At 45.5% G+C, this 143,818-nt stretch overlaps 3 protein-coding genes across 4 annotated transcripts; 1 reads left to right on the plus strand and 2 right to left on the minus strand.

Annotated features, from left to right (window-relative positions):
• The first annotated feature begins 11,509 nt into the window (after nt 1–11,509).
• Nucleotides 11,510–22,522, plus strand: Rfc5 (replication factor C subunit 5). Its single transcript, XM_076854695.2, has 11 exons — nt 11,510–11,683; nt 13,252–13,316; nt 13,576–13,712; nt 14,992–15,071; nt 15,955–16,028; nt 17,064–17,223; nt 17,913–17,994; nt 18,581–18,710; nt 19,270–19,347; nt 20,579–20,633; nt 21,632–22,522. Exons 1-11 carry the CDS (start codon nt 11,619–11,621, stop codon nt 21,726–21,728), a joined length of 1,023 nt encoding a protein of 340 aa, XP_076710810.1. The 5' UTR covers nt 11,510–11,618; the 3' UTR covers nt 21,729–22,522.
• Nucleotides 22,523–23,326: 804 nt separating this feature from the next.
• Nucleotides 23,327–46,084, minus strand: Wsb2 (WD repeat and SOCS box containing 2). 2 transcript variants are annotated; one of them, XM_076854559.2, is made up of 9 exons: nt 45,978–46,084; nt 39,203–39,371; nt 30,520–30,764; nt 30,227–30,358; nt 27,847–27,947; nt 26,391–26,563; nt 25,635–25,745; nt 25,407–25,514; nt 23,327–24,738 (listed from the first exon to the last, which is right to left on the minus strand). In XM_076854559.2, the coding sequence occupies exons 1-9, from the start codon at nt 45,988–45,990 to the stop codon at nt 24,576–24,578; spliced, it is 1,215 nt and encodes a 404-aa protein (XP_076710674.2). In that variant the 5' UTR covers nt 45,991–46,084; the 3' UTR covers nt 23,327–24,575. The 2 variants fall into 2 exon arrangements, with proteins under 2 accessions (XP_076710674.2, XP_076710589.2); XM_076854474.2 differs by lacking the exon at nt 45,978–46,084 and having other exon boundaries at nt 39,203–39,405.
• A 2,035-nt stretch (nt 46,085–48,119) lies between these two features.
• On the minus strand, nt 48,120–80,628 carry Vsig10 (V-set and immunoglobulin domain containing 10). Its single transcript, XM_076866915.2, has 9 exons — nt 80,337–80,628; nt 74,025–74,309; nt 63,100–63,399; nt 60,986–61,246; nt 57,592–57,885; nt 54,718–54,828; nt 54,145–54,160; nt 52,009–52,232; nt 48,120–50,802 (listed from the first exon to the last, which is right to left on the minus strand). The coding sequence occupies exons 1-9, from the start codon at nt 80,413–80,415 to the stop codon at nt 50,747–50,749; spliced, it is 1,626 nt and encodes a 541-aa protein (XP_076723030.1). The 5' UTR covers nt 80,416–80,628; the 3' UTR covers nt 48,120–50,746.
• Nucleotides 80,629–143,818: the final 63,190 nt, after the last annotated feature.

Here is a 143,818-nt window from a genome sequence, read left to right on the forward strand (position 1 = left end):
CCTCCCACTGGTGCAAAGGCCAAATTTAGGGGCCAAGAGAGGTGAGGCAAAGAACCTCACCCCCCCACACACTGGTGCAAAGGCCTATCCACAAGTATGGCTGTATGCTGGACTGGTAGTCAATGACGGGTAAGATCCAATTGCAATGGTACCAACCTAAGACAGGAGGCTGACGCCTTGAGGTCAGCTCATCTGATGACGGGGAAGGACCATATGTAGATTTGGACAACCTAAGACAGGCAGGGTCCCTAAGCCACATGCTCGTTGTTTAATTAAACAGAGGGGGGGAGATGTTGAGAGCCACAGCCCAGTCAGAATGACGCCTGGCATTTGCCAGAGGGAATGGTTGAAAGGTGACTCCAGCGAACCATTGAGATGATGATTTGAATTAAGCTATATATAATTGCTGTGATGCTGGATTGATTGAATTGTATATTTGATCTTTACTGTCGGGCAATAGGGCGGCTCTTGCTGCCTCGGGTGCCTGCTACTTTGGAGTTCCCGTGCAGTTCTCGCAGGAGAGATTGGACAGAGCCCAGTGGAGGGAGTGTGTTCCCGCGTGGTGTGTGCAGTGCCGATGAGAGTTGGGGAATAAAGAGTTGCTGTTTGAATCTACAGGGCTTTGTGGCGGCTCGGTTATTTGTGCCCAGCCAGACTGCGGCACAAGTCCAGCCCAGATTCAAGGAGTGAGGAAGCAGGAGCCTCAACCTCTTGAGGGGAAGAGATGCTATTGTGTGCACCTGTTGGGGTGGGAAGGATTCCTGGTGGCCCTCTTTGCGGGCCATTTCTCACAGTCACTTTCCCCAGACAAAGAGCCTTTATTCCATTTCTAAATTTGCTGTCAATCATGGGGAAGTTTATGACCTATAGCTTACTACTAGTGTTAGGGTAGTTTATATAGTACTTTGACTAAAAACATCAAGGTACTTTCTTAAGATAAGTGTTTGAATGTCACTCTTATTTTCAGCATCTACGGTTTCAAATGAGAAGCTGTAATCTCACTTAATTAATATTAAAGCTTAAGCTAAGTTCTTCTGGTCTTTAGGATCAGATGGATTACCTTTTGTTCACCAGTACTGTGTACTTCCTCCCTGGTGGTCACTTAGGAACATGGGGAGAGATGAACAAGTTATGTTGTTTTCTTGTTTCTGATCAGACCATATTGTAGGCTTAGAATAACTTCTGAATTCTACTAATTGTTTTCCAAGAAATAACATGATTTGGATTTTGCAAATTTCATCACACCAAGTTCTCCACATTTGAGTACACCAAGATCTCACCAGTAAAACCCTTCCTGGTGTTAGGCAGATGGATAATTTTGAAATATGTACGTATGGGAATTAAGTTCCGTGACTATCCAAAGACGCCAACCACTTCTATGGCATTTGGAATGATGCAGTGGAAGAATGTTTTCAGTGATGCCCTTTTATGTGTTAATTTTGCAAAAAAATGTATTTCCAATTAGAATTTCAAATCACCTGAGCAACAGAAGAAAATTAGAAGTTGTATCAAAACCAGGAACTTATTTGAATTTAGCATTAAGAAAACATTTTAATTAATTAATTACAAACTGGAGATAACCCATATTCAGCAAGCCAGTTCTCTTTGACATTTGCCAAAATACAACATATTGAGTATGTTGTTTTTGCTTGGTAACCCTTAAATTAAATTTTAAAAAAAACTGAAAGGAGAGGGTATAAAACGGTTTATTACCATGTGATTCAGGAAAGTTTCATTAGCTATTTCTTTAGGAAAGAAACTTGCTTTTGTTAAATTTTGTTCAAATCTTTACTTTAAATGACCTTTAAATTTCAGAAGATTCTTCAAGACACCATTGTCCAATCTTCACATTAATGAACATGCCAGATATTTTAATCTTTCCTAGGTCTGCCAAGTGTCTTCTGCTTGGAATAAGGTTAATTGTAAGGTGCTTCATCTTAAAAAATTAAAAGTCGAAAGAATGTTTAAAAATGTATTCTGATTGTATTTGAAACACATAAAATACCTTCAGGTTTAAAAATTCTTCATAATGACTCTGGGCAAACTCTTCGATTTTCAGTTTTTACTCTCTTGCTTTACTTTCCAGCACTGCGTGTACTTAAAATATACATTGTTTTTTTAAAAAATCACATTGTTATTGAACTTAGGCCAAATGCTTTGAGAGTGTGGGTTTAGGGGGGACTGTAGGAAGGGGGTAAAATGTCTATAAATAGAAGTTCTTTGTTTAGCATCCACTGTGTAATAAAGTGTTGTGTAACTCTGCCATGCAATGTAAATAATAATAGTAATTTGCATTTTCTTATTACTACACATCCTCAAATGGAATCGACAGTCTTCTGCTAATATTAAGGTCAATTTCTCACTTCTTTACATGGCCCAGGGTCCCCAGGGTAATGCTAGAGGAGGGTAAGAAGTCTCCTTGTTTGACACCCAGGACTCACAACACTACACACCCAACCACTTTTTTTTTTTTTTAATATCTTTTATTTGTGGACGGACACAATACCTTCATTTATATATTTATTTATTTCTGTGGTGCTGAAGATCCAACCCAGTGCCTCACACATGCCAGGCAAGCGCTCTACCTTTGCATTTTCAGTCTCACAAACCCAAAAACAGGGTGGTCAGGGACTAGGCCACAGCCAACCTTATTAGCACTTCTTTGTCTTTCTTAAATCATGATGACCCCAGAGATTGTAGCTTGGGGCATTGGACCAGATTCAAAGTAGGGAGAACAAGGAAAAATTACAAAAAAAGAAAAAAAAATTTTAAAGTTCACCAACGTCCAGCCCAGTGAAGTGACGCACACCTGTAGACCCAGTGGCTCTGGAGGCTGAAGCAGGAGGATCATGAGTTCAAGGCCAGCCTCGGCAACTTAGTGAGGCCCTGAACAACTGAGTGAGATCCTGTCTCAAAAAAAAAAAAAAAAAAATATTGGGCTGGGGATGTGGCTCAGTAATTTAGTGCCGCTGGGTTCAATCCCTGGTACCAAAAAAAAAAGGAACACGATTGAGAATTAATGGGACTTATTTTCTGCTTTAGACTCATCACAAAAGACTAAGGGGAATGTTTTTACCCCAAGTAAGTCAGCCTTAGAGTTCTGGGATATTGGGCTTGCTTAGCTAGGGGAACTAGGGACCTGGAGTTGAGTTATTAAAATGCCAGACCCTTAGAGGGAAGGAGAAAGGAGTGTTGGGTGACAGAGGAGTCTCCTAACTCCTTGAGGAATTCCACAGTAGGCTTGCAGAACAGCTAGGAAGAGCAAAACAGTAGGGCAGACACACATTGCTGGTGTTCAGGGCTTGTCAACTAAATTGTGCCACAAATTGAAGACCTTGTTAAAATACAGGCTCTGGGCCACAGAGCATTTCTAACAAGCTCTCAAGGTTTGTGGATGCTGCTGGTGTCTGGACCTTGCTTTGAGCAGCCAAAGTGGGGATTACTTCCTGTCTCCATATAATTGTGGGAAGGGCATGGAGAAGGACAGAGAAGCCTAACTCCCAAGTCCTGTGGCATCGAGAGCAATGACAAAAGTTCTCGATGGCTCAGTTGTACACCAAGAGAAAGGACACTATTACCAATAGTCAAAGGAAGAGTTCCAGTGTGTTTGTTAGTTAGCTTTGTGTTACTAAAACAAGATACCTGAGATAATAAACTTAAAAAGAAGAAAAGTTAATTTTGGCTCACAACTTTTGTTTTAGTCCTTGGTGGATTGGCCCATTGGTTTGGGGCCTGTGATGAGGGGTATATCATGGAGCATATGATGAAGGCAGTTGGACACCCATGGCAGCCAGGAAGCAAAGACAGAGAGGAGGGAGCCGGCTTCCCATTATCCCTTCAAGGACTGGTCTCCAATGACCTGAGACCTTCCCTAGGTCCTCTCTTTTAAACATTCCACCATCTTCCAATAGCACCAAGGTGGAGACTCAGCCTTTAACACCTGGCCCTTGGGGAACATTCCAGAGCCAAATGATGGCACTGTACAAAGAGCATCTCTCCCGATAGATTGCATGCACCACTGAGGACCAAGGCCCTTCTCCCTCAGTTCTACCCTGTTCCTCCATGACAGTCTAGGCCTCTTGAAGGACTGCAGGGAAGGGAAGGAACCCTTAGTCCTTAGTAGTCCTTAGTCTACAGCAGACAAATTTCCAAACCATCTTGGCTCAAGGGGGCAACAGTGGAGGACCTTAAGACCCAGCGGTTTAATTTAGAATGAAAATACGTGAATTTTCTTGCAATCAAGTATCACGGAGGGACGTCATATGAGTCCACACTTTCCATCTCAAACTTAGAATCAGATTCAAGAATCGATCACTACATATTCATTAGTTACTCAATCACCAAGAGTTTAGGGGGATGATGGGTGACGTCGCTGAGATCTGGTTGATGCGGGGGATTCGGAAAGAGAAAGTCATCAGCGGCAGGAGGACCCAAGGATTTCAAGTCCCAGTTCGCCAGTCCCCCGTGGTCACATATGAGAAAAGGCTTCAAACAATAGTCAGCTTTTCACCACTGTGACTGAAAAGACCTGAGAAAAACAACTTAGAAGAGGAAAGATTCATACTGGCTCACAGTTTCCAAGGTTTTGGTCCTTGGAGGGCTGACTCCAAACAGAAACATCATGGCGGAAGAAAGTTAAGTAGCTTATGACATCTAGGGAAGCAAAGAGAGGGAGAAAAGGGCCAGGGACGAGAAACATCCTTCCAAGTCACGCCCCAGGTGACCCACTTCCTCCAACCATGCTTCACCTACCTACTGGCTCCCTTCCCGGCCCCCATAGTCCATTGAGCTATGAGTGGGTCAATCCACCAAGCCCCACTTCTGAGGGGACCCGGCCTTGACACACAAGTCTTTGGGGGGCCACTGCCAAGCTAAACCACAGCACACACACTCTTCAAATTGCTCTTGGAGGTTTTTCCCTCCTTCAAGTCTTCACTCTTCATTTAAACATGATTTAGCAATATAAACACGGCCAGGAGAAAGGCCCAGTTTGATTTCTTTGTGGTGGTTCTGCCAGCATCTACCAAAGATAGCCTCACACACCATTCTCTCCTAAGGACAAGCCTTAAAAATAAACTAAGGCTGTACTTTCTGTGTCCAAAGCCCAAACCCAAGCTAAGAGTCAAAACATGTAAGGCCCCCCCTTTGCTGATCCCACCAGAGGAGCAAGTGCCTGGGGGCTGGTCCTTCTGTTGGGATTTTCTGATCCTGCTATCTCGAGGATTCAGTATTTTATTAAACCATTTCTAAATCTGGTTGGGATTACAGAAGAGAAGTTGGTGCCTGTGTACATTCATGTCATGGTTCACAGGGACATACCAGCTCAACCTGCCCTGGGCCCTCCCCTAGGGCTGATTCAGGCAGAGGTGAGTGTAACAGGATTTACTACATCTTTACCTGCCCGTTGGTCCACGACAAATCAGAAGTCACACAGTGATCCTTGCAGTGAGCTGCCGGGAGATTTTTTTTTTTTTTTTTTTTTTTGCATGCTTGTTTTCAGATGTCGTTGTCTATGCTTAGCACACAGGAATTTCATGTAAAATCCAAAATCTGGTTTTCCTTAGAAAAGTGAAAGTTCTGGCAACATCTGGCTGCCGTCCCAGTATTGGTGTACTGGACACTTGTGATACTTTTAGCGTCTAGTATCTGAACCCCTCTTCTATTCTGGGATGTCCCTGGTCACAAGTCTTGGTGGGAGGCTGATGTCACCTCTCACTATTCAAGCCATATATACGGTTGACCCTCAGTGTTCACCGGGGGTGGGTATCCACCAAGGACGTCAGAGATATGAAAATTCAGTCACTTTTATAAAAGGGAGTAGCATTTGCATGGAACCTACTCACATCTTCCGAGGACTTTAAATCATCTCCAGATGACTTATAATACCTATATCCTGTCATTGCTGTTAAGGGTTGCTAGGTCGTGGTTTTGGGGAGTGTAAGACTCTACATGCTTGGTACGGATGCAATTTTTAAAAAACATTCTCATCTGTGCTTGGTCGAGTTCGGATGTGGAACCCTCCCCGTGAGATGGGACAGCTGACTGCTAGGTAATAGTATGTGATCCAGACTCGGCCAAAAAGGCATGTCCTCCAGGCTTCTGAATGAGGTGCTAACTTTAGGAGGAGCCCAGCACAGGGGAGAATCGGGGAATTATTTCAGACAGAGGAAGCAGAGAAAGAAGCATCCAGCTTCTAGGGGCAGCAGGGGCAGTCATATGCATTGGTTGGTGGAATCAGTGAGGATTTCCTCACTGACCCGATTCAGAGGAGTAACTCTGACCTTGGTTTCATTTGCATGTCTGGTCTTTGACCCCCTTCTTTTTTATTATTATTTTTTTTCCTTTTATTTTTTTGGCAGTACTGGGGATTGAATCCTAGGACCCTGTCACTGAGCGACATCCTCAGTCCTTTTATTTTTTTAAGACAGGGTCCCTTTAAGTTGCTGAGTTTGGCATCAAATTTGTGAGTCTCCTGCCTCAGCCTCCTGAGCAGTTGGGATGACAAGGGTCATCACCCTGGTGTGCCCAGCTTTGTCCATCTTTTACACGGAGTCCTCCAGCCTCCCCAGTGACTGAAAGCCATTCAATATCTCATTCCTATATTTTCTGCTTAAATCTTATATCTAAGAACTCTGTCCCATTGAGATAGGAGAGAGTTTTCACCCAACCCTCTTTCTTTATTTATTAGTTTCTAGACTATTTATGCAAGTTTGTAACTCACCCAAAATAAGAAAATTTTAGTCCTGGGAGAAAAGCTAAAGATTGCCAATTGAAAGGATGAGCAAAGTTGTAAGGAAAAGCTTCCCAGAAGTGTTCCCCATCCTGAAATCTAACTGGGCAGAACTGGGTCACATACTCACCTCTTAAGCCAATCGGTAGCAAGAGGACTTGGGTTGCTGGCATTGGCTTTTCCAAGGCAGTATTTCAGTTTTGGTTGGAAAAAAAAAAAGAATCACCTGGGCCTGGGGATGTGGCTCAAGCGGTAGCGCGCTCGCCTGGCATGCGTGTGGCCCGGGTTCGATCCTCAGCACCACATACAAACAAAGATGTGTCTGCCGAAAACTAAATAATAAGTTTTTAAAGATTCTCTCTCTCTCTCTTTCTCTCTTTAAAAAAAAAAAAAAAGAATCACCTGACATGCTTTTTATTTCTTTCATCTTATGTTTTGCAGTACTGGGGATTGAACCCAGGACCCGCACATTTTAGGCAAACCTTCTACCAATGAGCCACATCCCTAGCCCTTTTAATTTTATTTTAAGGCAGGGTCTCCCTAAATTGCCCAGGCTGGCCTTGAACTTGTGATCCTCCTACCTCATTCTCCCAAATAGCTGGGATTACAGGTATGGGCCACCATACCCAGCTGGGGATGCTTTAAAAAATACCAAAGTGGGGTTCCCACTCTCAGAGGCCAGATTTTATTGGTCTGGCTGACCTTCTTCTGGTAGTGGAATTTTTAAAGCTTCCCAGGTGCTTTTATTTTATTTTTTTTCTACTTTTTTTTTTGAGAGAGAGAATTGTAATATTTATCTTTTAGTTATCAGTGGACACAACATCTTTGTTTGTATGTGGTGCTGAGGATCGAACCAGCACGCTACCGCTTGAGCCACATCCCCAGCCCTCCCAGGTGCTTTTAATAGCCCATCCAGTGCTTCAAGTCAATGACCTGATCCAGTCCCCACCCCTCCCCATCTTAACCTGCCAATACTGAGGTCCAAAGAGATGTTAAGTAATCTGCCCAATCAACAGCAAAACAGAAATAAGAAAACCACTCACACAAATGACATTTAAGAAGACAAGTTTTTTGTTTCCTTCTCCAGAATATGCATGTGAGTACTGTTAAATAAAATTCACTGGGGGAGAGTTGTTTTGGACTAAACTCTTGAACTAGACTCCAACAGACCAGAGCAAACCAGAATGAAGTTACTTGTGCTAGTTAGGTGACATGTGATCAAAATGAACTTTAAAGTGGCCTAGTTTTCCAAAAACAAACAAGTAGAAAACAACCAGGGGGGGCGGGGAACAAGGGAGAGAATTGAACAACAGCAGATGAGGTAGAGAGGGAAGATGGGAGGGGAGGGGAGGGGGGATAGTAGGGGATAGGAAAGGTAGCAGAATACAACAGTCACTAATATGCCATTATGTAAAAATGTGAGTGTGTAACCGATGTGATTCTGCAATTTGTATTTGGGGAAAAAAATGGGAGTTCATAACCCAATTGAGTCAAATGTATGAAAGATGATATATCATGAACTTTGTAATGTTTTGAACAACCAATAAAAAAATAAATAAAAAATAAATAAAGAAAACAACCAGGAGCAACCAATTCAAAAGGTCCAAAATTGGCATGCTAAGAATGTCCCTTTTCCTTTTCTTTCTTTCTTCTACTGGGCAATATCCCCAGCCCTTTTCTTTTTTTATTTTGAGACAGAGTCTTGCTAAGTTATAGTCTGACCTTGAATGTGCAATCCTCCTGCCTCAGCCTCCCACCTGAGTAGCTGGATCATAGGTATGTGCCCCTTGGCCCAGCCCCTTTGGCTTTAATCCTTCATATCTGTCCATGTGCTGTGGCTATAATAAAATGCCTAGATAATGTACAAAGAAAAGAGATTTATTCCACTCACAGTTTTGGAGGCTGAAAGTCCAAGACTAGGTATCTCCATTGGCTTGGCATCTGGTGAGGGTCAAATGGCAGATGACATCATGGTGGAAAAGGAAGCCAGAGGAAGATTCAAGAGTCCTGCTTGCTGTTTTAGAATAACTCATTCTTGCAGGAAGAGCTAATGCACTCTACAAGACTAGTATCAATCCCTTCTCAGGGCTGTAACCAGGTGACCTAGTTAGTTACTTTGAACTAAGCCCCACTACTTAATTGTCCCAGCCCTTCCCAACACCACCACAGTGTGCACCAGTTTTCAGACATGTGACCTCTTAGGAACACACTCAGGTCACATCCAAACCATGGTACCCTCTAAGGAAAGTAGCTGCAAAATTAAAAATCTGCAACTTTCTTGTCCCTTGTTTCTGTTTTCTTCAGTTTTTCCTGTTTAAAACTCACTTCTTTGGCTCAGCTCATAGTAGCACCCTTCTGTTTTATAGATGGGATGCTGTTTGGTTCATGAATTGCTAATGAAAGCCAAGTAGATCATTAAACTCAATTTATTGAAATCTTGTTTTCAGACGGCACCCATTGTTTTTCTTAGAATGTGAAGTCCTGGGAAGTTCAAAGACTGAGAAGTATCACAAGGTGTCCACCACACCCATACTTGCTCAGCGGCAAGACCAGCTGGATCCCTGCAATTTGAGTTGGAAGGAGAGGTATATGGGTTAGAACAAAAGTGACTTCACCCTGGCTTGAATGTACCTGGTTTATCTTAAGATAGTATTAAAGAACACCTTGCTTCTTGGGATACCCTGATACCAGCTATGTCCCCTTTCTCCCTTGTGGGAGAAGTCTATGTTACCCCTTTCTAAATAAACCCTGCTTTGTATGCTTGCCTCAACATGCTTCTCTAATGTTCAAACTTCAACATGTGGAAAAGTTTCTGTGCTACACTGGAGCTGAAAAAAATATAAGGGGAACACTAAGCATCCTGAAATCCAGAAAATGATTGAACCCAGGAATGCTTTTCTGCTAGGAAACATCCTCAGCCCTTTATAAAATATTTTATATAGAAAAAGGGTTTTGTGGAGTTTCTTAGAGCCTCACTAAGTTGCTGAGGATGGCTTGGCTTTGAACTAGTGATCTTTCACCCACAAACTCAGAAGACTCCAGAATTACAGGCATGCACCACTGCACACAGCTTTTGATACTCTCTTTAAAATAATCAGTCACAACTCTAATAATTGAAATTGCATTTGCATCACTCTTTTCTAATGAAGTAATATATTACCATCTAAAATTAAAAAAAAAAAAAGATAGTATTAAAGACTCAGGTGGATCCCTGGAGCCAGGGTCTGATTGTGAATTCCTACCTATGATTCTAGTGGTTTTATCTATTTATGAGATGCTGTGAAACCCCACAGGAAAAACGAGCCAGGCTTACTCAGGGGCAATCCTGGCAATTATGACTCAAGATGGCTGCAGTCAGTCAAGCTGTCTACATACAAAACTGAACAGCGGTTGCACAAAGCATTTTATGAGAACTTATTCCAATCTTGTTTGAATTTTTCAGCTCAAGGGGGTGATGTCATCAAGCTCCTAATGCAAAGAGTCCTTAGTAATTCCTTATCATGGTGATTGAATGAAGCCCCAACATCATAACCTCATCAGTCAATATGAAAGAAGAACCACATAGTGGAGAGTGTTAGAAGGAAGGGGAGAGTGCAGAGGTAAGGGGCCGGGTATTTTTCATGTTTTATTGTGTTTAGTTCTCACAGTCATCTTTGAGTAGATGTTACTGGAGGAGGAGAGAAGCAATCTGCCTAAGGCTAAGTGGAGAAAGTGGTACACTAGTGACCTGAGCAACCAGCATTCAAGTTGGTCAAGTTGGTCTTGGAGGAAGGAGAAAGCAGAGGCGCTGTTGTCCCAAATGCTTTCTGACCCCACTTTCCTGGATCCCCAGGCAGGAGCAAGGGTGCAGTCATAGCTACACTGGTATATCCGCCCTGTGTCCTATTCTGTTCCTAAATCAGGTGACAATGATATAATTGGGTACAAGGAATACAGCTCCCTCTGAATCCAACTGCTCCTCTCCTCTAGTATTTTTATCTTTTTCATTAGGTTAAAAAAAAAAAAACAACTTTATTATGGACATTATACACACTCATTATTGGAAAATACAGATCAGCCAAAGAGAAAAATGGCCTAGCATCCCCTTACCTCAGGAAAAACACTACATTTTGGGTCCCAGTTCTCCTAATGATTTCAGATCAACAGGACGCTGTTCTGTTTGTTAATTATCCCTTTCCAATTTGCACGTATTAAGCAACCCGAAGTTTATTTTTATTATTATTTTTGTTTGCTTGTGTACACTCTGGAATCGCTTCCTGGAGGTTGGTCTTCTAAATTTTGCTGGGCAAGGGACAAGGATTCAGGAAATAGGTGGGTGGGAGTTCTGTTTGGGGTTTTCACGTCCTAATATTTATCTCCCGTCCTTGGGACCGAAAGGTACTGCGAGCCTTTTCTCCTGTGGGCATTTCTATTCAAGAACCGCGGCTTCATTTGTTTTTGTTTTTGTTTTTTTTTTTTTTTTGCTTCAGCTCTGGCCGCTTTCTGCTCCTTTGCACGTAGGTGTCTGAACCCTGGGGACAGCTGGCCTCAGCCACGAGACCTTAATTTGTAATGACATCTGGCGGCTGCAGGGGGTGGTCTTGCCTCTCTGGCTCCGTCTCTCTGGAACCCCCTCCGTGTCCGAGCGCGCGAGGCTGGCTGGAGGGAGGGAGGGAGGGAGGATGGCGGCCCGCACCTCCGGTAGCCTAGCAACCGGCGCCTTAGCAACGGAGAGGGGGCGGGGCCGCGGGAGGAAGTCGGAAGCGGGAAGCCAAGTCTCGCGAGAATTGGGTGGCGCGCGAACTCTGAGCGACAGGGTCCGGGAGGGGGTCCAGTCGCGGCAGGAGGCTTGAAGGTGTTGAGCGACAAGGACGGCGGCGGCTCCTCCGGTCACCTGAGCCTCCCGGCCATGGAGGCCTCAGCGGACAAGCAGCAGCAGCAGCCCGCGACAGTCAAGATCAGGAACCTGCCCTGGTAGGAGGCGGCCCGGCCGCCGCGGGGTGTTGGTTAGGGCTGATGGCATTTTGGGGACTTCAGAGTGGGATGGTCGCACCCCGTTCTGACCCTGCCGACCTGGGCCCGCCACCGCCCTTGCCTGGCCCCGGTTCCCGCCGTTCTATTTCGAACTCTTGCCGGGCTCCCCCGTGGCCCCCATCCTGTCCCCGCAACCGGAAAGTGGCTTTCGCATCTGGGAACAGCCCGAGGGCTCCCATCCTGCCCCCGAAATGCTCTCTTCCCTCCTGCCGGAGCCTTCAGTGCCACCGACTCTGTTATTCGCTTTACCGAACGACGTCACCCTCTTGCACGTTTTATCTTTTAGAAAGGCCCCATAAGGTAGATGCTGTTTGCATTCAGATTTTACTTGTGAAGAAAGTGCATTTTAGAAAAGTTAGAAGACGGGCTTGGGTTTGCATCCAGATTGTCTGGACTCCGAACTTGCATTCTTCATCCTCCCATTGCAATGACTACATCTTAGTGATGCTTTAAAGACTTTGATGGGATTTAGAAAAACTCCAGGCTGTTCTTGTGTAATAACCAGTTAAATCTGTTATACTGAAAGCCTCATAACATAAAATACATAGTTGTGACCATTTTAATATATAGTTTAGTGGCATTAAGTATGTCCAGAATATAGTCATCCCACTGTCTCCTTCCAAATATTTTCATTACCCCACATGGAAACCCTATATTTGTTGGCACTCACTTCTCATTATCCCCTCCTCTCCCACCACAGGCAACCACTAATCTACTTCCTGTCTCTATGGATTGGCCTGTTTGGGACATTTCATATAAGTAGAAATATACAATATGTGGCCTTTTGTGTCTGGCTTCTTTCACTTAGCATATGTTTTTAGAGTTCATCCTTTATTCCCTTTTTTTATATTTATTTTTTAGATGTAGTTGAACACAATACCTTTATTTTATTTATTTATTAATTTTTACGTGGTGCTGAGGATCAAACCCAGGGCCTCGCACATGGTAGGTGAACACTCTCCTGCTGAGCCACAACCCCAGCCCCATCCTTCATTCCTTTTTATGACCAAATCATATTTCATGGCATGCATAGACCACATTTTATTTATCTATTCATCTGTTGATGAATAGATATATTCAGATTCATTTTGAATATATTTCAAATTCATTTCAAAGTGGAAGGTGTCCATCCAGGGGGAGATTATAGGCATATGGCTGAAAAGATGAGATTAGAGCTGTTTTTAACCTCAGCGCTATTGACATTTGGGGGTAGATTCAGGGATGCCAGGAGGGTGTGGACAGCATAGCTGTCCTGTGCATGGTAGGTTGTTTAGCAGTGTCCCTAGCACCTACCCATGAGATTCCATTAGCCCCCTCCAAGTGTCTGCAGATGTCACCAAATGTTCTCCAGCAGATAAAACTGCCTCTGGTTGAAAAACTGTGGTCTGTATTCAAACTTAAAGGATTTGTTTCTTTCTTCTTTGAATTGGGATATGAAAGACTCCTTTTGCACATAATATAATATTCTTATATTTATTTATGTTGTAATGTGCTAAATTACATTTCAGGGTTGAAAAATACCGGCCACAGACACTGAATGATCTCATTTCTCATCAGGACATTCTAAGTACCAGTAAGTATACATGTGTCAATTGCTGTCCCACTTGTAGAACCTATGTAAATTTCTTGGTGATATTGTCTCTGCTGAGTAATCACTTTAAAGAAACTGTTCAAGCTTTCTAAGATGTGGCTTTACAGTTTTTCTTACCTGCATCTGCCTTTGATTGGGACATTGCATTAGGTTGAAGTGCATTCAGCCCAAGTCAGAGAGCCACAGTGAATGAAGCAGCTTCCAAAGACTGATGGCATCTCTCTTTCTTTCTGATCCTCAGTTCAGAAATTCATCAGTGAAGACCGACTGCCACACCTGCTTCTCTACGGCCCTCCAGGGACAGGAAAGACATCCACCATCCTAGCCTGTGCTAAACAGCTATACAAAGACAAAGAATTTGGCTCCATGGTCCTGGAGGTAAATAGGATTATTCTTACTCTACAAATGACTAAGGACTCTAGCCTCTTAACTTTAGTTCTGTTAATTTTATTTTACTTTGAAAGTAAGCTGCCCACTGGCAGTTGGGAGAGATATGGGTCTGGAATAAGGTGTTTCACTTCATCTTTTGCAGTAGTGGTCTGCATTGGCATTGGTCAACTCCAGGGCAGTTGCCTAGGTGTTTTTCTTTCCTGTTGCCAGCTTTTACCAAACTTTGCTTGATGGCAATATCGCTTCCTATCTGCTGCGTGGCCCTTCTTAACTGTTCTCCCCATTCCACTGCCCTGTTCATGCTCCGAAGACTGAGCTGTACTAACTATAAGCTCCCTTGCTCTTTGACTCCTGGTTGGCTTTGGCTGAAATGGCTGAGGTCAGAGGACAAGCAAATGATGGCAGGACCTATCCCCAGGGTTAACAGCAGGCAGCAGCCCCCACTTGCAGGCCCATCCCATGGTAAAGGCTCCCCACAGCCTTCTCCAGGGACTTCCAGCCCCTGCCTCCTCCAACACCTTCAGGCTTGGGGGTGATAACAGGTACTACAGAGCCCTGGGAAGCCCCATACCCCACCAACACATTTTAAGACATCTCTTTGTTTAATTCTCATTAATCGTGGCATACTCAAATGCCATCTGAATATTGTGGGGACTTTGACTGATGCATGCAGATCACAGAAATCTAAAGATTTTCTTTTGCAAGGAAAACATTTGACTTACTCTTTAGACATGGGTCTCAGAGAACCTCACTGCTGCCACTGGTCCTACCTCAGTACATTTACAATGTGGTGACCCTGAGTTGTTCTGGGTTATGATAGATAAAATTAGCATCGTTCTGTTCGTTCCAGACATTCTCTTTCCTAGCTTGCGTTAGACACTTATACAGAGATACAGATGCAGTTATACAAAGATCGGCTCTTATGGTCTTGGAGGTAAATAGGATTGTTCTTACTCTACAAATAACTAAGGACTTCACAGGTGCTGTTCAGGGTAACCAGGACAATTTTTTACTTCCCAAATTTGGGTAGAAAGATTGTCCTTAAAGGGTGAGAGGAAAATTGCCTTTCAGAATATAATGTGATGATTAAATTTTTAGTATAACTGTCATCTTTTTTTTTTTTTTAAAAAAAAAAGATTCTCTCTTAGCCATCCTTAGCCTGGAGAACTAGTTTGCTGAACTGGATTGATGAAAAGATGTATTAAAACCAAGAATTCATATAGTAAACAATGTGTTTTTCACTGTGGCTTCTCTCCTCCACATTTAGCTGAATGCTTCAGATGACCGAGGAATAGATATTGTTCGGGGGCCAATCCTGAGCTTTGCCAGCACAAGGACAATATTTAAGTAAGACTCATTTGTGTAATTTCTCTCCCTAGAAATTTTTAAAAAAATATTTTTAAAATTGCCAACAGATCTTTATTTATTTATATATGGTGCTGAGAATCAAACCCACTGCCTCACCATGCTAGGCAAGCACTCCACCACTGAGCCACAACCTCAGCTCTCCCTAGAGGTTTTGATCACTGAGATGACACAGCTTAATTTTATTATTATTTTTTTTTAATCTTTCAGCTTAAAAAGGCAAAAATGACTTTGTCAAAGCAGGCATTAAAAAAAAGAGAGAAAGTTCAGGGAGTGTGGTAAGAAATGTCATGAGGCTTGTGTTACGATGAAATATTCTCTAAACTTGCATTAGCAGTTTGACACTGGGAAGCATGGATTTTATTTTGATAGTTATCTGAGGACTGATTGCATCCTAAGTCTAAATGAGCGGGTTTGAATTTAAGCAAAAATAAATTGAGATTAAAATGAACCAGGATAGTGGTTTGAAAAAGAAGAAAAAGGTGAAGAGGCTGAGGCGTACCTGAAGGAGATGGAAGACGCAGATGGCGGGCTGGGCAGGGCTCTGCAGAGCTCAGGCATAGCAGGTACAAGGCCCTGGGTTCCGTCTCCAGCCCCAGGATGGACAGAGCAAATGGAGGGGGGGTGCAAGGAAGGCGCAGACACAGAAGCACAGGCAGGTACGGGTTAGACCTTGGTCCCCAATACGGGTTGAAGGATCTAGGGGCGTTTCCTGTCTGTGTGACCACACAGCGCAGCTTTGGTCAGGGTTCTGGGAGAGCCGGATTTCATGAGCAGGACTGAGACACAAATGCGAAAATGCAGGTTTGGGCCTGGGTGTTGAAGAGACTGGAGAGTCTTGTAGACGTGCCGTTTGTTTTCGTAGGAAAGGGTTTAAGCTAGTGATCTTGGATGAAGCTGATGCCATGACGCAGGATGCCCAGAATGCCTTGAGAAGAGGTAAGAAGAGCTGCTGACATGTGTCTGCCCATGAGAGCCCTGAGAGCAGAGTTAGGAGTTCTGGACGTGAGATGCCTGTATGGCTTATTTTCCATCTTGTTCGTCTTCTGGTCCAGAGGCTCCTTTGGGTACCTTTCTCCATGAACCCTGTGATCCGGACAAAATACCCTGTAGCCAGGGTGTCCCATTGCAGCAGCTTAAGGACATAAGCCTAGTTGGGACTTAAGTATGACCAGTCACTGGTGCTTTGTCCTCCTTTGTGGCTGGATTCAATTTTAGGTTGGGAATTTGAATCACTTGATGGTTCAAATCAAATTTCTAAACTATGGCCCTTCTGCCCTCCACACCGTTAGATGCAAATCAGCCAGGAGAAGGATGTCTAGAGTGTGTGCAGAAAGCTGCCTGGCTGCTTGCCGAGCTGGGCAGGGAGCAGGAGAATGCTGCTGTCAGTCCCCAGGAGTCAGTGCGTTATTTCTTTGTAGCAAGTTCTGGGGGAGGAGAAGGCAGTTGGCTGTCTTCTGTCCCGGAAGCTCTGGCAGCCTTTCTTCAGCATCGTGTTCTGCAGAGTGACTGTCAGTCTGAACAGATCCCCATGTGGGAACACAGGGTCCCTGCAGAACGATACTGGTGTCTAAGCATCGCTCAGCGCGGGTTGCTGCTCCCTCGGAGCGCTCTGAGGCCTGCAGATAAGGTCTACGGGGAAGTGTGCAAAAAGCCAGTCCCCCCTCCAGCCCACCACTGCCACTTCACGTGGAGGGCAGGCTCTCATGTACTGGGCTCAGATCTTAAGGGATAAGTTGCCAAGGTGCTGGAATCATGGCATATCATAAACCCTGACACGTTCAGTAGCTTTTGAAAGAAGATCTCTGGTCCCAAACACACAACCCCCTGTTTCCTTGCAGGTAACTCCCCCACTTGCATGTAGTGTTGACTATTCCCGTACCCTCCTGGGACCTAAGAAAAGGCCAGGGGTTTAGGTCCTTTGAAGAATTGGAATGGCCTTTGACCTCAGGTGGTTTTATTTTTCTTCACTAGTGATTGAGAAATTCACTGAAAATACCAGATTTTGCCTCATCTGTAACTATCTATCTAAGATCATCCCCGCCTTGCAGTCTCGGTGTACAAGGTTCCGGTTTGGTCCCCTGACACCTGAACTCATGGTTCCCCGCCTGGAACATGTCGTAGAAGAAGAGAAGTGAGTACATTGTAAAGCAGGAAAGTCGAGGTCTTGGGATTGAGTGGAGCATAGGTGGGACCCTGGCTCGCTGGCTGGTGACGTTGTAAATGACTTAGCAGAATGCCTGGCTCAGGGGAAGCATTGGGGCCACCAGCTGCTGTCGTTTTCTCTGATATCTCTTGGACAGTCTTCCTCATAAAAGTCATTTGACTCTTCTCGATTCCATCCTCCTCCCCTGGAAGCTGTCCCAATTTCCTCCTCCTCTGTTGCTGTAAACCGCATGCTGCCGAGTCCCTTCTGCAGGTGCTGCCAGCCTCTCCTGACTAGAAGGCAAGGTTCTGAGGCATTCTGTTCTGAATGATCAGACGCCAAGCCAGGAGCCAACCCAAGCAGCTGCTTATTCTGAAGGATGTGTTTGGGCTCTGTCCCCATGATCCCACAAGGGCTCTTTCTTCTTGGGGTGCTCACTGTAAGATGGCTTGGACTTGTCTTTCTAGATCTGGGGTAGGCTGAAACTATACAAAGCCCCTGTGCCTAGGAACCAGAGTGATTTCTTGGTGGTTTTGATCAGGAGAATACTGTTAACTCTTTTTTTTTTTTTTTCTTTCTTTCTTTGGGGGCCCTGATAATGTGAGGCCATCTTGTTCCCTTGGGTGAATGCTTGTGCTGTCCAGGGACGCATAAATCCCCTGCCTGTTGACTTTCAGAGTCGATATAAGTGAAGATGGGATGAAAGCACTTGTGACTCTCTCCAGTGGAGATATGCGAAGGGCTCTGAATATTTTGCAGGTATGGTTTTCCTCAAAGTAAATCTCAAGTCATTGCTTCAAAATAATTTTTTGGGAAAGGCAACAGGACAATCAATCTGTAACTTCAGAAATCTAGAAATGGTAAGACAGGTCTCACAATGTCCCAGACCTCCTTACTGTTTGTATTTGGCTAATTGAAAGAATCAGTCAAGCCAGGTACAGTGGCACATGCCTGTAATCCCAGCAACTGGGGCGGCTGAGGCTGGAGGATCGCAAGTTGGAGGGCAGTCTAGGAAACTTAGTGAGACCCTATCTCAAAAAAATAAAGAAAGGCTGGGGGTGTAGCTCAGCGGTAGAGCACCCTGGGTTCAATCCCCAGTACTGCAAAAACAAACAAACAAAAGAAGTATTTGTCACAAACAAGGCAGGGGCAGGAAGGGGTTCTGCAGCTCTAATAGCAACAAGTGGCCAGCTCCTGGAATGAGGCTAGCTCTAACCACTGTGGGAAATGGCAGGGCCCAAGTTGTCCTGAGCCCTGGTCACATTGCTGCTGCAGTAAGTTCTTCTTGGCCACCTGCAGGTTGGCAGCTGCTGACAGCCTCAAAGATCTCCCCCTCTGTCTGCAGAGCACCAATATGGCCTTCGGGAAGGTGACAGAGGAGACTGTCTACACCTGCACAGGGCACCCGCTCAAGTCAGATATTGCCAATATTCTGGACTGGATGTTGAATCAGGACTTCACCACAGCCTACAGAAGTACCCTTTCTCGTGTGCTCCACCATGGTTAGGGCCTGCGAGGGCCCCCAGAGCTCAGCCTGCAACCAGCATCTGCACCTTGCTCGCAGAGGACATCTGGCTGCACGTGACTGGCCAGCCTGTTGTAGGAGCAGGCATCTGTAGGCACAGCGGGTGCTTGTCTTTAACATCCCACAGTTTTCACTAACAGCTCTGGCCTGGGTCAGGCTTGAAGTAGCGTAGCTCACAGACAGGAGGGAAATAGTCCTGGGGAAGAAGATGCAAGGGTATTAAAGCAGTCAGTGTTGATGCTTGTTTTGCTGTAAATCTAAAACCTCAGAATAGTGATATGAATGCATTTTGTTCTGTTCTCTACTGGAAGGAAAAACAACTGGGCCTTGTAGAGAGCATTTATTGAAGGTAAAATGTAGGAGAAAGAGTTGGGGCCTAACACGTGGCTAGGAATTGGAAAAGAAGCAGCCATGTTGAGATGCTTTAAAGTCATCAGGGTTGGGATTCAAGATCCTCTGCAGTGTGTTTGTTCTGGAACTTGTTCTCTGCCTTGACTGCACCTCCCCAGATATCATGGAGTTGAAAACTCTGAAGGGTTTGGCGTTGCATGACATCCTGACCGAGATTCACTTATTTGTTCACAGAGGTAACCTGCTTTGTTCCCTGGCTAAAAAGCTGTGGCAGTCAATCCCTTGGGTTTCTGGTGGTTACAGAGGGAGCTCACCAGGCTCTATCCATTTTTTTTTGGTATCAATCAGGGATTGAACTTGGGGGTGCTTAACCACTAAGCCACATCACCAGCCCTTTTTTGTATTTTATTTAGAGATAGGGTCTCCCTGAGTTGCTTAGGGCTTCACCAAAGTGCTGAGGCTGGCTTTGAACTTGAGATCCTCCTGCTTCAGCCTCCTGAGTCACTGGGATGACAGGTGTGCACCTCTGTGCCCTGTACCAGGCTTTATTCTTGAAGCAAAGAAACAAGGAGGAAGTATTATAAACCTGACCCTCAATTTTTATTAGTTTTGTCTTGCTGTTGAAAATTTTGTTCCAAAAACCTCGTAATCTCTGGAATTGCTGGGTGAATAGGAAAAAACTCCTGAAGACTAACTTTACTTCTTCCAGGGGTTTGTGGTTTACAGCAGTAAGTAGAATGTTTTAATTCACATTTCTACAAGAATACTTACCCTGAGGAGATGGGGAGGGGAGTCTGTCTTAATGTCAGCCAAAGCAATCTTAAGGACCCATCTCTAGCCCCATGCTTGCTGGAACCTTCTGTAGAGTGGATTCTCGGCCTGGGCAGCACCTAGGGATCACGCCAGGCATTGAGTCAGCTCTGGGGAGGAGCTGAGTGCGGCATTTTTTCAGGCTCCTGTGTGATACCCTGCTCAGTGGTTTAGAGCTCTTCCCTCCTCAGTCTCTGCAGATGGGAGGCCACCTGGGTCGGGCACTGGGCTGGCCTGTGTAGAGCCAGCTGCCGTGGGTGTTCCTGAAACTGAGAACTCGGCTCTCCAGTTACCTTGTAGAGCCACCCAAAAAAAAGCAGTGTTGCTGGCCCTTCTGTGTTCTCCTTGTCACTGTGGGATCTCATATACATACTCACACACACACACTTTTTTAAACTACACTATTAAGAATTACAAAATAGTGAATGAAAAGTATGAAACTCCACCATTTTTACTTTCGTAGAGTTCTGGGAACTTGTGATCAGTCTGAGGCCTCAGAAGTCCACTCTTACTATTTGATGTTTAAACTCATACTTGTCGGGAGAAGTTCGGTGTTAAAAGTATGAGTTTAAACACATACTTTTCCTCTGGGTTTTTTCCTTTTGGGGTGGTGGTAGTAGGGGGAGCCCATGCTCATTTGATTTTGTTTTCCCTCAGTGGACTTTCCATCATCAGTTCGAATACATTTACTGACCAAAATGGCAGACATCGAGTGAGTATGAATTTCCCAGTTTTAATTCTTTTCCACCCCCAGCGTACCCCTGTTGTGAGGTTTTTCTTTCCACTTGTGTGGGCTTAGCATTCTTGATCACCTCATTTGTGGTATAATCTAGTTTGGGATGACAGTAAATGGGATGTGGAAGAGGATGGAGATGCTTAATTTAAGTCAGCACAAGGCCAAGCAGATCAGTTACATATTTGAGATGAGGGCCTTTCCTTTGGCCTCAAAGGCTTCGCCCACATTCTGAAGATGCTCTCGTTCTGGGGGAGACGTGCTCCAGTTCAGGCTTGTAGGTCATTTGGGGACGACCAGTTCTCCAGGCATTTTGGCATACTGAAACATATTAGGGGGGAAAGTCAACACAAACTCAATTTTCCACTTTGCCTGGTTCAGTAAACACTGTTATTAGCCCCCAGTGAAGCTGGCAGCTATCATTTAAGTAGACAGAGCATTGGGTTCAAACTAGACGTCAGTATAGGCCAACTCTAATTTGCTGTCACTAAGCTTTCATGTGTACAAATTAGGTCACTTCTTATCACTATGCTGTATGATTTTGCTTTTGATGGCTGGGCACTTAAAAGGTGGCAAGATGAACCGCCTGTGTCCTGCTCTACTTACTAGACCACAGACTCCCATAAGTATCAGCCCAACTTCACAGTGAAATGTCAGTTACAAGGAAGGAAATCTCCATTTTAATTCCTCTTAGTGCAGCTGGTAGAAGAAATAACCCTTAATCACATGAATTATGCCCCTCTAGAGAGTTAGAACAAACTAAGTCCAGAACACTGCTGTTGGTAGATTTAAAATTTGTCTTCAAGTTTCAAATTTCTAAACCAGCATTAGAGTAAGGAGGGAGTGTCAAGGACACCTGAGTTTGCTGTCAAGGATCATTTTGGATCAGCTCCCATGCCCCTCCTTTGCTCTCCAGTTCTCTTACCCACAGGCAGCTCTCTGTGACATTCTTTATTCTTGTGTTTGTTTTATTTTAGGTACAGGCTTTCTGTTGGCACCAGTGAGAAGATTCAGCTGAGCTCCCTCATTGCTGCTTTTCAGGTTACCCGAGACCTGATTGTGGCAGAGGCCTAGGTGCTCCAAGCCGATCTACACCTCTCAGGGCCCATCCCTGACTGGAGAACAGAGGACTCAGTTATAGGTGTGGCTGTAGAATGAAGCCAGTCAGCCCAGTCTTGGAAAACTCTGGTCCAGGATGGACAGGCAGATATTTATAAAGTACTGTCTTGGTTGTTTGAAACACCAACATAGAAAAGAATTTTAACATATACCTATCTTACCACACTGCTTTTTACTTTTTTAGTATTTTTACCCTTTAGTTGCTTGGATAACAGGAAATTGGCCTACCCTTTGGTCTGTAACATGAAGTTTTCTAATCTACTGTGGTCCAAGTGTCTTTCAACTCAAGGTAATCCCCTACAAAGTTTATCAACCTAATATTTGGCATTATAAACTTTATAAACAAGTTCTAGTGAATTTCTCGCCCAAACTGTTATATTCTTATAAAACAGTGAACACTTCAAAAACTAATCTTTTTGTTTCCCCTCTTGCAGTAGAATTTGTAGCAGGTTTCAGTGGTGTGGACAATAGGAAAAAAAACTTGAAATTTTAAATACAGAGCTAGCCTCTGAATCTGCCATCCTAGACCATTGCTTACACTAGCTTCATACTGGGAGGGCCTGTCAGATGAAGCCCAACCCGAAACCTGGACCTGCTCAAAGGACTGATCCCAAAGATACAGTAGTCTCTTTTACAGTTTTGCTTTAAAGTAAGGCTAAAGCAGCTAGCTTGGTGCTCACAAGTGATGCTGCTTCTTAGCCAGCGTTAGAAATGCTGACTTATCTGTAATTGTACTGAATAAACTTTCTTTTAGGCTGTTCCTTACAATGGTGTCAAATTCTTATGCCTCCGTTTAACAGTGGCTCAATTTCAGTTTTTTAGCTTTACAGTGGTACAAGTGCAATGTTTTCATTAGAACCAGATTTCTAATTCTGACCTTGGGCTGGACTAGCAACACGCCCTGCACTACTCCAGTGATGCTGGGCAGCAGCAGGGCTGCAGCTCCCACCAGCCTCAATATCATAAGGGGAAACAACTGCCACCCTCCCATGTGCTGCTGAGCTGTTCAGCCTATCGCTTGTGTGAAAAACCTCTGATGTGGGTATTCCCAAATTAAAATGGGTTTATGGAGATGCGGCCCCGTGGTAAGCTGAGGAGCATCTGACATCAAAAGGGACAAGTAGGTTGGTTATCCCTCCATCTAGATGGCTCACTAGCAGTTTGAAGCTATTAGCCAAGTGGGCCCCAAGGAAACAAAACCCCCCCAGGGCTTCCCAGGGCCCTCTCTCTTATACTTCAAGATGGTCATGAAACGAAAAGGTTACCAGCCCATTCCTGCCCCTCCCACTGTACTGCTTGTTCTAAAAGGTGATTGTTAAATTTTATTGTTTCTCAGTCCTGGGGACTGAACCCAGATGTAGTCTAATACTGAGCTCTATCATCAGCCCTTTTTAAAAATTTTGAGATGGTCTAAGTTGCCACAAACCTGGCCTCAAACTTTCCATCCTCCCGTCTCAGCCCTCTGAGTAGCTGAGCTTACAGGGGTGTGCCACCATACCCAACTGATTCTTTTTTCTTAATGTGGGAGGAAAAAAAGAAACAGAGCCAAAAGCTTTTGTTTTTGTTTTTTTCTTCAATGAAAGCCTTATTTTGAAATGTTTTTTCTTCAAGCAATGAAGGTGGTAGAGGAGATTCCTCTGTCTCATTAAGTTGTTACGCTGCCTCCATAAAGGATCAATTAAGAAAGCCAAAGAATAAGATGTTGCATTTCTTTCAAAATAATTTAAAATATATTAGATTTTCCTAAGGCAGATTTTGTCGGAATAAGGTGTCTTGATTAGATAGGTACATGCCACTGAGGGAGAACAGTACTTTTAAGGAGCTATTTTTGTTGGGTAGTTGAAACTGACTAATGAGTCTGATGAGGTCAAGCAGCAAAGACAGATGTTGTACATAGAGTATAAGCTGAAGTGCTGACAACACCAGTTCTTTACACAACGAAGACACATCTTCACCACTGTTCCATTTCAGTACTCTGGTTTTTAGATACGATTGAGAAAAACACAGTTGTACCTTAACATCTGTTTAGAAAATACAAATAAATATGATGCTAATAAATGGCCAACAACTGATAGCTCAGTAGCCATTTGAACAGTCATGCATTTAGGAACACATCCTCATATAATCTGACATACAAATTTGTCATCTCCTGCACATGCACACCATTGTTTAAAAAAATAATAATAAAAGAAACAGCCAATAATAGTGTTTGTTATCAGTCAGGAGCACAGCCTCTGATTTCGCCTGTTACTCAGGTAACACCTTATACCAAGTGCTCCATGGAAACTTGGTCCTGCTGATCAGAGGGAGCCTGAGGGAGGTAACTTGCCAATGTCAAAGCAGCTCTGAGCACAGCAGGAGGGGACATTAAACCATGCCACCACTGTACTGGGAACAAGGATGAGTATGCTACACAGCTCACATCCCAGCTGAGGGCACGTAAACCTTGCCGCCACTAAGGAGAGGCTCTAGCGGCCTACTTGAATCATCAAAACATCAATAACTGCACTTTGAATCAAAATGACTACAAGGAGCTCAATATTTGCTTTTCACAAGTGGACAAGATTTAAAGTAAGGCTCTGTCACTGCAGAAGTGGGATTTCCTCCTCTAAGATTGGCTTGCACACGCCATGGAGAAGATGACCCATGACCAGTCCATTGGGATCTAGTCTGCTACATTCTCTTCACAATCCCAAAGAATTTCTATTTCAACCCAAGAGCAGATGTTTGGCCCATTATTCCAGCTATTCCTTTGCCGGGAAGATTTATTCTGCTACAAGAAAACAAGATGTGCAGCATTGCTTAAAAAGTCCTGTACGTGAGGAATTCTTTCATTTTCTTGGGGATTGGCAGTGCTAGGACTTGGTAGGTTGTTAGGAAACTTCGAAGGGCTTTCCGGCATAAGTGCTTCAGTGAGGACAGGACTCTAGGAGCAGTCCAGAACTGGACATGGCCATCTCTTGTCCTGGAACAAAACAGACCAACAGGGTCAGAAAGACCTTGCTTTCATTGCAACGGATGTTTCTAATTTGACCTCAAGTAGCAAAATAGACTCCAGAAGGTGAAAGGCAAATCTGACTAGGAATGACTATGAAGGCTTTGATGCTGAGGAATGAGAGTTGCTGACAGGTTTCTAACACATTATGATGTTGCATGTGCCTGTGGCCCAGACCACTTGAGAGGCTGAGATGGGAGGATCACTTGAGCCCATGAATTTGAGGCCAGTCTTAGCAACACAACGAGACTTTATCAAATTCAGAAAACCCTCAAGACAGACATTTGACACCAGACACCATCTCTGTCAATAAAGACCTTTCAACAAGTTAGATCAAAAGTGGTAAGAGGGAAGAGTGTCACCTACCAAATCCAAGGAGTTAACCTGTAAGGTGATCTCTGTTATAAATCCTTTCCCATAAAAATTCTACATCATCCTAATTTGTGTTCCCTTGTAAACCTGGTCCACTGAATTGCAGATCTTTAAATACATTGTGGTTAAATATTAAAAGAGTAAATGATATATTGTCAGAATTGAATATTTGAATTTTACATATCTTGGATTTCTTTTCTTCCCTTAAAAACTACATGGCACATGCAGCATAAACTGCTCCCCATCTGCTCAGCTAACATACATACCCTGTGGCAATAACTCCACCATGTGGAAAAAACGTGCAGCAAAGTCCATTGGTCATGGGAGCAAATGCCACAGGAGCCTTCAGCTCCAGGGCCCAGATCCTGAGGAGCCTGGACAGGAGAGAGGGGTACAGTGACACACTAGCCAACCTGGGCCACACCAGGAGGGGCATGCTGCCACTACTTCCAAAAGCCTGCTCTGAGGCCTCCTAAAGGGAGTTCTCTCGTTACCTGTCATCTGCCACTGTCGCAAGGTACAGGCCTTCAGGAGAGAAGCACACGGATCTCAAGGAGCTCATGTGGACATCGCTGTCATCCATGGCAGGCTCAAGCTGGGTGTGGCTGCAGAAGTCAGAAACAGGACGGCAGGCTGGGTGTGGAGGCCAGCCTCCCCAAACACCCCTAGGCAGGAGACCAAACTGCTGTGCTCTGTGCCCTTATGGAAAATCTGGGATTCAGACTGGAAAAAAGGGCCCTTCAAAAGGCCCCAAGAGTCTTGGGGCTGAAGGGTTACTAGCACTTCCTTGTGCTAATTTTCTTATGCAAAGTAGGTCAGCTCTCACTTTAATGCCACAGTATAAACTGAAAATCTTTTTTAGGCTGAGATACATGATAATTATAGGACTACCTATTATTTGCTTCATAAAACAGAAAGACAAAAGGAAAAAGTAGACCAGGTTTGTAAGAACATGAAATTCATATTGGAAATTATGTTTTCAATCGGAGGATCTTTCTGAACTTGTTACTACAGTTATTAGTAAGTGGAATTTTGTCACTTTGAGGTTTCATAATGATGAATCCAAATTAGTACAGATGGCTTCCTAAACCCAGAGACTTGCAAACCCTGACAGCAAAGCACTGAGACACTGCGCCTTCTCATCTAGGCTGCTCTTCCTCACCCCAGGCTCCAAGAGGGACCTGTCTAATGCCAAGTAGGTTCTCATCAGCCACCTGACAAAGAAACCATAGCAGGGAATCAGTCCTTACTGGAGTGACCTCAGCCTCTCGCCAGTGTAGGGGTCCCACATAATCACGTTGGTATCATAAGAAGCTGTGACAAGCAAGGCAGAGTCTGGGGAGAAGTCACAGGAGACAACACTGCTTTGGTGGCCTTCTAGCTTCCGGATTAGTGTGTAGGACCGCATGCTCCAGAGGAAGACCTGTGGGGACGAACAGGGGCCTGGTGAGGGGCAGGAACCAAGCACCCAGGACTTGAACAGCAGTAAAAGGCACCAGAATCCCCTCTTCAGGCCCCATGGCCAGGTGAAACCATTCCGCCCTCCTCCTCCACAGCCTATCATCCAGGGGGAAACAAAGCAACGTACCTGAATTCATGAGGCACTGAGTGGGCATGGTCAGCTTGGTTGTCTTTATCTCCAGCCCTTTTTTTGAGATAGGGTCTCACTATGTTCCTGAGGCTGACTTTGAACTTGTAATCCTCCTGCCTCAGCCTCCCGAACAACTGGGATTATGCACCTGTGCCACCATGCCCCGCCCAAAGAGTATTCTTTAATAAGACTAAGCAAGCTAACCTGGAAGGCTGCCAGCTGAAATGGTCCCAGAGGCTTCTGAGCCCTGCTTGAAATAGGGTAGCATGTGCTGAGGAAGACTTGAGCCAAATACTACCTTGTTCCACTTAAAGCCAAAAATAGGGGTCAGAGATGAACTCTGGACCACCCCACAAAGCAGTGACACCCTGATGACATTTTACACCCATACCTTTCTTAGAGAACCCATGGGAATATACCATGACTTTCTGACCTACCTTATCATTTCCACCCTAAGAATCATTAAAAGTAGCATTTTGTTTTCTCTCCTTTAAGAAAACTCTCATTTTAACATAGTCTCACACCTCAAGTGGGCAACCACCTGGGTAGGATCAATAGCAGACCCTTAACCTAACTTTCTGTCAGTTACAGCAAGGGTTCAACACACATGCAAAACCTAAACAGACGCAAATCACCAAAGGCTTGTTCTTGAGATTCTAATGCCTTTTCTTTTTTTTCTTTTTTTTTTTTTTAACAACAGAATTAAAGGACAAAGTTCAACAATAAAAGTACCTGACCATGTCATCAGCTGAATTCAAAATCCTAGATAAATTCAAACTAGATGATTCAAAGGAAATCTGGATCCAGATGTAGGTTGCAATTTTTAAATCTTAGGATCCAAAGGGAAAAGTGATCCAACAAGCACCCATTCTCTATTTTGTAAAGGCAAACCACCCCTCAGACCTACTTCCGAACCTTCCACTTCTTGGTCCACATCAGGGTGCCGAGAGTAGCGTGTGTGGGGGGGTGCCAGCCCATCAGCATGCTTTCCTGCTGAGGCCAGCCAGCCGGCAGGTGGATTTTGGCTCTCACACACACAGAGCCAGTGCTTCAGACCCCTATTTCTCAATGAACTGAAGCAGTAGAGGAAATGGCACCCAGTGTTGGAGGCTTACCGACTTCTCTCCAGCTGCGGAGCACAGCATACTGCAGTCAGGGGAGATGGAGCAGCAGTAAACCCACTGGAGGTGACCTGATAACACCTGAATTTGTTTACCTGGCAAAGAAGAGAAACAAACAGTAAGCCACCCTGCAGAACAATGGAGAAGGGAGGCAGAAGTACTAGTAGTAATGGCCCAGCACCCAATACATCATCCAGTACTCTCAAGACTGGGCCCAAAGGCTTTGCTGAGAAGGAACTATGTCCAACTTTCATTTAAACGTGTAAACAGAAAAGAAGAAAAATAAAACAGCTGCAATCTATTAATATGATATTCTAATGGCCAAGGGAATTCATGGAACCACATAAATCTAGGGAAAAGGGTGAACATAGATCTAACACCTTTTCATAGCAGAAATCCTTCTCTTCAGGTTCCCAACCACCTCAAGTGCTCTGAAGCCTCCTTCCCAACTGACAGTGCTTATCTTCAACTCTCTGTTTAACCTCCATAATGGCTTCCCTCTGGTCCTACGTTGTCTGCTGGAGAAGGGGTGAGGTATGGAGTAATTACAGGCATAAGCTCTGGAGTCAGATGACTCGGGTTTCAATGCCACCCGGCTCCGCTGCGTACTCAGTTCAGAAGTCCAGTGACTCACGCAATCTCTCCAGGTCTTGGCTTTTGGAAAAAACCTAATGCCCAGGCATAGGGGAGTGGATGAATTAATGGGGTATATCTAGTCTGTTAATGTGGATGGAATTAGACAGACTTTTCTATGGGGTAATGTTTAATGAAAAAAAGCAAGATGCATAGAAATGGAAGGCGGAAATTAACAGTGGGGAAATGTAACAGTGGTCTGTTCACCTTCTGAATATAGCCCTCACTGCTCTAAGGTTTAGTCTTTAAATTTTTTTTTTCTCTTTTCTCCCCTCTCCCCCTCCCTAACAAGTTTAAGAGACAGTGTTCTCTTTTCTTCCCCTGGTTAACTGCCCTGGGACACACCACTACAGGAAGGGGATGCCAACATGCCATCAGGGGGCCTGGGACCCCTACCAAAGCATACCTGGAATGTAACCCTTGAAGAGTTTCTTTAAAACCCCTCTGTCCCTTGTGATTGAGAGTCACAGCCTTTAGGACAGAAGTCCCCCGGTGTTTCTTCTTTACTACCAAAGCAATAAACCTTCTTTTTCCTTTTTCTCAAAAACAAAACAAAAAGCAAGATGCAGAAAAAATGGGAAGCATATGATCCATTTTTGTGAAACAATGGTCTCCAACACCCATGGATGTAAGTCATGTATGCAGGATTATGTAAGTATAGAAAAAATTACAGAAAGCTATGTAAGTAGGTTCTTAACGTGGGTTACCAGATTGCAAAGGAAGAGAGGAGGACACACAAGAGGGAAGACAGGAGAAAATGGGAAGGAGAAAGCCAAGCAAAGGAAAAAATACAAGAATTTTTATAAACCCATATGTGGTCATATTTAGGAATTTATGAAGTTTTTATGCACATGCAGATATGTACAAGTTAATACTTTTAGAGTGGGTTATGGCCTCTTCAGCCGCCACATCCAAGTGCTGAGAACAGAAGGCGTTAAGGGAATCACGTCAGCAGGGCAGATCCCTGGAGCCCCACCTCAACGTCCCCTTTCTCAGGAAGCCCTAGTCGTGGCCTGCACTGCTCTCAGTCATGCTTACCTAGCCCTTCCTTCTCTCCAAGCCAGCATGGGATTCCCCAAGTCACTCTCTAGTCCCTCCCGGGACAGCAAGCTGCCGGGGTAAAGCCCTGCTGTGTTGTATATTTCAGTAGGGCAACACCACTCCATGGGGTCTCGTGGGAGCCAGAAACCTGTTTTTTTTCTTTCTTTCTTTTTTTTTTTTTTAAACATACCAAGCATAGACATGCTTTTAATATATCAATGTTCTGTCAGCCCTCTGTGCTCCCGACACTTACAGATTTAACTATCACGGATGAAAAATTTTTTTAGTTGTGTTTGTACTGAACACATACAGATCATTTTTCCTGTCATTAGAGTGAAGCCACCATTTCCCTTACTGTATTAGGCATTCTAAGTCACCTAGACACAGTTTCAAGCATAGTGTATTGGTTATATGAAATACTATGCTATTTCATAGAGACTTGAACAACCACAGTTTTGGGTATCCACAGGGGTCCTGAAACTTGTTCCTTTGATAACTGAGGGATGACTGTACTGTATTTCTTTGGTTTAGGACATCTTTGGGACAAGAAGGGTAATTAGGAAGAGAATGTCTCCTTAGAAGGCAATAACAGAAAAAAGTGTTGAAAAACCATTCTAGATAAAAATAGCATTGGTGAGGTTGAGAAAGGAGCAGATACATTATTTCTGGAGTCTTCAAGTTAGTTTAACCACCTCCCTACCATGTTTATTCAGGTCCCAGATGCGAAGAGTCTTGTCCCGTGATGCAGAGACCAAAATCAAACTGCCATTGGGTGTGAAGCTCAGATCTCTCACAACGTCTTGGTGGCCAGAAAGATTCAAAAGCAGAAGCCCTGAAAGGGGAGCAGAGGACTCAGTCAGCAGGAGAGGAGCACCCAGACTGCCCATCACCCTACACCCCAGGACAACTGGGGACCTGACAGGAACGGGTCATGAACATGCCTCTTGAACATAAACATGCCTGAACATCTTGTGCCAGCCAGAAAAGACCTACCTGTCTGCACCTCCCAAATCTTGATCTGTCCATCATTAAGCCCTGTGGCAAGGATTAGGCAAGAGATGTCTGGCACTTGGGGGTGGTGGCGTGCCCAGAGCTTCCTGCTGGGTGGAGAAGGCCATGGGCTGAAGGCCAAACCCCAAACAATCTGACCACAGTCCAGTGTCTTCTCTTTTGGGCTCCCTCGTCCTTTTGTATCATTTTTGCTGCTTCGGCTTTTGGCTTCGAACCCTTTAGGGATGCTGGAGAAAGCAAAGATTGGAGTCTAAAATTGTTACCAAGTCAATCACCTTGTCATCCTGGGACAGTAACACTCGATTAAAGTCCTAGAAAGAAATGTTGGCTTTTAGTAAATTCCAGTGTGACTTTGTGTCATTTTGGAACTCATGTAATAGAAGCTTCACTGGCCTTTTCTCAGTTCACTTGGCAACAGCCCTGCAATGGGGTGACCTGCCGTATGGGATAACTAGATCACAGATGCTCCTGGGAGCCGCACACTTGCTCAGAAAGTTCTCCTGGGTTTTGGTGCGTGGAAAGAAACATGTACTCCATTTTTCCCATGAGAGAGCATACTTATACCATAGGTCTGGAACCAGGACAGACAGAATTAGAGCCTGAACACCAGCAAACATGTCCCCTTCTATCATCTCAGAAGTCCTCAAGGAGTTGGGAAATAAACCTGTCTGGCCAACAGTTTGTTTAGCAGATGTTGATTTCCACCTTCATCAGTAATAAGGCTCTTCCTTATTTCCACCTTCACTAATCAATAATAAAGTTCTTCTAGGTACTTCCTGGTGGGACATCCAGGACAAGAAGCAACCAGAAGAGTAGTCAACAAACAGAAAGAACCACAGAACTGCTCACAGAGATACCTCAGGAAGATCTCCTGGCCCGAGCCCCTCCTTTACATTCTTCTCCTTTTATATCCTCCCTCTGTTCCGGGTAACTGAAGCTCACTCCCTGAGTCACTGGGCCCTGCCCACCTCTACGCCCAGCAGACAAAGTCTCAAAGTAGACAGGTCTGGGATTTGGCCTGAGAACAGTTTACTATTTGCAACACACCTTTAGTAAATCCTGCTTTTCTGGGTGACCATGACCAACTCGTGTCCAGCCACTGGGGGAGATGGAGAGAATGCCAGGCCCAGCGTAATCTGACATACTTCAGCAAGGAATCCTACACTCAGAGTATCTATGCCCGGACCTCTATTCCACGCTTTCCCAGAGGTTCTGAGCAAATCACACTTCTGTCAACTGTATGGTAAAATCAGAAATTTTACCAAGCTCACCTGGAAAATAAGAAGGAAGGAGCCGAGCAAGTGTGGGCTAAATCAGAGGCTGGCAAACTGTGCCCAGGCCAGCAGTCTGTTTTTGTTTTAACTCTTTCAACAATCCCTTAAGTTCTCAATTTTTAAAAAATTATGGTCTATTTAACAAATAAAAATTGAATATATTTACAATGTATAATATAAACATGTATACAAGGTAGAGCGATTAAATCAAGCTCATTAACATATCCTTCACTTCACAAACTTTTTTTCCTCCTGAGAATACTTAAGATATACTCTTATAGCAATTTTTCAAATATAAATTATTAAATATTGTGTCCATGCTGTACCAGAACTCATCCCACTTAACCCAAACTCTGCAGCCTTGACCCAAATCCCCACCCCTCCCGGTCACCAGAGGGCCGCCCCCCACTCTGCTTCTAGGAGTTCTACATTTTTAGATTCCACACATAAAGGTGCTTGGTATTTGTCCTTCTGTGCCCAGCTTACTTCATTTAGCATAATGTCCTTCACATTTATCAATGTTGTGAAAATGACTAGATTTAGTTTTGTAAATAAAAGTTTTACTGGAACCCTGCCATTGTCACTTGTGCACATATTGCTACACGGCAGAACTGAACAATCCTGACAGACTTCGTGGCCCATGAAGCCTAAAATATTTACCATTTGGGCCTTTCCAGAAAATGTTTGTTGGCCTCTGGTCTAAATGGCCAAATGAGGCTGAAAATGTGTTTTTCTGGCTAAACAATCTGAATGCAACCAATGTCTTTTCAGCTGATCCTGCCCTTTCCCTATGAGGCCCTCCTTGCCTGTCCACGCTAACCAGACCTACCTGGCCATGGTGCAGGTGAGTGGCACCTTGAGAGGAACTATAAAAGCAGGCCATGGGAAGAACGTCACAGAAGAGCTTGGAAGGTATGTTTTATCTTTTATAAAATTAGGATTTCTGTATTTGAATTAATTTATTTCTGTATTTGATTTCTGTAACTACTTTATTCAAAATGTATTAAGACACATTTCCAAATTATTTCATTTTAATATTATAAATTGAGTGTTTCTAGAAAGAGGGTCATGAACCACTTAACAAAAGAGAAACGTGCTGAGAACTGCTCAGTTAGGAGACTCTGTTCTTGTGCCATCAACAGTTACAATGTCACTAGGCAAATCAACCTTTTGGGCACCTGCTGGGTGGTTTTAGCTCAATGCACTTCTAACACTAAATCTAAGGAGATAGCCTTGGATCCCACAGGTTGAGGGCTCAGTCTCCAAGAACTTCCCTGTCTGCTACAGATGCTACTCCAAGTCCCAGGATGTTTTCCTTGTGCTTCTGACCCACTGGCTATAAATGAAGGTTCCTTTCCACGACGCCCTCCTCAGATTAAATTAATTGCCAACATGTGGTCTTTCACTGACCAAAACACTGTTAAGCAGGGCAGCACTGTATTCAAATTCTTGCTGTATGAGTAGAGCTATTAACTTTCCCAGGCTCACAAAGTCAAGGGCAGAACTGAAATTAGAACTCAAGTCTTGGGGCTAGGGAAGGAGCTCAGCTGGTAGAATGCTTGCCTCTCATGCACAAGGCCCTGGGTTCAATCCCCAATACCGCAAAATAAAAAGAAAGAACTCAAGTCTTGGGTGTCTTGGGTGAGTATTCAACAAATATTTAGGTATAGAGTGCATGAGAGGTAGGAGGTGGGAGCATGGGAAGGGGCTGCTGATGGGAAGGGAGAGTCATTAACAGAACTTAGCTTAGCTTCACCTGAAAAGAAAGCTTCCCAAACCTTTTGGTTAAGGTGATTATTTGGCTCAATACTTAAAGCAATTCCTAATTTTTTAATGCATTACAATCTTAAGCATGTAAATGCCCCAGATCCTTCCTCTCCTGGATTGAATCCAGAGGTGCTCTACCACTGAGCTACATTCCCAGCTCTTTTATTTTTTAAGACAGGGTCTCGCTAAATTGCCTAGGCTGGCCATTAATTTTTGATCTTTCTGCTCAGCCTCCTGAGTAGCTGGGATTACAGGGACAAGCCAGTATGCCCTGCTCCAGATTCCCACTTTTATTTTTTGTATCAGGGATTGAACCCAGGTTGCTTAACCACTGAGCTAAATCCCCAACCCTGTAATAATTTTTTTTTTTTTTTGAGACAGGGTCTTGCTAAATTGCCGAGGCTGGCTTTGAATTTGTGATCCTCCTGCCTCAGCCTCCTGAGTCACTGGGATTATAGGCTGTACCACTGGACCTGATTCCCACTTTTAAAGGTCTTTTAAAACAACAATTACAGGCTGGGGTTGTGGCTCAGTGGTAGAGCACTCGCCTCTCACGTGTGAGACCCTGGGTTCGATCCTCAGCACCACATAAAAATAAATAAACAAAATAAAGATATTGTGCCCATATAACTAAAAAAAATTTTTTTTAATCACTTCAAGTTATAGTAGAGAAATATGGGAAGATCTGGAAATGAAACTAATAAAAATTATCCACAATTAGTATTCTAAACATTTCACTACAGATTTTAATTTATGTGTACACTCATATTTTTTAAAAAAATAAATTTGGGATAATATTGCACATACAGTTTTATAGTCTGCTTTCTTCAACAAGCCTTATGTCATGTATTTCCTCAGGTTATTATTCTTCAAGGTGTTTGATTTCCCCCAAAAAACAGGTAAGTTCTCATTTAACATATTAATACTTTTCTCACTACATTAAATAATAAATATACAAAAGGGTTAATATTAAATGACTTTTTCCATTTCCCTTTAGTTAATACTGAAAGAATACATTTACCTAGAGTAATGAACATATTTAAATATATCTAATTTGGGGGTAAACAACAGATTTTCTATTTTATTCTTTTTTCAAAAAAAAAAAAAAACTTTCAGACAATAAATTGACATCAGACTTAAGTCTAGATACAAAGGAGAGTCCCCTGCATTTGGAGTGGGAGGTCAATTAACAATAAATATCCTCGCCATTACTAGTAAACTGACCACAGAAGAACTGAAGATCATGATTACAAATATGATAACTTTAATGACTTTACAAATATATGGAAATGTCATAATTAACCATCCTTTATTACTAAATCTTAAGGTACCTCTGATTTTTTTCACTATTAATTTCATGATGAAAACCAGCACATGTAAATAGGTAACCCCAGGTTCTGAGATTCCTAATAGTAAGAAGAACTTGTGTGTGTGTGGTGGTGGTGGTGGGGGGGATACCAGGGATTGGACCCAGGACCTGACCCCCTACCACTAAGTCACATCCCCAGCCCACCAGGAGACCATTTTTAAGGTCTTGTCAAATCGCCTTCCTTCCAGAAACTGCACAAGTTTACCCCTCTGAAGGTACAGGGGGGGAAAAAAAATCAGTCATTTTTTCCATATATTCTTTTTGGGTTTTTCCCCTAGTTATACATGGATACAATATCCTGGGGCTGGGGATGTGGCTCAAGCAGTAGCGCACTCGCCTGGCATGTGTGCGGCCCGGGTTCAATCCTCAGCACCACATACAAACAAAGATATTGTGTCCGCCAAAAACTAAAAAATAAATATTAAAATTCTCTCTCTCAAAAAAAAAAAAAAAAAAAAAAGCAGTTCTTTGATAAGTGCAGAAAAATTTAAAAAAAAAAAAATCTTTATTTTGTTTACCCCAGCCCCCTCCTATATTCTCAACATAGAAGACTTCTGTGGCCAAACATGGGGGCTTTTCCCCACACATAAGCAAGCAATTCTGCAGCAGGCACCTGCTGGGTGGTTTTAGCTCAATGCACTTCTAACACTAAATCTAAGGAGGAGATAGCCTTGGATCCCACAGGTTGAGGGCCCAGTCCCCAAGAACTTCCCTTTCTGCTACAGATGTCTACTCCAAGTCCCAGGTTGTTTCCCCTGTGCTTCTGACCCATTGGCTACAAATGAAGGTTCGTTTCCATGACCCCTCCTCAGATTCAATAAATCTGTTAGAGCAGCAGACAGACCTCAGGAAAATGCCTTACTTAAATTTTTACCTGTTTATTATAAAGAATACCAGTAACAGTGGAAGAGATGCACAGAGCAATGCATATAGGAAGGAGCACAAAGACTCCACACCCTCCCCAGGGCCATCAACTTGCAAGGAACTTCCAAGTATTCACTTATCTAACTCTGAACCCAGTCCTTTTTGGGTTTGATAGAAGCTTCATTGCATAAGCATGGTTAATTACATCATCAGCCAGTGGCAATCAACATCACCTTCAGCCCCTTTCCCTTTCTTTGCAAGTTGGGGATGAAAGTCCTGCCTTGCTCTCTCTGGTGACCAGCCTCCATCCCAAAGTACCTAGGGACAGCCAGACAACAATCAACTCAACAGCACACAAAAAGACACTTATCACTGTGGAGATCCCAAGGATTTGAAGAGCTTTGTGCCAGGAAATGGAAACTGGTAATGTCAACAAAGTATCAATAATAATCACAGTATCACACTCTTCAACCCTAGCAGTGTGCAGATTCTTCTGGCAAACTCTTGTCAGCATCACATACTGTTAGAAAAACAAGTTTCAGACTGAATTATTACAAAACTTAAATCTAACCTGCAATTATAAGAAATGCCTAAAGCAGGCCTAGTGTGGTGGCACAGGCCTGTAATCCCAGTTGCTGGGGAGACTGAGGCAAGAGAATCACCAGTTCAAAGCCAGCCTCAGCAATGGTGAGGCATTAAGCAACTCAGGGAGACCTGTCTCTAATACAAAACAGGGCTGGGGATGTGGCTCAGTGGTCAAGTGCCCCTGAGTTCAATCTCCAGTAACCACCCCCCCCACACACACAAAGGCAGCAATTCAGTAAGGCCCCAAGCAACTTAGTGAGATCCTGTCTCTAAATAAAATACACAAAAGGGCTGGCCATGAGGCTCAGTGGTTAAGCCCCCTGGGTTCAATTCTCAGTACAAAAAAAAAAGTCTAAATGAGACCCCAAGAACTGGCTGAATTGATTGTACTTCAGAATTCAGAATTCTTGGCCTCTAGCTCAGTGTCAGGCAAATAATTGAAACAAAAGTTCCCAGAATAAATAAGTGCAGACATAGAGTGGCCCCAAGACACACAAAAAGGTACAAATATATCCAACATAATGCCCTACATAACATTTCCTGGGATCTGACTGTTCCAGATAAAGAAAAACTTTTTTTTTTTTTTTTTTTTTGGTAACCAACTGATCCAGATTTGCAAAGCAATTGTATTTCTTTTTCTTTTTTTTTTTTTTATGTTTTTTTTTTTATTTTTTCATCTTCCATACATTTGATTTAAATGAGTTATGCATTTCCATTTTTACCCCAAATACAGATTGCAGAATCATATCAGTTACACATTCACAATGCTTACATAATACCATATTAGTGACTGTTGTATTCTGCTGACTTTCCTATCCCCTACTATCCCCCCTCCCCTCCCCTCTCATCTTCCCTCTCTATCTCATCTGTTGTTGTTCCATTCTCTCCCTTCCCCCCCTTTCCCCTCACAACCTTGTATATGTGATTTCATATAGAAATGAGGGTGTCCTTCCGTTTCCATGCACTTTCCCTTCTCTCTCCCTTTCCCTCCTATCACTCGTCTCAGTTTAATGTTAATATTTTCCTCATGCTCTTTTCCTCTGTTCAGTTCTAGTTGCTCTCCTTAAATCAAAGAAGACATTTGGCATTTGTTTTTTAAGGATTGACTAGCTTCACTTAGTATAATCTGCTCTAAGCCATCCACTTCCCTGAAAATTCAATGATTTTGTCATTTTTTATTGCTGCATAATACTCCATTGTGTATAGATGCCACATTTTTTTTATCCATTCATCTATTGAAGGGCATCTGGGTTGGTTCCACAGTCTGGCTATTGTGAATTGTGCTGCTATGAACATGGATGTGGCAGTATCCCTATAGCATGCTCTTTTAAGGTCCTCAGGGAATAGTCCGAGGAGGGCGATAGCTGGGTCAAATGGTGGTTCCATTCCCAGCTTTCCCAGGAATCTCCATACTGCTTTCCATATTGGCTGCACCCTTTTGCAGTCCCACCAGCAATGTACAAGTGTACCCTTTTCCCCACATCCTCGCCAGCACTTATTGTTGTTTGACTTCCTAATGGCTGCCAATCTTACTGGAGTGAGATGGTATCTTAGGGTGGTTTTGATTTGCATTTCTCTGACTGCTAGAGAAGGTGAGCATTTTTTCATGTACTTATTAATTGACTGTATGTCTTCTTCTGAGAAGTGTCTGTTCAGGTCCCTGGCCCATTTGTTGATTGGGTTATTTGTTATCTTATTGTTTAATTTTTTGAGTTCTTTGTATATTCTGGAAATTAGGGCTCTATCTGAAGTGTGAGGAGTAAAGATTTGTTCCCAGGATGTAGGCTCCCTATTTACTTCCAGATAAAGAAAAACTTTAGCATGAGAAACTTAACCAACAAAGAAAAACATTCAATTTTAAAATGGTCTAAAGATCTAAACAGATATTTCTCCAATGAAGATGTACAAACGGCCAAAAAGCACGCGAGAAGGTGCTAAACACCAGTAACTACCAGGGAAATGCAAATTAAAACCACTGGCATTCAATTTCACTCTCATTAGGATGCTCTGCTGAAATCAAAAAGACTACAAGTGCTGGTGAGGATGCAGAGAACTGGAATCTGAAAGCACAGTTGGCAGGATTGAAAATGGTGCCACCACTTTAGAAAACAGTCTGGCACTTCCTCAGTTAAAGATTGAAAACACATGCCCACACGAAAACTGTACCCGCAACACTATTCATAATAGTCAAAAAAGAGAAAAGGAAAAAAAAAAATCTAAATGTCCATCAATCAATGAAAAACGTATAAACAAAATTTGTTATCTCTATACCATACAATAATTATTTGGCAAATGGAGATGTACTGATACATACTACATTATGAACTATGAAACATTATACTATGAGAAGCTGGTCAAAAAAGCCACATATTCTAAGATTCTACTAATAAGAAACATCCACAATAGGTAGATACAGAACAATAGTAGTTGCCAGGGACTGGAGGTGTCTCCTGCAGCAAGTACAAGATATCTAAGGTAAAGAAAAACTTGAATATGATTATGGATGCACTAAAAGCCACCATATTGTACACTTTAAATGGGTGAATTGTATGGGGTATAAATTACGTCTCAATAAAGTTAAGAAAAAGCGTGGGGTTACAACAACCTTGACAGAACTGAATTTTCCACTCACAGGATGTTGGGGTTCTGCGAACTCCAGTGATAATTCCTGAACCATGATAACTCCTGAACCGTTCAGCCTTTTTCCCTCTGCTGTTTTTGCACAGGGAGTAAGAAAAGGGAGTAAAAAGAAAGGGGAGTAAGTTGGGAAAGTGCCCTTATTTCTTTGGGTACAAGGAGTACTTACAACTGCTCCTCCAGTGGCCAAGGGATCAGCTTGACGATGCAATGTCCTTGAGACCAGGCAAACCAGGAGCCATCTGGGGAGAAGGCGACACTCCAGGTTTCACAGCTCGACTTCCAATCAAATTGGTGGGGGCGCCCGGGCTTGAGTTCTGCCAGCAGCAGTGGTTCCTCTGTGGCAGGAGACAGCATGCTTCAAAAACACTTTCACACCCTGGAGGGCCTCAAGGAAGCTGCATTCTTCAAGAATGTGGGGAACACTATGGATTCCCAGAGGGAGTTGTCATTTAAACGACCTAGGGTAATAAGTGACCACAGGCCACATTCCATCAGGGTTACTCAGTCCCATCCCTCCCAGTTGCCAATTAACCATGACTCAAGAGTCACCTTTAGGAGGGTGAACTCACTGAATGGAGGCCTCATTTTCCTATGAATGCCTGAGCAGGAAGAAGGCAGGAGGCATCCAGGCCAGGGCTATGTTGGATGATGCAAAAATAGATATGTTAGCCATGCTAGATGGTTCCACCACAGCAAGGCCACCAATGTGTTTCAGGTCTCCTCAAATAACCTAATCTTGGGGAAAGGTATGGAGTATGGCAAGGCTCATTCCCAGCACTCCCCCATCAGGAAAGCTAAGCTCCCGCAGCCCTTGCCCTGGCTTTTCTTGCTCAGATCTATTGGTTAAGCCTTCCCTATCTCCTTTAACCCAGATCTTTCACAAGTCTCCCAATCTTCCCACCCCTAGAGAGCCTGCCAGAGCTGAAAACATTCATCACACCACTTTCCCCTGCAAATACATTCCCAGACTCCCACCAGCCTACATAATACAAGCAGCTGAGCCCAGGCTTCTTCTAACACACCTAGGGCTGCCTCCTTTCCATTACACCTCTCGCACTGCAGGCCACACAAGTCTGCTAGACATTCCCTTTCAAGTTCACACCTAGACTTACAACTGAGACATCCTCCATTATCACAATACCCTGTTTAATTCTCTTCTGCAACCAGCATTTAACCACTCTCTTCCAATACCACCAAGATGATTTCATCTTTATTTCTCCCAGGGCCTCTTGTGAGGGTAGGTACTGCACAGGTACTTCTACATGGACTGAACTGCAACTCCTAGTTCAATCCTGTAATTCTGAAAGAAGATTCTCCATGGCTGATAAGGTCTGTAAGCTAAAGGCCTTCATAATGGATTTTCTGGCCACTAGCATCATGATACACGCTAAGAGAAAAAGTGAGTTCCATTTTGGATGAGGTCACTTCCGTATGTACATGTTCCACTTCAAGAGTTCCAGACCTTGAACTTTTATGGCTACAGATAAGATACTAACTTAAACCACCTGTTTTTTAAAAAATATTTTCTTAGTTGTAGATGGACATAATACCTTTTTTATTTATTTTTTTATGTGGTGCTGAGGATCGAACCCAGTACCCCACACATGCTAGACAAGCGCTGTACCACTAAGCCACAACCCCAGCCCCAAACAACCTATATTTTAAGCTCATCTTTTTAAGTCTTCCTACATTACCTCTCTGAAATCAGGATGTATTTTATAATAGACAACTTTTCTTAAATAGGCAGAATTTTTATTTTTCCTTTGTAGCTCTGGGGATTGAATCCAGGGCTTTGCAAATGATAGGTAAGACTCTACCACTAGCTATGTCTCCACCCTCCCTCTTTTTTGTATGTGTGGTGCTGGGGATTGAACCCAGGGCCTTAAGCACGCAAGGCAAGCACTCTACCAACTGAGCTATATTCCCAGCCCTTAATTTTATTTTTGAGACAGGGTCTCACTAAGTTTCCCAGGCTGACCTAGAGCTTGTGATCCTCCTGCTAAGTTAGCCTCCAGAGCAGCTGGGATTACAGGCCTGCACCACTCACACCCAGCGCAGTAAGCAATATCCTTTTTCTCGGCAGCACATAATGGAAATACAATCCAAGGTATCTTGAAATCAATGCAACACATGGTAAAGAAAAAACACATATACACACACATTTTTTCCAGTATATGTACCACAGGAAAAAAAAAAGGCTTTTGTTTTATAAAATCAATGTGGCTAAAAATTCTTTCTATAAATGTGATTTTAATAAATGATATCAGGCCTCTGTAAAGAGAACATTCATTCCTGGACGTCTTATGTAGAAATCTAGGCTTTCATATACTTGATCTGTCTAAATTGGTGTCTGTGCAGACCAAAGTTTTGTTTTGTTTTTGGTAATGGGGATTGAACCTCAGGGGGTCGGGGGAATGCTTAACCACTGAGTCACATCCCCAGCCTTTTTAAAAATTTTATTAGACAGGGTCTTGATGAGTTGCTAAGTGCCTCACTAAATTGCTGAGACTGACTTTGAACTCATTATCCTCCTGCCTCAGCCTCCCAAGCCACTGGGATTACAGAGCATGTGCCACTGGCCTGGCCTGAGGTCATTCTTCCTAGAAATTTGTGTGTGTGATCCCTTCCTTTGCACAATCCCATCTGTATGAATTCACTTTTGTGGATGTGATGTTCGTATGGTAAGAAGTCCCCTTGTATTCTAAATCCAACACAGGTCTCTTGATGGTATTCAGGAATTTGCCACCACTTTCTTCAATGATATTATTTTTAGATATTTTCTTATGGTGACATAAACCCTAATCTACTAATGTTTTTTTCATGTAGCCCAGGAGTTCCACTGGGGGTAATTTTGTCCCCTGAGGGCTTGTCACAGTGTCTGGAGACATTTTTAGTTGTCACCACTAAGGATGTCACATCTGTTATGTAGAGGCCAGGGATGCAGCTCAATATCCTACAGTGCATGGGACAGACACCCCCACAAAGTATTATCTGGCCCAAAATGTCAATAGTGCTGAGGTCCAGAAATACAGATATAGTCAAATTAAATGATACTGACTAGGGGCTGGGATTGTGGCTCAGCGGGGCCCTGGCATGCACAGGGCCCTGGGTTTGATCCTCAGCACCACATAAAAAAATGAATGGAATAAAGGTATTGTGTTCAACTGCAACTAATAAATAAATAAATGACACTGACTGATCTGGAAGAACATTTCAGTTGACCTGGAAGAAAATTCCTTTAATCCATCTGATCATGTTCATATTCGGTTCACTCCCTCTCCTAAATGCTCATTATCCATCCCCGTGACTATGTTCCACACACACAATCAAATAGGTTACGGTTACACTGATTTCTTCTACCTCCCTAGTCAAACCCATTAGCAAGTTCAGTCAAGTCTGTTTCCAGATTTGCCTAATCTACTTCAACCCATCTCTGTGGCTACTGTTCTAATACACCTGGCATCATCTCACCTGCCCACCAGGCCACCTTCCATCTGCTCTCCTTGTTTTCACATCATCCCTCCTCACTTCCCACTTCCTAGAACAAAATTCAAACTCCTGCCTGCTCTCAAAGTCCTGCATTACCTGGCCCCTGCCTCTCCTCTCCCTGCTACATCCAGGACCCTGGCCACCTACTGCCTGACTGTGCTCAGCTACCTGAGGGCCTTTGAACCAGCTACTCACTTGAGGATGCCTCTCTGTATCTGGTACCTCACCCCAATGACAACTCCTTCTGGAGTTCTCTGACCTTAGTCAACTTCACCACTTGATTGGCATGTCTCGCCCACTACCATCCTGTCCACTACACTGCAGGACCCTTTTTTATCCCCAGTGCTAGCAGAGTTCCTGGCAAACAGCAGGCAGTCTATAAATATTTAGTGAATAAATATACATGGTATAGCTCTTTAAATATAAACAAAACGAAGTCCCTTAAACTACTATGATGCTTTAAGACAAACATTTCACATGAAATCCTTCTTCAACATCAGCCTACTGAAAATGTACACACTATTTCTGTGATTTAGGAATTCAACCTCTCTTGCTATTTTGGTTCAGGAATTCAGGCGCTAAAAGAAGAAGAACCCAGTGACTCCTGTTAAGGAGTCTGAGCCCAAACTAAACTTGGCTACTGGAAAAGAAAACCATAATTAGTGCAGAACTTGAAAACAAAACAAAACAGAGCTGAGAGAACCAGCTTCATCTGGGATTGTACCTGCAGTGGCCCTTCTTGGTTTGAAACAGAGTTTTAACGGAAAAATATTGGATGTGTTTATAGTATACCACCCCGTGTTTTCACATACGGTGTGCGTTACATCACATACTTTCTTTTGTAATAAAGCACTTACAAATCTCTCAGCAATTTTCAAGCATTCAATCAAGAGTTCTTTATTAACTATAGTTACCTTAATGTACCACAGATCGTTCTGAACTTATTCCTCCTAAATTTTGTAACCTTTAACCAACATTTCCCTAATACCCGCCGATACATACACACACCTTTAAGGGTCTTCCAAATAAACAGTGGATATGTTTGGATAATCAGGTCAAATGGAAAGACATTTACTATGGATTCTCTTCCACACACAGGACTTAGCCTTAACAGATATCAGGAAACTCAGAGAATTTTCCTGCCTCAGGACCTTTGCATTAGCCATATCATGGGCCCGGGAAGATTTGCCTGGCTGTTCCATTATATCATAGGGAACTCCCTGTTTCTAAAGTAATCTTGTCATTTTCCTTTACCCATTTAATTTTCTGGTTAGTTATCACTATACTTTGACTGCTATCATGTATTTATTGTCTATCTTTTCCCCAACCCACCTCAACTTGCCTACCTCTCCACTGCTGTTGGGCTGCTCTGCGCAACACAGTAAGCACATGTAGTTACTGACCACTTAAAATGGGTAGCAAGTCTGGAGACAGGCTGTTCAGTATAAAATACACACCATATTTTGAAGACACAGTACAAAAAGACACTGAAATAATCCAATGATTTTTATTTGATTACATAAATGAATCAAATTGCAATGATAGTATTTAGATGTAGTGGACTGGATATAATTTTTAGATTAATTTCTTAAAAATTGTTTTCTTAAAAAAATGTGGCTATTACCAGAACTTTTAAAATTACCTATATGTATGTGGCTCTTATTTTATTTTCCTTTTTGGGCAACACTGGGAATTCAACCTGAGCCTCACATGTGCTAGGCAAGTGCTCTACCACTGAGCAACACCATCAGTCCTTTTTATTTTTTTGAGACAGATTCTCATTAAGTTGTCCAGGCTGGCCTCAAACTTGCACTCCTCCTGCTAATGCCTCCTGAATACCTGGGATTACAGAGTACATCACACTCTGCTCTGTACGTTATTTCTATTGGCCAGTAACAGCCTAGAGAATGCCTTGCACATAGTAGACACTCAATAAATGTTTTAATAAATAAATGAATTCAAACCATTGCTCTGAAGATTTCCACTATTGTCCGTTGTAATCCCTTTACAATATATTTTATTCAGTTTGAAAGCAACACAAAACTCTGACTTTAAAAAAAAACAAAACAAAAACAAAACAGTAGCTTGGCAGCTCTCGACAACTTTGACCACACTGGCAAACACAGCTGTCAATCAGTAGGAAAAACCTCAGAACTGGAAATGGATTCCTGTTAAAAAAAGGCAGGTTAGCTTCACAATGCCTTTCAGATTTAACTTAAGGAATCAATGGGAAAAACTGCTATAAAAAAGATACTCAAGACCCCGGAAAACAGTAATGGGCCATTTAAAAGGAGTTCTATGGGTAACACAATCACTGAAAAGAAAGCCCTTATCTAGATGGGAACTGGAAAAAGCTGCCTCTACACCTTTTTGACTGCCTGGCTCCAGCAAACAAAGAAATGTCACTTCCTAAATTAAAAAGTAACACCACCCCAGGGAAATCCTGGTTGGCAACCAACCCACCCACAATAACGAGCCACCAGCAACCAAAATGAAGACTGAACTTCAAGGCAAGATGCTCTCTGGAACAAATTCTGAGCCTTAGGCCTGGACCCCTTCTGAGAAGTTCCCTTAAGGAAACCGCTTTTAAATCTTCAGTTAAGGACTCTCAGAATAAATCTCAAATCCATCCTAAATTTCTGAATACATAGGGAACGGGGCAAGGAGGTTAGACCAGGTAAACCTAAGGGATGCGCCTGGGGTTTTGGCCTTTGTACAACCACCACACCTTTTCCACTGAGACGGGGTGTTCATCTGAACTGGATGAAAGTGCATCCAATATTCTGGCTTCCACTTTTTTTTCCTGATAGTAAGGGGTGTTAACAAGGACCGGGCAAGCACTGGACCTCATGGCTTTTCTAAACTTACATGATCCTAAGTGTCACTAGGGATCAGCATCCCCAGCCCCACCCCACCGAATTAACTCTCGGGAGGGAGCGGCTCGGCATGTAGTTATAACAGGGCCCCAATTCGTGGGAACAAGCAGGCCGGGAAGCACCCAACCACCCACCGAGGCGGGCACTATTATTATCCGTCGTTCAGGGACCAAACCGAGACGTGGGTTGGGGCCACGAGCGCGGCCGCCCAGCGTGGAGGGCGCAGAGCCGACTCCCACCCCGGCTGCGAACGCGTCAAGGGCCCCTGGGCAACCGCCCCCTGGGGGTCCGTCTAGGGCTCGGCGCTCCACACGGTCCCCGGGCTGGGGCTCCCAGGCCCAGCAGCCCGTCCGCCCAGGACCGGGCGACGGCAGGAGTCGGGTGGCGGCCACTGACAGCGAAAGTGAAACAAAGCTGGGCGCCGGCGCGCACCCCGCCGCCCGCCCCGCGCGCGCCGCCCAGGCCCCGCGCCCTCGCGCACCCGCCCGCCGCCAAGCCGCCGCGGGGTCCCCGCCCTCGCTGGGCAACGGGCCTCGTCTCCGCGCGGCGGGAGCGGGCGCGCCCGGCCCGACTCACCTCCGGCCTCCATGGAGGACGCGCGCTGTTCGCGCGGCAGGCGACGGGCGCCTCAGCCCCCTGGGCCGCTGGCCCTCATTCCGCCCCCGCGCCGCCCACCCCCGCGCCGGCTCCGGACCCGGCCCCCTCCCCGGCCCCGCCGCTGCCGCGCCCGCCGCCACCCGGAGAGGCCATCAGCTGCTTCCCGTCACATGGCGGCGGGCGCGGGCGGGGACGCGCGGGGGCGGGGCGGGCAGGATAACAGCGGGGGGTGGGGACGCGACGGAAGGAGACGGGGCGGGGCCGAGGGCGGGGCCGAGAGCGCGGCGGAAGGAGACGGGCCGGGGGCGGGGCCGAGCCGAGACCGCGTAAAACGAGCTGGCCGCGAGGGGTCGGCGTGGGACGGGGAGGAACGCGGGCGTGACCCGCTCTGTAGGCGGGCGTGTCGGGGTCGCGAACCGGGAGAAACCGGGCTGGGGGGCTCTCGAACTAGCTAAAACCTGCGTCGTGGGGTGGGGGTCGCAGGGAAAGGGGACGATGAGAGCTAGGGAAAGGCTGGGGGAAGCAGGGTCGGGGGCGTCGGGGAGGTGGGGGCGAGAGGCTGTTGGAGAGCGGGGTCTGGGGAATGCCGACGGGATATTGGGCGCGGGACCCAGGCGGAATGGCGTGGAGGACGGAAGCGGGGCCGGAGTGGAGATAGGGTGGTCGCGGAGCAGTGGGCCGAGGGTGGTACGGGAGGCGGGGTGCGGGGGTGAGAGCAGGTGCGAGGAGCTGAGCCCCCTCCCCCGAGTGTGTCACCTCGTCCGCCTTTTTTCTACCTAGCCTTAGGCACTGCCCCTTTGAGGTCAGTTGGCTCGCCTCTGGACATTAAGGAGCCCGGGGAGGAGTGAGGAAAGGAAACTGAAAAGACTATGTCCCCAATAGTCGTTGATGGCCTTGGAGTTTCTTACTGCGTCCAGCCAGTTTTAGTCTCCAAAATGCTCTCCACTTAAGGTTGCCGGCTTCTCTTTCGCCAGGTTTTCCCGCGGTTCCAGCGTTAACTTGGGTCAGTCTCCCTCCTTCCTATTACTCCCTCTTTTCCTTCTCGTCTAAAGTTATTTGCCTTTTAACCAGCCCTGGTTCCCGTGTTTTTAATTCGTGTTTTAATGTTTTTGGTTACTTTACCGGTGCCTATTTTGTGAACCCAGCCCGGTTCACCCCTCTTCCTTTTGCCCTCAAAAGGAGCATCACCTCTTCGCCCCATTTCTTCTCAGGCCACCCGGGTGACACCTGTGGTTGGTTCGGTTTTGGATCCCCGCTCTCTTCACATTTACCTTGTTATTTGGCTGCCTGCCCCTTTCTTGCTGCCCGCTTCAGCCTTGCCAGATCCCGTTTTCCTCCTCCCCTTTTCGCTGGGCGTTTTTCACCCAACCCTGAACCTACCCTTTTATCCTCAGCCCCAGTGTTGGTCTCCTCTACCTGAGTTCCTATTTTCTCTATCACCTAGCCTCCTTAGATCCCAATTTTATTCTCCAGTCTCCTTTGCCCAACCCTCCCACTTTTTAAAAAAACATGGCTCCAGTTAGTTTCCTACACTCCCCAACCTCTGCCATTTTTCTCTTCGATTTTCTCCTCTCCATTCTTTGTCTCCCAAATTCCTCACTTTTCCAGAGTCTTCAGGTCCTCATGTTTTTTTTTTTTTTTTTTTTTTGGTTTGTTTGAGATGCTGGGGACTGAACCCAAGGCCCTGTATAAAATGATAGGCAAGCAAAATTGTTGATTTTTGTTTTTCTGAGTTGGGGGCCTGCAGATTTTACCCAGCAATGCTTTATTGTTGTTTTTCTGGGTGGTGGGGACTAGAGATTTAACCCAGGGTCAGTTTACCATTAAGCCACATCCCTAGCTCTTTTATTTTGAAACAGGGTCTCACTCAGTTGCTGAGGCTGGCCTTGAACTTGTGATCCCTCCTGCCTAAACCTCTGGAGCCCCCACAGTACCCAGCTAATGTATATATTGATGTATTCCATATGTATAATCATGGAAAAGAATAAAAATAGTGACGGGAACAATATCGTTTCCAATATTAGGACAGCTGGGAAAAAAATTTATTTTAGTCTGGCAAACTGGTTTTAATCAAATCTTTACATTTACTAGTCGGCTCTAAATCAAAAAATTGCTGAAACATTTATTTAAAAATAACTTTATTCCATAATCTTAAAAAAATCCATAAACTCATAACTAATTTCTCCCAACTTTACCCACCAAATATTAAAACGTAAATAATGCAGAGGAATCTGCTTATTTTTCTTTGCAGCAGTTTCTAGCCAGTCCCATGATGAGAATATATGTTGGCACTTATTGCATCATAATAAATTCTGCCCAGCAACCATGTTTCTCCAGGTTTCAGTGCACAGGTTATAGAAATTTTCCATCACGTATTTCCCAGCTGCAGTTATAGGTCCTGTATGTGCTTGTAAGAAATGGAGCTAATATCAAAGCCGCAGGACTTCAGAGCCCCCTCCCCAGTGTTCAACAGTTTTTGAGGAAAAGCAATGTAATTGTAATAGCCCTGGAATGTTTACCTTCCTGGTTCTGATAAATAGTATCTCATGGTCTCGGAATTAACAATACATGCAGATAACATTTTTTTCAAGTCCAGCTTGGACTTTGCCACACAAAGGCTGTAACCTACTGTTGACAGGCTTGTGAACTTGGGTGTGGATCATGTTAAAAGGGAAAAAAGAGCTCCAATTCTTCACACATCCTTGAAATGTGAAAAACTTCAGTGCCTGGGCTCTTTAACTAACCCAGAGTATATATGTGAACACAGGGTCCATATAAGTGACAACACTCACAGCTCAGATGGTCAGGGCTTCACAGTGTTTGGCACCAAGCCCTTGAAGCTCCCATTTGGTATTGGAAAAACCCTCAACTATTTCCTATCCTTATGTGTGTGGCCAAAAGGAAGTTGTGGAAAACACCCCAGTGATATTGCAAAACATTGCATTCCTAGCTAGTGGTTCCCCCCCCCCAACTTTTGTCTTTTTTTTTTCTTTCTTTCTTTGAGATGCCTTTGTATAGTGGACTCTTAAATTTAGTCATGGAAGACTAAAAGAGAGACTAGTCAATCTCCATTGAGTTCAGAAGCAACCTAAGCATCTCATTCTGAAATGACACCAACAGTTTACAGAGTGATCCAGTCCAAGAGCTACTATGCAGCAAAGGAATGAACCAAGTGGAAATATAATTCACAGCTATTTCTGAGAGATATGAATTGTCACGAGCTCCAGACTCCCCAGTGTCCTGAGTTAGGAACAGGGCACATGTCTAATGATTTTCTCAGTGTAGTCTCTTCCTCCAGAAAAACAGACTTTCCCAACCACACCTGCAGGTTACTACAGAAAACCAGCTTCTCATTTTGGGAGTCTCAGTACCCTCTCTGGTACTGGAGAAGAGAAGTTCACTTTTAACCCAAAGTCTTGCCCATTGGAACAGAATATGCAACATTAAAGAATACAAACTCACGGGCAAATTCAAGTCAGATGTCTGTGTTTAGCACACATCCATTGCACCTTTATATGGTCCCTGACTTCAAGGGATTTGGATGGAATTAGGGAGAAAAGAAAACCCACCCAAGGATCTACTGGAAGCTTTAGCAACCCAAACTCATCACTTGTCATTTTCATTTGAAACAGTGTTTTTGATCAGTATATCCTCCTAATATTTTTAAGAATTAAGATGATGCAAGTTTTCCCATTACAGAGGTGGGGAGACAAACTGGGGCTGGGTGGACGGGTTTGTCCAAGTTCTTATCACCAGATACTCTTAGGAAATAAACGTGCCTCTTGCCTCCTTTCAAAGCAAGAGAAGAATGAGAAAAGCTGAAAGCTAATCCTAGGTCCATCCCTGAGGAGGAGGCTTTTAATGTGAAGCTCTGTAAAAATGTAAGTTTCTAATGAAAGGCACTTCCTCTTATCAGTTCCTACCTCTTTTGTAAAGAATCATACCTCCAGGAGGAAAAGGATCCCCCTTGACCTCTGACAGTGGCCTCTGACATTCTGCAAAGAACTAAAGTGTCTGTGGCAACTCCTAATTGACAGTGAACAGTTTTCTCTTCCACTAAGGAAGGCAAAGAAGGTAACTAATATCTACTGAGCACCTCCTAGGTGCTTTGACACCCCAGACTGCCTTGCCACAAGCCTGGCTCCTGTAGGAATGTCTTCACCCATTTCACAAATGAGGAAAACTGAGGCTCGGTGAGGGGTCAAGAGACATGGCCAAGCACATGGAGCATGGGAGGGTCAAGGCCCAGGCAGAAGCACAGGAGTGTAGGACCCAAACACCCCCCTCTGACTTGCTTTGGTAGCAGACACATCACCTTTCTCAGGGAGCTGCCATTGCCTGGTTTCTCACTTGGGCAGCCATCAGGAAGTTTCTCTGTCACCCCATGTGTTCCTTTTGTGCTGGGGGAATGGCCAAGGGCACTGAGACCAAGTGCTTCCCCCATGTGTGTGCTCTCCAAATTCCTGTCTATCACAGTATATCAGCCCGGACAGAGCCAAGAGCAGCTCCCCACCTCACCAAGGGCTCCTTCCCTTAGTATTTTTACATCATTGGGGAAATTTACATCAAATTAAACCAATTTTTTTTTAAAATGGAAGGAAAGCTATGTGTCTGCTTTTCTTCTCCGCTGGGAGACCCCGGGTGTTGCTAACGCAAACTCCCCAGCAGGGCGCGAGTGGGTCAAAGCTGAATGAAGAGCTCTGCAGAGCCTCCCACATTTTCCAGACAGCAATGGCCAGTCCTCTTCTTTAGACTGGCCTGTCTTCTTCTTGAATGATATCACTATGTTGCTCACTGAAGTCATCTGTTCAGGGGGGAAAAAGAGACCCGACTGAGTAACCTCTGGAGTGTGACTGTTTCCATGCCCGTCCTGATTTCTCCTTCTTTCCTGAGGAGCCACGGAATGGGAATTCATGGGCTGGATGTTCACTCTCCTGTTCTCTTAATGCAAAGTCCTCTAGATCTGTCTGATGTTTTACCCACCATGTTCCTGGCTCCTGCCTCCCCTAAATCTGCTTCCTCCTTTCTCTTACTGGGACTCCACTGTTCTTAAAGACCTGCACTACCTTCACCTCCTCTACAAAGCTGCTTCTGATGGACACTGCCCTCCGAGCGCTCACCCTCCTCTGAGGTCCTGTAATTTTTAAACATTGGCCACCAGGCAATTAATCTGATCCTTCCTGTGATAGCTCCTCTACTGCCATTCGAAAGCACTGGTTAAATCTTGCTTCCGTTTCAATTTTCCACATATGTTTATCCCAACTGGTCTTATAAAGCTCCCTGCACAGAGACACTGTGGGTCTTTCTTTTCTATCCAACAATGCCAATATTGTGCCTTTCCCAGAGCAGGCCTTGATAGCATTTGTCACCTGGATTTCTGTGTTCGTTAATACATATTGAGTATTCTTTACAATGCTAAGGACCAGGAGGGTTTCAGATTTCAGATTTTGGAATTTGCATGTATCTTGAGGATGAAACCCAAGTCAAGATACAAAATCTAGCCAGACATGGTGGCACAGACCTGTAATCCCAGCTGCTCTGGATGCAAGAGGATCATGAGTTCAAAGCCAGCCTTAGCAATTTAGTGAGGCAGTAAGTAACTCAGTGAGACCCTGTCTCTAAATAAAATACAAAAAAAGGCTGAGGATGTAGCTTGGTGGTTGAGGGTCCCTGAGTTCAATCCCCAGTACCCCCCCAAAAAAAATTACAAAATTGAGTTATGTTTCATATATTCCTTTTATACATGGTCTAATGCAATCTTATAATAATTTTGTATACAAAACAGAATTTGTATACATTGAACCATCAGACCTATGGTATCATTGCAGCACTCGAGAGTTTTGCATTTTGGATTTGGGGACTGGAATGTTCAGCCTGCACTAGGTTCTCAGGTTCTAGACTATGGTTTTTGCTATATTTACCAGCCTTTAAAAAAACCAAGCTTGCTCCTTGGAGGTCTCTATGGGTGCTCACTGCACAGATCCCCGTGTCACAGCAGGAAAGGGCTCACCTTGTAGATCCTGGAGTCCGTTTCCCATCTGCTCTAAGTTCCCATTTACCAATGCGGTCACTCTGTGAATGTGGCCATGTTTGTGCATTTCTTTTGGCAACTCTTCTCTTTCATTGGTCTCCTCCTCCTCTTCCTCCTCCTCCTCTTCCTCTTCCACATCCTCCTCTTCCTCCACTTCCTCTTCTGAATCCACCAATACCATGACATCACCCATGTCTTGTCCCCTAATTTCCAAAGCAGGAAAAAACAGTCAAGAAGGCATCTTAGTTTTCTTGATGTACCGGCAACACCAGACACTTTGTGACTCCTAGTACTGTGGGGGGGAACGTCCTCATGCACCCAGTACCATCAAGTCCTGAGACGATGGTGTGGTTTGACCTCACAGAGCTGCGGGCACAGACTGTTAGAGATGATCGCATCTTTACTACTCTGTTTCTGCTTCCTGCGCAAGTACCATGCTGTCTGTTACAGTTTGGATATGAAGTGTCCCCCCCATACACACACACACACACACACACACACACACACACACCAAAGCTCCTGTTAATGCAGGAATATTCAGAGGTAAAACGATTATATCATGAGAAACATGGCCTAATCAGTGCATCCTAGTTTGAATGACTGGGTGGTAGCTGTAGGCGGGTGGTGCATGGTTGGAGGAGGAGGGTCACAGGGAGCACGCCCTGGAAGAGAGCATCTTCCCTGTGCCTCCCTACCACACTTTCTGACCCTGCTATGAGCTGAGCAGTTTTCCTCTGCAGGCCCTTTCCCCATGATGTACTGCCTCATCTGGGGCCCACAGCAAAGGAGTAAGCCATCTCTTGACAGATACTTCAGAAACCACGAGCTCCCAATGAACTTTCCCTCCTCTAAATTGTCCTTGATGGGTATTCTGACCATAGCAATGCAAAAGCCAACTACAGCATTCTCCCAGCCACTACCATTTCAGTTACCCACACAGCATGTACATAAATGCTGCCATCTCTCCTGAAATGCCCTAATTTCAGTTCCACGTAGTGAAATCTCCTGCTCCTAAGTATTCAAGGCCTAGGTCAAGTCCTCCTTGATTTGACTCCCCAGTAAAGCCTGGCACTACATATGCATTTGGAGTTCACGCCCAGTGGCTTAGCATTTATTAGCCCTGTGCTTACTACCAGCTTTGCCTTCCTAACCAGACTGCACATTTCCTAAGAAAGGAAGAGTAAGTTCCATGGGCCCACCGCAGTCCTAGAAGTGTCATATTCTTGTTTCATCCTCCCCAACTCCTCTGTGGGACAGATGAGGGGAAAAGGCTCAGAGAAGGTTAAGAATTTTCCATGGGCCCAGGACTTGGGAATGGCACAGATGCAATTTGAACCCAGGTCCACTACTTCCAAAGCCTTTCCCACAATGTCACAGTGCTACCTCTTGTGAAGAATAAGCCTGGGAATGAGAGATTCACTGGGACAATGGCCCTCAAGTGCAGGACAGTAGAGGAAATGGTTTCCCCAAAAGATGGTTCCAGAACAATAATATCCATCATCAAATAGGTATCAATTGTCCATACATCCTAGAGAAGAGTCGAGTTCTTTGCTCTACCCAAGACCTCTGGAAACGAAACACACATGTTCCATTTGGAGACATTTCCCCTGTCGGGGTTTCCTCTGGGGTAGAGGCTTCTGGGAATGCTCCAACTCATCTCCCAGAACATTCTGTTAGACTATCTTATGCTTCCTTTTGTTTCTTTTCAGAAAACTAAATAAAACAAATGCATGAATGACAGGATTCATTACATCATCCCGTGTCTTGTCCCCTAATTTGTGCACACTGTCTTCATGTTCCCATGACAGGCCTGCCATGGGCCCAGCCCTGAGGTCTGGCTTTGTAAAAGCGCACCAACGCTGGGCATGGCGGGACCTGGATCAGAAGGCAGACACTGCCATGTGCCTCCTGGAGGAATCACTTCCCAGAGCCTCTGTCTCCTTCTCAGGAAAGTGGAAATGCCACCACCCCCCGAAGAGGTCACAGGAGGGTTTATGGTAACGCCTCCTGAAGCTGGAGTCCAGTGTCAGGCACACGGTGGCTCCTCCACGGGAACTGCCACTATTGACTTTATGAAAGGGAGCAAACAGAAATGAAGATATAAGAAATACTCACCTGAAAGTGCTTCCTGCTGCAGGGAGAAAGGGAAAAGAAATTAATATCCAGTAACAGCAGTGCAGTCTCACAGAATTTCTTAAACAAACTAACATTTACAAAAGATAAACAAGGGATGACGGGATAAACAAATGAGAAGTTGACCCAACACGAGAGGTGACAGGGTGTTGAGGGATGGAACTTAGGTGCCTCATTACTGTGCATCTTGACCCAATGAAGATTTCTGTACAATGGGACTTCAGGAGGGTCGGAGTGTCACAGGGCCTCCTTCCCCAACCCACACCTATTTAAGAAGCCTGAAAGGCAAGGTGTGGAGGTGCACACCTGTAATACCAGCCACCAGGGAGGCTGAGGCAGGAGGATCGTGAGTTCAAAGCCAGCCTCGGCAACAGCAAGGTACTAAGCAACTCAGTGAGACCCTGTCTCTAATAAAATACAAACTAGGGTTGGGGTGTGGCTCAGTGGTCGGGTGCCCTTGAGTTCAATCCCTGGTACGGAGGGAAAAAAAAAAGAGAGAAAGAGAGAGAGAGAGAGAGAGAGAGAGAGAAGCATAGAGACCCAAGAAGTCCTTACCTTTCCAGCAGAACATGGGGCTATAATATAACATGAGCCCTGAGACAATGGCCAGTCCCAGCAGGAGGAGGCTGACGATGGTTCCCACAATGCCCCCGATGTTCAGAGGCTCTGTGAAGACAAAGCACACTGCTGACTCTTCAGCTTGATACGTATGCAACTAGGAAAGAATACCTCCCCTTCTCTGCCAAAGTCCAGCTCTCATCTTACCTGTTTTCATGACCTTGAGCAAAGCACATGACCTCTCTGTGATATGACCAGAATACCCCATCTCCCAACCTCAGAGTTTGTGGGAATCAAACGAAGCACATGATATGAAAGAATGCTAGGAAGTTAAAATCTCTGTGCCAACCAGACATCAAGGCTGTGTTCAAGACATGGTGGGGGTGTGCATTATTAGTGCCGTGGTAAACACAGTGATCAATGGAACAGCGTGGAGAGTCTAGGCACCTGACCCCACATACAGAGACACTGGATGCGTAACAGAACAGTGAGCAGAGGAATCTCAGTTCAAGAAATGGTGGTAGAACAAATGGTTATCCATTTGGATAACTGGCAGCGGGTGGGGGGGGGACAAAGAAAGAAACATGATCCCTACCTCACACCATTCCCGAAAATCAATTCCATGGTCACTAGAGATTTAACTATGAAAGGCAGAATGTTACAACTCTTAGCAGAGAATACAGGAGAATGTCTTTATGACTCTGGGACAGGGAAGGATATCTTTAAGAATATGTCAATTCTTAAGACATAAAAATTGCTAATGATATTTGAAAAGTTTCATAAAGTCAACTACATTAAAGTGAGGACATTCTGTTAATCAAAGGAAATCATAAAATGGAAGAGACAACAAACTGAAAGGAGATGTCTGTAACATGTAAAACTGACAAGGAATCAGTAAGAGAAATTTCTAAAGAACTCCTACATCTGTAAGAAAACAATGTCAAGACACACATATCTCCTTACCAGAAGAAACACAAATAGCTAATACATATAAGATAAGGCTCAAAACCTTCTTAGTAATCAGGAAAATTCAAGTGAGAACCACAACGAGGTCCCATGTTTCACACACTAGCTGGGCAAAAATCACAAATCTGCTGGTAAAACGCAGAACAAGTCAATGCTCTTATAAACTGCTAGAGGGAACGGAAACTGGAACAACCACTTTGGAAAATAATTGGGCATTATACCTATAAACCCTTTACATGTCCTAGAGAAATATCTGCCTGGGTACCTCATATACATGTATATGAACTAAGTAAAAGACATTCACAACAAAACTATCATAACAAGAACAACAATAAAAACCAAAAAATGAATGACAGTGTGGAATGATGACACAATGGAACATTATACAGTGGTAAAAAAGAATGAAGTATGATTACAACCATCAGCATGAATAAATCCTAGAAACAAGAGGGGGAGGGAAAAAAAGCAAGTCACAAAAAAAAAAAAAGAAGGAAATATGTATATATGTATCGGAGGGACAGGAGAACCTTTCTTTAAAGAAAAATATTGGTTCATAGCAAGATGAGCAGAAAGCAGAGAGAATTCCCACACATCCCATCCCCCCACAAACAACCCCTCCACCCCGCACTATCAGCACCACCCCAACTAGAGCAGTACTTTTTTCTCAACTGATGAACCTACACCAAGACACCGTGGTTTACACTGGGGCTCCCTCTTGGTGTTCTACATTCTATGGGTTTGGATAGATGCATAATGAGAAGTGTCCATCCTTGTTTATCATAAAGATTCCCACTAACCTAAAATGCTCTGTGTCCATCCAACCCCCTCCTTCACCAACCCTTAGCAACCACTGGTCTTTTTAGTAGCTCCATAGTTTTATAAGGTATATAGCCATAACAACCATTTTTTGAAACTCAAAACAAAAATATTTGGAAATGTGTACCGTTACGGTTTGGATCTTAAATGTCTCCCCAAAATGATGAGGCCAAATGATCGTGGACCAAAACCATTAGCCAAAATAAATCCTTCCTACTCTCAAGTTGTGATTCTCAGGTATTTTGCCACAGCAACACAAGGCTAACACAGGTATCTAAGGTAGTAAAGTGGCTTTTTGTTGTTGTTGTTTGCTTTGTCTTTTAAATAAGATTGGGGGGGCTGGGGATGTGGCTCAAGCGGTAGTGCACTCGCCTGGCATGCGCAGAGTGCTGGGTTCGATCCTCAGCACCACATTAAAATAAAATAAAGATGTTGTATCCACCGAAAAATAAAAAATAAATAAATATTAAAAATTTCTCTCTCTCTCTCTCTCTCTCTCTCTCTCTCTCTCTCTCTCTCTCTCTCCCGCCCCCACCTCTCTCTCTCTTTCTCAAAAAATAAAAAATAAAAAAATAAGATTGGGAAGGGCCTTAAAGTGGGGTTGCAGATAAAATACAGGATGCCCTATGAAATTTGGATTTCAGATGAAAAAAGTACTTTTTAGCACAAGTATGTTCTATGCGATGTTTGCAGATGTATACTTTAAAAATATTCCTTATTTTTCTAAAATTCAAATTTAGGTGTGTTTTTGGTCCCATCGCTTCTGAATCCAGTCCTATGACCTTACAGGTGACTTCATCAGTCTCGACACTGCCCTTGTACCTTAAGTGGGACAGTCGCCTCTCGGCTGTTCATTTGGCTGTCCTGCTTCCCGACTGACATACACTGAGATGATATAATCTTGCTGCCTAAGCGAATGTTCCTGGACAGTCGTTTCCCCCAGCCCCCCTGCAAAGCCACAGGCAGGAGATATGCCGTCTCCCAGTCAGCAGTGGCCATGTCCAGGGAGGTCCCAGGCTGTCCCCGTGCTGGTGCAGCGTGCTCTCAGGCTCTCCACCCTCTTCCCTGGGGGCCAGTCCCATTACTCACCTTTCACGCTCAGCCAGATGTCCACCTCGCGCACCCCCACAGGGTTCTCAGCCCGGCACACGTAGTAGCCCTCGTCCAGGTCCTGGGAGCAGTTGCGCACAGTGAGGGAGGAGCTCTGGCCGCTCTGGGCAATGAGGTAGTGGCTGTCGGGCTGGATGACCACCTCGGGCTGCGTGAGGTTCCTCAGCCACTGGATCTTGGCAAAGGGGTAGGCGCCAGTCACCTGGCAGGTGAGCGTCACATTGCCCCCCAGAAAGCAAGTTTTCATGGGCTCTGAGAAAACGGAGGGACCCCCTGGTGACCAGAAGAAGGTAGAGAAAGAGAAATGTTTAAGGACATTCGTGCCATGGCCTGAGTTCCTTCGACTGAATCATTCCTAAGATTCCTCCTGATGAAGCGTCTCCAGGAGGTGGGCATCACACCTGGTGTGACAGAATAGGACCAGCCGATATTCACTGAGGAGTCACCAGGAGCAGTTACGGATATTACCCAACTCACTCCCGTACAACCTGGAATCACCCCCATTCTGCAGATAAGGAAACCGAGGCCCAGCCAGAGCTAAGCTCAAAGTCACACGATGAAATAAGAGACGCAGCTAAGACATAAGAGCACCAACTGTCCCAGTTTGCTCAGGACTGGGAAGGTTCCTGGAATATGGGGGTTTTGGTGCTAAAACCTGGAAAGCTTTTAGGCAGAACAGAAGCTGGTGATTCTGGGTGAGCCTGGAACCCAAGCCTTGTAGGCCTCGTATAATCTTATTTCTATGCTGTGGGCGTCTCTGCAAAATAACTGCACTCATCGTACCCAACATGGACATGCAGTCCAGCGAGGCTTTTCAAGAGAATGGGCAATCGTATTTGTTTCCTGTTGTTGATGTGACATATTGCTACTAACTTAGTGGCTTAAAACAAATAATCTCCTGAGTTCTGGAGGCCAGAAGTCTGGAATCATCTCACGGGGCTAAGATCAAGGTGTTGCCAGGGCTGGTCCTTTCTGGAAGCTCTGAGATTGGTTTCCTAGCTTTTTTTCCCTAGCTTTCTCGAGGCTCTGCCCACACTCCTCGGCTCGTGGCCCCTTCCTTGACTTACACCAAGCTCTTGCTTCTGGGATCACATCACCTACTACTGACTCTGACCTCCGGCCTCCCTCTCATAAGGACCCTGGACGTTATTTTGGGCCCATCTGGATAATCCAGAATGACACCACCCACACCTTTAACCACATCAGCAAAGTCCCTTTTGCAATGTAAGACAACATTCATAGGTTTTAGAGGTCAGGACACAGACATCTGCCCTGAAGAACTTAGAACACGTCAGTCTTGTGGCTTTGGGTCCAATTTGGGGAGCTAGGAGGGCTGTGACAGTGACCCCTTTGTGTTCTCTGAACAAGAAGCTTGTCCTCAAAATGCACACCTCCAGGGGAGGTAGCAGATTCCCGGGGGGGGGGGGGGTTATTAAGTCCAAACTTCCGGCATCTGAAGGCCAGAGTGGCCCTCTGGCCTCCTGCCATGGAGCGGGAAGGCAAGCTCCCCTCAGCAGCTGCTCCCAAGAAGAGTCCAGGGTTCCACGGCAGCTTCCTGGGGAGAAGGGAAGGAAGAAGAGGGAAAGGGCCAGGGAGGCTGGGATGGCCTAACGCCTCCCTCTCAAGGTCAGGTCAAGAGAAGGAAACCCCAGCTGGGTCTGCTTGGGACACTCCCATGTGAGCTCTCCTCCTTGGGTCCACGGTCAGGTTTCTGAATCCCCCCTCTCTGTGGTTACCCCAGATCTCCTTCAGGGTCATAAAGCCAGCAACAGTGACAAATCTCAGCAATATTGTCTATATTTTAGGGCCCCCAAACCAAAATCTCAAAAATGGCTCCCTTATCCTTAAACAATGCCCTGGCGACCCCTCCCTATAGCCCCCCCCCCACAGGTCATGTACCTGACTATACTTCTGCCAAGTGGAGTATTCATGCCTCTGAAATCTGAGCTGCCCACCCACCCACCCCAAGAGGAGGATGCTGTGGGTGAGGTAGGTGGGGAGGAAGGAGTGGGGGCCCTCAGAGATCCCCAAGACGTGGAAGAAATACTGGGGTCTTCACACCTGGGCTGGCCAAGGCAGCAGCTTATCCCGAGGCGAGCTGGAGTCTGCAGAGCATAGATCTCTGCCACTAAAACTGGGCACGAAGACACGCACCTATCGTCCCAGCTACTCAGCAGCCTCAGGAGGACTGCTTGAGACCAGAAGCTGAGCCAACCTGGGAAACCACAGAAAGACCCCATTTCTTAAGAAGTAAAACAGGGCTAGGAGTATAGCTCAGGGGTAGAGCGTTTGCCCTGGGAGGGAGAGAGAGAGAGATCAATTTGAGCCTCAGGAACCCCTAAAACATCACTTTTCCTCATCTTGGGAGCTACACTGTGCCATGTTCACTGAGGTGACATCAGTGTTACCTTTCAACCACTTACTAGTCCTCTCAGCTGAAATGACTCCGCCTCAAGAGACCTCCCTGCTGACCAAGGGAAAGTGGCCCTTCTTACATAGGGCTCTCTGCACATACCATTTTATTTCCATAAGTGTCACTATCTGAGACCTCTCCCACTTGCTTTTGCACTTCCTGACTTCCTTTCATCCCTATCCCTCCCAGGATTTAAACTCTAAGAAGAATGGTTTTGGTTTCAAAACAGGTCCAGAAATTCTGACACTCCTCCCTTCCAAAAGTGAAGCCTAATAAATCTCTCCACTCCTCTTACATGTGGGCTTGACTTAGTAAGCTTTTCTAATAAATACACTGTTTCAGAAGAGCTGCCCTGAATCTCCTAGGGCAACCTGGTAAACAAGGAAGCTTTTTGGATCACTGGCTCTGGGGGAAGCGGCCGCCATGTTGGGAGGCACTCAAGCATCCCTGAGGAGAGCCCCACATGGAGAGGATACAACTTGCATCTGTCCCATCATTGCAGCTCCCTAACCTTCCAGCTTCTAGCTGAGACCTCGTCATTATGGAGATGAGATAAACAACCCTAATCACTGACCCACAGAAGTCACAAGATGACAAATGGACATTATTGTCTTAAGCCACTAAGTTTGGGGGTAACTTGTTACATAAGAGAGAACTGATGAGCCTTGACTGTCTCCTTCAAACTCTCCATCTTCAGCAAGTAGTAACTATACCTGGCCCAGCAGGGGGTCAATGAGATTCATCTAGTGAAAAACAGCTTCAACTAGAACCAAGAGCCTTAACCAGGCATCTCTAGAGTTTGGAAGGAAGGAAGCATAAAGTGCAAGGAGGGAAGAAAAGGAAGGAATCCGTTCACTCTGACCCACTGGGATTTCTTTCCCAAAACTACTTCCAAAGGATTCTTTCAGAAGAAAGGAAGGCGGGTGAAGGCTAGCCCCAGACACAGCAAGCCAGACTCACGGATCTGTACCACACAGCTGGCTCCGGACTCTGGCCCCATTATGTGGCTCCCAATGCACTTGAACTTCTTGCCATCCGACAACTGGGACAGGTTCAGCAGCTCCATCCCCAGCTCTGACTCCCCCACGATGGCCCCTCCTGGCTCTTCTGTCCACAGGAAGTTAGGGTTAGGGTATCCCCCATCCCAGTGGCAGGTGAGATTCAGTGCCAACGATCCTGACGGCATCTCTGCCGAGCACTGAGGAGCTGACGGAGGGGGCCCTGCAAAACACAAGGGAGCGAGGGCTGAATGGCAGTAGCCGCGGGGTAGGCACTAGGAGCTCCAGAGCCAGGGCCTCCGAGAAGCACCAACTCCAGTGAGTCTACCCTGAAATAGCACCAAGCACAAATTGGTGCCTGTATTAAATCTTTGAGGACCTGGGTCTCATTCATCTTTGCATTTCTCTCCAGCCATGTATGGCTATTTAAATGTAAATTAATTACACAAAATTACAATGTGTATTACAATTAACCATAGGTGACAAAGAGCTGAGCCACAAGCAGAGCATGGCCATGATCATGAAAGTTCTCCTGGATGAGCTGGTCCTGACAGCGGTTGCCTCTGGCCAAGGGAAAATGAAGGACATGGAGTCACTGGTGGAGATTTATTAATTAATATATAGAGTCAATATGTATATTTGTTATGCATTGTTGTAGATTTTGTTATATAAATAAATAGAAAAAAAATTTGAAGCTGAGCATAATGGTGCCCACTACCCAGGAGGCCAAGGCAGGAGGATCACAAGTTTGAGGCCAGCAGTCCTTTGCAACTTACCAAAACTCTGTCTTTAAATTTTAAAAAAGATAGGACGGGGGATGTAGGTCAGGGGTAAAGCACCCTGGGTTCAATCCTCAGTACAAAAAAAATAAATAAGAGGACCAGGCGTGGTGGTGCATGCTGTAATCCCTGAGGATCAAGAGGCAGAGGCAGGAGGATTGCGAGTTCAAAGCCAGCCTCAGCAATGTATCAAGGCATTAAGCAACTCAGTGAGACCCTGGGAAATGGCCTGAGTTCAATCCCTGGTACCAACATAAATAAGAAATAAGAAATTTGGATTTTTATATTCTTATATTAATAGACATATAACATCTACAAGAAAAATTATTGGAAATGTACCAAAATAAAACTTTGAATGATTATTTTCTTCTTTATGCTCACCTGTTATTCCTATAAACTTTATATACTATAAATGTCATTAATAACAGAGAACATGGAGACCTCTAAAAGCTCTGGATAGGGGCTGGGGATGTAGCTCAGTTGGCAAAGTGCTTGCCTCGCATGCACAAGGCCCTGGGTTCAATCCCCAGCATCACAAAGATAAAAGATAAAAAGCCCCTCATTTCCTGTCCAGACATTCCCCTTCATTGGCACGGGTTATGAGTGTCGCCGGTATCTCTGCAGTGGTTTGCATCCATGATATTTGTGTACAGGAGTGTTGGGTTGGTGGATCACCATCTCCAAAATGAAGACTCCCAACTGCTGGTTCCTAACAGGGAGCCTGGGTGCTACTGGGAGGCAGGGGACACTTTAAGAGGTGGCACCTAGTGGGAGGCTTCAGGCCCTTCCCCTTCCTGCTGCCAGGAAATAAGAGTCCTCCCACCATGGCTCCCACCATGATGGACTGCACCTCCCCAGGCCCAAACAACAGGGGCCTATTGGCCATGGGCCGACACCTCCAAAAATCAACCTTTCGTCTTCATAAGTTGCTTATCCCAGGAATTCGTCACAGTGATAGGGCGCTGACACAAAACTAGGCGGATGGCTGCAGAACACTGGGAATGTATTAAGTGCCAATGTGTCGTACATTTTAAAATGCACTGTTAAAAAAGAAGAAAGATTGCCCACAGCTCAGCACTGTCCCCTCTGTGGCTCGCACGGACTCTCCTGCATCCCTGGTTAGGGGCAAGTATCCAGAAGGGATGACACCCCATGTGACAGCAGCAGCCCCAAGGGTGCAGGTGTGTATTAGGGAGCCACAGAGACCATCAGGACCCACCCAGCAGGCGAGGAACGCTCCACAGAGAAAAGGAGGAGGCACAAGATGCTGTCACAGGGGGTGGGGACTCTTACGCACAGTAGACCAGGAGCTCAGTGGTCACCTCTCGCTGTCTCCCGCTGAGCAGGTTCTTGGCCACACAGGTGTAGTTCCCTTGGAGGTTTTGTGACATCAGCAAGAGCGTGAAGCAGTTGACCGTCAGGTTTGTTCCCAAGGACTCCGACCTAACAGGGGTGCTGAAGGACCACTCAACCTCGGGCGGTGGCTGGGAGCTGCTGCTGCAGCTGAAGTCCACCTGGGAGCCCTTGGCAGTGTAGAGGGTGCCGTTGGGGAGGATGCCGGCAGCAGAGATGTTGACCTCGATCTGATAGGGGCCACCTGGGGTGACAGGAGGACAAGGAAGGCAAGCATCACTGAGCATGCGGTTGAGCTCCTGGCGGGCTCTAACAGACACAGAAGTGATCCGCTACTAGATTCCAGGTGTTTTCCTTGAGTTGGGGTTGTGCTAAATTGCCTAGGCTGGCTTTGAACTTGCAATCCTCCTGCTCTAGCCTCCTGAGGAGCTGGGATTACGGGTGTGTGCCACAGGGCCGAGGAGAAGCCAGTATCTACGGAGAATATGGACACTGTAGCAAATGACACCTTCATTTAATCCTGGATGACTGTGAGAGTTATTGGCAGAATAAACCCTTAGACAAAGAAGAAAAATATAAATTGTATCCCTTTAAAAAAAAAAAAAAAACTCACAGCACGTGGGAAGGATAGCTGTGCAGAAAAGAATTCACACAGAAAGTCTGGCTGCTCCCTGCCATGCCTGCTGGCTGGGCTGGCCTGGCTGTGTCCGGAACCTGGATGTGGGAGGGTCCCAGGGACCCACTCATCCCTGAGCTCAGCTTCCACAGTACAACACGGCTCTGCTGAACACCTGGTCTCCCTCTGGGACTCTGGGATTTGGGTGCAGGGTAGGCAGACCAGCCCCCACTAAAAATCCCTGGGCCCTGAGGCTCCAGAGAGATCATCTGGTGGGCATCTGATGCATGTCAAGATGGAAGAGTATCCTGCGCCACTCTGTTAGGAGACAGGTGGAAGCTCTTGCCTGGAGTCCCTGGTTTTCATGTCACGTGCTTCCCCCTCTCCTAATGCCGCTCTGTCTTCTTCCATGGTGACAAGTCGTTCTACACACTGAGTTCTGTGAGTTCTCCTGGGGGTGGCTTTGGGGACTCCCTGACTACCACACGGGAAAAAAAGCAACGTTGGTTCCAAGCCTAACTTGAAACCTCACTCGCTAGCTGTGTGGCTTTGAGCCAACAACTTGCCCTCTCTCAGCCTCCGTTTCCCCATCTGTAAAAGGGGGTGATGGCAATATCGAAGCCACAGCGATGTGCCCGTGGAGTGAGCGAGCATGGTGGAGGACGCAGAAGAGAGTGGCCTGTGGGGAGCACTGGATAAGCTGCCAGGTCTTGTCGGGGTCCCCCTCACGTTTCTGAATCTCTTTCTTTTCCCTGGAAATGCTGCCTGCTGCCGTGCCCAGGGCACCTAAGACGGACCCTTTGATGGAAAGAAGGTCTGCCATCCTGGAGGGTAGCCCCGTGGTGGAGCAAGTGCCCAGCATGTGGGAGGCCCAGGGTTCCATCCCCGGCATCAAAAGGAAAAAAGAAGAAGGAGGGGAAGAGGGAGATGGAGGTGGCTCATCTGCAGAGACCTAGAATTATTTGTCAACTAGAAAATTTTTAAAAAGATGGTATCTGTAACAGTTGCTCATACCAAAATAACATCATGTGCTCCCTCTCCCAGAGACAGTATCTTTTAAAAAGAACATTCCAGAAAGGGCAACTTGCCAAAGGAATAAATCTACAATTGTAGAATTCTGAGCAGAACTAGGCCAGTGAGAAACTTGTGGGAGGTTTTCCCACAGAGAGAGCCCCTCAGAGCAAGCGCCTACTTTAGCACATCCTGTTTCCCTGAGGCCACTGTGTGACTATAGAAATGGTGGGCCTGCAAGGACAGCACTCTTGACAATATGCTTGTCAGGCTGGGGCTGGCTGGGCGTAACGGCATACGCCTGTAATCCTAGCCACTTGGGAGGCTGAGGCAGGAGGATGGCAAGTTGGAGGCCAGCCTCAGCAACTTACTGAGGCCCTAAGCAGCTTAGCGAGACCCTGTCTCAAAATGAAAAATAAGGCTGGGGTGGTGACTCAGTGGTAGAGAGCTTGCCTAGCATGCTGTGAGTCACTGGGTTCAATCCCGGGCACCACGTAAAAATAAATAAATAAATAAAGGTATTGTGTCCATCTACAACTAAAAAAATTTTCCAAAGGGAAAAAAAAAAAAAAGGCTGGGGATGTGGATGGGTGGTAAAGTGCCTCTGGGTTCAATCCTCAGAACCAAACCAAGCGAAACAAAACAGGGGCTGGCTCCAAACGCTGCAGGGGACCTGCTAGAGTCATTCACTTCCCACAGAGGGTCTGGGGACAGGACTGTACTGAGCCAGAGGCGCTCCGGTGCCTCCTCCCCAGTTACTGGTGAGTGGTTAGGGACGTGGCTAGTTGGTTAGGTATGTGGACCAGCAGGTCCCTGGGTGTGCCTGCAGCTGGCGGGCATCCAGATAAGCACAGGGCACCTCTGAGCACAGTGGCCAACGCCTAGGCCAGCAGAGGTAATGTGACTCAGACTCGTCGTCATCGGGGTCTTCCAAATGGTGCTCTGGGGGCCCCAGAGGCTTAACAATGGATAGTGTGGACCCCCAGAAACCAGCTGGGAGGGACCTTGGACCTGCACAGTTCTCAGCAAGAAATGGAGTTGGTTACAGTGAATGAGAAGGATTAAAAAAAAAAAAAAAAAAAAAAATCACTCAAGAACCCAAAGGGCCTCTGAATCATGGAGTGTTCCCAGGGCACAGCTCACCTATCCAGCCCTTAGGAGAGTCTGCTTTCTCGAATGAGGCTGACAGCACCCTCCGATTCCCCGGGGACTTTCCTCTGCCCTCCCTTAATACACAAGATGGGGTATGGGCTAAGGATCTCCTATTCAAAATGCTGGGGACCAGAAGTATTTCAGATTTGGGGGTTTTTCCAGAGTCTGGAATATTGGCACGGGCTTGATTGGTGGGGCATCTCCTATCTAAAACTCTGAAACTTTGGGAGTGTCACATCATGCTCAAAGTTTCAGACTTTTTTTTTTCTTTTTTGTACCAGAGATTGAACTCAGGGGCACTCAACCACTGAGCCCCATCCCCAGCCCTATTTTGTATTTTACTTAGAGACAGGGTCTCACTTTAACACCTCACTTTTGCTGAGGCTGGCTTTGAACTCACGATCCTCCTGCCTCAGCCTCCCAAACTGCTGGAATTATAGGCAAGTGCTACCAAGCCCAGCAAGTTTCTGATTTTAGAGAATTTTCTATTGCAGATTTTCAGACTAAGGATGCTTAACCCAAACAAACTTCCTTCCCGCCTCTTCTGGCTGCACCCAAAAATCCCTAAACAGCAACCACCAACCCTTTTTGCTCACAGAGTCATGATAGCAGTCATTCAGAAAGACAGACATATGGGGGAGGAAATGAAAATAAAAAGGCAAATAAATAAAAATCAGGAGTAGTTACAGAGGTCCAACATCTCGTAAAGGCCGTGGTCACCATCGGGGGCAGGTCTCGGCTCACCCTCCCGTGGGTGCCTTTGCCTAGTGACTACAAGCTTGTGCTCTGAATTCACACTGACTGGGCAGGAATCTTGCCGATACTTAGAGATGGACAATTTGGACAAGCCATCCCCCTCATTCTCACTTTCCTGTCCTCCCTGTAAAATGAAAAAAAACACTAATAATTCCTTGGGTTGTTGAAGGGTTTGGTAAGATAACATAAACAGAGTCTGGTTAACAGCCAGCAATAGATTGATTCTAGAACAGGGTCAGAAAATGATAGCCCCCACCCCCACTCCCGTTTTCATATGGCCTCTGAGTTAAGAGTACTCTTTACTGATGAACACTTGCAATCAATTTAATGAGAAAACTATTTAAACATTTCAATTAAAAAGTTGGGGACGGGCCAGGCACGATGAAGCACACCCATAATCCCAGTGGCCTGGGAGGCTGAGGCAGGAGGACGATGAGTTCAAAGCCAGCCTCAGCAACTTAGCAAGGCGCTAAGTAACTCAGTGAGACCCTGTCTCTAAATAAAAAATTTTGAAAAAGGGCTGGGGATGTGGCTCAGTGGTTAAGTGCCCCCTGGGTTCAATTCCTCATACAAAAAAACAAACAAACAAACAAACAAACAAAAAAAGTTGGGTACTATTGTTCATGACTGTAATCCCAGCACCTCGGGAGACTGAAGCAAAAGGAACACAAGTTCAAGACCAGCCTCTGCAATTTGCTGATACCCTGAGCAACTTAGTGAGACCCTATCTAAGTAAAAAATTAAAAGGGCTGAGGATAGGGAGAAGTGATAGAGGGTCCCTGCACTCAATCCCTCATACCACAAAAGAGGGGGGTAAAAAAGTACTGTTACTGTGTTTTGAGTCTTGTCAGGAAAAAAAAAAAAATCTGTTTTGTCTCTTACATGTACCTTTAATTTTGCCCATGAGGTCTAAAAGTTTTACTGGGTGATCCTCTACAGAAAAAGCTTGGTGGATGGTGCTCAGCAACCATCTACCGCTGCTTCCTGTCCTCCACTGCCACCCTTGACATCGGGATCCCGTTCTCTTCTTCCCCACCCTGACGACAGGTTGGCCCATCAGGGGTCCCACAGAGGTCGACCTCCGATTCCTGGTTCCCTTGGAAACAGCAGAGTCCGGCTATTTACTCTTCAGTACCAGCATTTTTATTTGAAAACAACCTAAGAATATTCTGTGTATATGAATATATAACAAAGAATCCCACTGTTACGTGTAATTATGGTGGACCAATAAAAAAAATCTAAAATAAGATAAAAAGAATATATCATACAGTCTCTGCTCACCAGGGACGTACCTGTAGTTCTACTTGGGATAAGATCCTCGGGAAAATTTACAGAGATGATTTTGGTATCACTCTTATAGGCAAAAGTAACAACCCCACTTCCTGTGACTGTCAAGGTCATTTCAAAAGCCCAGCACAGAGGTCTCAGCTCCTCGTGAGCACCATCTCTGCTCTAAACCCAAACCAATCAATCCTTTGGGCAAGAATCTCCTTGACTGCTGGCCGGAAGGACCACTTCTCCTTGGTGGATCCAACATTCCCTTTCCCAAGACCCTAAGCCAGACACTCCGTCTCTGGGAAGATTGTCAGGAAGGTCATTTCGTGGAGCAGATGGGAGCACTTCCTATTCCCCATCCTCCGCTAAATCCTTTGGGGGCTCTTAGATTGGTAAAAACCAGTTTCCTGGCCCCCGCCTGTCATCCCAGTGACTCAGGAGGCTGAGGCAGGAGGATCATGCATTCAAAGCCAGCCTCAGCAACTCCTCGAGACCCCGTCTCTAAATAAAATACAAATAATAATAATAATAATAGTAATTCTGGGATGTGACTCAGTGGTTAAGCACCTATGGGTTCAACCCCTGGTCCTCAAAAAAAAAAAAAGTCTCCTCACTGTCCTTGTGTCCACCGGCTCAGATGTCCTCATTTGGTAGCTTGAGAAAAGACACAGAAGAGCCGGGCATCCTGAACCAGGAAACCGTGGCCGGGCTCCCCAAATGGGTCACTATCAAGAAGGAAACCCAAAGCCTACCAGGGTGTGCGAGACCTCTGCTCCCCACTTCATCCCTCCCCACTCTTCACAGGTCAACTGCACTGACCCCAAACCCCCATCAACACGGAGGCAGGGATGGGGGTGTAAGTCCATGAATCAGAGCCTCAAAGTCCTGAGCAGGGTGGGCCAGGGGCACCTTAGGAGCAGAGACCCCATCCTGATGCCACACTCTTCAACCCCACCTTTAAATTCTCAGGTAGCACCACAGATCCTTTTGTCCCAGGATGACTGACCAAATCCTATGGCAGACGCCCACTCCGGCAAGGTCAGATGCCCCAGGCCTGTCGAACCCCTGACCCCAGAGGCACCAACCCCCGCCCCCTCCACTGACTGATACACTGAGGTCCAGTGGCCGGGGGAGAAGCCTGCCAGGCCTCACACAGCGGGCTTTGTGCCTCTGCCCTTCTCTGTCCTCTCACACGTTCAAGGTCACTGACAGACAATAAGATGACACATCTTGGAATTTTCTCCCTACCTTCCAAGGCCACATTTGAATGTTTCCAAACTTTTGTCCTGAGGAGAAGGAAGATAATGTGACCAAGTTATCAACTAAGTCACCGCCAAGATGGAAAATGTGCAGATGGGGCCCTGACTCACCGCCAGCCCTGTTCCAAAGGCCCAGATGCCAACTGGTTGTTGGGATCCTCAGACGCATCCTCCCCCAGGACCCCAAGAACACAGCCAAGTACACACTGGGTGCTAGGGCCTGGGCAAGTTCATCCCAGGAACGAGGGCCGCCGTTTGTGACCAGATTCCATCATGAGGTTGGAGGCACTCAAGGGACTTTGTCACAAAAACAATAGCCAGTGCAGCCGCCGTTGGAACCCAGGCAGCTGGACCTTGAGCAGATGTTCTCAGCTGCTCAGCCAGCCACTGTCCTTCCAGATAGCAGCTGGATCAACCTTGACCCACATTCCAAAATGTCCTATGCAAAAATGAGGGCCAAGTTGCAATGAGAGATGCCAAGTCCTCCCGTCTGCCAAGGCCTGAGGAGCAGGAAGGGGCTCCGGATGCCTGGATGGGGAGTCTGGTGCTTTTCCCAGGACCCCCCCCACCCCACCCCATGGAAAGGGAACAGGAGCATCATCACAGGCACCACATGGCATCTGTGCCCAGTTTTCACAAGCAAGCAGCGCCCCAGACAGGAGCCCGTGTATTTCCAAAGAAGAAGCTTTTACAAGACAAAATGGCAGCAGCAACTCGGCCCCGCAGAGTGCTTCCTTCAGTCAGGGCAAAGTGCCATTAGCATACAGTGACATCTTTTAAAAAATGTTAAGTGTGTTTTCACAGTAATCAGGTCTTGCATTTATCTCTCTGCAGGGCAATAATGAAACCAAGCCATCCTCCAATAAACGTAGCCAATGATTAACAAATTCATGCCAGACTGATTCATTATAGACTGGAGAGAAGGATGACAAGACATTGTCATGCCACCTCACTCCTCTGTGGCCACCAGAGAAGACATTTACTAATGAGACCGGCCTGAAGGACGCAGTCGTCATAGCCAGGCAGGGTGAGGGAAGGCCCAGCTCTTGCCCAAGGGCTCACCGTGGCCACCACAGGAGCTGGGCCACAACGGTGACAGCTGTTGATAAAGCCACATTCACGCCTGACCACTCAGGAATTCACCTGTGGCCTCCAGACAGAGAAACCCCGCTCATGGAGTCCCCCATCCAGGAGCAGCAGCAGAAGCCAGAGGCCACCGAAAAACCAAATACTGACCTTGAGACCCCATCGTCCTTCAGACCCCAAAAGTCCTGCATGTCTGCCTCCAGGGTACTTTCACTAAGGTCACCGCCACCACTCTGGTTCAGAGCACCAACATCTCATTCCTCTGAGTGGCTCCCTGTTTTTGTTTTATCAGGTCCTCTTGGGACCACACACTACATTCTCCCTGAAGATGCCAAATGACACGGTGCCCCAGCTTGAAGCTCCAGCTGTTTCTCCCACACCCAGGAAAAAAACCCCAACTCCTGACCAAGGGGATTAGGTTCCCAGGGCTGCCTAACCAAAAGACCGCAAAGAAACTCCCACAGTTCTGCAGGCTGGAGTCGGAAATCAAGGTATGGCAGGACCCCACTCCCTCTAGGCTTGAGGAGGGTCCTGTCCTGCTCTTTGCTGACTTCCACTGGGGGCCGTCCATCCTCGGTGCTCCTTCGGGCTGCGTACTTTCTGCCCGAGTCGTTATAGGACAGTCCCCAAGTATCTCTGTCTATACTGCTTTTCCCCTTCTCATGAGGATGCCAGTCACTGGGTTAAAACCCACCCCAACAAGCTCATCTTAACTTGATTACATCTGCAAAGACCTTATTTTCAAAAGAGTAGCATTTCAAAAGGATACCCGAGGTTAAGACTTCAACCTATCTTTTAGGGGGACCTAATTCAACCTATAACACTGGTCCCACCTGGTCCCACATGGTCTCCTGTGGCCTCCCACGCCCCACCCTGGCATGCTCCCCACCCGTGGATGCACCAGGCTGCACCAGGCTGCACCCAGCCTGTCTCTGATGCTCGCAATGTTCCCTCCTCTTGTCCTTGCATGGCTGGGTCCCACTTACCAAGCAGCTTCAATGTCACTCCAAAATGCCTGTGACCAGAAGTGATTTCAGAGTTTGATGGATTTTGGAATAGTGGCATAGACTTTATCAGTTGGACATTCTTAATCCAAAATCTGGATTGGGATTTTAGATTTTCAGATTAGCAATGGTTAAGCAAAGCCTCCAAAAAGCCCTTATTTTTTTCCCCATGGTGCTGATGATCCAACTCAGGGTCTTCTGCCAGGCAAAGCCTCCACCACTGAGCTACCTTCCCAGTCGCCCAAGCTGCTTTCGAACTTCCCCATCCAAGCCTCTCAGTTCTTCTCTGCAAGGCCCCTCCTCTCACACCACCTGCCTCCTGTATTGGTTTTGTCCCCCTTGGGGCTGCCAGCCACATGAGGAAGGGACCTTGTTGGCCCAGAGCCTTGAACGGTGCCGGGCATCTGGCTCTCCACAAAAACATGTGGAATCAAGGAATAAATTCTTTATTTTACAGGTAAAGAAACTTGGGTCCAGATCAATAAAGTGATCACATGAACTTTCTTCTGAACTAGACCACCTGGACATAGGGCAGAGTGTCCCTCTAAACCAGTGACCAGCAAATGTTCTCTCTAAAGGGCCAGAGAGCAGATACTTCAGGCCTCGAGGGAGGGCCATGGGATCTGTCACAGCTGCTCAGCTCGGCCCCTGAAGCCACACAGGAAGAGATGACAGCTAAATGAACGAACGAGGCTCCGTGCCCACAAACCTGACTGACAGACACTCAAATATGAATTTTGTATTAATTCTTGTTTTGACTTTTTCTGACCAATTAGAAGTGTAAAAAAAAATGTCCAGCTACTTGGGAGGCTAAAATGGGAGGATCTCAAGTTCAAAGCCATCCTGTGCAACTTGGGCCTGGTCTCAAAATGTAAAACCTCAGCTACTTTAACATAAAATAAAATGAAAGCATCAAAAAAAAAAAAAAAAATTCAGAGATTACAGGTCCTATAGAAATCCTATGGGCTGTTGCTGGTCAGCAGATGGGGCCCGCAGCTGGAGATGGCAGATTGCTGCTCTAAACTTCCATGTATATATCAGAGGACAGGAAGGACTGCTTGAGGAAAGTGTGGTAAGTCAGGGCGCCTGTGCCAAGCCTGGCCCTTAGCACCTTAGCCGAGGAGCACTCGCTCCACCTGACGGGGGCAGGCGACGTCTTATCCCCAAATTACAAACGCAGAGAACTGAAGCTCAGAGATGTTAAGCTGCTTCCTCCAGGTGACAGAGAACCAACGTGGTGGCTTTAAGACAGGAATTCAGACCATCAATGCTGTGAGCAAGGATGATTTGAATAACAACTTAAAAATAACAGCTAACATGCCAGGAGCCACTTGAAGCACTGAAGTCTGTCTGTACAGCAATTCTATGGGGCAGGGATTCTTTTTAGCCCCTCCTTACAGGTGAGGAAATACAGGTGTGAGTCAGATTGCAAGTGGCAGAGCCCAGATTGAAGTCCGGGCCATCTCAGAGGAACTGAACAGGCACTTCACAGAAGAAGAAATATGATTGGTCAACAAATATATGAAAAAACATCAACATCTCTAGCAATTAGAGAAATGCAAATTAAAACTACGCTGAGATTCCATCTCATCCTAGTCAGAATGGCAGTTATCAAGAACACAAGTAACAAATACTGGCAAGAATGTGGGGGAAAAGGCACACTCATACATTGCTGGTGGGACTGCAAATTGGTGCAACCACTCTGGAAAGCAGTATGGAGATTCCTCAGAAAACTTGGAATGGAACCACCATTTGACCCAGTTATCTCCTCAGTATATACCCAAAGGACTTAAAATCAGCATACTACAGTGACACAGCCACATCAATATTTATAGCAGCTCAATTCACAATGGCTAAGCTATGGGACCACCTAGGTGCCCTTCAATATATGAATGAATAAAGAAAATGTGGTGTATATACACAATGGAATATTACTCAATCATATAGGATGATATTATGGCAATTCTGGTAAATGGCTGGAACTGGAGTCTATGTTGCTAAGCGAAATAAGCCAATCCCAAAAAACCAAAGGCTGTATGTTCTTTTGTTACGCAGATGCTAACACACAATAAGGAGGGGTGGGAAGAACAGAAGTTCATTGGATTAGACAAAGGGGAGTGAAGGGAAGGGAGGGGGAATGGGAATAGGAAAAACAGTAGAATAAATGGGACAGAACCTTCCTATGCTTATATATGAATACACAACCAGTGTATCCCCACATCAGGTCCAACCACAAGAATGGGAAGTTACACTCCATGTACGTATGATATGTCAAAATATCCTCTACTGTCATGTACATCTAAAAAGAATTTAGAAGAAGAAGAAGAAGAAGAAGAAGAAGAAGAAAGAAAGAAAGAAAGAAAGCCAGCCAGGCGCGGTGGTGCATGCCTGTAATCCCAGCAGCTTGGGAGGCTGAGGCAGGAGGATCATGGGTTCAAAGGAAGCCTCAGCAAAAGTGAGGCCCTAAGCAACTCAGTGAGACCCTGTCTCTAAATAAAATACAAAATAGGGCTGGGGATGTGGCTCACTGGTGGAGTGCCCCTGAGTTCAATCCCTGGTACCAGGAAAAAAAAATAAGAAGGGAAAAAGAAAGAAATCCAGCCACCCTATACCAAAGCCTGTGGTGTTGGCCAGGCCTCCTCCCATCCAAGGCCTCGGGTGCCTCACCACTGCTGCCCTGCAGGCCCCCCACCCCACAGGCCCCACTTACTGGCCACCTTCAGCTGCACGGGGAACCACCTTGTCTCATTGAGGGTCTCCTCCTGGCAGGTGTAGCTGCCCTCGTCCTGCAGGCTCAGCGCCTCGATGTGCAGGGAACTGCTGCTCACTAGAGAGAAGCGAGGCTGGCTGGGCAGGAGGCTGGAATTGGAGGAGAGAAGGAAGACGGGCTCCGAGTCATTCCGGTACCAGGTCACCAGGCCCCTGGGTCCTGAGAAGTTGCCACAGTGCAGAGTAACATTCTCGTGAACTTCACCAACGACAACAGCCTCCAGTCCTGCGACAAGGAAAGTCAGGCCATCAGCATCTTCCGGATCTCTGAACAATCTCCTTTTGTTTGGTCCCGGGGATTGAATTCAGGGGCACTAGACCACTGAGCCCTATTTTGTATTTTATTTAGAGACAGGGTCTCACTGAGTTGCTCAGCACCTCACTGTTGCTGAGGCTGGCTTTGAACTCTTGATCCTCCTGCCTCAGCCTCCCGAGTTGCTGGGATTACAGGCTGAATAATCCCCCCCCCTTTTTTTTTTTAAAGAGAGAGCGAGAGAGGGAGAGGGGGAGAGTGAGAATTTTAATATTTATTTTTTAGTTTTCGGCGGACACAACATCTTTGTATTTGGTGCTGAGGATCGAACCCAGGCCGCACGCATGCCAGGCGAGCGCTACCGCTTGAGCCACATCCCCAGCCCCAACAATCCCCTTTTTTTGGACAGTCCCTGATCATTAGAAGGTTTTAGAAAATCACAAGTGGGTTTTTTTTGTTTGTTTGTTTGTTTGGTACTGGGCATTGAACCAAGCAGGGGGTGCTTAATCACTGAGACTGAGACCACATCCTCCACATCCTCCACATCCCCAGCCCTTTTTATTTTTTATTTTGAGACAGGTTTTCACTCAGTTGCTGCCTCACAAACTGCTGAGGCTGGCTTTGAACTTTCGATCCTCCTGCCTCGGCCTCCAGAGTTGTTAGGATTACAGGCATCCGTCACCACACCTCTCTACCTGTGGGTTTTTATGGTGCCATAATACACAGAGCCCAGACTGTGTCAGGATTCATGGCCAGTCACTGACATTAATAAACTTGGGGTTCACAAACACAGCCCCACTTCACACCTGCCCTTCACTGTGACATTGAACTCTTGCCCTGGGCTCAGTCATGTGACTTGCTTGGGCTAGTGGGACATTAGCAGATGTGACACAGCAGAGGCTTAAAAGTGCTTATGTAGGGCTGGGATGGTAGCTCATCGGCGAAGCGCTTTTTTCACACATGGGAAGGCAAGGCACTGGGTTCAATCCTCAGCACCACATAGAAATGAATGAACAAAATAAAGATATTGTGTCCATGTACAACTGAAAAAATATTTTTTAAAAAAAGTGCTTATGTACCATCATTGGAGAAGTGAAAGTCAAAACCACAGTGAGAAGCCATCTCACACCCATCCTGATGGCCACTTTTTATTTAAAAAAAGAAAAAAATACATGCAGCCAAGCATGGGCCCACGCCTATAATCCTGGCAACCTGGGAGGCTGGGGGAGGAGGAATTGCAAGTTCAAGACCAGCCTTGGCCATGAGCAAGATCTTGTCTGGAAAAAATTAAAAGGACTGGAGATGAAACTTAGTGGTAAAGCACCCCTGAATTCAATCCGCATACCAAAAAGTAAAAAAAAAAAAAAAGAAAAAAAATTAAATCAAAACAGAACAAATGTAATGAATTTCAAATAATTTCAGATTTAAAAAAAAATGTGTTCAACATGGAAAATTCAGAACCCTTGCACACTCTTGGTTGGGAGCGTAAAATAATCTAGATGCTGTGGAAAACAGTACAGTGGCTCCTTGAAAACTAAAAACTGAGACACCAATTCCACCTCTGGATATGTACCCCAAATAATTGAAACAGGCTCTTAAAAAGATTTTTGTTCACAGCAGCATAATAGATAAAAGGTTCATAATAGCTAAAAGGTGGGACCCACACGGTGTCCATCAACAGGTGAATGGATAAACAAAATGTGCAATGTTACAGTGGAATATTACTCAGCCTGGAGAAGGAAGCTGGCCTACCACAGTGTGGATGAACCTTAGGAACAGTATGCTAGGAGAAAGAAGCCAGGTCCACAAAAGATCCCCGTGGCTCCACTCACACAGTGAGTTAGTCAGAATCATGCCGACAGAAATGGCAATCGCCAGAGGCTGGGCTGGGGGTGACAATGGGGAGCCCTTGCTTCCCAGGTACAGAGCTTCCCGAAGGCCAGGGATGTGGCTCAGCGGTAGAGTGCTGCCAGCCTGTGTGTGGCCCTGGGCTTGATCTCCAAAACCAGAAGGAAAACATGTTCTGCAGGTGGACGGTGGTGATGGCTGCACATTATCAAGAAACTTAAGACCACAGGACAAGGACACATCCCACCAGGATGCAGGGGGAGGATGACCTCCGTGGTACAGACCCGTCTTCTGGATCCTTCCAGCGGAGGCCATTCTAGATTGGCCGTCAGCCAGACAGGATCAGCAGAGCCGCCTATCCAACCGTCGTTTCCTGGTGGGTTGTTACACAGCATTACTGTGGCAATAAATAACTGATACAGAACCCACGTGGCTTCATTTGCCCAGAAATCTGGACAGGATGGGTTGGGTTTTGTTCCTGCTACTCTGCTGCTTGCTGTCTCCATCTCGGGTCCAAATAATCCTGTAGTTAAAGCTCTCTGGGAAGCACCCTATAAGAATGGGCTGAGAGCCCATTACACCTGTAATCCCAGCAGTTTGGAAGGCTGAGGCAGGAGGATCACAAGTTCAAGGTCAGCCTCAGCAAACTGTTGAGGCCCTAAGCAATTTAGCCAGACCCTATCTCAAAAAATAAAATATTTTAAAAAGGGCTGGGGATGTGGTCCAGTGGTTAAGTGCCCCTGAGTTCAATCCCTGGTACCAAAAAAAAAAAAAAAAAAAAAAAAAGGAGCTCACAGACTAGTGGGGAAAACAGAAAATAAACTGGCGGTTATGATACAGAATGATGAACATAAAGATAAGGGCTCCAAAGTCCTCCAGGGTGTATGTCAGGAAAGGCTCCCTCCAGGAGGCAAACTGAGATCTGACGGACAAGAGGCATAGCCAGGTAAAGGTGAGGAAGGGGCTCCCAGGTGGAGGGCACAGCATGTTCAAACGCTGGACCAGGAGCAGCAGCCCTCCCCTTGGCCCCCAAAGACACCTAAGTCAGAAACCTGGCAGCACTGTTAACAAGGCCCCAGGTGATCCTGATGCCCTTCAAGGAGGACAGGTGCTCAGGGCCACTGATCTGGCCTTAAACTATCACTTGATCGCAAGAAACAAAAGCATCCCACTGTGCTAATCTGCCAGCCCCTTCCACAGTCCACAGCCAAATCCAGGGAGCTGCAGGGACAAGAGAAGGAACAGAACCTGCGGGCTGCTCAGTTCCGGGCTGCAGTTCATGAGTAGGGCTAGCCGCAGAGCCTGGTGAATATACTGAAAACACAGAACTGGACACTTCAAACGGTGGTTTTTATGAAACAGAAATTACTTCCATAAAGCTGCTATAAAACAAACCACCACCTGCCTCTGGGAACCCTCCCCACTTATGAAAGAAAAGAGTAAGCTACATTGTGTTTGGCCTCTGTCTAATCAGAAGGGCCTCCTTTTGGAATACCTCAAGTCCACCTAGAGTCACAGGAAGTCCTGATTCTGACATCACTCCCCAAAGACAGGATGGGGAAGGAAAAAACTAACTAAGCCACTTGCTGAAAGGCAGAGAATGTCATCTAATTCTAGGTGAGATTCCCAACAGCAGATGAGGGTTCAAGCCCCAGAACCTCAAAAAAAAAAAAAAGAAAGAAAGAAAGTGAGGATTATTGTTTTCAGGCCACTAGGCTGATAGCCCTAGTTCACGAGTGGCAGTCCCCAGGAGGAGGGGAAGATGAACTGTGGAGTCACAGACACAGCGTGGGGTCCTGGCCTTCAGACCTGCCCCTTCCCCCACTCCCTGGCAAAGGAGTAAAGGAGCCGTGGCTTGGAAAAGCCCTGGTGAAACATGAATCTTGGAACTTGAGCTAACTTGGTCTTCTCCTCCAGGGAACAGAAGGACCCAGGAACAAAGGAAGCCATTGGAAGCCGTGTTCCTTCCCGGGGCTCTGCCCACTCCATTCCTAACTATCCTGACTGCTGAAGCTGGCGGTAACCTTGCAGGTCAACTAGTCCTGGCTCAGTGGAGAACCGTCCATCATGAGTTAGTGATGCCGGGAAATGGTGGTCTTGAAGAGGGGCTAGTTCACACCTCATGAGCCCATGCACCCTCATGTTACTGTGAGAAAACATAATCAATTTTCTTAAATTCCCACCCATGCAAATCACTGGGAGATGTGGGACAGGCATACAGGTCTTAAGGGTGCCGGGTTCTCTGAGTCCCAGGAATTTACCTTGGTCTCCTGAACTAAGCAGGTGAGAAAACACAGTAACAGTTTGTGCCACTTGAAACCATTCACACCATGTCCAGAGGGGCCCCTGTTGCCCCCCAACCTGCATCAGAACATGGAACACCCCATACCTATCTTTGTAGAATTGGAGTCATGCCCAAACAGTTATCTTTTCCAAGCAACTGTTCTCAAGAATGATGAGGGATACACTATCCAGGTGACAAACGGAAGAAGAATCAATGTCATGGGGAGCTGAGTGTCAGGAGAAAGACAACTTTTTCCCCAAGAGGACTCCCAACTGGAAAAACAATAAAAAATACACCGTGCCCAGGAAGCCCCCTGTTACTACATGCGTGGAGGAAGTGGGTCTGGGTATCACAATAACTGGGAGTGGCTGTGGAGGGGATCCCCCTGGGCAGCAGTGGTCACCTCGTAGGCTCATTCATTCCAGCCCCAGGCCCCAGGCAGTCAAGATCCAGAAAACACTGTAGACAGCTAGGAGCAGGGAACACTAGATCATCACCTCTAACTTCTGTCCCTCCTTAGTGACCACCAAATGCCTAGAGGGACTAGCAGGTAGTGTCCCCAACTGAAGTGGGCCAGAAATAAGTTACTACAACAGGTAAAGGTGAAACAAATTTGGGGTCACATGCACTAGAAAAAAGATGAACACGGCTCAGTTCCAAGGGAAGACAGGCCCTTTGCTGCCAAACACTGAGACTTTTCCAGATAAACTGGAAATGTAGATTATGGGAAATATCGTTTTTATGATTGCTAAAAACAAAATGAACTAAAAAATTGACAAGAATCTAACAATTAAGAACTTGGCACACACCTGTAATCCCCGAGGCTCAGGAGGTTGAGGAAGGAGGATCATGAATTCAAAGCCAGCCTCAGCAACAGCTGGGCACTTAGCAAATCAGTGAGACCCTGTCTCTAATAACATATTAAAAAGCGCTGGAGATATGGCTCAGTAGTTGAGCGCCCCTGAGTTCAATCCCAGGTACCAAAAGAAAAAGAAAAAAAAAAAAAAAGAACTTTTGGCACTTGCTGCTAGGAAGCTCAGGTGCAATATAAAACTGCCTCCAGGAACCTGCAAGAGGAGACCAACTGCGTGGGCTGGGTCCCAGGAACAGAGACTTAGCACTTTTGGCAAAGCACACTGCCCCCTGGCTCCACGTCCTTTCCCTCCACCCACCTCCTAGTCGCTTGTAACATTTGCTGCACACAGAAGATATGCATTGGCTGCTGCATAAATTTTTTTCAATCTTTTTACATTCTACATATGTTTGCAAGCAACGCTCTACTCTGTTTTTGTAACAAAACAGAGTGTAGATGCAACAGTTCAGACCTTGTTTGTTTTTCAGTCAGACCTCATCTAAGGGGAAATATTCAGTAAGTCTGAAATCATTTCAAAATAAAAAGTGTGTATTTAGGGAAAAGAGTGAGGAAGGCAGGCACGGCTTCCACCGCCCTAGTGGGCACAGGTAGGCTTGCAAGGGCGTGTGGGGAAATCCACAGGTTACAGGTGTAAGGCCAGAGCAACCTTGGGGACAGGGAGGACAGGAAGATGGGGAGCCTGCGGCGCGCGCCCCGGTACAGCAGGTAAAACCAGAACGCGAATGGACACCCGACGCTCTAGGAAATCAGTGAATAAGCCACTTCCCCGTCTACACGCGCCCTCCCTTCCCCATGCCCCTCGGCGGGCCGGGCTGCCCACCCGGGAGCCCGGGGAAGTCTCGCCCTCCTCCCTGCAAAGAGCCCGGCCAAGAGCAGGAAACCCGAGACCCTCCCGGGCGGCCCGGGAGCTGGGTCTCCGCGAGCTGGGTCCCCGCCGCTCCCCCTCGGCTGCCGGGGAGAAGTCAACTTTTCCCTTCCGATCGCGGCCCCTCACCTGCGGGGACCCAGCGGGCCAGCAGCGCCCCGAGGCAGAGGAGGACGCGGGGCTCGCGCGCCCGGCCGCCCGCGGCCATCTCGCCCCAGATCCGAGATCAGGAAACGCAGGCTCCGGCCGGTGCGCGCCCAGGGCCCCGGCCCCGGGTGCCGAGCGCTCGTCCCGCGTCCCCCGGCGGCGGCCCGGAGGATGCCCGGGGAGCGCGGCGGCGGCGGGAGGAGAGGGCGCCCCCGCCCTGCCCGCAGCGCGCTCGGCGGGCGGAAAACAGCGGCGGCGCGGGTGCCTCCCGCCTCCCATCCAGGCGGGAGCCCGACTTCCTCCACCTTGGCCGGGAGGAGGGCTTTATGCAAAGGGCGCGCCGGGCCGTCCGCGGGCAGGGCCGGGGGAGGAACGCGAAGCTGGGCCCTCCCCGAGGCCACTCGGCCCGGGACAGCGCGCCGTCTGGAGTGGCGGGGACACTGGGCCGGCGAGCCCTGCAGCTGCCGCAGGACGCACCCCGCCCGGAGCAGCGCGGCGAGCCGGCGGCCAGGCTGCGGGATGCGGGGCGCCCGGGCCGTGCCCGCCCAGCTGCTCCGGGGCTGTCCTCTGTGTCCCCGGGCCCAGGGCGGGCGCCAGCGCCGCCATCGCTGCCGGTTGCGACCCTTTGCAGGACCGAGCGGGACCTTCGGGGCAGAAGCCGCCGCGGGACGCCGGTTCTGGTCTCAAGTAGCTAAGACCGCAGTGAGACCCGGGGCCCAGGAGTCGCCCAACTTTTTTTTTTTAAGAGTTTTATTATTTACTTATTTATTTTCTCCCTCGTTCAGTTTTCCCACTGCACCCAGGTAGATTCCCCGGGAGCTGCGTGGCCGGACCACACTCCCTCCTCCCTGCCGAGCCCCCCAGCCCACTGTGCCTGGGGGAAGGTGCTGCTGGATCCGCAGGAAGAGCAGCGCTTGAAACGACCCTGGGAGAAACTTCCTGTTAAAAAGAAAGAAAGAAAGAAAGAAAGAAAGAGGAGAGAGAGAGAGAGAGAGAGAGAGAGAGAGAAATAAAAAGTGCAATTGATGCAATAAAATATTCGTTGTGGGCTCCAGGAGGTGGGGATGTGGGTGTTTCCATTCTTTCAACTTTTCTGTGTTTTTGAAAATGTTCTTTATAAAACATTGGGGAGCAAAAATTGGTTTAAAAATCATTCTTTCTCTTTCCCCAAAACCCCTAACTGACATGCTTCTTCCATGAGAAAATCCTGATGGATTGAGACAGGAAGCTCACGGCTCTGCTCTTTTTAATTTTTTGCTAGATGATTTTAACTCTTCCCTCAATACTTGGCAGGATGCTCTCTCTTTCCCTTCCCCTTTGGTTCTTGTTTTTCACCTTATGAGGGAAGGGAAATTCTATCCTAACTGGACCTGAATCCCCAAGCCCTGGCACCTACTTGCAACCCAATATATATTTGTTAAATAAACAAATATATATTGACATCAAGCTAATTGCCTTAGATGTTGTAGCTTCTGGCAAAAATCTCATGGAGTCACCTGAAGTAAACAAGCTGTCAATAAAAGCTTCAATTGGAAAGTTGTTCAGCTGCTGAACTGGAATGTTCTGTGGCCTTCACGGTGCAAAGCAAGGGGAATTGCATGGGGCAGGCACAGGGGACATTCTTGCTGAGTCAAGGGCCTTCCCCCAACCCTTGGACCCAAAGCACCTTGTAGTCACACAGCTGGGTGCCTGCAAAGCTGGGACTAGACCCAGCATGATTCCAAGTCCTGCTCAACCAAGGCCTAGCCTCCCCACATCTACAAAGATTGCTGGGGCCAAGGAGACATGGGTCTGGATGCACTGGGTGTCATGGGCAGGTGAACAGGCACAGATTCATACCCCTGAGCCCAGTTGGCCCCGGGAGGAATTACCCATCCTCTGGATTGGCTCCAGGCCTTGTGTTCAGAAACACCACACCCTGTGGATGGCCACTCATCCTTCAGGAAGCTCTGGGTAGTAGAAAGTGCCCTGCCCAGAGAGTGACCAGTGAGTTGGAGGTTCACCTTGGGGTCCCTGGCAAGGCAGGGCCTCTTGGAACCCTAGTTTATCTGTAAAACAGAATCCTCCTACGGCCCTGTTGTAAGGATGAAGTGAGTTGGCATAACCAAAGGGAGTCAACGGAAGTCTTGGCAGACTTGTGACAAGGTTTTGGAGCCTGTCATTTGAAGTGCCACATGTCAGGGTCCCTAAATCGCACAGTCATGCGTGGACCGAGGGGCTCAAATCTCACACCCCTCTGCATCCAGGCTGCTGCATGCAGGTCTTGTGAGTTTGCTTAGTTTTAACCTCCTGGCTTGTGATTTATGTACATTGGTGTATTCAGTGGTCTTGACAGTCCAGAGAGATGGGCATTACCAGTCCCTTTACAGACCGCCCCAAGAGGCTTCATCACAAGGCAGATACAGTAGAGCCACACTTTGAACTCAGGTCCAAGACTGCACTGCTTGTGTTTTTGTGTCTGCAGTTCTGGGGAACCCAGGGCCACGAGCAAGCCAGGCAAGTGCTCTACTACTGAGCTACACCCCCAGCCCGGGGTCATTTTGATCAGTCGGGGAGAAAAGAACAAATTGGGGCTCCTGCATGACTCATTAGGTGCTTCCACAGCTTGGAGCTCTGAAGACTCAAGCAATACACGTTGTGTCTATTATTTCTGCCCCATTCCTTCTTGTCAGCGATTCCTCCCTAGAGGTCATTAGGAAAGGTCTCTTAGCAACAGTCTGCTTCTCTTCAACCCAGAGATATTCTCCTGGGGGCTTCAGAAAGAGAGCACCAGTAGGGAACAGCCCACTGTGGGCTGTGGTCTTCTCACTTCCAGAGGTGAATGGGCGGGCTGTGGGATTCCCCCAGGATGGTACCGCAAGAAGCAAGGCCAAAATCCACTGGGGTTATTCTTTGGAGAAGAAAAAGTTGTTAACCCTCCCAACACCACCTACCCACACCTCCTCTTTGCCTTCTGCCAAAAAGAAATAATCAAGGTGTGGACGGTGTAGCAAGAAAGTTCCTGAAATCAGGCAAAGTTCCAAGAAATAGCTGGCAGGATGAGATAGAAAATGGAGAGCTGTCAAATGAACCTGCTATTTTTAGCCAGAGCCCAGCCTCCTCTCTAAATCAGAGACCTAGAGGGTGACAGTTAATGTCTCTGAGAACCACGGGACTTGGAAGGTAGATGCACCCCCCAGAAAGCAAACTGCCCCTTGCAGAGAAATCAGGCAAACGATGGTCCAGTTCCCTGAGAAATGAGCCAACAGGCTGCAGAGAGGTGGGTGACCACACGCCCCAACAGGGGAGAGCAGCTCAACAGCGAGGGACTGGAGGGACGGAACTGGGAGATCCATAGCTCTTGCCAATTTCTGTGGTGTAAATACTTCCTAGATAGCCAAGTTCAAGCTACCACTATGAGGTCACTGAACTGTACACACATCTGCTCTCCGGAACCAAGGACATCTCTCTTGAGATGTCCCTCTGCCCCAAAGGGTAACTCCAGAAATTTTTGACAAGAAAACTGTCAGGTCACCAACAAGAGACCTGCCAGGAGCCAAACAGATCACACTCACCTCTTGAATGCATTGGATGGTCAGGATAAGGTGATTTTCCCAACCCCAGGCTGAGATATGCGGCTGGGCTGACTCTGACTTGTGCTGTCCTAAGAGAGCTGAGAGGGAGCACTTACCAGCAGTTGACAGACTTATACTTCAGGGAATGTTTGTTTTTTTTCCTGATTATAAACATAAAAATGGAAAATGAAATTTAACCATAACCCACCTAAAAATATTCACTATTATCATTAGAAACTTCTAGCCATTTTTTGCTGAGTTGTGGTGTATGTGATTTTTAAAATAAAATCGTGATATTTTTATCCCAGGTCTCAATTCTTTTCCTTTTTTTTCCCCCTCAACTTTATAAGCACATTTAAAGTTGTGATTAAAAAAAAAAATGGACAACTAACTAGACTTTTAAACTGGAAAAGTATAAAAAATTCTAATAGTTTAAAAAAAATTCAAATGCACCCTGAGGGTATTATGCGAAGTGAAATAAGCCAGCCATGAGAAGATAAATAGTGTATGACTCCACTGTGGGAGGCAGAGTTCATTCTTTGTATTCACAGTCTTCACATTTGCAGTTTCAAACAACTAAAGAAAGAAAATATTCAGAAAAAAATGGCATTTGTACTGAATATTAAAAGATCATTTTTCTTGGCTTTATTCCTAAATAATACAGCATAACAACTATTTGTACTACAAGTCACCTAGAGATGACTTAAAGTATGCAGGAAAACGTGGGGAAGTTATATGCAAAATACCGTGCCCTTTTATATAAGGAACTTGAGCATCCACGGGGGATCCTGGAACCCATTCCCCACCCATGTTGACTGCATGGTTCCCCACCCATGTTCGCTGCACCCAGTGTCATCAAATTCCTAGGAACAGAAAGTAGTATAAACCAAGGGACAAACCAAGGGGACAGGAGAACAGAGTTAGAGTTTGATGGGTTCCCAGTTTCACAGTGCAAGAGGAAGTGAGTTCTGGAGACCGGGGGTGGTGATGGTTACACAAAAATGTGACTGTACTCAATGTGGCAGCACTGCACACCTAGAATGGCTTGAACAAATTTTATGTTATGCATATTTGATCACAATTAAGAATTTTGAAATGCTGAAGAACATGGGAAAAGGAAAGAGCAACAAGGGGAGAAAAGTGTGTGTGTGTGTGTGTGTGTGTGTGTGTGAGAGAGAGAGAGAGAGAGAGAGAGAGTCTGTGTGTGTGTGAGAGATTTACATGTATGACAGAGAACAGATATTTCCTTGATGTTTGTGAATAATCAAAAAAAATTGAAACAAAAAAGAAAATCCAAGCAGTTACCAGCAAAATCATTTCTTGAAAGTAAGCCTTCTGCCCACCTCCCCTGGCCCCCAGTTCTCTTACCCAGGGAAGAAGTCTCATCAACTTGTGGAAGCTCTGGTTTTTACTGCTTTTCTAATGTGCATAGGTTGGGATATGATACAGCCTTCAACACTTGGGCTTTTTGTTTGTTTGGTTGGTTTTGGTTTGGGTACCAGGGATTGAACCCAGGATACTTAACCACTGAGCCACATCTCCAACCCTTTTTTTATATTTTATTTAGAGACAGATCTCACTGAGTTGTTTAGGGCCTCACTAAGTTGCTGAGGCAGGCTTTGAACTTTCGATACTCCTGCCTCAGCCTCTGGAGCTGCTGGGATTCCCACCCTGCCGGGAAACACTTGTGTTTAGGTAACAAAAGAGGATTCTTCTATTGTGATACCCAGATGTGTGAAGTTAAATAAAAGGTATTTGTTGATTTTTAGCTTTATTGAGATATAATTCACATACCACAAAATTCATTCATTTAAAGTGTATAATCCAATGGCCTTTAGGATAGTTACAGAGTTGTGTAAACATAATCATCATCAATTTTAAATTTTCATCACCTCCCATTTCAAAGAAATCCCTTCCCCTTTAGATATCATCCCCAATTTCCCCATGCCCCCTCTAGCCCCTGACAATCAGTAATCTACTATCTATAGATTTGTCTGTTCTGAACTTTTCATAAAAATGGTATCACACAGGCCTAGAGATGGGCTCAGTGGTAGAGAACTTGCCTAGTATTCATTGAGGTCCTGGCTTTAGTCTCCAGTTCTATGATAAATTTAAAAATTTTAAAAATCACTGTTATCAAACAATATATGTTGTGTCTGGCTTCTTGCACTTAGTATAATGTTTTCAAAGTTCATCCATTTGTAGCATGATTAGTACTTCATCTCTTTTTAATGGCTGAATTATATTCCATTGTATGGGCATACCACATTTGGTTTACCCATTTATCAATTGACAGTTGATGAACACTTAAGCCACTGTGATTCAGACTCAGGGCACCTCTGTCCTATTTCTCTTCTTTTTCCCCATACCCTATCTATCATTCCACATTGCCTTCTGATAATTTTAAAAAAAAATCATTCTTGCTTCCCTTGGTGACCTACTGGGAACAGAGTAGCATTTTTAGAAGTGGGGCTCTGGGGGCTGGGGATATTGCTCAGTTGGTAGTGTGCTTGCCTCACATGCACAAGGTCCTGGGTTCAATCCCCACTGTAAAAAAAAAAATGGCTCTGTACTTTCATTGGTCAAGGCATACTCTATATGCCAAGGTATCTGGCTGGAATTAGATCAAGTAGTATATTATGCCATAGTTTCCTTTTTTTCTGACTTCAGTCAAACCTCTTTGGGGGTGCAGGTAGAAATTCCCAATCTCATAGAGTCTCAAAACCCTGTCATCATTTGTTTCTGTTCTGTTTCTACCCTATTTCCTGCAAAAGTTCCACCCTGTTTCTCAAAGACAAGAATATTGAACTTAATTCAACTCTGAGAATATTACATTCTCAGTCCAGGAGAACTTGGTTTGTTTTGTTTGTTTGTTTTTGTACTAGGGATTGAACCCAGGGACACTTTACCACTGAGCTACATTCCCAGCCCTTTTTAGTTTGAGACAAGTTCTTGCTAAGTTGCTGAGGGTCTCACTAAGTTACTGTGGCTGGCCTCAAACTTGCAACCCTCCTTTCTTGGCCTCCCAAATCCCTAGGATTGCAGGCATGAACCACCATGTCTTCTAAACTAGTAGACACAGCACTGGTGAGGAATGGAACTAACTGCATCCTGGATTTTTCAAGCAATTGCTGACTTCCTGGAATATTTTGAGTTCTGAAAGGTGGTATATACCTGTAAATCCAGCGCCTTAGGAGGCTGAGGAAGGAGGGTTGCAAGTTTGAGGCCAGCTTGAGCTATTTACCGAGATCCTGTCTCAAAATAAAAATCAAAAGGGATGCAGATGTAGCTCAGTGGTGGAGCACGCCCCACTCCCTTCAATCCTCAGTAGCAAAAAAAAAAAAAAAAAAAAGTAAGAAAGTCCCTTATAACATATACTATCGTTTGAAATGTCCCCTGAAGTCCACTGACTGGAACATTGATTCCCGACTTGGCAGTGTTAGGAGGTGGGGTCTAATGGATGCCATTTAGGTCAGGAGGGTCCCACCCTTGGGAGTAGATTAATGTCCTTCGGGAGGGAGTCAGTTATCCCGAGTGGTGGTTAGAAAAAGAGTATCTCCCTGGTGCCTTTTCTCCCAGCACTCACACAGTGATCTGTCTCACCATGCGATGACCCAGTATGACAACCCTAGCCAGAAGCTGCCACCATGTTCTCACATGTCCCAGGCCTCCCGGAAACTTTTTATCATTAAAAATCACTCTGTTCTTGGGGCCAGAGCTGTGGCTCAATGGTAGAGCGCTTGCCTAGCATGTGTGAAGCACTGGATTTGATTTCCAGCACCACATGTAAATAAATAAAATAAAGACAATACACAACTTAAAAAATATTTTTTTTTAAAAAAATCACTCCATTCTTGATATTTTATTGCGGAAACACCAACACTGTTTGCTCTTGCCAGACGAAGTGGATGGGCTCATCCATCTTTTCAGCAAACCTTGGAAGTAGGCGCTGTTCTTGTCTGCAGGTACAGATGAGGAAACCGAGGCTCAGAGAGATGAAACCGCTTTCGGAACAGTATCGCAGCTTGCAGACCGTGGGTCTAACGCGTGCCTAAAGTGGTGGTGTTTCGTTTGTCATTTTTGAGACTGGGTCTCTTTACATTGCCCAGGCCGATCTCGAATTTGTGGGCTCAAGAGAAACTCCCATCTCAACCTCCCAAATAGCTGGGACTACAGGCGTGCACCACCATGCCTGGCTTAACGTGGTGCTTCTTAAACTTGGATTAAAGGTGCGACTATTAAGAACCTCGTGGTTAAAAACTATGTGCCCTCCTCCTGGAAAAATGCATGTGGTCGCAACATTTTAAAAGACATTTCAAGAGGTTAAAAACAAAAGCCAATCCTCGAAGCTCTAAAGTGGAATGATAAATAAACCTGATTGGTTGAGCCCAAGTGCGGAAAGAAAAAAAAAAAAAAAACTCACTTACAAACTGGAGTCACCAGGTGGCGCCCTCAACCCAGAACGGACTCTAGGTCCCACAGCCAAGATCATCCTAGAGATGACTGCGGGGCCACACTTCAGGGAATTCAAAGAATTTTAGAGATGATTGGTTCCATCAATAGCCAACAGCTTCCAGAGGAGGAAACCAAGCCCAGAGTTGCTAAGCATCTTGCTCAAGGTCACAGCTCATGAGCAAAGCCAAGACTGAGTCACTTGCTCAAGTTCTGATGTTTCTAAAATGTATCACATAGTTGGTTCCCTGGTTGGTTAAGGCCAGCGCAGTGGACACAATTCAATATTTTCTCATGAGGACTCAAGACATAACTTTGTGTGGGGGTGAACATTGGCAGGTGGATGCCTGCTGAGCCTTCTCGGGGAGCAGAGATTCAAAGCCCTCAACCTCCCCCGCCCCAACAGCCCCAGACTGCTCTTTCTTTGTTAAAACACCCAATCCACATTTTTGTCCATTCCTCCTAAGGGCGAGGCACGGGGCCCAGGTGCAGGTCCTCCTAGTTGTCAGGTTTCCTTGCACGCCTGTGAGTCTTCGGGAAAAGTATTCTTCCCTCTCTGAGCCTCAGTTTCTGGGGGTCACTAAAAGTTCCCAGCCGGCAGGAGACAAGCAAGAACTGGTCTTTGTTAATATAATTATGCTCCCTGTCCCTACCTACTGGCATTCAACTTTAGAGCCCGGATGATCACAGAAGCCCGGTCTCTAGCACTGAGCCACATCCTAGCCCCTTTCTTGGACGTGGTGGACTTTGTTTTGTGGCTCAGCGGCACTGACCACCTGGCTCCGCCCCTCCGCACTGACCACCTGGCTCCGCCCCTCCGCACTGACCACCTGGCTCCGCCCCTCCCCGGCTGCACCGCCTCCAGTTGCCACGCAGCAGATTGAGCTTCCAGCCCGGGAATCTTCGGGAGACGCACCCAACCACTTCCAAACCACGGCTCCCCAAAGGGCAAACCCTCAAGGATATGGAATTTCATTTTCCAGCTGATTCGTCCATTGCCAGTGTTCTCGTGAGGTGCGCGCCGTCCGCTCCCACACCCCGGCCTCAGGTCCATCCCCTCCTCCCAGGTCCTACCATCTTCACTGCAGCCCTGGCCCCTACCGAGTGCCAGCCACGGTGCCGGGTGCTGGGGTCACCTGGGGGAAAGAGCATGGGCTGTGCCCTCGAGGGGCGCACTCGTGGCTGAGCTGTCCCTGCTGCCCCAGCACCCCCAGCCCTGCTCTGGCTCCTTCACTCCCTCCAGCTGGCGACTTCTCAGCAATTCTTCAAGCTCATGCCGTCACCTTTGCCAAGAGGACTTCCCTGGTGCACAGGAGGGGACAGGCGTCCTCTTTTCATTCCCATAAGCACCTGCAGAAAATGGCTGCGACCCTTGCCTTTTCTGGGTTCTCATCTCTCTTCGCCCGTGTCTTCCTGGGTCCTCTCAAAGACGCAGCGCCTCCTGGGCGTGGCACATGGTCCACGTTCAGTGAATGCTAAGCGAACCGAGTTTTGTGACCTACAGAACTGGAAGGATGCCAACGGTAGCACTCAGGAGAGGTTCTGATCTGGAGATTCTTGCTCATAAAGCTCTGGCATCTCGCAGATGGTTGGTTCTGGCTTGCCTGAAACCATCTCCTTGGCAATCAGTTCAGCCTCTCCTGCCAGGGGACGTCTGGTCTCTCTAGGAGTCGCTTGTCTTCTCTACCCTAGGTTACACCTGTCCTTCGTGGGCCGGCTTTCCTGGTGTCTGCACCTAAGTTCATACAGTGTCCTAGATAGGGATACACTGCTCTGGCCCTAAACTCTTATTCCTTAGTGAGTTCTTCTCTTTCTCATGCTGTTTCCCAGCTGCATTCTAGTCTTCTCTGATCTGGACTCTGGGATCAAATATGCTTGGATTTATATTTCTAGCCATGAGACCTGGACAACTTATCTTTTTGCATTTCTTCAAGAGTAAAATGGGAAACTAATTATGGTCCTAACCTCAGAACAGGGTGGGGACAAAGCATGTAGGATGCTAAGCCTGTTGTGCCACTTGCATGTGTAGAATATGCACGCTGCCTTATAAGTTGTCCCCTATGTCAATTACTGGACATCTCCATATAATTATTAATTATTTAGCTTGCTTTTTCCCTTCAACTTTTAAAACTTTGTTGTGGGGGGGGGTGGACAGAAAAAGGAAAGACAGTAGAATGAATTGGACATAAATTTCCTATGTTCACACATGAATACATGACCAGTGAAACTCCACATCATGTACAACCACAAGAATGGGATCCTAATTGGAATGGGTTGTACTCCAGGTATGTATAGTACGTCAAAATCCATTCTACTGTCATGTATATCTAAAAAGAACAAATTTTCAAAAAAAGGAACTCAAGAAAAAGAAAACTCTTGTTCTTATTCAACTAAATATAATTATGCTAATTGTCTTTAAAGGAAATTTGTAAAAGAATAATAAAAAAATTCCATTTATTTGTGGGAAGTGAAAGTCTCTATAATCAATCTTCCTAAATTCTTTCTCTCTCCCTAAAGAAAACTATTATTAGGGTTGGGGTTGTGGCTCAAGTGGTAGAGTGCTTGCCTAGCATGTACAAGGCACAGGGTTTGATTCTTAGCACCACATGTAAATAAATAAGTCCATCAACAACTAATTTAAAAAATATATTTTAAAAAATATTATTTTATATTTATCTTTCCAGATATGCATTTTCATGCATTTGCATTGTGCATGGCACATAAACACATAGCTTTTTTAAAAAATCATAAATGAGGTCATACACTATACTAGTTTGTTTTTCCATTTGTATAACACAATACCTGAGGCTGGATACTTTATAAAGAAAAGACTTTTATTTTTATTCTTTTGTGATGCTGGGGATGGAACCCAGGAGCTTGTGAATGCTAGGCAAGTGCTCTGCCACTGAGTTACAACTCTAACCTCCCAAAGAGGTTTATTTAGCTTACAGTTTTGGAGGGTGAAAGTCCAAGATTGGGTGGCCCCCATCTATGGTGGTCTCTGATGAGGGCCACTTTGGCTGTGTCCCAGCATGGCAGATGGCATCCTGAGGGGGAGATCACACAGTGGGACAGGAAGCCAGGGACCGGGAGCAGCCAGTCTTATTCTTTTTTTTTTTTGTTGTTGTTTGTTTGTTTTTTTAAAGAGAGAGTGAGAGAGGAGAGAGAGAGAGAGAGAATTTTTAATATTTATTTATTTTTTTTTAGTTATCGGTGGATACAACATCTTTGTTTGTATGTGGTGCTGAGGATCGAACCTGGGCCGCACGCATGCCAGGCGAGCGCGCTACGGCTTGAGCCACATCCCTAGCCCCCAGTCTTATTCTTTTTATAACAATGCACCCTGGTCCCCTGTTGTTCCTGTTATGAAGCGATGTGCTTTTTAAAAAGCCCTCTTGAAGTGTACAATTTGGTGAGGTTTTGTATATTTTGTGTAACCAGGGCCACTCTCTAATTTCAGAACATTTAACCCCCTACCCACAAAGAAACACTGCCTGTAGTCATCCTCACCCCCCAACCCAGCCCCTGACAACCGCTGACCCTCAGCAGCCTCTGTGGATCGCCTGTGTCAGGCTCTGAGGTCTTCTGTACCTTCCTCCTTTGCTTACCGTGGTGTTTTCCAGATCCATCCGTGCTGTGATAGCACCAATACTTCATTACCTTTATTTCATTCAAAGCTTTAAATGGACCTGGTGCGGAGGCACACGCCTGTAATTTCAGCAACTCAGGAGGCTGAAGCAGGAGGATCACGAGTTCAAAGCCAGCCCCAGCGACTTGGGCCCTCACAATAAAATTAAAAACAGGGCTGGGAAGAGGTAGAGTCAGAGGTAGTTCAGATGGTAGAGTCTGCCTGGGTTAAACCCCTCACAACACACACACGATTAAGTTGTAGTAAAAATACAAAGCACCAAATTCTACTGTTTTTAAGTGTGTAGTTCAATAAAGTGTGTGACTGAAGCTTTTTGTCTTGTAGCTCTGAACCCTATTGAACAACAACTCCCCACTTCTCTCCCGACGGCCCCGCTGGACTTTCTATTTCTATTAATTTGAGTACTTTAGATACTTTATGTAAGTGGGGTCTTACTCACTTGTCTTGGCAGGTGGGCATCTCACTTAGCCTAATGTCCTCCTGGTATGGCCACGGGGTGGCACGGAACAGGGCTCCTTCCCTCTGTCCTGTCTGTGTTGGCCACTCTCATCTACTCATCTGTCAATGGGTAACTGGGTCGCTCCCACCTCTTGGTTACCATGAAGGACCATGGGTACCCGAATGGCCCTTTGGGATCCTGCTCGAAGTTCTCTTGAATATGTCCTGAAGTAGGCTCCTGGGTGGAGGCGGCTGGGCTAGTTGGCTGAGGAACAGCCACACTGTCTCCATGGCAGCCACCCCTCCCACAGGCCCACCTGGGGTGCAGGACCCCCATTTCCTTACACCCTGGACCCCAAGTTTCTTACTTTCTTTTGCTGCTGCTTATTTTTTGAGTGACTGTCTTCATGGCCTGAGGTGCTTCTCACCTGATTTTGAGCTGCGTTCCTGTGATGTTGGGTGCCGCAGTCTCTCGGCTGGGCACAAATCACGAGTCTCCACACAGCTTGTAGATTCAAACAGCAATTCTTTATTCCCGAACTCACACCGGCCGTCTACAAACACGTTCTGGGGGAATCCACGTTCTCTGCCCAAATCCACTCCGTTCTCTGCCCAAATCCTCTCCTGCCTAAATCCACACCGCATGGGCTTCTGTCTCTCAAAAAAATACTGTCTGACCCTAAGCACTCAAGAGGAACTCAGCAGCAGGATACGCCCTATTCCAAAAAAGGAACACCCTAATCTCCTATTACTAAACCACCCTATTCTAAAGGGGAAACACCCTACTCTCCTATTATGCTAAACTTGCCCTATTCTAAAGGGGGAACACCCTAAACACGGCTCCTGCCCTGGTCCTTGAGCAAGGTCACCTTTCAGAAGTCCTTCCACTAGACAGCATGGGAGTAAGCTGGCAAGGAATTTGTCATACCTACTTGGCTGATGGCTCCCAGCAGTTGGGTGATGTTGAGCTTCTTAGGTTTGATTCTTTGGTTCTTTGGTCTTATTAGAGTAACTGGCTTCAAGTCGAGTAAGTCCGACATCTGGGCTTCCTCAGAGATAGTTTATATCTGTTGGATTTTCCTGTGTATGATCCCTACTTTCTTTTTTTTTTTTCATATCTCCTAATATTTTTAAAGTGGACGTTTTTAATAATGATGATGATGGTGGTGATGATGATGTAACAACTCTGGTCGTCAGGTTCCCACCACTCCCAGGGGCTTGTTGCTTTTGCTATAGAGTTGTTAGGTGACTGTTCTGAACTAGTTCAGTAGTCTATGCTGTCTGTCATGGGTGGCCGCAGAGGTCTGTCCTCCACCAGCTAACACAGAACAGAGCAATGAGCCCCAGGAGTGGGGAGAACCCACTGCCAGAGGGGTCCACCTTCCTGTTTCTTTGTGCATCCCCTATTTTTTCAGAATACCCATCCCATCTCCCGCCCCACAAGCCGGCAAGCAAGCAGCTCTGGGCAGACACCTGCTGGGTGGCCTCTAACTCCTGTAATTCTGGAGACAGTGTCAGATCCCATAGGTTGGGGGCTCAGTCCCCAAGACTGTCCCTCTGCTTCTGACGCCAATGGCATGCCCCAGGTTGCTGTCCCTGGGCTTCTGACCATGTGGCCATCAGTGGAGCTTCCTTCCCACAGCTCCCTCCTCGGGTGTCCTGGGTTTCCTAGAGTGGCTCATGGACCTTGGAGAAAGAGTTTAGTTAAATGTTACAGTTTATGAGAGGACATTCTGCAAAGGATACCAGCAAACACCAGAAGAAGAGATGCCCGCGGCGGGCGAGGCTTGTGGGGCGGGGTGCCAAGCTGCTGCCCTCTGGGCATGCCGTCCTGCAGGAACCCTGGGCTCGGCTACCACCTGCTCTCTGAACCCTGTCCCGTCTGGTTTGTTATGGAGGCTTCATTACATAAGCTCACATTCCATAATGATTAGCTAAATCATCAGCCACGGGTGATCTACGCCCCTCTCCCTTCCCTGGGGAGCGGAGATGAAGGTCCTGATGACTCTGACCCTGACTTGGTCTTCCCAGGGACAACCCCCATCCTGAAGCTCCCTAGGGGCAGCCAGCCGTCAGACAACTCGGTAAAATCAAAAAAAAAAAAAAAAAAAAAAAACACTTGTCATACTCTGGGTACCCAAAGAAATTTAGGATTTGTGTGCCAGGAAATGGGACGAAGACCAAATATATATTTCACAATATCACAAAGACACATTCTCAAACAAGTATAACTGGGTAAAAGGCAAGCATTGTGAAATTTCAGTAAGTCCTGCCAAATGGCCCCCTCAAAATACTTCACTCCTCAGCTGCGTGAGCTGGGTCTCTCCCCACATCCTGGACACGCCCTTGAAATCGCTCCAACTTGAAACTGATTACATGATAGAAATGATAATATTTTGGAAATATGGTGTTAAACAAAAATATTATTAAAATTAATTGCAGGTGTGTATAGTGGAACACACCTGTAATCTCGGCAACTCAGGAGGCTGAGGCAGGAGGATTACAAGTTGGAGGTCAGCCTGGGCAACGAACCTGCCTCAAAATTTAAAAAGTTTATAAAGGACTCGAGATATAGCCCAATGGTAGAGCACTTGCCTAGCAGGCATGAGGCCCAGGTTCAATCGCCGGTACAGTAAAATAATTAAAATAAAATCAATTATACCTGTTTCTTTTCACTTTCCAGTGTTGCTACTAAATTTTTAATTTTTATAATTTTTCACTTTGTAGTGCTAGGGTTAAACCCAGGGGCTCATGCAAGCACTGTACCGCTGAGCTACCCTGCCTACTGGGGATATTAATATCTGATTCTAAACTAAAGAGAACTTTCTTTACCTGTATATAAGCAAGTGTTCCCTCTGCTAAACTATTCCAGCTGTCGACTCTTTTTCCTTATTGTACAATGGAACATCTACATGTATAACTCATGTGAATTCCACTGTATTCACCTTGGGCTGGAGGGAGAGACAGAGAGGAGAGAAGCAGTGTAAGTAGTTTGGGAGACTGCACTTAACCATGACCTTTCACACTGACATTCGGCCCAGGCTTATGCGAAAGACATGGTGCAGTGTTAGTCTGGGGTTCCTGGGAGCCCCTTAACCAAGACTTTACATTCCACTAGCTATAAAGAGAACAAAGACACTGTACCTCACTGAAGCATCTCCTCCCCTTTTCCCAGAACCCCTCCTCCCACCACAGAACATGCAAATACCCCCCCATACATTCCTGTGTGTGCAGTGACTAGCAACCCCAATTCAGTTCATCTGAGAGCAAAACAGATTAACATGCAAAAAATTTGTATTTCTGTATCTGTGACATTTGTTCTTCTAGGACTTTGATCCAACTCATGGAATTTTGTTGGTACCCTCTTATTATCTAATCTTTTTGTTTACTTACCTTGAACTTTTGGACAAATGTTAATTATAGCAAATCCTTGGCAATTCAAACTAGTTGGGAAGTCAAAATGAAGTCAAAATGAATTGGTGTTTTCTCATAAACACAGTTTCTTAATATCCGGAGTATGTAGAAAATTCTAATAAGCTCATTGCATTTTGATAAACAGAGATGGAGTCTGATTTAATTAAGTGACCAATATATATATATAATTAATATCAGCTGTGTACAAGACGCTTAACTGCTATGGGACTTGAATATTGCTCTCTTCAACTGATTAACAAGGTCTCCGAGAGGACAGGCATATCCCTCTGTCGCTAGTCGCGGAGGAGATTTTTGCTTTTGTTTTTTCTGCCTCTATTTCTCTTCACCCTCTATTTCTCTTCATTTTCCTTTGGAGAGCAACCCCTCTCACACCCTATGGAGCCTGGGGTGGGCGAGGACGCAGGCAGGTCAGAGTTATCCCCTGGCCACAGGGCGCAGCCTGGATGGGTGGCAGGCAGTCTTGTATGTCTGCTGGGGCTGTGGGGAGGGAGAAGCCTTCCTTCCCTGGGGTTGCTAATGGGAATGCACGCAGGCTAGAAGCTATCGGTGCTTTTTGCTGTAAAACAAATTGCCACAACCTTGCCTAAAACAACACAGATTTATTATTTTATAATTTCTGTGGATTAAGTAGTTTGGGCATGACAGAGCTGGGCCCCCCATGAACCCAGGGTCTCTCCAGAGGCTGCCATCAAGGTGTGGGCCCAGGCTGAGGGTTCATTTCAGTTGAGCGGGGACAGGGTCTGTCAGGTGTGTGAGCAGCCACTTAATGCAGCAGGCCAAAGAGTTAGCACTCACCACCGTGATGGGGGACAGGCTACAGGTGGAAAGCCCTGGGTGCTGAGTCAGAAAGGAGCCAAGGGTCCGCAGGGTTGGCCCCACCTGCTCAGGCAGGAGTCCTTGCAGTAGTGCTCAAAGGATCCCTGCCCAGGTCTCAGGTCAACAGACCCCAAAAAGAAGGGCCTGGGCTAGGAACATGAGTATGGGTGAGGGCATTACCAGACATGAGGCCTGAATCTTTGACTTTAAGATCCCCCACAGGCTACAAGGGAGGGGATCCTGTGGGACCTGCCTGTGAAGCCTCTGTGATTGCCTGGAGTCAGGCAGAAAAATCTCAGAATTTTGTTTGTTTGTTGTTTTCTTTCACGGTACCAGGGATTGAACCCAGGGACACTCGACCACTAAGTTACATCCCCAGTCCTTTTTATTTTGAAACAGTCTAAGTTGCCCAGGCTGGCATTGATCATGGGATCCTCCTGCCTCCTGAGTAGCTGGGATTCCAGGTGTGCGTCACCGCCCAGGGCCACATAGGCTTTTAACCAGGATCTGATCTCTATTCATCTGGGGAAGGATCCACCTCCAAGTTCTCGGGGTGGTTGTTGGCAGGGTTGGGCCTTTTTAAAGGTGGGCCTCTGCCATGAAAGCCAGCAAGCATGAAAGCTGAGAAGTCAACAGGGAGCATGCACTGCAAGATGGAAGTCCCTGGGTACAGGGGACTCTGCCCTCCAGGGGGAGGTCCCTCTCACCTGGTGTCTGGGTGGGGGCAGTTCAGTAAACCATCGCACCCAGGGTAGAGGGGACTCCCCTCCTGCAGGGTGGAGGACCCTCTCACCTGGGTGTCTGGGGTGGGGAGCTCTGTACACCTTCGCACCCAGGGTAGAGTGGACTCCCCCCTCCAGCAGAGAGGTCTCTCTCACCTGGGTGTTGGAGGGGAGCTCTGTACACCACCGCACCCAGGGTAGAGGGGACTCCCTCCTCCAGGGCGGAGGTCTCTCTCTCCTGGGTGTGTGTGGGGGGGAAGCTCACCACACCTGGACGTCAGGGGGAGGAGCTCCCCACACATGCACCAGGGTAGAGGGGACTCCCCCATCCAAGGGGGAGATACTCTCTGACCTGGGTGTGTGGGGGGGGAGCTCCCTACACCACCGCACCAAGGATAGAGGGGACTGCCTCCTGTAGAAGAATGTCCCCTCCACCCTGGGTAAGAGTGGTGGAGTCCCAACCACCTTGGGTTTAATGATACCAGCTCCCCTCAATACCAGATTGCAGAGGTGTCCACCCTGGAGTCTGGAGGGCCCTCTATCCTGGGTGCGGTGTGGTGGGGAGCTCTCCCCATACCAGGGTTTGAGTTGTCTTCTCCCTGGAGGGGCAGACTTCTAAACCTGGGTTCTGTGGGGAGTTCCCCCCGATATCCAGGTCAGTGGGGTCTCCTCACCTTGGATGTGGTTTTTTGGGGAGCTACCCCCCAACACCCAGGTCAGAGGGGTCTCTCCCCTGCAGGTTGGAGTCCCTTTATTCTGGGTGCAGAGGTGTGGGGCGGTCCACCCTGGGTGTGGTGGTGTGCCGAGCTCCTTCAGTCACCCTGGTCAGGGGTCCCCCTTCAGGAGAGCAGAGTTTCTTTTGGTGAGGTGGTGTGGGGAGCTCCCCCTGACACCCCGGTTAGTGGCGTCTCCCCCCTGGAGACTCCACCCTCTATAGGGGAGACCCCTCTGGCCTGGATGTCGGGGGAGCTCCCATGGCACCCAGGGGTGAAGGAATTCCCCCTTCCCTGTGTGTTTCCGGATCTTGGATCCATAGCCCCCAGGAGTGAGAGGACTGCCCCCACCCAGTGGGCCTAGGACCTATTGCACAGGGGTGAGAGGACTGCCTCCCTGCCGAGGGGGAGACCCCTCCTCCTGTGAGTGGCGAGGGGGGCTGGATCCCATTGCCCCCAGGGGTGAGGGAACTGCCCTCCTTCCGCCGGTGAGACCCCTTTTCCTGGGGGTGTGGAGGGATCTCCAACCCATCGCACCCAGGGGTGAGGGGTCTGCCTCCCTACCGGGGGAGACCCCTTCCCCTCAGGATGTCAAGGGGAGCTCCCATAGCATCCAGGAGAGAAGGTGACACTCCCCTACAATGGGGAGGCCCCTCCCCCTGGGTGTTGATGGGCGCTTCCACCCCTGGCACCTAGGGGTGAGACCCCTCCCCCTGGGTGGCCAGGGGCGCTTGGACCCATTGCACCCAGGGGTGACGGGCCTTTCTCCTCGATGAGGGAGACCCCTCCCCCTGGGTGTTGAGAGTCCTTTCCCCCTAGAGGGGGAGCCCCCTTTTTTCTGGGTGGCTATGGGCCTCCTTTTCTGGAGGAGGTGGCTCCCTCTCCCCTGGGTGGCAAGGGGCGCTGGGACCCATCACTCCTAGGGGTGAGAGGCCTTTTTCTAGCGGGGGAGCCCCTCCCCCCTGGGTGGCCAGGTCCGCTGGGACCCCCTTCCCTGAAGGATTAGGGGCCTCTTTCTTGCAGGTGAGCCTTTTTCTCCCTTGGCCCCTAGAGGGTGGCATGGATCACCGGGGCCCATCTCCCCTGGAGGGGAAGGGGCCGGAACCCCCTCTCCTTTGGGTGGCTAGATGCGCTGATGCCCATCGCCCCTAAAAAGGAGGGGCCTCCCCCTAGTGGGGGAGCCCACTCCCCTCTGGGTGCCAGGGACCCTGCGGGGTCTACAGCCACCCAAAGGGGAGGGGGGCCACTTCCGAGGGGGGGAACCCGTCCCCTCCTGGTGGCCAGGGACACTGTGGGGCCCTGCACCTCTAGAGGGCAGGGGGGTCTCTCCCGAGAGAGGGAGCCCACCCCGTGCTCCAGGTTGCCAGGGGCGCTGCAGGGCCCAGTGCCCCTAGAGATCAGGGGCCTCCCCCAGAGGGTGAGCCCCCTCTCCTCCTGGTGTCCAGGAGTGCTGCGGGCCCATCTCCCCTAGAGCCGAGGGACCTCTTCCTACAGGAAAAGGCTTACTTCTCCGAGTGGCCATGGGTGCAGAGGCCTATCGTCTTTCGATGGGAGGGGCCTCCCCGGAGAGGGCAAACCCCTTCCCTTGAGGTGAGAGGTGCACCAGGTCTCATTTCCCTAGAGGGGGTGCCTCTCCCGAGCTGGGGAACCTATCCTCTTGAGGCGAGGGGCACCAGGGCCCAACTCGCTAGAGGAGGGACCTCCCTTGAGAGGGGGAGCCCCATCCCTCACGGGGTGAGGGGTACCAGACCCAACCCCCTAGAGGAGGGGCCTCCCCAGAGAAGGGGGTCCCATCGCTCCCGGTGCAAGCGGCAGGCCCATTTTTCTAGAGGAGTGGCCCTCACCGAGTGGGGAAGCCCCTTTTTTACAGGAGGGGCACCCTTTGAATCGGGAACCGGATTTCTAGTAAAAGGGCACCACTTTACTTAGAAAGGGCACCCCTCTGGGCTGGGGATGTGGCTCAAGCGGTAGCGCGCTCGCCTGGCATGCGTGCAGCCCGGGTTCGATCCTCAGCACCACATACAAACAAAGATGTTGTGTCTGCTGAAAACTAAAAATAAATATTGAAATTCTCTCTCCTCTCTCTCTCTCTCTCTCTCTCTCTCTCTCTCTCTAAAAAAAAAGAAAAAGAAAAAAAAGAAAGGGCACCCCTGTATATGAGGACTCAGTCCATAGAGGAAGGTACCCCTTTTTAGGTAAATCCACTTTCTAGCAGAGGAACACCCTTGATCCTTTAGAGGACTGGCACTTCATGAGAGAAGGATCCAATTGTTAATAGGGCATGAGAGCCCCCATTCCCTACTAGAGGAGCACCCCCCCAGAGAGGGTCACCCTTTCTAAATGAGGGGCACACCATTCCCTAGAAGAGGGACACTTTCTTGGACCCCATCCTGTGTGGAGGAGCAGTGCCCCTATCCCCTAGAGAAGCCGCATACTTGGAAAAGTGACACCATCCTTTTTGATTGGGAGCCCCAACCCTAAGTAAAGAGGCACCACTCGAGTAGGTGACCAATGCCTAGAGGAGGGGCACCCCATGGCCTAAAGAAGGGGCACACATTAAGAGGGGAAACATATTTCTAGGAGGTTGGGGGCACCCCATGAGAGGGCCCTTCATCCTTCCAAAATTTCAGGCACATCCATATATAGAAGAGGGGCACCCCGTGAAGTTGACTCCATCCCTCAAGGAGGCAGGGCGCAGGGCCCCATCTCCTCGAGGTGGGTCTCCCTGACAGGGGGACCACATGCTAGAGAAGGGCTGTCAAAATCCCACAAAGCAGAACACCCCAAGGGATGCACCACATCTCTAGAGAAAGAGGGATGCTCAAATCCCCTAGAGATGAGATACCACTGGCAATAGGAAGCCATCCCTAGAGAAAAGGCTTCCAAAAATAGGGGGACACTGACAATAGAAGAGTGGCAACCATCCAGTAAAAGAGGGGAACACCAGAGATGGGAAGCCCCATCCCTGGCGGGGCGAGGAGCGCCATGGCCCATTGCCCTAGAGGATAATTTTTGGGGGGTTTTGTTCTGGGGTGAAAGAGAGAGACCCTAGGTTAGCCAGGAGGCAGCCTAGGGGACAAGGGAGAGAATGGATGAGGAGCTGTCCATTGTGAGACGTAGGAGGTGAGTTTAGAAATGTGGCGTCCCCCAGTCTCTAGTGTCACCTAGTTGAGATGACGGTTACGCTCAGGGGTCATCACCACTGCTGGGTAAACATCAAGGCAGGAGCCCAGAGAGGCACTTAGGTGCCTGGCCAGGACTACGTAGTAGGGGAAGAAGCTCACAGCCCATAGAAGGGGCAAAAGTCCATAGAGATTAACCCAAGGCTGAGCAGTAGTCTCACCAGGAACAATTCCGAATCATCCACAATGTTTTTTTCTCAAAACCCAAGATCCCAGTTAAAGACCACCTATAGACTCGGTCAACACTAGGGATCAATTGTAGCTGTAAAAGGTATGGCTGGGGGTGCCCCCGACCACACGGTAACCTTGGGAGTGCCGGATGATCAATCGTCACTTCCCGGGACCCATAGGTTGTTTAGGTCAGACAGAGACAGAGGTCTTACCGGAAATGTCCAGTGGTGGGTACAGAGAGGGCGTTCGGCAGAATGGAGGGCCTGGTCCCACGATGGAATCTGGATCAGGGCCTGGGGATGCTCAGTGACCCTCGCACACTGGGGAATCAATCCCGGGTTTCAGCACCAAAATGAAGGGAAATCGAGGTATGAGAGACAGGTAAGCGAGAAATGAAAGATGGAGACCAGGCAGAGATACACAGGAGAGTTTATTTGTCAGAGCTGACAAATGAAGGCTGTCTCTCCACAGGAGAGAGCGACAACACAGGCTGGGGTTCTGGGACTTTTATGGAGGAGGCGCAGGAATCAGAACCAGGCAGGTCCTAACGTGGAGGTTAAGGGTTGGGTTGGTACGAGGGAGTGGTGAACCTTTCTCAGAAAGGCCCTTGGGCAGAAAAAGAAACTTTTTTTGTCACTTAAGATAGCCATCCAGATGCTAAACAAGGACCTTATAACTGGGACAGATGTCCCCTATGTCTCTCCTTTGCCAGCAAAGCAATAAACCTGATTTTTTTTCCTTTTTCTCCAAACCATGTCCTAGTTATTGGATTATCATCAGGGACAAGGACTGGGCTTTCAGCAATAGTAGATTGGAAGAAAATATGTTTTTGGTTTGCCAGGAGACATCTTTATGGGAGGATTAGATGTAGTTCTTTGATAGTGCTTTTCTAAACATAGTTTAGGAAACACCCTCCAATCCGTAGCCCCTTGAACCAGAATCATTACAAGGCTTATTAAAACTTTAAAAAAATATTTTAAATTTATTTTTATTTATTTCTTTGTTTACTTTTGCCAGGAGGGTAATGTCTGTTTATAGTCCCAGCTACTCTGGAGGCTGAGTCAAGAGGATCCCTTGAGCTCAGGAGTTTGTTGCCAGCTTGGACCACACAGTGAGACTCAGCCTCAAACATAATAAAACAATGTAACTTTTGGTCTTGGACACCCTACACACATTATCCTAACCCTCCATCTTCAGAAACGCACCAGGTGAACTGAATCTGAATTTCTGGTATTAAGGTCTAAATGTCCCTCCTGTGTGCTCTGGCCATTCGGCATTGGTTGTAGTTGAATTTTGATAAAGCCCCAGGAAGAGATGTTGCCCTACCTTCCCTGCTCAGCCAAATTCAAGGCCCTCCCAGGCTGGGGGAGGGAAATCCCTCTCTTCTGGCCAAGGCTTCCCTACCTAGTCTGAGAAGCCAGCATGGACTTCCCCACTCCCCAGCCCTCCCAATCCCTGTTTACCCAAACTCTCCTTTGCCAGCCTCAGCCCTGCTCAAGGAGAGGGTCTTTCCCTGTGGCTGGGTGGCTTCTCCTTGTTCTAGTTGCCAGCCCTGTCCCTCCCTCCCACTTTTACTTCTCAGCAGCTGTGTAGTCACAGATTCCTGGCCCGATGCCTACCACAGATTCGGACTCGTGGAAAGCAATTCATTCACACTTGCACAATTATGTCAAGGTGTTCATGAGCTGTAACTGTCTTCTGGTTGGTAGTTTTTTCCTGTGCTGCTTTATAATAAACACTAAAAGGTAGTTTTGTTTTGTTTAGCCAACACCAAATGTGTTTTCATGGCATTGGATTCCTTTTTACTCTCTAACATTCCTTCTGTTGGGCTCCCCTCAGTCTGTTCTGCCTCCCACTGAACTTGTAGGCCCTTTGTGATTGGTCTTCCTGGTACTTTTGTGGGTACAATAAGGGTGAAATTCTGTCAGCAAGTGAGTCACTGGATTCCTGGCATCCCAGCAAGCTTGCCTGCTGCAGTCTGGCTGGGCACAAATAACCGGGAGGTCGAGCCACTTGTAGATTCAAGCAAGAACAAACTTTATTTTCAAACTCATGCGAACGCCTCCCACGCGACCCTCCAGGAACTCTGTGGGAGCTCAACCGGAACTCAACCAACCCATGCGAACTCTCTAGGAACTCCGCAAGAGCTCGACCAGAACTCAACGGGAACTCCGTGAGAACTCATAAATAGTGGGCACCTGAGGCAGCAGGAAGCACCACTTCTGGCAAAATGCCAGGCACCATCTTGACCTGGCTGTGGCTCTCAACATCTCCCCCCTTTTGTTTAATTAAACAACAAGTATGTGGCTTAGGGACCGTGCCTGTCTTAGGTTGTCCAGTACTACATATGGTCCTTACCCGTCATCGGATGAGCTAACCTCAAGACATCAGCCTCCTGTTTAAGGTTGGTACCATTGCAATTGGATCTTACCTGTCATTGACTACCGGCCCAGCATTTAGCCTCACTTGTGGATAGTGGTTTTCACACAAACACCATAAACAACCTGCTACAAGAAGAAAGGGGAGGATACAAAACGCCAGGACACCAAGCCAATTGACGGCCCCTTTTGGAAAAATTGTACCACCGATGACATCATCAGCAAAGATACCCCGGCACTACCACAATTCACTGCACCAACAGATAGTTCACAATGCATACAAGTGATACATGGTCCAGGCAAGTTCTGCAAGCAGTTCAAAGCAGAGGAATCCATTAATATGTCCATTTCCTCCCAAAGTAAATTGACTCCTTGATTGAGCATCACTTGTTGAATTACATTATTCATTGATGCATCAGTTTATACAGTTTGTTGTGATAGCTATCGCAGAAGTTGTAGTTTGGTTTTATCTTTGTCTTCACTGGCACTGGGATGAAGATAGGAATTCTGGCAAAGTTGGCTAAAAAAAATTATGTAACATTCCAGCAGGCACTAAAAAAAAGCAATTTTCTATACAATTTAGTATCCTGAATAGAATTAGATATAATGAAAAGGAAAGATGAAAGTAAACAAACGGATATGTTAACCTCCTTTTTGGTTCACTTTTTAAAACAATGAAACAGCTGTTTACCCAATTTAAATTAAACCATTTAAATAACGTGAATAATTAAAAAAATTTGGATCCATTTTTTAATGAGCGCTCATCATATATGATATATGGACATACGCACATATAGGCATACAACACAAAACACAAGTGTGCACACATAACACAATACATACAACACATAACATAATAGTAAAGGCCTTATAGCTTTTTTACAGGTGAAATCCCCATTGTAATGCTCAAAAACTCCACAGTCAAAAAATAAAACTGATCAGAAAAACATTAACCTAGGTCTGCATGAGCTCAAAAAACAAAATAAAAATTCAAAATGTGGGAAAGGGTAATAATAAAAATAGATATTGAAAAAAGCATTCTGGTTACCACCAGGGTTTGACTCTTCTTTTGATATCCCATCCTTTTCCCCATAACTTGCATATGGGTCTGAAGGTATTCCCACAAGCAAGCCCCAAGGTTTCTTACATTTGAAATTGGCATTAAAGGAGTTCATTATTCATTAGCCTCCAGGTGTGGGAGAACCACTGTCGCAGAAGTAAGGATAGCCAAACTGGAGTTCTGGATATCAGCTGTTATAGATTTGAGCCAAATCATTTTCTTTTTGGTCTGTAGAAATTGCTTTAGTTAGTCTCTCTGGAATCCAAATCAGCTGCTATTCTCCCTGTGGAAACCTATAAACAGACCCCCCGACTCCAGACAATCACTGGGTCAGGACCTTTCCATTGTCCTGTTAGAATATCCTTCCAAAGTACCTTGGGTTTATGTACATTTTTTGGACACATGTGCCTTTCTGCAGAACTAAGCCCAGATGAATCCAAATTTTAAAAGTTTAGAGAAAAAATGGTTATTTTAAGTTTATCTTTGGGGGATATATACCCCTTCCTAATTCCCTCTTTTTGCTTTAATAAGTACATTTTAATAGTTTGATGAGCTCTTTCAACTATGCTTTGTCCCTGTGGATTGTATGGGATTCCTGTTATATGAATAATGCCAAATGATGAGCAAAATTGCTTAAAAGAGGTGGAAGTATAACCAGGAACATTATCTGTTTTTAACTGTTTTGGAACGCCCACAGTGGCAAAATTTTGTAAGCAATGAGCTATAATATCTCTAGTTTTTTCTCCGGCATAAAGGGAGCCAAACAAAAATCTGGAAGAAGTATCAACTGTAACATGCAAATGTTTTAATTTTCCAAATTCTGGCAAGTGTGTGACGTTCATCTGCCAAATATGGTTAGGTATCAATCCTCTAGGATTGACTCCAAGATTAACTTGTGGTAAAAAGGTCACACAATTTTGACATTGTTTTATTATTTGTCTAGCTTGTTCCTTAGTTATTTTAAAACACTTTTTAAAAGTATTTGCATTGACATGGAAGGATTTATGAAAATTTGTAGCTTCTTCTCGCGTGAAAAAATATGTATGTCATGTGTAGTTTTATCTGCTAAATCATTGCCCAAACTAAGGGCTCCAGGAAATCCTGTATGTGCCCTGATATGTCCTATAAATAATGAATCTTTTATGTCCCAGATTAGACTTTGTATAGTGGAAAACAAAGAGAAAACAGTAGAGGAAGGGGAAATCCTACCAGCATCTTCAAGGGATACTATAGCATTAACTATATACTGACTATCAGAAAATAAATTAAATATAGAATCTTTAAACATCACAAAAGCTTGTAATACTGCATTAAGCTCTACCTTTTGAGCTGATTGTTTGGGTACTAAAAATGTAAAAGTTTGATCAGGGGTAACTACCGCTGCTGTACCATTATTTGACCCATCAGTGAATATATTTGGAGCATTCATTATAGGTGTTTTTCTTGTCATTTTTGGAAACACTACAGGATGTGAAGACCAAAAAGACAACAAAGGATTAGATGGTAAGTGGTTATCAAATGAAACATTAGATTTGCACATGATTATTGCCCAAGTATTTAACTCATTAGCTAACTCATCAATTTGATCCATAGTATAGTATATGGAGTAATAATTTTATTGGGAGAAATTCCAAATACTCCATTTGCTGCTCTTATTCCTTTGAGTATTAATTGTCCTACAGCCTCAGGATACCTAGTAAAAATAGTGTTAGGAGAATAAGATAAATGTATCCATAATAATGGACCTTCTTGCCAAAATACTTCTGTAGGAATATTTTTTGTTGGTAGTACAATAAATAATAAAGGCAAACTTATATCAATTCTATCCAAATGCATATTTTCCATAAATGTTTCAATGATTTTTAATGCCTTTCTTGCTTTAGGCGTTAACATGTGGGGTGAATTTGGATCTGATGGACCTTTTAGGATATCAAATAAAGTTCCCAACTCTCCTGTTGGTATGCCTAGATAAGGCCTTATCCAATTTATGTCTCCTAATAACTTTTGAAAGTCATTAAGTGATTTGAGTTGATCTACTCATATTTGAGTTTTTGGTGGACAGACCATGGTCGAGGATAATAGAACTCCTAAATAATTAATTGGAAAATTTAATTTTACTTTTTCTAGTGCTATCTCTAGATTATAATTTTTTAATAAACTTGTAAGTGTGGCATAACATTCTAGCAATGTGTTTTTATCTTTGTGTGCTAATAATACATCGTCCACATAGTGAAATATTTGTAGTTCAGGATTTTGATCTCTAAGTGGCTGGATTGCTTTGTTAACATAAATTTGACACATAGTTGGGCTGTTAGCCATCCCTTGAGGGAGTACTTTCCATTCATATCTCTGATCAGGACCTTCATGATTCAGTGCAGGGATAGTAAATGCAAAACGTGGACTATCCTCAGGATGAATTGGAATTAAAAAAAAAAAAACAACCTTTAATATCTATAACTAAAACATACCAGGTTTTTGGCAAAGCAGACAATTGAGGAATCCCTGATTGAGCAGGTCCCATAATAACCATCTCGTTATTAATAGCTCTTAAATCTTGCAATAATCTCCATTTACCAGATTTCTTTTTGATGACAAAAATGGGAGTATTATAGGGAGATACAGAAGGTTGTATATGTCCCTCTGCTAATTGTTGTTTGACCAGGTCATGGACTGCTTGTATCTTTTCTTTAGTCAGGGGCCACTGAGGGACTCATACTGGTCTTTCTGATTTCCAAGTAATTTTTATTGTCTCAGTGACCCCTCCTGAAAACCCAATCCATGTCTATCTATTTCTTGATCTATTTGTATTGGTGCCACTATACTTTCTCCTTTTTCTCCTAATCCTTTTCCTTTCCTAAAACCTTTCTAGCCACAATAGTGGGCACATTTGGATTGATGTTATTTGTTAATGATAGTCCTATTTGATCTAGGACATCTCTTCTCCATAAATTTATAGGTAGATGATCCAATACACATGGCTGTATAGTTCCTTCACATCCTTCAGGATCCTTCGAATCTAATACCATTGCACTTCTATGGGGATTAGTTGACACTCCTAGGCCTCAAAGCGTTTGAGTGGCTTGTTGTAATGGCCAATGTTTTGGCCATTCTTGATGAGAGATGATTCTAAGGTCTGCACCTGTATCCAGTAGCCCATTAAATTCATGCCCTTGAATATTTAGTTTCAGCATGGGGCGAGAATCTAAATTTAAAGACAGCATAGCCCAATCTACACCTGTGGAGCCTAATCCCCTGGAACCTCTTTCTATACTACTACTGGAAAATTTATCATGCAGGCTGGGTATTATTATTAACTGTGCAATTCTATCTCCTGGTGAAATTACTGATATACCTCTTGGAGAACTGATATAATTTTTATATCACCTTCATAATCGGGATCAATTACCCCAGGACTTATCATAAGTTCTTTTAGAGTAGAAGAACTGCGCCCTAATAATAAGCCTACTGTTCCTTGGGGAAGAGGTCCTTTTACTCCTGTGGGAATGATTTGAACTCCCATCTCTGGAGTTAGTACTGCTCTGGCGGAGGTGCAGATGTCCAACTCTGCGCTCCCTCTTGTTTGTCTAATGAGGGATCTAATGAATAATGTGTCCTGGGCACTACTCTCATGGTATTGCTGGGTTCCTCCAATGCCCCGTATATTTGTGGTCATGGGCCACAAAGCATTGGGCCCCCCTTGTCTGTTTTTGGCAATGGAACCCAATGTTTTTCTCCACGATATTGTGGGTAAAAACCTGATCCTTGTCTGTTTTTTGATAAAGGAGTACCCTCTATAGTGGTTTGAGAATGGCATTCATTAGCCCAATGTCTCCCTCTATGGCATCGTGGGCAAATACCTGGTATTCTACCCCTTTGATACCTAGTTTTGTTAGACCCTCCTCCTATGGGGCAACTCCTTTTAAAATGTCCTGTTTGTTCACAATTGTAGCATGTTTTTGGCCTGGCACCTAAAGCCTGTTGTACTGCAGCTGCCAAGACTTGCCCTTGTTCATTAATGTCTCTGCATAATTTAATATATGTGTTTAAATCTCCCTGTTTCCATGGTCTAATGGCCTCCCTGCACAATCTGTTTGCTTGTTCATAGGCTAGTTGTTTTATTAATGGCATCGCTTGTTCTACATCCCCAAAGATTCTAGTAGCTGTTTGTATAAGCCTATCTTCAAATTCAGCGTAAGGTTCATTAGCTCCTTGTATTACCTTAGATAATTGACCTTGTAAATCTCCATGCCCCTGTAAAATTTTCCATGCCCTAACTGCAGCTGAAGCGATTTGTGAGTATATGGCATGATCGTATCTAATTTGTTGCATCTGACCCTTATAAGGTCCCTTTCCTAACAAGATATCTAGATTTCTCTGAGGATAACCAGCTGCTGCATCTCGCCTAGCCGTCTCCGTGCAAAATTCCTGATTGGCAATCTTCCATAACAGATATTGTCCTCCATTTAGCAGAGCTTTGCACATACTAGCGCAATCTGCTGGTATCATGTTCAACTTGGTAATGGATTCCACCATACTTACAGTGAAGGGCGCTTGAGGACCATAGGTTACAGCCTCTCTCAGCTGCTTCACTGTTTTGAAATCTAAAGCATGGTGAACTCGCTGCCCTCCTGCCTCCTCAAATACAGTGCATGCTAGTCTTTGAGGTTCTGTCTCAGGATCCCATCTATCAACTATGGGGGTTGGGGGTCACTCAGCATATGTTGTCTCCATAGGTGGAGCTGTTGGTTGAATTACGCCCTCTGGTGATAGAACGGTGTTAGTAGCAGCCTCCTGTTGTAACTTCTCCCCCAATGACTTTTTCTCTCCCTTTCTGACTATCTTGAGAGGCCTCCTCTTTTTCCTGATCTAATATGTCTTCTACCATAATCTGAACTGAAAGCTTTGGACTAGGCAAACAAAATCGTATCATCATCCACAATGTCAATGTGCCAACTGGCAAAGTTCCTGGGTTTTTCTTTTCCTTCTTCCTTAAGTCTTCACCATGATGGTCCCATTGTGATATATTCAACAACTCCTCCTTAAAAAGCCATGGGCTACATTTTTGTATCATATCAACGTATGCCCTAACTGTTCTTGGTACTGGGGTGCCTCCTTCCTCTAGCAATTTACTTAACACTCTTTCGGTTTGTTTTTTGCTAATTTCTGACCCCATATTTCTGCTACAAAGATAACGCAAACCAACAAGATAACACAAAACAAAACCGAAACAGAATGAAACAAAAACGGAACAAAAATGCATTGTATCAATTTTCCTATTTTCTTGAAATGTATATCCGTGGTATATCTCTATCTCTTCCTCAGTGCCGAACAACTTTTCTAGCATCCTATTTGTTTCTAGGGGCAGGCAGCTTGAAACAGAAACGTAACAATTCAAAACAAGAACACATTGTTTTTTGAAATGGTCACCCATTCTCTCCACCTGCCCTCAGGGGCGAGCAGTTTCACTTACCCCCAAGCTTCAGGCATTCCCCATGTGGGCCACCAAATGCCGCAGTCTGGCTGGGCACAAATAACCAGGAGGTCAAGCCACTTGTAGATTCAAGCAGGAACAAACTTTATTTTTGAAGTTACGCGAAAGCCACTCACACGAACGTCTCCCACGCGACCCTCCAGGAACTCCATGGAGCTCAACCGGCACTCAACCAACCCACAGAAACTCTCTAGGTACTCCACGAGAGCTCCACTGGAACTCAATGGGAACTCCGCGAGAACTTAAAAATAGCGGGCACCCGAGGTGGCAGGAACCACCCCTTCTGGCAAAATGCCAGGCACCATCTTGACCTGGCCATGGCTGTCAACACTTGCCAAGAAAAATACTTTCTCCTTCTCCATCTACCCTTTTGAGTAACTCTGGTACGAAGGTGCTTATTTTGTTTTGTTTCTGATTTTATTGGAATACAATTATTCACAAAGAAAGTATATAAATCTTTAACACATATCATTACAATCTGCCCATGTAAAGTGTACTTTAAGGAAAATAATAAATGTTTAGACCCTAAGCAACTAAACAAGGCCTTAAGCAAATTAGCAAGAAACCCTCTAGAAATAAAACATAAAAAGAGGGACTGTGGATGTGGCTCAGTGGTTAAGCGCCCCTGAGTTCAATCTTTGGTACCTAAAAAAGAAGAAAGATTTTCAGTATAGTCAGAGCTGTGCAACTATTACAACAATCCAATTCTAGAATTATTTTTTCATCCACAGAAGAAACTCCAAGGTCAATCTTTATTCTCCCTGTCTCCACACCCCTTATCTATATCCCTAGACTCTGGCCACCCATCCGCTTTCTGTCTCCATGGAGTTTCCTATTTTAGACATTTTAGGTGAATGGAGTCATACAATATGTAGATTTTTGCGTCTGCCTTCTTTCACTTGTCATGATGTTTTCAGATTTCTTTTGCACAGGTGTTCCTAGGAACCCATAAGGGATTAGTTCCAGGATCCCACGCAAATACCGAAAGATGCTCAAATTCCTAATATAAAATGGCACAGTATTTGCACATAACATATGCACATCTATAAATAATTTGTAGATGATTTATAATGCCTAATGCAATGTAAGTTGCTGTATAAATAGTTATTGAACTATATTTTTAGGGAATTATGATAAGAAAAACATACATATGTCCTGTAGACACTGTGTGTATGTGTATGTATATTGCTGGGAATTAAAAACAGGGGTACTTTACTCCACTAAGCTATCATAGTCTCTTTTTTTTATGCTAGGGATTGAACCCAGTGCCTTGTGCATGTGAGGCCAGCACTTTACCTACTGAGCAATTTCCATAGCTTTTCCCAGTGTTTTATTTATTTATTTATTTCTCGGTTTATTTATTTATTTATTTATTTATTTATTTTGGAGACAGGGTCTTGCTAAATTGTCAAGCATTCCTTGAACTCCTGCCTCAGCCTTCTGAGTAGCTGGGCTTATGGGTATGCATCACCAAACATAGCTCAGACACGAATTTTTATTTTTTTTATTGTAGTTGGTTGAATCCATGATTGTGAAACCCGCAGATACAGGGGCTGACTGTACTTCATTTCGTTTTACAATTAAACAAGATTTTATTATGTAGTTACATTATATTTTTTAAACATTTTTTGCTTTTGTCAATGGACCTTTATTTATGTATTTTTTATGTGGTTCTGAGGATTGAACCCAGTGCCTCACACATGCTAGGCAAGCATTCTACCACTGAGCCGCAACCCCAGACCATGAACCACAACCCCAGGCCCCAAATTCCTATGTTGAAGTCCTTGTATGATTGAATATGCACCCAAAAGTGCATCCATTAGAAACTTAATCTCCAGTGCACCAGTGTTGAGAGATGGGATTTTCAAGAGGTGATTACATCATGGGGACTCTACCCTCAGGAATGGATTAATGTCATTTGTCTTTCTTTGTCTCAAACACTTTCTGTCTCTCTCCCTTCTTGCCTGTGCCAAGGGATTACTAAACAAGAAGCTCCTCACCAAAGGCAAGACCCTCAACCTTGGACTCCCTGGCCTCCAGAAGACTAAGAAATAAGTTTCTGGCGCTGGGGTTGCGGCCCAGTGGTAGAACACTTGCCTGGCATGTGTGAGGCACAGTGTTAGTTCCTCAGCACCACATAAAAATAAATAAAGATATTGTGTCCATCTACATATATATAATATATATATTAAAAAGAAAGAAATTTATTTTCTTTATGAATTACTCATTCTTGGCTGAGTGTATAGCTCAGTGGTAGAGGATTTGACTAGCATGCACAAAGTCCTGGGTTTGAGCACCAACATCAAAGATAAAAATAAATTAATCAGTCTTTGTATTACTACATTCTGTTACAGTAATACAAAATGGACCAAGACCAGTTCTCATCCCCAAGACCTCAGAAAGTAACTAGATTCAGAGATAGAGTCTTGAAACAAAAACAAATTGTATTTGTAGATGGACAGCATGCCTTTATTTTATTTGCTTATTTTTGTATGTGGTGCTAAGGATTGAACCCAGTGTCTCACCATGCTAGGCAAGCGCTCTGCTGCTGAGCCACAACCACAGCCCAGATTTTTAAGAGTTAACTTTAAAGAGTTAATTAAATTGCTGATGAGGTGGTACTTGCCTTGTAATCCCAGCCACTTCAGAGGCTAAGACAGGAGGATTGTAAGTTCAAGGCCAGCCTCAGCAATTTATCAAGACACTAAGCAATTTAGCAAGACCACATCTCAAAATAAAAAATAAGGGCTGAGATTGTGGTTCAGTGGTAGAACATTCACCTAGCACATACAAAACTCTGGGTTCAATCTTTAGCACCACATGAAAATAAATAAAATAAAGGTATTGTGTCCAACAACACCTAAAAAATAATAATAATAAAATCACCATGCACACATCTCACAAGTGAACATTTGTTGAAAAAAATAAAAATAATAATAAATAAAAAAAGATCTGGGGCTGTGGCTCAGTGGTTGAGCGCCCCTGGTTTCAATTCTCAATGTCAAAAGATAAAATTTAAAAAAAAGGTATTTAATTAAATGAGGTCATGAGGATAGGCCTTAATTGAATATGACTGGTGTCCTTAGTATATAAACACAGAGAGGGAAGGATGCCGGAAGACACATGGAGAAAGTGATTTTTTTTCTACAAGCCACACAGAAAGACCTTAGAAGAAACCAACCATGCCAACATCTTGGGCTTGGACTTCCAGCCTCCAGTATGTGAGAAAATAAAATCTGTGGTACTTTTTTTATTTTTTGGTACCAGGTATTGAACCCAGGGGCACTCAATTACTGAGCCACATCCCCAGTCTTTTATTTCTTATTTTGAGACAGGGTCTCGCTGAGTTACTGAGATTGGCTTTGAACTTGCAATTCTCCTGCCTCAGCCTCCCAAGTTGCTGGGATTATAGGCATGTGCCACTGCACCCAGCTAAACCCATGGTACTTTGTTAGGACATTTCTAGCAACATAATACAGGGTTGCTTTCACCTTTTGGCTATTTTGAATAATTCTATTCTGAACAATTGTTTATGATTTTGTTTTCTTTTCAGAGACACAGACAAAGACTGTGTCTCTGAAAAGAAACATTCAGGGAAGAACACAGGTATCTCAAGAAAGAAGCTTTGGGGGTAAAGCAAGGAGTATACAAGGAAAAATAAAGGCCTTCTCCAGAGGCAGGAACAGCCTTTGTATAAATAAGTTTTTGTGTGAACTCATGTTTTTATTTCTCTAGGAGAAGTTTCACCCACTGGCAAAATTTATTAATGAGGCTTTTAGTTACCTTTCTTTTTATTTGGGGTTGGGAGATGATACTGGGGGTGGAACCAGGGCCTCGTGCTTGCTAGGCACGTGTCCTACCCCTGAGCTACACTCCTAGTGCTAGCCTTTTCATTTCTTTCTGCAAGCTTTGGGGTTTCATTTTCTTCTCACACATACCCCATGAGGATAACTCAGATGCACAATCTAGGCAGCCAGATGTTTACCCAGAAGGGTTTACACAATTGACAGGCTGGGAAGGGGAAATAGGGCCTCTACCAGGGAGTGAGGGGAGGTGGTATTCAGGCGACATCCACGATGTCTGGGTGTCTGCACACACCACAGCCCTTATCTTCTGCAGGGCAGTCTGTAAACCTCCATTGTGTTTGAGTTTTTGTTTGTTTGTTTAGCTTTTGCACATAGTCACAGATATATTTTTCTGTTACTTGTAAAGCCACTGCCAAAAACTAATTTGAGTTTCCAGGCCCTGAAACATTCTGTGGGTATGTCCTCATGCCCCCAAATGAAGTGTTAACACTATTTTTTTTTCAGGGCATGAGGTTTTGTCAGCTACTGTGGGGAAGAGAAAGGCCGAGGAGTATGAGTGTGAGTGTGTGTGTGTGTGTGTGTGTGTGTGTGTGTGTGTGGTGTTTGAGCAGAAAGGAGGGACTTTCTGCTGACATCTGGGGACTCCCACATATGCACTAGGAGGTTGGAGCTTGGACCAGAGTCCTCAGAGCATGCTGGGACAGTTTGCCTGGTTACTAGGCAGAGTTCCCAGGAGGTGCTGCTCATTCAATCCCTGTCCTTGGCAGCTTCAGCCCTCAGCTGCTTGAGTATTCTTTTCCAGTGTCTATAGTAGGAGACTTCTTCTTTTTTTTTAAATATTTTTTAGTTATTGATAGACCTTTATTTTATTTATTTGTATGTGGTGCTAAGAATCAAACCCAGTGCCTCATGCATGCTATGCAAGCACACTACCACTGAGCCACAACCACAGGCCCCCTCCCCACCACCCTTTTTCATATTGAGGATTGAACCCAGGATCACTTTACTACTGAGCTACATTTTCAGTCCTTTTTAATTTTTATTTTGAGATGGGGTCTCACTAAGTATTGGTAAAGATGGCACCCAGAGCTCTTCTCTTCCAGGAGCTCAGATCCATGACGAACTGAATGGCGCTGAACCATCACCTCCAATCCCTGTGAATGGCGCAAACTTTGAATGGCACACCTCCAATCCCTGAAGTGGCGCGAACTCTTGGCCAATAAAGAAGTAACAACTGGGCTGGGATTGTGGCTCAGCGGTAGACTGCCCACCTCGCATAGGCGGGACTGGGTTCAATCCTCAGAACCATATAAAAATAAAACCATTGTGTTGTGTCCATCTACACCTAAAAAATAAATATTAAAACCAAAAAAAAAGAAGTAACAGCCCACTCGCCCCTGCTCCTCCTCATCCTGCATTGAGCCCATAAATATCAAACCCTGTTCGTGCTCTCCCTCTCTCTTTTTCTCTCTTCTCTCTTCTCTTCTCTTCTCTTCTCCTCTCCTCTCCTCTCCTCTCCTCTTCTCTCTCTCTCTCTCTCTCTCTCTCTCTCTCTCACTCTCACTCTAAATCCGGGGCAGGGATCCCCGTCACTCAAGGCAGAACCCCGTTCCCAAACTCTGAGCCCAACTGTTCCTGCCGCAGTCCACTCCTCTGATGGCCTGCCTGACATCCACCACCGGCCTGTGGATTGGTGAGTCCCGCCTCCCTGAGCACCTGAACCCTAACTCACCAGAACGAGGGAATTGGCCATTGAGTGTCTGTCAATCCCTCTGGGTGTTTTGGGGGGGAACACACCCCATCCAGACCCATCAGGGTCGTAGTAGATTCCAAGTGCTCTGCTAGGATACCCCTGGGAATCGACTGCCTAGGACGTAGGATTAATTCTCCCTTTATGACTCCTCTGTCTCCTCTGGCTCTCACCTCCTATGCACGGGTTAGCGCAGTTGCTGCAGCCCATCTCACCCGAGTTCTGCCTCTGTTCCTCCCGGAACGGAGAACAACAGTCTCCTTCTGACTCGAAAAACTCCTGACATCAGGTTGCCCATGGCCCTGGCCCTATTTGGGTCTCACAGATCACACTCCCTTGGTTATGACCGGGCAGTGCCCTCTATTTCCCTGCAGCAGTCGGCCATTTTGGGGATGCCCACTTGACCCTCCATCCACTTTGGAGCTTCCAGGAAGCTCTTTACAGCCGGGGTTTTCTCTCTCTCTACCTCTCTCTCTCTCTCTCTCTCTCTCTCTCTCTCTCTCTCCCTGATTCCTATCTTGCCCTTCCAGCATGGAAATCCCTCGCAGCCGATTCTCCCTTGCAGTGCCTCTTAGATAATTTGAAAACCCTGGGCCTAGCCCATGATATTAAACTGAAATGGCTCATAAAATTCTGTACCCAGGACTGGCCTACACACCCCCTGGACAACCAAAACGTTTGGCCCACGTATGGGTCTCTGGATTCCAATTTACTCAGGGATCTTTTTAATTACTGGGAGCAATCAAATAAGTAGAACGAGATTCCCTATGTGGAGGCTTTTTCCTTGCTACAATCTCATCCAAATCTCTGCACCCAATGCAAGCCTCAACAGCTACTTCTTGCTCTCAAGCCTCCTTCCTACTCTTCTCCACTCTCTGCCTCCATGCCTTCTGCCCTTCTTTCTCTTCTCTGCTCTCCGCCTCCACTTTCCACCCGACTGATGAACCCCTCCATACTGCTCTCCCCTGCCCTCAGCCCTACTTTCCCACTTTCACCCCCTCCCACTTCCCCATCTTCCACATCTGTGGCTTCTTCTGCGGACACTCCTCCTCCTCTTCCTCCCGACACTTCCCCACAACCTCCTCCCTCTTCCGTTCCTTCCGCCCCGGTCCCTCCATCTCAGTTTAGTCTACCCACCTGCCACCTTTTCAGCCACCCGTTCACGCACTAATACAGCACCTAACCCACAAGTCGCCACATATCATCATCCGACTCAAGTTTCACATGTTGTGGCCCCCCTTTGAGAGGTTGCTGGGCCAAATGGGTTTTTAAGGGTTTATGTTCCTTTTTCTATGCTTGACCTTTCTCAAGTAGAAAAAAAATTGGGATCGTACACTGTAAACTCTCTTATATTAAAGAGTTTCAATACTTAACTCAAGCCTACAGCCTCACCTTTCATGATCTCTATATGATTCTGTCCAATAATCTTCTCCCTGAGGAAAGGAGAAGGGTCTGGGACCAGGCTAGGGCCTTTGCAGACCAGGTTCATCAGACTGATGCCCACCAACCCCTAGGGGCCCAGGCGGTTCCAGACCAAGACCCCCATTGGGATTATAATGACCCCCAAGACCTGGGACGCAGGGACCACCTTATTACCTGTCTGAGGCTGGCCTAAAGGCATGAGCACAAAAGGCTATTAACTTTGATAAACTCCAGGAAGTTGTCCAGGAGAAGAATGAAAACCCCTCAGCCTTCCTAGACGGACTAACAAAGGCTCTCCTTCAGTACACTAATTTGGACCCTGAATCCCCGGATGGGAGGAAACTTCTTATGACCTATTTCTCTCACAAAGCTACCCCGACATCCAGGCAAAGCTAAAAAAAATTAGAGAGGGGACCCTTGACTCCTCAGATCCAGGTGTTGGCCATGGCCTTCAAGGTCTACCACAACAGAGATGAAAGAGCAAAACATCAAAAATGCCAGATGTTGGCCCAGGTGTTACAAGGCTCCTTCCAACCTATGGAAAGGGGGAGACAACAGCCCCCACAAAGAGGACCCCCTGGGCCCTGCTTTAAGTGTGGTGATGAAGGACACTGGGCTCAGCTTGCCCTAACCCCAGGGCACCACCCAGGCCATGCCCCAGATGCCGACGTCCTGGCCACTGGGGATCAGACTGCCCCAATTCCCGGAGGGGAGCTGAGGTCAGTCCCCCCGCCAGTGACTTGCTGGGCCTAGCAGCCAAGGATTGATGGGGCCCTGGGTCTTCTGTCCCGACCTATTCAATCACCAAGCAGGAACCCAGAGTGGTTATCTGAGTGGATGGGCATCCCATAAACTTTTTGGTAGACACCCGGGCCACATTCTCGGTTCTGAGAGAGTTTTGGGGAACTACCTATCTCTCCAAATCTCCTATTGTCAGGGTAGGAAGTCAAACCATCATCCCGCGCAGAACTCCTTCCCTCACTTGCTCCTTATCTGAGTTCTCCTTTTCACACCATTTTTTGGTTATGTCTCTGTGTCCGGTCCCCTTGTTGGGAAGAGATATATTACCCATCTTGAAGGCCTCCATAATCTTACCCTTATTGTCCTCCCCTACTTATATCTTTGTCATGGCTTTACTCCCCAGTGAAGAAGAGACTTTACCACTTTGTGTCTGGTGTGGAGACCCCAATGACCATCAGAACACACTTTTTCCCCTCCCCTATAAAATAATAGATCAAATTGTGTGGGACATTGAAACCCCATCCTGTGCAAATTGATCTCCCATGGAAGAGCATCTTAAAGACCCTAACTATTTCCCAAACCAGGCCCAATACCCGCTGCCAATGGCCAGTCTTAAGGGCCTAAAGCCAATCATTCAGAGCTTACTAAGAAAGGGGTTCCTCCGTCCCACACACTCTCCATTCAATACCCCAATTTTAGCAGTAAGAAAGCCTAATGGAACATACCATTTGGTGCAGGATTTAAGGTTAATAAATTCTTCAACCAGGCCCATACATCCCCTGGTTCCAAACCCTTATTCTATCCTTTCCTCCATTCCCGCAAACTCCACCTGTTTTTCAGTTATTGATCTTAAAGATGCCTTCTTTTTGATTCCACTATCTGTCTCTTCCCAAGACATATTTGCCTTCACCTGGACTGATCGAGAGACTAGACATTCCTGACAGTTAACCAGGACTATCCTGCCCCAGGGATTTTGAGACAGCCTATATATTTTTGGACAAGTCCTCACTGGAGATCAGGATTTTTTTCCTCTATGCCCCGACTCAATCCTCCTACAATATGTTGATGACCTCCTCCTCTGTAGTCCCCCATTAGAAACCTCAAAGTCTGACACAGCCACCCTCCTGAATTTCCTTGCTCACTGAGGATATAGGGTTTCTCCAGAAAAGGTGCAGCTCTCTCTCTCTCTCTGAGGTTGTTTACTGAGAGTTCCACATTTCCCCAGGGAAGAAAGCTTTCACAACTGATAGAAAAGACTTTATTGAAAGCCTTCCAGCACCAAAAACTGAAGAGGAGATTCTCTTGTTCCTGGGTCTGGCAGGCTATTTTAGGACATGGGTACCAAATTACTCATTACTTGCCAGACCATTATATGATCTAGCAAAGGGAAACAAGCATGAACCCTTGTTACTTTCAGCTGCACCACACTTCAGAACCCTCCAGAAGGCCCTCTTACAAGCACCAGCTTTACACCTGCCAGATGTTAATAGGCCTTTTACTCTCTATGTCCACAAAAACAAAGGGCAAGGCTTAGGAGTTCTGGGACAAATGTATGGGCCCACCTTTACTCTGGTGGCATACCTCTCAAAACAGTTAGATCCAACTGTCCGGGGATGGGCTCCTTGTCTCCGTGCCCTAGCGGCCTCCTGTGTTTTATTAAAAGAATCACAAAAGCTTACCTTTGGAGCTCAAATCACTGTCACCGCCCCTCATCACCTCAAGGACTTGCTAATGTACAAAGAACTGCAAACCCTCCCTCCCTGTCGAATTCCCTCTCTCTTGGTCTCTTTCCTCTACGACTCCTCCGTGTCCTTCCAAACCTGGGCCCCTCTCAACCCAGCAACTCTGTTAGCCACTCAGACTCAAGGTCAAACACAGTCCCCAATACATAAACGCAGGGAACTTCTAGAAAACTTCCTCCCATGCCCAACTAATATCACTGAGGGACCTCTAGACCAATCTGATTACACCTAGTTCACTGATGGCAGCTCCTTTAAGCATGAGGGGATCAGAAAAGCTGTATATGCCATAGTGTCCCTATCACAAGTAATAGAAACCAATCCTCTGCCTGCAAATACCACCAACCAACAGGCTGAGCTGGTAGCTGCAATGCGAGCCTGTAAATTGGCAGCAGGGAAAAAATCTTACCCTTTATACTGATTCCAAATATGTTTTCCACATTCTCTTATCTCATGCAGCAATTTGGAAGGAGAGAGGTCTCCTGAGCTCAAAGGACACCTCCATAACCAACTCCACATACATCATCCAGCTACTACAAGCCCCCCAGTTCCTAAAATACTTGGAGTTGTCCATTGCAGATCACACCAAAATGACTCCTCCCCTGTCACACAGGGGAATTCAAAAGCAGATCAGGCAGCCAGGTCAGCCGCCCTTTCAGACCCCACCGGATGTCTCCTGGCCATGTGCTCTCCAACATTAACCAATAACGGAGAGCCATCCTTTACTTACCTCCACTCCATTTTCCACACCAGTCCGCAGACTCTCAAAGCCTCTCTCCACTCTTTCTTTACTCTGACTCCCCAGGATAAAGAAGTGATACAGCAAATCACAGCCTCATGCCAGATATGCAAAAGAGTGAATCCCAATTCATCTTTAAAACCCAGAACCTTCCCTTCTCATCAGGCTAGGGGCCAAATTCCCAGGGCAGATTGACAAATCTACTTCACCAACATGCCCAGAGTAAAAAACTTCAAATACATACTAGTTTTAATAGACACATTCTCAGGTTGGGTAGAAGCTTTCCCCATCTCAAATAAGCAGGCTACCATGGTGGCTAACATCCTCCTAACTGAAGTAATCCCTCGGTTTGGGATGCCTGCTTCAATCCAATCTGACAACAGGCCTGAGTTTGTCTCTCAAGTAACCCAGAATGTGGCAAAGACATTGTCCATCCCATGGCACGTTCATTGTCCATATCGCCCCCCAAGCCTCAGGTAAGGTCGAAAGACATCATAACGAAGCTGTCTTTAGAGACTCATTTAGATTAGGTTAAACTCCTCCCTCTTGCCCTACTATGCCTGAGGGCTTTACCAAAAAATCCATCCCTTGCCTCCCACCTTGAGATAATGTATGGTTGTCCTCTTCTCCACCCCCACCTCCCAGGAATCTCACCAGAGCCTTGGCCCCTCCCTGACCAATATGCTCTTCCCCTCCTCTTCCTTATCCACTCTGAGCTATGGAAGCAACAAGACTTGTTGCCTCTGGATCCAGAGAACTCAGCTGCTTCCTTTTGTAAAGAACGGTGGAAAAGCTCTGTAAAGTCAACAAGCCAAAACAACTGTTTACCTGTCTGAGATTATATTAGCAGGACTGTAGCAGCCAGTCACAGAAGAGAAGGGGGGAGAGAGAGAGAGAGAGAGAGAGAGAAAGAGAGAGAAAAGAGAGGAGAGGGGGAAGAGAGAGAGAGAAGAGAGGGGGAGAGTGAGGAAGAGACAGGGAGAGTAAGAGAGGGAGAGAGTAAGAGAGAGGGAGAGAATAAGAGAGTAAGAGAGCAAGCACGAACAGGGTGTTGATATTTATGGGCTTAACACAGGATGAGGAGGAGCAGGGCGAGTGGGCTGTTACTTCTTCATTGGCCAAGAGTCCGAGCCACTCCAGGGATTGGAGGTGCACCATTCAAAGTTTGAGCCATTCACAAGGATTGGAGGTGACGGTTCGCACGCCATTCAGTGCATCATGGACCTGAGCTCCAGGAAGAGAAGCACTCTGGGAACCATCTTTACCAACACCTTTCCCCTCAAACCAGGAGAATGGGCCTACTTTTCTTCCCCAGGGGAAAGATCCCCTGTAGCCCCAAAATGGGAAGGGCCATTACAGGTAGTCCTGTGTACACCCAATGCTGCAAGACTCCAACAGGAAGAAACGAAACTAACCCCCTGGGTTCATATTTATAGGTTAAAACTGGCCACATGCCCTCCAGAGAACAATCCCACCACTGCTCCCAACCTTGCAGGACCCCCACAATTGTCCAGATTTACCTTTCCTCCTCAGGGATTTCCAACTACTTGCCAACGAGCTGGACAACACTCACGTCCAGTCATCCCAAGAAACCTCCACCAAGTGCTGAAAAATGAAGATACCAAATGACAACTCCACCAAAGGGCCATCTCTACCCCACCATTCCAAAGAAATAAGCCCTTCATTTTCGGCTTTATATGTTCTAACCTGCCTTCTCCTGGGCAAAGGCCTTTCCCTAGCAGCCCTACAGACTAGACGACATGCCAGAAATTAATGCTGTTTCTTTTCATAGTTGCAGGGCATGTTCATGGACTTCTCCCCAGAGGAAATCCATGCTTTCAGCGCATGGATATAGGGCCTCCTGGCCCTCCTTCTCCAACCAACTAACCTCCCTCCCTCCCTCTGAATGATGCCCCTACTCAGCAGGAAGTAGCCAGATCGAGTATGACACCCCCAAACCAAAACAAAAAAGGGAGGAATATTGGTAAAGATGGCGCCTGGAGTGCTTGTCTTCCGGGAACTCAGGTCCATGACGCACTGAATGGTGCGTGAACCGTCACCTCCAATCCCTGTGAATGGCGCAAACTCTGAATGGTGTACCTCCAATCCCTGGAGTGGTGTGAACTCTTGGCCAATAAAGAAGTAACAGCCCACTCGCCCTGCTCCTCCTCATCCCACATTGAGCCCATAAATATCAACACCCTGTTCTCTTTCTCCCTCTCTCTCCCCCCATCTCTCCTCTCTCCTCTCTCTCCTCTCTCTCTCTCTCCCCTCTCCTCCCTCTCCTCTCTCACCTCTCTCTCTCTCTCTCTCTCCCCTCTCCTCCCTCTCCTCTCTCCCCTTTCCTCCCTCTCCTCTCTCCCCTCTCCTCCCTCTCCTCTCTCCCCTTTCCTCCCTCTCCTCTCTCACCTCTCTCTCTCTCCTCTCCTTCCCCTCTCACCCCTCTCTCCCCTCTCTCCTCTCCTTCCCCTCTCTCCTCTCCTTCCCCTCTCTCCCTTCTCTCTCTTCTTTCTCTCTCCCTCTCTTTCTCCCCCCCTCTCTCCCCCCTTCTCTTCTGCAACTGGCTGCTACAGTCTCACTAATAAAATCTCGGACAGGTAAACGGTTGTTTCGGCTTGTTGAGTTTACAGAGCTTTTTCCACCATTCCTACACTAAGTTGCTGAGAGTCTCCTAAATTGATGAGGCTAGGCCTTGAATTTACAATCCCCCTGCCTCAGCCTCTTGAGTCTCTGTGCCACCACACCCAGTAAAAAGAGACGTCCTTTTTTTTTTTTTTTTTTTTTTTTTTGGAGGGGAGGTAACCAGGGATTGAACACGGGGCCAGTCAACCACTGAGCCATATCCCCAGCCCTATTTTGTATTTTAATTAGAGACAGGGTCTCACTGAGTTGCTTAGCACCTCGCTTTTGCTAAATCTGGTTTTGAACTTGTGATCCTCCTGCGTTAGCCTCCCAAGCCGCTGAGATTACAGGCAGGTGCCACCACACCCAACTGGGAGAGACTTCTTAACATCACTTACACCTTAGTCTGATTTTCCAGGAAAACCCTCAGTTTTCTCTCCCTACGCTACCTAAGAAAGTACTTCCCAATTTTTCAGGGAAAGACCCTTCATAATAAATTAGTCTTTCTCAGAGGGTGGTTTGGCAGGATCAGCAGCATGGGTGGAGGAAGGGTAAAAGCTAGTTTAAAAATGCAGATTTTTTCACTCTTTCTGCAGAGGCCACATAAAGACTGAGGGCCTCACTAACTTACTGAGACTGTCCTTAAACTTGTGATCTTCCTGTCTCAGCCAGATAAGTCACTGGGATTGCATGCCCTTTTTGTTTTTATTTTTTTAATTTTTAGACAGGATCTCATGAAAACTGTACTGCTTAGGGCCTTGCTTAATTGCTGAGGCTGGCCTCAAATTTTCCTTAGCTTCCTGAGTCACTAGGATTGTGTGCATGCTCCATAGCTTTATTTATGCTTTATTCTAAAAAAAAAAAAGAAAAAGAAAAAGAAAAAAATGAACCACACAGTAGAACTACCACCCCATGCTTACTTTATCTCAAATAAAAGGACCATCTTCTTGACATTCACCAGCCAACATACAGCTGACCTCTCTCTGAGAGGCTCAGAAAACATACTCCAGCCAGTTCTGGTTTCCTTTGTTAAGGCCCTCATCTTTGACTTGCTCTTCAGTGGAGCCTGTAAGACATTCCATGATTAGAAAGAAATGCATGTGGAAATTTAGTATGTGATAAAGACAGCATTGTGTACATTGTGAAAAAAAATTGGATTATTCAATAGGTAAGGTTTGTTGCAACTGGAAAAAAATTAAAACTTGAGTTCTATTTCATTATTCATGTGGAAATAAATTCCAAATGGATCAGAATTTACATATTAAAAATGAAGCTATAAAATATTGGAGAATAAATACATTTTTAAAATGAGATTGGATTAGGGAAAGGCTAAAAAAAAGACCTAAACTTTTTCCAGGCACAATGGCATATGCCTGTAATCCCAGCAACTCTACAAAGAGGATCCTCTGCAGGAGGATCCCAAATTTCAGGCCAAGCTGGGAAATTTAGTGAGACCCTTTCTCAAAATTTAAAAAATAAAAAGGATAACTGGGTGGGGTGGCCCATTCCTGTAATCCAAGAATTCAAGAGTCTAAAGTAGGGGGATTGCAAATTCAAGGTCAGCCTCAGCAATTTAGAGAGACATTCAGCAATTGAGTGAAACTCTACCTGAATCACACCCCCAGCCCTATTTTGTATTTTATTTAGAGATAGGGTCTCACTGAGTTGCTTAGTGCCTCACCATTGCTGAGGCTGGCTTTGAACTTGTGATCCTTCTATCTCAGCCTCTCAGCCACTGGGATTACAGGCGTGCGCCACTGCATCTGGGGAGACTAACTTTTAACATGCTGCCAATTGGTGAGAGTGCCAATTGGTACAACTTTTGCAAAGTGCAGTTAAGAAATATGTATCCAAATGATAGGTGGAAAAAAATTTATAAAGGCATGTGCATAAATTGAGAACATTTGAGAAAATTTTATTTGCTTTTGGCTGCCCTGGAGGCTTGCCCCGCTCCCCAGCCTTCCCTAGCAGCAGGATGCTGGCTGGTCCCATTCAGACTGCCTAGACCCAGAGGTTTAAGAGGTAGGATGAAGGCAGGGGCAATGGGAAATGGGAAGGGGAGCTTTTGACCATCTTTCAAATAAAATTGTCTAAATTTATCTCTTTATCTATTTAGGGGTACTGGAGATGGAATCCAGAGGTGCTTTGCCACTGATCTACATTTCCAGCCCTTTTTTAAATTTAAATTTTGAGACAGAATCTCAATCTCACTAAATCACCCAGGCTGATCTTCAACTTACAGTCCTCTTGCCTCTGCTGCAGTCTGGCTGGGCACAAATCATGAGCCACTGAAGCAGGAATAAACTTTATTTCTGAACTCCACCAGCACACTCCACACACGCTCCCCGGGAATTATCCCAAACCCCACGTGGCTCGTCCAGGAACCAGCCACCGGAAATATCCTCCAGAAATCCCTCCTGCACTTCCCCAACCAATGGGAACTCTCCGGGAATCCCCATGAGAACTCCAAAGTAGCATGAGAACTGCAAAGTAGTGGCAGAGGTGGATAGTAATGCCTCGCCTGTCAATCAATACTATTGGCAAAATGCCAGGGGCCATTCTGACTCAACTGTGGCTCTCAGCATCTCCCTCCTTCTGTTTAATTAAACAACAAGCAATGTGGCTTAGGGACCCTGCCTGTTAGGTTGTCCAATACAACATATGGTGTTTACCCGTCATCGGATGAGCTGACTTCTAGGCGTCAGCCTCCTGTCTTAGGTTGGTACCACTGCAATTGGATCATACTCGTCACTGACTACCAGTCCAGCATACAGCAATAATTGTGGATAGGCCTTTGCACCAGTTGGGTGGTGAGGTTCTTTGCCTCACCTCTGTTGGCCCCCAAATTTTAGATCATCACTAGCAGAGGGAGGAGGATACAGAAATGCCACGACACCAAGCCAATTGACGGCTCCTTTGGAAAAATTGTAACACCAGTGACACCATCAGCAAGGATACGCCAGCACTACCACAATTCGCTGCTTCAACAGATAGTTCACAATATATACAAGTGATACATAGTCCAGGGAAGTTCTGCAAGCAGTTCAAAGCGGAGGAATCTATCAATATGTCCATTTCCTCCCAAAGTAAATCGACTCCTTGATTGAGCATTACTTGTTGAGTTATTATTCATTGATGCATCAGTTTATACAGTTTGTTGTGATAACTATGGAAGAAGCTGTAGTTTGGTTTTATCTTTGTCTTCACTGGCTCTGGGATGAAGATAGGAATTCTGGCAATGATGCTAAAAAATATGTAACATTCCAACAGGTACTAAGAAAACAATTTTCTGAACAATTTACATTATCCTGAACAGAATTATTAAATATAATGAAAAGGAAAGGTGAAAGTAAACAAACATCTGTTAACCTCCTTATTTGTTCACATATTAAAACAATCCTCAACAGTTGTTTACCCAATTTAAATTAAACCATTAAAATCACGTGAATAAAAAAATTCAGATCCATTTTTTTCATGAGCCTTCTCATATATGATATATGAAAAAACGCACATATAGATATACAACACAAAACAGAAGTGTGCACACATAGCATAATATATACAACACATAACATAATAGTAAAGGCCTTGTAGCTTTTCACAGGTGAAATCTCCATTGCAATGTTTAAAAACTCCACAGTCAAAAAATAAAACTAAACAGAAAAACATTAATCTAGGTCTGTATGAGCTCAAAAAATAAAATAGAATTTTATGATGTGGGAAAAGGCAATAATAAAATAGATATTGAAAAAAGTATCCTAGTTAATCACTGTCCCAGATGTAAGAATAGCCAAGCTGGAGCTCTGGATATCAGCTGTTATGAATTTGAGTCAAATCATCTTCTTTTTGGTCTGTAGAAATCACTTTGGTTAGTCTCTCTGGAATCCAAATTGGCTGTTGTTCTCCCTGTGGAAACACACAAACAGAACCCCAACTCCAGACAATCACTGGATCAGGACCTTTCCATTGTCCTGTTAGAATATCCTTCCAAAGTACCTTAGGCTTATGCACATTTTTTGGATACATATGCCTTTCTGCAGCACTAAGCCCTGATGAATCCATATTTAAAAAGTTTAGAGTAAAAAGGGTTATTTTAAGTTTATCTTTGGGGGATATATACCCCTTCCCAATTCCCTCTTTTTGCTTTAATAAGTACATTTTAATAGTTTGATGAACTCTTTCAACTATGCCTTGTCCCTGTGGATTGTATGGGATTCCTGTTATGTGAGTAATGCCAAATGATGAGCAAAATTGTTTAAAAGAGTTAGAGGAATAGCCAGGACCATTATCTGTTTTTAACTGTTTTGGAATGCCCACAGTGGCAAAATTTTGTAAGCAATGAACTATAATATCTTTAGTTTTTTCTCAGGCATGAAGGGAGTCCATCAAAAGTCCAGAAGAAGTATCAACTGTAACATGCAAATATTTTAACTTTCCAAATTCTGGCAAGTGTGTGACATCCATCTGCCAAATATGGTTAGGTATCAGTCCTCTAGGATTGACTCCAAGATTAACTTGTGGTAAAAAGGTCACACAATTTTGACATTGTTTTATTATTTGTCTAGCTTGTTCCTTAATTATTTTAAAATGCTTTTGTAAAGTATTAGCATTGACTTGGAACCTTTTATGAAAATTTGTAGCTTCTTCTAGTGTAGAGAAAATATGTATGTCATGTGTAGTTTTATCTGCTAAATCGTTGCCCAAACTAAGGGCTCCAGGCAATCCTGTATGTGCCCTGATATGTCCTATAAAGAATGGATCTTTTCTGTCCCAGATTAGACTTTATATTGGAAAACAAAGAGAAAACAGTAGAGAAAGGAGAAATCCTACCAGCATCTTCAAGGGATACTATAGCATTAACTATATACTGACTATCAGAAAATAAATTAAATACAGAATCTTTAAACATCACAAAAGCTTGTAAAACTGCATTAAGCTCTACCTTTTGAGCTGATTGTTTGGGTACTAAAAATGTAAAAGTTTGATCAGGGGTAACTACTGCTGCTATTCCATCATTTGACCCATCAGTGAATATATTTGGAGCATTCATGATAGGGGTTTTTCTTGTAATTTTTGGAAAAACTACAGGATGCGAAGACCAAAAAGACAACAAAGGATTAGATGGTAAGTGATTATCAAATGAAACATTAGATTTACACATGATTATTGCCCAAGTATTTAACTCATTAGCTAACTCATCAATTTGATCCATAGTATATGGAGTAATAATTTTATTGGGAGAAATTCCAAACACTCCCTTTGCTGCTTTTATTCCTTTGAGTATTAATTTTTGTCCTACAGCCTCAGGATAACTAGTAAGAATAGTGTTAGGAGAATAAGATAAATGTATCCATAATAATGGACCTTCTTGCCAAAATACTCCTGTAGGAATATTTTTTGTTGGTAGTACAATAAATAATAAAGGCAAACTTGTATCAATTCTATGCAAATGCATATTTTCCATATATGTTTCAATAATTTTTAATGCCTTTCTTGCTTCAGGCATTAACATGCGGGGTGAATTTGGATCTGATGGACCTTTTAGGATATCAAATAAAGGTCCCAACTCTCCTGTTAGTATGCCTAGATAAGGCCTTATCCAATTTATGTCTCCTAATAACTTTTGAAAGTCGTTAAGTGATTTGAGTTGATCTACTCATATTTGAATTTTTGGTGGACGGACCATGGTTGAGGATAATAGAACTCTTAAATAATTAATTGGAAAATTTAATTGTACTTTATTGCTATCTCTAGATTATAATTTTTTAATAAATTTGTAAGTGTGGCATAACATTCTAGCAATGTGTTTTTATCTTTATGTGCTAATAATACATCGTCCATATAGTGAAATATTTGTAGTTCAGGATTTTGATCTCTAAGTGACTGGATTGCTTTGTTAACATAAATTTGACACATAGTGGGCTGTTAGCCATCTCTTGAGGGAGTACTTTCCATTCATATCTCTGATCAGGACCTTCATGATTCAGTGCAGGGATAGTAAATGCAAAACTTGGACTATCCTCAGGATGAATTGGAATTGAAAAAAACCAATCTTTAATATCTATAGCTAAAACGTACCAGGTTTTTGGCAAAGCAGACAATTGAGAAATTCCTGACTGAGCAGGTCCCATAATAACCATCTCATTATTAATGGCTCTTAAATCTTGCAATAATCTCCATTTACCAGATTTCTTTTTAATGACAAAAATGGGAGTATTATGGAGAGATACAGAAGGTTGTATATGTCCCTCCACTAATTGTTGTTTGACCAGGTCATGGGCTGCTTGTATCTTTTCTTTAGTCAAGGGCCACTGAGGAACCCATACTGGTCTTTCTGATTTCCAAGTAATTTTTATTGCCTCAGTGACCCCTTCTGAAAACCCAGTCCATGTCTATTTATTCCTTGATCTATTTGAATTGGTGCTGCTATACCTTGTTCTCGTTCTCCTAATCTTTTTTCTTTCCTGAAACCTTGTCTAGCCCTAATAGTGGGCGCATTTGGATTGATGTTATTTGTTAATGTCAAACCTAATTGATCTAGGACATCTCGTCCCCATAAATTTATAGGAAGATGATCCAATACATATGGCTATATAGTTCCTTCACATCCTTCAGGATCCTTCCAATCTAATACCATTGCACTTCTGTGGGGATTAGTTGCCACTCCTAGGCCTCGAAGCGTTTGAGTGGCTTGTTGTAATGGCCAATGTTTTGGCCATTCTTGACGAGATATGATGCTAAGGTCTGCACCTGTATCCAGTAGCCCATTAAATTCATGTCCTTGAATATTTAGTTTTAGCATGGGGCGAGAATCTAAATTTAAAGACAGCATAGCCCAATCTACACCTGTGGAGCCTAATCCCCTGGAACCTCTTTCTATACTACTACTGGAAAATTTATCATGCAGGCTGGGTATTATTAATAACTGTGTTATTCTATCTCCTGGTGAAATTACTGATATACCTCTTGGAGAACTGGTATAATTTTTATTTCACCTTCATAATCAGGATCAATTACCCCAGGACTTATCATAAGTCCTTTTAGAGTAGAACTGCATCCTAACAATAAGCCTACTGTTCCTTGTGGAAGAGGTCCTTTTACTCCTGTGGGAATGATTTGAACTCCCATCTCTGGAGTTAGTACTGCTCTGGCAGAGGTGCAGATGTCCAACCCTGCGCTCCCTCTGGTTCGTCTGATGAGATCTGATGGATAATGTGTCCTGGGCACTACCCTGATGGTGTTGCTGGGTTCCTCCATGGTGTTTCTGGGTTCCTCCAGTGCCCTGTATATTTGAGGTGGTGGGCCCTGGAGCATTGGGCCCCACTGTCCGTTTTTTGGCAATGGAACCCGATGCCTTTCTCCACAATATCGCGGATGAACACCTGGTCCTTGTCCATTTTTTGGTAATGGAGTACCCTCTATGGTGGTTTGAGAACGGCATTCATTAGCCCAATGTCTCCCTCTACAGCATCATGGGCAAATACCCGGTATTCTACTCCTTTGATACCTAGCTTTGTTAAACCCTCCTCCTATGGGGCAACTCCTTTTAAAATGTCCTGTTTGTTCACAATTGTAGCATGTTTTTGGCCTGGCATGTAAAGCCTGTTGTACTGCAGCTGCCAAGACTTGCCCTTGTTCATTAATGTCTCTACATAATTTAATATGTGTGTTTAAATCTCCATGTTTCCATGGTCTAATACCTCTCTGCACCAATGATTTGCTTGGTCATAAGCCAGTTGTTTAATTAATGGCATTGCTTGTTCTGTATCCCCAAAAACTCTGGTAGCTGTTTGAATAAGCCTATCTATAAATTCAGTGTAAGGTTCATTAGCTCCCTGTATTACCTTAGATAAGTGACCTTGTAAATCTCCATGTCCTTGTAAAGTCTTCCATGCCCTAACTGCATCTGAAGCAATTTGTGCATATATAGCAGGATCATATTCAATTTGTTGCCGTTGACCCTCATAAGGTTCTTTTCCTAACAACATATCTAGATTTCTTTGAGGGTAACCGGCTGCTGCATTTTGCCTAGCCATCTCCATGCAAAATTCCTCATTGGCAACCTTCTATAACAAATATTGTCCTCCATTTAGCACAGATTTATACATGCTAGCCCAATCTGCTGGCGTCATGTCCAAGTTGGTAATGGATTCGACCATGCTTAAAGAGAAGGGTACTTGAGGAACATAGGTTGTTACCGCCTTCTTTATCTGCTTCACTGTTTTGAAATCTAAAGCACGGTGAATTCGCTGCCCTCCTGCCTTCTCAAGTACAGGGCATGCTAATCTTTGAGGTCCTGTCTAGGGATCCCATCTATCAACTACGAGGGTTGAGGGCCACTCAGCCATCTCTATAGGTGGAGCTGTTGGTTGAATTTCACCCTCTGGTGATAGAACAGTGTTAGTAGCAGCCTCCTGTTGTAGCTTTTTCCCTAATAGCTATTTCTCCTCTAAGCTTTCTTCCTTTAAATTTTCTTCCTCTGTCAGACTAGCTCGAGAGACCTTCTCTTTTACTTGATCTAAAATGTCTTTTTCCATGGTCTGAACCTCTAACAATTTACTTAACACTCTTTCGCTTTGTTTTTTACTAATTTCTAATCTACTATAAAGATAACGCAACCCAATAAGATAACACAAAACAAAACCGAAACAGAATGAAACAAAAACGGAACAAAAAATCGTTGTATCAATTTTCCTATTTTCTTGACATGTGCATTTGTGGTCTATTTCTATCTCTTCCTCAGGGGCGAACAACTTCAAACCTTGAGCCAACCATTTTTCCCAGTTTACCTGAGAGAGTTCTAGGGATAGGCAGCTTGAAACAAAAACAAAACAAATCAAAACAAGAACACATTGTTTTTTGAAATGGTCACCCATTCTCTCGCCTTCCCTTAGGGGCGAGCAATTTCACTTACCCCCGAGCTTCAGGCGTTCCCGGCATGGGCCGCCAAATGCCGCAGTCTGGCTGGGCACAAATCACAAGCCACTGAAGCAGGAACAAACTTTATTTCTGAACTCCACCAGCACACTCCACACACGCTCCCCAGGAAGTATCCTGAACCCCACGCGGCTCGTCCAGGAACCAGCCACCGGAAATATCCTCCGGAAATCCCTCCTCCTGCACTTCCCCAACCAATGGGAACTCTCTGGGAATCCCCATGAGAACTCCAAAGTAGCATGAGAACTGCAAAGTAGTGGCAGAGGCAGATAGTAATGCTTCGCCTGTCAATCAATACTATTGGCAAAATACAGGAGCCATTCCAACTCAACTGTGGCTCTCAGCAGCCTCAATTTCCCAATTATCTGGGATTACAGGTGATCAGCCTAATATTTTATGAAGGTGAATTTTACGGTATATAAATTGTACCTCTATACTCTACTGTTATGTTTATCTAAGAAGAAAAATTTTTAAAGTGACAAGAAAATAAAAAAAAATTGTACTCTGATAAATTTGAGTGTAAAAATTATAAAAATGTGCCAGACAAAACCTGGATTTGCTGTTTTACTCAGCAATGATAATGCAACATCCTTTACCTGAAAAACTGCCTGGATAATGTGCCACCTGGTGGACATAATTGGATATGCTGGGGAGAGCCACTGCTGAACAGAAGAGATGGAGCTAGAAAGAGGCTTTGGTTCCCATTCTCTCCTTTTCTGATGGAGCATATTTACACTTTGAACTATTAGCCAAACCAAGACCATATGTAGTTTATCAATACTCTTGGTTCCAGGCTCTGTGTACCTTTAATCTGTGTCTATTTTGTACTTTGTGTTCTAGGTATTATGGGAGATACCTTTCTTTTTAAGAGAGAGAGAGAGATAGATAGATAGATAGAGAGAGAGAGAGAGAGAGAGAGAGAGAGAATTTTAAAATATTTATTCTTTAGTTTTCGGTGGACACAACATCTTTGTATGTGGTGCTGAGGATCGAACCCAGGCCGCCCGCATGCCAGGCGAGTGTGCTACAGCTTGAGCCACATCCCCAGCCCAGGAGATACCCTTATTCCTTATTAATATTATTATATTAATTCCTCATACCAGTTATTATTCCTCATACCAGTTCTGTGAAATAGGTCCATTTATTATTATAATTTTCCAAATAAAGAAGCTGAGGCACAAAGATGTCCAGTTACTTGTTTAGGATCACACAGTTGATAAATGTCAGACCCTGGATTCAGAGCCAAATCTGTTCGATTTCAGAGCCAGAGTTGCTATTTATTCTACTGCCAAAAGTGCAGGAAACCAACCAGGAAAACTGTGAAATATGTCCCAGTTCTGTTTATTCTGTAAGGATTAGGATTAGAAAGTAGAACATATCCATCAAGACAGAAGAGGAAAACAAAGGAAACAGAAAAGACACAAGAACCACCACGTCCAAATCACAAGGCCCACCTTTCTGGGTTCCTTGCTGGTCAGGCACAGGCACCCACATATCTCACTGTCCTCTAGGAAGAGAGTTTCTCACAAGAATAAACCTGCTATGAAATTAAGGGTGTGTCCCCTTGTATCTAAATTAAGCAAATGGAAGTCACCACTTAATGAGTACCTGGTGTATACCAGGCAATTTTCCCTACTGTCATCCTAAGATTTTCAAATTCTGGGGCTGGGGATATAGCTCAGTTGGCATAGTGTTTGCCTCACATGCACAAGGCCCTGGGTTCAATCCCCAGCACCACCACCAAAAAAAAAAAAAGTATATATATATATACTTTTTTTTTTTTTCAAGTTCTGAATCGTATAGCAAGGATGGGCTTTGGCTTCCTTTGGTCATCTCATTTGTTACTTGAAATGACTCAGGCCTGCTAAAGAGTGTGGAAGCTGTCTCCCAGGGAGCAGGTAACAGCTGGCCCACAGCTGGGCCATTGCTTTACTCTTAGCCTCTGAGGACAAGGGATAGGCATGGTGTTACTGGCAGCCTACGCAGGGGCACTGTCTTGATCCCAGCTGGCTGAATTCAGAGTGCACTCACATAAGAAACAGAAAAAAGATGGAGAAAGGATGTTATTGCAGTTTGATCAAACTGGGGAGAAGCAATCTAATTGCTTCTCACCGTTGGCCAGCCTGTGTTTGCCAGGCCTAAGTGGACGATCTCCACTCCCATTTTCTTTGGTGCCTGTCAAGGTGGGGAGTCATAGCCTGAGGAAGCCTGAGGAAGCTCTTCCCAATTTCATATGGGAGGGCCCCAAATTCAGTCTGTTTCAATGGGGAGAGAGAAAGACCTATTCATCTTACTTGGATGCTTAACAGGCTCTCAGGATAAAAGGAAATCTATCCCACTGAAGCAGTGACCTGAGGTTCTAGAAGCTTCTATGAGGAGGTCCATAGCACCCCCTGGCCTTGCTAAGCTTGAAGATGGTGGCCAAGTCTGTCAGGGTTCCTTTAAGGCCATGACACAAAGGTAACCTAAGAACATAGTTTAGTAAGCACAGCCCCAGCCAGGAGCCTTCCCCGGACCTCCCTTGACTGTGTTGTATTTTTCCATTCTGGGAAATTCTTGAAACTCAAGTGACTCACCCACCTCCTTCACCTGCACCAAAGGTGAACCCCAGATCTCTTCCCTCTTTCCCTCATCCAAGCCTCATTTCAGGCAGGTCATATCTGGTAATAACATCTTAGGGTGATCCTAGACTCAGACCACCTGAGGTTCCAGTCCTTCATTTTTGGGGGGAGAGTACCAAGGGTTGAACTCAGGGACAGTCAGCCACTGAGCCCCATTCCCAGCCCTATTTTGTATTTTATTTAAAGACAGGGTCTCACTGAGTTGCTTAGTGCCTCGCTTTAGCTGAGGCTGGTTTTGAAAACAGGATCCTCCTACCTTTGAACACATGAGCTTCCTGAGCTGCTGGGATTGCAGGTATGTGCCACCACACCTGGCCAGACTTTCATTTTTGTTAGTTTTGGATGCATAGAGTTGCCCCTGGGGTAGGATTGCCAGATTTAGCAAACAGAAATACAGGACACCCAGTTAAATTTGAATTTCAGGTAAACAATAATATATAAATATATAAAATAATACATATCAATATTGTGTTGTATTTTGCCTGGCCACTTCATTCTGGGAGTTAAATCCTTCCATTAACCCAGAGCAGGGGCTGGCAAAATTTTTCTGTAACTGACCAGATAGTAAATAATTTGGGCTGTAAACCATATAGTATTTGTTGCAACTTCTAAGCTCTATTGTTGTAGCAGGAATGTAAGCCATATCCTGGTGCCATGGCACTTGCCTGTAATTCCAGTGACTCAGGAGGCAGAGGCAGGAGGATGATCACAAGCTAGAGGCCAGCCTCAGCAACTCAGTGAGGCACTAAATAACTTAGGGAGATCCTGACCAGGCATAGTGGTGCATACCTGAAATCCCAGCTACTCAGGAGGCTGAGGCAAGAACATGGCAAGTTCAAGTCCAGCCTGGACAATTTAGTAAGACCCTGTACCAAAATATAAAAATAGAGCCTGGCATGGTGGCACACACTGGTAATTTCAGTAGCTCAAGAGGATAAGGCAGGAGGATCATGAGTTCAAAGCCAGCCTCAGCAATTTAGGAAGGCCTTAAGCAACTCAATGAGACCCAGTTCTAAATAAGATATTAAAAAGGATTGAGAGTGTGGCTCAGTGATTAAACATCCCTGGATTCAATCTCAGGTACCAAAAATTAAAAAACAAATCAATGAAAATAAAACTAGAAAGGACTGGGGATATAGCCCAGGGGTAAAATGACTCTGGGTTCAATCCCTCCAAATTTCCTACTATGCAAAAAAAAAAAAAAAAACAGAAATGCAGCCATACATAATGCAGAAATGCATGGTCATGGCTATATTCTGTAAAACTTTATTGGAAGCTGAGGGTGTAGCTCAATGGTGGAATGCTTGTCTGGTATGTGGTATGTACAAGGTTAGGTCCTGGGTTTGATTTTTAACATCACAAATGAGAATTATTTATGAACACTGACATTTGACTTTTACATATTTTTTACATGTCATAAAACATCATTTTTATTTTTTTCATCCATTTAAAAATATAAACACCATCACTGGCTCACAAAAACAGGGAGTAAACTAGATTTGGCCCAGGGGTCATAGTTTGCCCATCTCTGATCTAAATCAGAGAGTGTGATTCTCAAACTGTCACCTGAATCACAGCTCACAAAGGGCTTGTAAAAACAGTGATTGATAAGTCCCAGTCCTAGAGTTTCTGATTCTGTATTTGGTGTCTGAGGCAAGGCCTGAGTTTTTCTGAGACAAGATCTTACATGTTGCCCAGGCTTGGGCTCAAGTGATCCTCCTGCCTCAGACTCCTGAGTCCACAGGTGAGCACTGCCATACCCATCCAGGTTACTCATTTATTGCTCAAGTAATTCCAGTTTTGGCTGTTGGGAGCTCTTTCAGATTATTTAAGTTAGCTTAAATGTCTCTTTGACATGCTCATGACGTCCCCCATGCTTTTGATTTTTAAAATTTTTATTTGTATTTATTCATTTATTTATTTAGATACTAGGAATTAAACCCAGGGGCACCTAATCACTGAACCACATACCCAGCCCTTTTTATTTTTTATTTTGAGACAGGGCCTCTCTCACTAAGTTGCCAAGGCTGGCCTCGAACTTGCAAACCTCCTGCCTCTGCCTCCCAAGGATCCTCTGGGATCATAGGCATATGTCACTGCACCCAGCACCATGTAATGTATACATCATTTAATGTATAAATCAGGTTAAACATATCTTCTCAAACATTTATTATTTCTTTATGGTGAAAATTTTCAAAATTTATTCTTCTAGCTTAATGAAATAACTGGTACATGATCATTATTTATATTCACCTATTGATAGTCACCCTACTATAAAATAGTATTACCAAACCAAGTCTGTTTACTTGATGCTTGAAAAGAGGTGAGTTGGGGCTGGGGTAGTGGCTCAGTGGAAGAGCACTTGCCTAGCACTTGTGAGGCACTGGCTTTGATCCTCAGCACCACATAAAAATAAATAAAGTTACTGTGTTCATCTGCAATAAAAAAGAAAAAAAAGCATTTAAAAAAGAAAAGAGGGCTGGGATTGTGGCTCAGCGGTAGAGCACCCGCCTAGCACGTGCGAGGCCCTGGGTTTGATCCTCAGCACCACTTAAAAATAAATAAATAAAATATTTATTTAAAAAATTAAATTAAATATATATATATATATATATATTTTTTTTTTTTTTTTTTTTTTTTTTAAAGAAAAAAGAAAAGAGGTGAATTGAAGGCAAGTTTTTGGAATGAGGGGAAAAAAATACTTGGAATGCCATGAAAACAAGAAGATGGTAAGCTAGTGCCCTGGGAAATGTTTCAAGCTCCTTTTATCCTCAGGTAAGGGGGAAAGAAGCAGGGCTTATGTTAGGAAAGGACTCAACCAGAGACTTCTAAGTGCCTCTCCAGTAGTGTGGAATAGGATGTTGTGAATCCTGATGGTTGGTACACACAAAATCACAGGTTGTGATGCCCCCATTAAATTTCAAAAATATGTTAATTACCCTTATTTTAGTATTTTTAGCCTTAAAGGAGTTGGAGAGAGATTATGTAATTTTAGATCAATCTTGTATTTCCAGCCCCAGATAAACATTCCTTAAATGTTAAATTTCTACTTCTACCTGCAAAACTGAGCAGAAATCTTATTGTGGGAGACCAACCTCACATGTGACTAAGTTAACTCCCCTGCTGGGCCATGTGGCATCAGGCACCCATGCTGCTAGACTGCCCCGCTCTTCTAGGGTTTGAGTGACTTGTGTCTTCCTGCCCAGGCTTGTCTTCCTACAGCCCCATGGGTGAAGCTACGCTCACCTGTTCCTTTGTAATATAACCCCTTGCCCTGTTTAGGATAAAATGTTCCATGGAAGTGCCTTGTGTGTGTCCCCTTTTTACTGTGCCCTTGGGTGTGGCCTACCCCGATGTCAGTCAACCTGCTGACAGTGGACATCATGAAGATAGACTCAGCCCCCTGAAACCTGACTCCTTGCCTCATTTGAATAGCTTCTCCTCAATAAAAGGGGTGGGGGGGAGGGGGGGTGGGGGTGTGTGTGTGTGCGCGCGCTCTCTCTCTCTCTCTCTCTCTCTCTCTCTCTCTCTCCTCTCTCTTCCTGTGGTCCCTTAAGGTCAGAGGAGCCATCACAGCGACCCCAAAGAAAAAGGTGTTTGTGTCTCTTGTGTGGTTATTTTGCCCAGCCCAGTTAGCCCAGTTTACCTGGAGTGACCCCTGAGCCTTTTAGTCGTGAACAGAAACCTGCCATCTGATCCAAAGATTAAGGTAGCAAAGGAGGCCAATACAATGTGAGAGCTGAGAGGACAAATGTTTTCCTCCTGTTTTTGCCACCTGTTGGACATTTTTTCAGGCCTAAGTGAACTGTCAGTACTTGGAGCAAAAGTGACTTTCAAGTTCCTCAAAAGTAACTAAGGCCAGGCATGGTGGTGCATGCCTATAATCCCAGCAGCTTGGGAGGCGGAGGCAGGAGGATCACAAGTTTAAAGCCAGCCTCAGCAAAAGCAAGGTGCTAAGCAACTCAGTGAGGCCCTGTCTCTAAATAAAATACAAAATAGGGTTGGGAGTATGGCTCAGAGGCTGAGTGCCCCTGAGTTCAATCCCTGGTACCCTCCCACCAAAAACACCAAAAAAGTAACTTAGGCAATGTCATCATCAAAAGTGTCATCTACAGCAAAACTAGCAGGGGGCTAATGTTCAGCCCCAGGGCTGCAAAGACTCCATCCAGTGTGCTGTTTATTCACCCCCAAAGAAAGAACTTGGAGGACTAAAGCCGGAGGGTTGGACATGTTATTACACAGTCCAGGGTGGTAGCAGGTTGAGAAGCAGAGATCTGCACCTGTGCCTCCAAGCCCAGGGAATATATGGGGCAGGTTGCATGCCCACTGTGCCAGTGGCTCTTCAGCTGTTTTATTAGTCACTTTTATTTTACAAACAAGGTCACTCTGATTTGATTCTCCTCTAAAGGTTAGAGATAATAAAAGAAGTGGCCAGTTTCGCCTCTTCGTTTCATCATTATCATTTTTGTTGTTGTTCTGGGGATTGAACCCAGGGACATTTAACCACTGAGCCACATCCCCAGCCCTTTTTCTTATTTTTTTTGTTTTGAGATAGTCTCTCGCACTAAGTTACTGAGTGTCTTGGTAAATTGCTGACATCAACCTTGAACTTGCAATCCCTCCTCCTCAGCCTCCCGAACTGCTGGGATTACAGGCATGCACCACCATGCCCAGCTCATTATCACATTTTTTTTAGAGTCCTTGTTATCCCACTGCAAGCTTTCCTAGGTTCTGATTAGTGTGTGACCTAACACTCTACCCTTTTAGTGCCTTGAATCCCCATAAGCCCCCCCACAATCTCACACCATCCCAAGTCTCCACCAAGGCCCTCAGGACAGGTCTCTGGAGGCACATTGCATGTGTAATCCACAATATTAGTTCAGAGATCAAGAACCTATCAGCAGGCATGCCAGGGCTAGTAAGATAACATAGAACGGATGGCACCATGTCCAGGGAAAAGGATCAATGGAAAGGACATCATTAACACTCACTTGTTTAGACACATGTGTAGTAAGCCATTGTTGTAAATTGTGGCCGCCATTAGAAGATGGCGCCGGCTTCCACTGTGGCCTGTGATAAATCAAATTCCTTTGTGGAGAGTTGGCACGCTATCTCTTGCCACCCTATAAGAAAGACCCACCCGGCAGCTTAAGATTGGTACGTGGGAGGCTTTATTAGGCTGTGCTTGGGCCCTCAGAGAGAAGAAGAAGAAAGAAAGGGAGTCACTAAAAGATACTTAAATCAAGGCCTGAATAAACTGCTGAAAGAAGATTCCTGAGTTGCGTCTTCCTTGCGGGCAAGGGGTCGCGACACACATGGGTTAAATCATGGGTAATATTGTGTTCATTATCAGACATATAAGCACAGTATTCTGTCCCCAAGAATGCACATACTCTGCCTTGCGCAGTCATAAGCATATTGAATGCAATCCTATTTTGTGTAGTTTCTTATCTGTGTAGTTTCCTCCATTAACAAGGTTGTGACATATTTTGGCTAAGGAAGAGCTTGAGCCCTGTGGGGGGGGGGGCTAAACAGAGACCTGAGTTTCCACATCATCTCTGCAGCTTGTGGGAAAAGCGGAGCTAATGGATGGAACCACAGGTGGCCTGGCACCTTCATGCTTTCCCAGTTACTAGGTATATATGGCAGAAGAGGCAGAACTTGGGCTGGGATCTAAGGCCATCCTTAAGTATATCATCCTGTCCTTGATATATAAGGCAGGGAAGGCCGTCCACACGGTCCACACATCCACAGCAGGGGGGGGAACCCATGAGTGAGGTGGTGAGAGACTGAGGAGATCTGTGGTGTTGATGGTGTTCTCACCCAGAGGGTCAGATAGAAAGCCCACCTCCTTGTTATCATGACCATACTGGTGACACAAAAGAAAGCCGTCTCAGGCACTCCAGAGGTATGTGATGTCTTTCTAATCAAAGCAAAAACCTTTTGTTTAGCGTAAGCCTATGAGGGCCATTTTGGTGGGTGACTGTGTTCAGTCCAGCTTTGTGTCAGTAAGTCCCTTCCACCTCTTTTGCAGGTTGGGGAAGTTTTTGTGTTTCAGTCACAGGGTGTTCTGAGAAGATCCAACAGTTGGTCTGGTTGGCATGATGTGCAACTTATGTTCCAGTCTAGAATAGGTTACTTGTCACTGACCTGTGGAGAATATGACAAATATTTAATAGACACTAAAAATGGTGAATCAGCTCCAGGAGGCAGCATCCAGGCTTCTGTTGTAAGGGTCCAGCGAAACGTCGGAGGAAGAGACCACCAAGAGACAGCTCATGCAATTTCAGAAGGGGATTTATTGGGGATCCATTCCATTCCAGCGCGCTGGGGCTCCCGGCTCACTCAGTAAGGGAGAGCAGCCAAGAGCCCAGAGCCGAGGTTAAGCAGTGCTTAAGTACACTTTTTGAGGAGGGCGGGGGCTTTGCATACATCAGAACAAATCATCATGAGGTGCCAGAAAATTGAACAACAATCCTTAGACATGATTAGTACATTCATTGGCGGGAACAGATTGGGCGGGGGTGATTGGTCACTCCTAAGCGGGGTACACATTCAAACTGATTGGTTTTGGGGCCTGAATGCCTACGTGCCAGGCTACACAGGGTCCTAGGTTATTGAACAACCAGAGAGTTAGTGGGAATATTTACTGGGCAGTTCGGGTATTGTCCTAACAGCTACAGGAATTTCAGGTTTTGGGGGTAGCAGAGGAACTTAACAATACCTGGTCCTTTACTTTTTAACTCAGGCTTTGCAGCTTAGAAACTTTACAATGCCCCGTCTTTTACACTTTAACTTTTACACTTTAACTTCAATTTCTTTTACCCTTACACTGTATCATCTTGTGTTAGTAAAGGAGCCTGCACAGTAGCTTCGCCTGGGTAAGTGTTCCATCCTAACATCTGTTTGTACTTCAAGAGTATAAAAGGAATAAGACACCTCTAGAATACATAATTATCTTAAGCTAATGCAAACTGTTCCCTGTCATCACCTGTACTTATGAGGGCCATGTTCCCAACTCAGAGGCTTTACTTATCAGTTTAGGTATTCTCCCGCTCTGCAAGGAGTCAGTAGGGCAAAACACTGGGGGCTAACCTGTACAGTTCATGGCTATCTAATACTTCTTTTTTCCTATATAATGTCTTGAGGACCCTACAACAGTAAGTTATTCCTTGTGCCCCACATTAGTTTAAGAAAATCAGTGGATGTATTCTTTATCTGTGACCTCCACTGTGGTGGTCCTGGGTGAGATAACATAGAAATGGCTGCAGACTGCTGAGTTCTGGGTTTCTTATTTAATGTCCTGAGAGCCTCAGGTAGGCAGGCAACCCAACCCTGCAGACAGCTGCCCTGAGTCCTGAGGCTTGGGCCAGCAGGGCATTTATTCCAGCTCCTATTGGATTGTATGGCAGCTGCAAAATTTATGGGATGCCCTGGTCTTGGACCCACTTTGATGTGTCATGGCCTGTGAAATGGTTTCCTTGGTCACTCTCAATCACCTGTGATGAGCCATACATGGCACTCGGCTGATCAGTTCCTTAATAGTTGTCTTTTGGTGGAAACTTTTGCTGGGGAAGGCTTGCATCAAGCCATAACAGTGTCCACACAATGCATATTTGGCCCCTTCTGATAATGGGAGAGGGCCAATGTAGTGTGTCTATCATTGCTGAAGACGGATGCCACCTCTTTTTTTGGGGGGGACAGTACCAGGGATTGAACTCAGGGCACTCGACTACTGAGCCACATCCTCAGCCCTGTTTTATTTAGAGACCGGCTCTCTAAAAGAGTTGCTTAATGCCACGCTTTTGCTGAGGCTGGCTTTAAACTCACGATCCTCCTGCCTCAGCCACCTGAGCCACTGGGATTATAGACACAGGCCACCAAGCCCAGCAGATGCCACCTCTTGATATGACCTTGGTGGCATCCGGTCACTGTAGGTAGCGCTGAGAGCAGGCAAAACAGTCTGGCATGCAACAGCAACATCAGCAATATTTATGGGCAGTCCCCAGCCTGTCACAGCTGCCCACAGTCTTTCATCCTGCATATTTTAACCTGTAATGTAGCCAAGTGGCAATTTCCTCTGTTGGGGCCTCCTCCAGTCAACTTATCTCCACCAATAATATGACCTCACCCAGTGCTCCTCTGGAGATGGGCTCCAGGGCAAGAAGAGCAGTATGAATGGCACACAGCATATCTTTCTAACATGCTATAACATTTTTTTATGCCCCCTTCTATAAGGGTGCACTAAAACTGAGCCACATCTAGTGGGGGGTCTTATGTCCCTTAATTCGCTGCCACACCCTCATCCAAAGCTGTCTGGAGTGACATGGGTGGTACATTCAGCAGGTTTCAATGTGCCTAGCGCCCCTAGGGCTTGTGTCTGTTGTACTGTTCATGTGGCCTGATGAAAAGCCTCTGTACGCCAGACAGTCTAGTCCCTTACCATACCCCTTCTACCAGACGATAAAGGGGTTGTAATGAGCGAGTCAAATGGCGGGGGGGAAGCACTCCCACACCCAGTAGCTCCACAAATTATTGCATTTGCTTTAGTATGTAGGGAAGTGGAAACACCTGAAACCTCGACTAACAGCCTGAGGTACAACCTTTGTCTTACCGGACCAATACCCAAGAATTTCACCCATGAGTGAGTCATGGTGGCTCATGCTTGTAATCCCAGTGACTAGGGAGCCAGATGCAAAAGAATGGCAAGTTCAAGGCCAGTCCCAGCAACTTACTGAGGCCCTGTCTCAAAAAAAAAAAAAAAAAAAAAAAAAGAAAGAAAGAAAGAAAAGAAAAGAAAAGAAAGAAAAAAAAAAGAATTCCATCCATAAGTCAGGGCCCCACACTTCATGAGGTTTCACAGTTCATCTTTTCCTTTGCAAGTGAGTCAAAAGCATGGGGGTAGCCTTGGTGAGCACTGAAAGAGAATCAGATATGAACATTATATAATAATTTACCAGCAAAGGGGACCAGGTTTGCTACCATACCACAATACAAAGTGGGGTAATTGGAGATGTCCTTGAGGT

Source organism: Callospermophilus lateralis, chromosome 1 (genome assembly GCF_048772815.1).
Source record: "Callospermophilus lateralis isolate mCalLat2 chromosome 1, mCalLat2.hap1, whole genome shotgun sequence".
Taxonomy (NCBI): Eukaryota; Metazoa; Chordata; class Mammalia; order Rodentia; family Sciuridae; genus Callospermophilus; species Callospermophilus lateralis.

Bases quoted from the DNA above. Each gene is read 5' to 3' on its own strand.
- Rfc5 (XM_076854695.2), top strand. From the start codon at position 11,619: ATGGAGGCCTCAGCGGACAAGCAGCAGCAGCAGCCCGCGACAGTCAAG. The intron at 17,224-17,912 runs GTGAGTACATTG...GTTGACTTTCAG, and splicing joins CATGTCGTAGAAGAAGAGAA to AGTCGATATAAGTGAAGATG. The intron at 20,634-21,631 runs GTGAGTATGAAT...GTTTTATTTTAG, and splicing joins ACCAAAATGGCAGACATCGA to GTACAGGCTTTCTGTTGGCA.
- Wsb2 (XM_076854474.2), bottom strand. From the start codon at position 39,390: ATGCTGTCTCCTGCCACAGAGGAACCACTGCTGCTGGCAGAACTCAAG. The intron at 27,948-30,226 runs GTAGGGAGGTGG...CTTCTTTGCCAG, and splicing joins CTGGGACCTGAATAAACATG to GTAAACAAATTCAGGTGTTA. The intron at 24,739-25,406 runs GTATGTATGTTA...GTTTTGTTCCAG, and splicing joins GGTGGAGTTATTGCCACAGG to GACAAGAGATGGCCATGTCC.
- Vsig10 (XM_076866915.2), bottom strand. From the start codon at position 80,415: ATGGCCGCGGGCGGCCGGGCGCGCGAGCCCCGCGTCCTCCTCTGCCTC. The intron at 61,247-63,099 runs GTGCGTAAGAGT...TGTGTTTTGCAG, and splicing joins CACTGAGCTCCTGGTCTACT to GGCCCCCTCCGTCAGCTCCT. The intron at 57,886-60,985 runs GTGAGTCTGGCT...TCTGGTCACCAG, and splicing joins CAGCTGTGTGGTACAGATCC to GGGGTCCCTCCGTTTTCTCA.